This window comes from Miniopterus natalensis, chromosome 20, assembly GCF_054644295.1.
Source record: "Miniopterus natalensis isolate mMinNat1 chromosome 20, mMinNat1.hap1, whole genome shotgun sequence".
In the NCBI taxonomy this organism is placed as follows: domain Eukaryota; kingdom Metazoa; phylum Chordata; class Mammalia; order Chiroptera; family Miniopteridae; genus Miniopterus; species Miniopterus natalensis.
The window spans coordinates 26,571,720-26,709,115 of record NC_142100.1 but is presented as its reverse complement, the minus strand read 5'-3'; the positions used below and the strand labels follow the sequence as shown (position 1 = coordinate 26,709,115).

At 56.6% G+C, this 137,396-nt stretch overlaps 5 protein-coding genes and 6 non-coding genes across 11 annotated transcripts; 7 read left to right on the top strand and 4 right to left on the bottom strand.

The window, feature by feature from the left end:
- Positions 1–5,001: 5,001 nt before the first annotated feature.
- AACS (acetoacetyl-CoA synthetase) lies at positions 5,002–24,365 on the bottom strand. Its single transcript, XM_087828359.1, has 18 exons — positions 24,219–24,365; positions 19,785–19,888; positions 18,616–18,736; positions 16,759–16,872; positions 15,076–15,173; positions 13,157–13,271; positions 12,922–13,003; positions 12,077–12,224; positions 11,283–11,363; positions 11,016–11,140; positions 10,195–10,259; positions 9,949–10,071; positions 9,433–9,546; positions 8,610–8,735; positions 7,895–7,964; positions 7,508–7,566; positions 6,952–7,154; positions 5,002–5,926 (listed from the first exon to the last, which is right to left on the bottom strand). The coding sequence occupies exons 1-18, from the start codon at positions 24,349–24,351 to the stop codon at positions 5,789–5,791; spliced, it is 2,019 nt and encodes a 672-aa protein (XP_087684485.1). The 5' UTR covers positions 24,352–24,365; the 3' UTR covers positions 5,002–5,788.
- A 6,082-nt stretch (positions 24,366–30,447) lies between these two features.
- On the bottom strand, positions 30,448–46,125 carry BRI3BP (BRI3 binding protein). Its single transcript, XM_087828412.1, has 3 exons — positions 45,854–46,125; positions 41,236–41,338; positions 30,448–35,332 (listed from the first exon to the last, which is right to left on the bottom strand). The coding sequence occupies exons 1-3, from the start codon at positions 46,058–46,060 to the stop codon at positions 34,911–34,913; spliced, it is 732 nt and encodes a 243-aa protein (XP_087684538.1). The 5' UTR covers positions 46,061–46,125; the 3' UTR covers positions 30,448–34,910.
- A 2,790-nt stretch (positions 46,126–48,915) lies between these two features.
- DHX37 (DEAH-box helicase 37) lies at positions 48,916–63,994 on the top strand. The gene is made up of 27 exons (XM_087828806.1): positions 48,916–49,021; positions 50,359–50,525; positions 51,412–51,524; positions 52,579–52,984; positions 53,350–53,498; positions 53,760–53,852; positions 54,442–54,538; positions 55,384–55,497; positions 55,774–55,875; positions 56,055–56,169; positions 56,416–56,511; positions 56,729–56,811; positions 57,501–57,645; positions 57,993–58,069; positions 58,291–58,523; positions 58,835–58,946; positions 59,380–59,486; positions 59,585–59,773; positions 60,371–60,495; positions 60,597–60,713; positions 61,205–61,377; positions 61,994–62,108; positions 62,253–62,390; positions 62,586–62,680; positions 62,775–62,848; positions 63,231–63,328; positions 63,483–63,994. Exons 1-27 carry the CDS (start codon positions 48,916–48,918, stop codon positions 63,566–63,568), a joined length of 3,525 nt encoding a protein of 1,174 aa, XP_087684932.1. The 3' UTR covers positions 63,569–63,994.
- Positions 63,995–65,231: 1,237 nt separating this feature from the next.
- Positions 65,232–65,303, bottom strand: TRNAA-UGC (transfer RNA alanine (anticodon UGC)). Its single transcript has one exon. It is a non-coding gene; the product is annotated as a tRNA-Ala (tRNA).
- Positions 65,304–65,531: 228 nt separating this feature from the next.
- TRNAD-GUC (transfer RNA aspartic acid (anticodon GUC)) lies at positions 65,532–65,603 on the top strand. The gene has a single exon. It is a non-coding gene; the product is annotated as a tRNA-Asp (tRNA).
- Positions 65,604–66,690: 1,087 nt separating this feature from the next.
- Positions 66,691–66,763, top strand: TRNAF-GAA (transfer RNA phenylalanine (anticodon GAA)). The gene has a single exon. It is a non-coding gene; the product is annotated as a tRNA-Phe (tRNA).
- A 590-nt stretch (positions 66,764–67,353) lies between these two features.
- TRNAA-UGC (transfer RNA alanine (anticodon UGC)) lies at positions 67,354–67,425 on the bottom strand. Its single transcript has one exon. It is a non-coding gene; the product is annotated as a tRNA-Ala (tRNA).
- A 233-nt stretch (positions 67,426–67,658) lies between these two features.
- TRNAD-GUC (transfer RNA aspartic acid (anticodon GUC)) lies at positions 67,659–67,730 on the top strand. The gene has a single exon. It is a non-coding gene; the product is annotated as a tRNA-Asp (tRNA).
- A 2,360-nt stretch (positions 67,731–70,090) lies between these two features.
- Positions 70,091–70,162, top strand: TRNAA-UGC (transfer RNA alanine (anticodon UGC)). The gene has a single exon. It is a non-coding gene; the product is annotated as a tRNA-Ala (tRNA).
- Positions 70,163–75,350: 5,188 nt separating this feature from the next.
- Positions 75,351–78,265, top strand: UBC (ubiquitin C). The gene is made up of 2 exons (XM_087828710.1): positions 75,351–75,451; positions 76,590–78,265. Exon 2 carries the CDS (start codon positions 76,593–76,595, stop codon positions 78,192–78,194), a length of 1,602 nt encoding a protein of 533 aa, XP_087684836.1. The 5' UTR covers positions 75,351–75,451; positions 76,590–76,592; the 3' UTR covers positions 78,195–78,265.
- Positions 78,266–96,115: 17,850 nt separating this feature from the next.
- Positions 96,116–136,623, top strand: SCARB1 (scavenger receptor class B member 1). Its single transcript, XM_016203180.2, has 13 exons — positions 96,116–96,315; positions 115,246–115,403; positions 116,542–116,683; positions 117,455–117,658; positions 118,812–118,907; positions 120,136–120,251; positions 121,648–121,814; positions 125,557–125,675; positions 126,964–127,037; positions 130,421–130,472; positions 131,442–131,588; positions 133,461–133,600; positions 136,045–136,623. Exons 1-12 carry the CDS (start codon positions 96,190–96,192, stop codon positions 133,587–133,589), a joined length of 1,530 nt encoding a protein of 509 aa, XP_016058666.2. The 5' UTR covers positions 96,116–96,189; the 3' UTR covers positions 133,590–133,600; positions 136,045–136,623.
- The last annotated feature ends 773 nt before the right edge of the window (positions 136,624–137,396 follow it).

Genomic DNA, 137,396 nt, shown 5'->3' with positions numbered 1-137,396 from the left:
ATTAATTGCTCAGAACAGAGAGTGTGGAAAACAAATCCATGAGACCAGTGAGGACGAGATTGCACATAACTCGGCCGGGGGAGGCACTTTCCACAGGCTGAGACCCCGGGAGAGGTGGGTGGCCCCAGGGCAGCGAGTGAAAGCCCCCCCCCCACGCCTGTGGGCTCGGTTTGGCTCCTGCAGGTTTTAGAGACACCAGTGAGTCTCTGAGCTGGAGACACTGTGTCGCCTGAATCCCCAAAACACGCTGGGTACTTAGGGGCACTCGAGGACACGCAGCCTCTCCCGTCTGGCTTACAGACCAAATCTCCCCTCCCACCCTCAGATGTGCACCCTGAGCACAAGGCTGGCCACAGCGGTCAGGGCCCTCTGGGCCCCGGGGCCACTCTGGGCTGTGCCAGGGGCCCTCTCCTGCTGGAGGGAGCTCCTGCAGTGAAAGGAGAGGCTCTGAACACCCAGTGGAGCCGCTCAGAGCAGCTGACAGCTCCTTGCACAGTGAAGGGCCTGGTTATGTAAGGAGGCTGCTGGGGAACGAGGCTGTGCCGACAGAGAGGGGGAGGGAGAGGGGGAGGGAGGCAGAACAGAGGGTGAAACCTGCTCTCCCGAAGCCTGACTTTCATTCACTCTTGGGACAAACATTTGTTAGGCCCACTAGGCACCGGGCCCCACGGCAGAGGCCGGGGTGTCAGACCATCAGACCGAACCCCCTGCTCAGGGGAAGCTGACACTCGGTGCAGGAGGAACACCGCCGACCAAATAAACAGGCAAAGGGAGTCGGTCTGATGATGGCAACCACAGAGGGTGATGGGAAACGGGTAACAGGGGTTTGGAAGGGGGAGGGGAGGGAGGAAAGGTTTCGCTGAAAAGGTGAGTTTGAGCGAGTTCTTAGGGTGAGGGAACCAAACATGCGGAGGGGAGGGGCCTGCAAAGGCCCTGGGGTCAGGTGGGGGGCGCGGACCCGCAGCCCAGGCCGGGGCCTTGCAGACTCCCGGGCCAGAAGCAGCTGAGGCCCGGCAACCACCGCAAACCCTGCAGCTGCCCACGGGCAGGCGCAGCTGGGCTGGCAGGGCCGGGAGCAGAGGGGGCACCCGGTGTCCAGGGCATCGGGGGCCCACCCGGGCGGTGGCGTCAGACGGGTTCCTGGGGTGTCCTCTCTGTGCGACGTCTTCATGCTGCTGGTTCTCGGCTTCTTGACAACTCTGAGCTCCGCCGGCATCATTTCAGTAACGGGGCAGCTGGGCTCCCCTCCTGCCCGGCCTGCCCCGCATCCTGGCCCCCGCACCTCCAACACGCCCCCCGTAACTCGGGGGCTCCTTTCAGGGGGGCTCTGGTCTTTGTGGCTCCCGTCCTGGATTCAGCCGACCCCGGCTTTCCCGACTCTGAGGCCAGACCAGGAGCGGCCCAGGCCGCAGGTGAATCCTGGCTCCAGGATAATCGACCGCACCTGCCCTGCAGCAGAGGCCGGGACCCGGCGGACAGCACAAGCCCGACCAGGCCTCTCGGCCCGACCCAGGCAGGTTCCTGCCGCCTTCCGTCATCATTAAGAATTAGCCCTGCGTCTGCTTCGCGCCAGGCTCTCAGCTCAAATCCGTCCCACCATCTGGAAGAGGCTCCTGCTAACAGCACGGAGCCCGGATGGCTGCTGAAGGGAGAGCCGAGCACAGCGATCAGCTGAGAGGGAGAGACGGGCAGAGAGAGCGAGAGAGACAGACAGAGAAACGCAGAGAGAGACAGAAACAGCAAGAAAGAGAAACCGTGGGATCCACGTGCCACATGCCCATTTCACAGATGTGGACACTGAGTCCCTAGAGAGGTGACGGCCCAAGCCGGCTGGGGCCAGCCTGCTGTGTGCCTGCGGCAGCTGGGTCCCATCCCTTCTGTGAGGACACCGAGCACCGAGGGACAGACGCGCGGCAAAGACGGGCTCAGTGACCCGTCTGGGTCTCGTCACGATTGCAGGACGCTAACTGCCGGCTTTGTGTCGCACTTGGCAACTTGTTAAAGTAACTGAGCGAAATATAACCAATGAACAATTAGCATGAAGTTCGTAATTAGGTCCTTGAAACACTGGACGTGGAAAATGTTTCAGGTGCTTTTATTTTTCTTCATTTTTTATTTCTCAATTACAGCTGACGTACAAGGTTATATTGGTCTCAGGCGTCCGTCCCAGCCACAGGCATCACGTGACCTGCTAAGCGCTCACCCCGGTAAGCCTCGGGCCGCCTGGCGCCGTGGCTGTCACACTGTTACCGACCGTTCCGTGCTTCACGCCCGGCAGCTGCTCCGCACCTGCCGATCGGTGCCTCTCACCCCCTCACCTTTTTCCTGGAAGTATTATTATTAGTAAACAGACCTTTTCCTTTGCTGTATGTAAAAGGCTTTATTGAGACAGGACCCCCACACCATGCCACTGTCCACGTAAACGTCCAGTTCGCCGGTTTTCGGGATGTTCCCGCCTCCCCCTCGGCCCAGGAGACCTCTGCTCTGTTCATCTGTGAATCTGCTGGTTCCGTCCATCTGTCCTCTGGTGACTGGCTTATTTCACTGGGCATGTTTTCAACGCTCGTCCCTGTCACAGCGTTTACCAGAATTTTATTCTGTTCTACGGATGAGTAAAATCCCACCGGCTGGACGGGCCGGTTGTTTGTCCATCGCCCGTGACGGACGCTTGGGCCGTGTCTACCCTTTGGCCGCCGTGGGCAGTGCTGCTGGGGACCCAGGTGTGGGGATGCCTGTCCGAGTCCCTGATTCAACCCCTGGGGTCTGTACCTGGGGGAGGAAACGCTGGGTCACACGGCAACTGTTTCCCTTTCTGAGGAGCCAGGAAACTGGTTCCCGCCAGCCAGGCAAAGGGCGCCGATCCCTCTACAACCTCACCGCAGCTCCGTTTTTTCTGCATGCGTGAAGTTCAAGCAACCAGCGCGGGGGTCAGGACACAGACCGTTTCCTGCACCCCAGGGGGGCACCCCTGGGAGCCCGGGAATCGCTGAAGAGCTGCCTGGCCACCAGGGTCGGGAGCCATGCCCTCAGCTCCTCGAGGTTCTCTGGGAGGGCTGGCCGACTCCCAGCCTAAAAATAAACCTCGGCTCTGAAGATGGACTATTAGAGATGACACTGTCACCTTGAGGGAGTGGCAAATGGCACCATGGCGGGCAGGGGCCCATCGATCACGGGCTGCGCCTCCTGCCTGGGAAGCCGAGGGGGGGACGCAGGACGGGCCCAGACCCGGACATCTCAGTCCCCCCACCTCCCGGGCCCCTGCCCGAACTGCGATCGTGGAATCTAGCAGCGGGCGAAGGGCTGACCTGCCGGAATTCAATTTGCAAGGTCAACCATGCAGGAGCCGGCTAATAGAATTGTCACGTCTGCGCGGCAGCCCAGACAGGCGCGGCCCGGACAGGAAGGCAATTATGTGATACATCCTCGGGCGGGCACCCGGCGCTCCCGCCGGCGCGGGGCGAGGTCGGGCGGCTTCGAAAAGGAGAGGGAAGGGAAAGCCGCAAAAACGCCGTCGCCCTGAAAAACCTGAACATCTCGGCTTCCCTGGAATCACACGGGCGGCGCCGGCGGCGGGATCCCCTGCAGGCGCCCTTGTCTGAAGGGTATAAATAGCGTCCGCTCGGAAACCCGCAATTTCAATCACGCGGAAACAGTGGGGCACCCGCCATCCTCAGCGCCCTCGTTTAAAGTTTCCTGACACAGGAATTGATTTCCCTCGAAATCCAATTAGAGGCCGTGCCACGCGAGGGCTGGCGGCAGCGGCAGTGACCTGTGGCGCTGATGTTTTCAGTGGTGTCACTTGTTTTTTCATCACTCTAGACATTCCAGGGCTGCCCCCGGCCCTGGCCGGTGAGGCTCGGTTCGTGGGGCAGTGTCCTGAGCACCGAGAGGTCGCCGTTCGATTCCGTCAGGGCACAGGCCCGGGCTGCGGGCTGTCCCTGGCAGGGGGCGTGCAGGAGGCAGCCGACCGCTGACTCTCACCATCAGTGTTTCTCTCCCTCTCCCTTCCTCTCAATTTTATAAATAAATCATGCCAAGGCCTTAAAAAGGTGTCTGGCGGTGCTGGGCGGGCAGTCTGCGGGAGCCGTTACATCGGTTTCAAGAAAGGCTGGGAAACTTCCCAATTTCTAAACTGGATCCAAACAACGGAACAGGTGTGGGGCCTCACGAGCTGCACGAACGTGCAGCCCAGATCTGCACCCTTGGCCACGGGCTCAAAGCATCTGTTCCTATGGCCAAGTTGGCGTTTCCTGGTGGTCCCATTTTTCAGATGGGAAAGCTGAGGCCCCAAGTGGTTGAGCCACGAACCCAGACAGCTGGCTCGCAATCCATGAGGCTGCCTGGTGGCCGCAGACTATAACCCACCCGCCCACTGGGCGCTCCAGCCCCTGCCGCTTTTGTTTGGTTCCCTAGGTCAGCCCATCCCCTTCTCAGGGGGAATGAGGCAGGAGCAGACGGGCACGGGGTGGGGTTTCCAGAAAAGCCACTGTTTTGCTGATAAGGGACTGAAAGGGGTGGGCTTTGGGCCTCCCACCCGGCCCTTCTCCCCACCCGGAACACAGGTGGGAAGCTGGAGACGGGCAGCCACGCGCTCGCTCCGGACAGCAGAGCCCAGACGGCAGGAGAGGCTGGGCGCTGCAGTCCCCGCCCGGCCCTGGAGACCAACCAGCCTCAGCTCCCTGGGACGTGGGACAAAGCCCTATGGGGCCGAGCCTGGGCCCTGGGCCCTGCAGCCAGATGCAGTCCCAGTGACACGTGGCTCTTGCAATGACAGGATAAGAGCTGGTGTCCAGGAACCTGCCCAGAGCCCCGGGGAAGCCCAGTGAGGACGCGATCACCCTCCGGGTGTGACTTCACGCTGAGACACTCCCGGGTCACTAGGTCCCTCGAGGCCCAGGAGATGCCCGAGCACCTGGACCAAGCCTCCCCCAGGGCACAGCTCCGGCCGCCCATCAGCACGACCAGCATCCTACGGAGAGAACACGGGGCACACGGCGCGTGTCATGTGCACACACATGTCTGTTTATTGTTACATTCCTCACGGCACCTTCCCCTACAGTTTTATAACCCAGGAGGAAAGGGGTTCAGAAAGTACTTCCCTGTGCTCCACTTTAAAAGTACAAAAACGAGCACTAGGGGTCACAGGACTGTGCGGACCAGAGAGAATACAAGCACCTGCTGCCAACCCCAGGCGGGGCGGACGGCCCCGACACCCGTCTCCCAGGATCCTCGGTGACCACCGCTCGGGGGCCGCCCACAGGGGGACAGGCAGCTCTCCAAACACCCACACAGAAGACGATTCACATCAGAGACTTTTTAACATTCAAAGCCCATGAAACAAAGCGCTCCTGTTAAAGCAGGAAGTCCTCGCGCTCCCCGAGGGAGCTGTGCTCCGGGCAGCGCCCAGCGTTTGGTCGCTGGCACCCAGTTCCAGCGGGAACGGCACGTGGCGTGTCCTGTCATCCACCAGACAGTGCACGGCGGTCGGCCACGGGTCCCCACAACCGGCTGTAAGAAGGCGGCGGGAAGTCACGCTGGGCCGAGCCCTGGGACAGCTGATGGACGGGCCCCCAGGGGCCAGGGCCAGGGCCAGAGACCAAGGTAAAGGAGGAACAGATTTGCACCTTAACACCTCGAAGTGGACCCCCAGGGGCAGACGGCCCCCCCAGATGGACGGCAGACCCTTCCCAAGCCCCCAGACACGGCGCGTGTCCCCCGGCGGCCAGCGGTCTGAGTAAACCCTGGACGCACGTTGCGGCACCGCGGGGGCCGGGGGCTGCGAGGTCACTCAGAAGCCCTGCAGCTCGGGGATGTGCCGGTACAGGTCCAACGTCTCCGGGTTCGAGAAGGCCCCGTGGTTCTCCACAGCCTTGCCCGCGATGACTTGCTTCACCGCCACCTCCACCTTCTTGCCGTTGATGGTGTACTGGGGTCACGGAGAGAAGAGAGATGAGGCGCGTCACCCCGAGGGGGGAGCCCCTGGGCCCCGCCACCCGCACGTCGGACCCAGGCCGAGCGACCCAGCCAGGCCTGGAGGGGATGGCTCTTGGCCCTCAGCCCCGAGCCCCCGCAGGCCTCCCAGGCACAGGGGCCACCACACCTGGGGGGCTGGGGGCCAACCCCTGAGCTTGTTCCTCGAATGCAAAACGGGGTGACAGTGCCTCCCCAAGGCTGGAAGGTGAAGGGAGCGAGCACAGCTCTCGGGGTCCCTCGTTCCATTATTTGCGTTACTTTATTACAGGTTATTATGTAACAAAGACCGGCTGTGACTCTCCCTCCGGCTTCCTGTGGCTCCATCACCGAACGGCCACAGGAAACGGAGCCTCAACCAAGAACCTCACCAAACTACAAAGTGCACGGCACAGCCCTCAGAGCCTCCAAGCCGGGGGTGGGGGCCGTCCAGGCCACCGGCCACGTCCGGCCAGGAGTCATCTGGTCTGGACCCGCCAAGGCCTCACCAGAGAGCAGCAGCCCAGCCATCCCATTAGGGGCGAGTTAGTTAAATGTCGGACCAAATACACCGGCTACTTTTACGCTGATAATTTTGTATGGCCCAGGAATGACGTTATAAACACCCAAGGGGCCCCTGGCAGAGGGAAGGTTCCCCGCCCTGAACAGCGGCACTTCTCCCCGCCAGCGGCCGGCAAGTGGGTGGGCGGGAGGGGCCGCCCTCCGGCTCTGTGGAGCTGCAATTAATTCCCTCGTCGGTAATTGTGAGGCCACACGGAAGCCGCACGGGGAGAGCTGGGGGACACGAGGGCTGGGCCTGCTCTCAGAAGGCGCCTGTAACGCGGCTCAGGACAGGTTAGAGAGCATGGCAGGAAAGAGGACTCGTTGCCAGGCAATGGGGACGCACGAGCCTCCAGACAAGACCCCGCACGCGCGGGCCGGGGAGGGGACAGCGCGCTGGTCGCCCCTGCCAGGGGGCAGGCGGCAGCCCCAGAGCCTCACCGGGATGGCCTTGGTCTCCAGGATGACGCTGGGCACGTGTCGGGCCGACAGGCCAAGGCGGATGGCATCCCGGATGCGCTTGGTCAGCTCGGGCCGGAAGGCGTGGCCCGGGGCCATCTTCAGGAAGAGGACCACCCGCTCCTCGCCGTCCCTGTTGTACTGGGGGACGCAGAGGCTGTCCGTCACCTCCTCGAAGGCTTCCACTGCGGGGAGGGGGAGCGTCAGCCGCGCACTCCAGGGCCCCTCGCTGGGGGGCAGGCTCGGCCCCAGCCCCACAGCCCCCCCACTCTCTCTGGAAAGCAATGGAAGAAACATCCTCGGGCGGGGGTTGTAAAGGACACTCCCCTTCTAAGGCCCTGAGAGCTGCAGGCCGCGAGGCCGGCGTGTCCCTGGGAGGGCGCACTCACGAACGTCCCGCTCACGCCAGGAGGCGCGTGGGCTGGGGCCCCACCGAGAGGTGAGATCTTTGGAGAGCAGACGTGTGGGCTCCCCACCAGGACAGCCCTCCCTTCCCAGACGGTTCGACAAGAACCCGGGAGGAAAGGAAGCCGTGTACCGATGTTGTAGATTTCCGAGCTGCCGAACCGCACTCCATTGGGGTTGAGTGTCCCGTCGCTGGAAAGAGACGAGGCCATGAGCGCACAGCAGCCCCGAGCGAGGTGTGCGGTGCGGGTGCCGGGTGGCGGCCACCCCTTCCCACACGGAGACATCAGACCAGTCACAGGGGCTCGTGGCCCCATCCTGATGGCGACCAGCCCCCTCCCTCTCTAAACTCAAAGCCAGGCATCGAGGCAGCCCCCTCCTGTGGACACACCCGTCACCTCCTTGCGCCTTCCACCTGCCCACGGGTCCCTCCCTCCCAGCTGTGGCGGGACCCCAAGACCACAAAGCCCCCGTCCCAGCAGAACTGTCCAGGGGAGCGAAGCCGACCACAGACCCTCACCTCCGGCCCAGCATCACGATGCCCCCGGTCTTGGGGTTGATCCTGCAGTAGTCCCCGTGCGCCCAGACACCTGCGGGGCAGAGGGGCTGGTCACCCGTCGGCAGAGACGGAAACCGGCGGGGCGGGCAGGTGAGGGCGCCCGCCGCCTGCATGCTCTGACTCCCCACGTGTGGCTTATGCAAAGTCAACTATTTCCAGAGGCTGCGGAAAGCGAGCATTTAGGACAAACAGCTCTGGGGCAGACGGCTGCCGGGCGATGGAGTCTGCAGCTCCAGGCACCAGGGCTCCAGCCTGCTTATGGACGAGCTGAGAGGAGGGAGGAGTCGGAGGTTTACACCAGAGACTCCCCTGCCCTGGGCAAGGTGCCCGCGGGGTGTCTGTCTGGGAGACTGACAGGCTACTGCCAAGGCACCCTCTCTGCGCCCCCAACCTCTCCATAGGGCCTGGGTGACAGGGTGCAAGGCAGAGGGCAGAGGCCCAGGCCAGACACCTCACAGGCGCCCTCTCCCCGCAGGCAGGGACGCCCCGAGTACGCGAGTGGCCCTCCGGCCTCCCACGCGCAGCCAGGCTCCTGCCACCACCAGGCCAAGGGGCTCTGGGCACGGACGGTGGTTAAGATGAAACTAAACCCAGATTACAGCTCCAGGCTCAAGTGACGAGGTGCCACCCAGAGCCCGGCCCAGCCCGCGGGCGCCGCCCTGCCTGCCCCGCCTACCTGGGAACTTGGAGAAGTAGGCCTTGTGGTACTTGCTGCCACTCTCGTCCATCCAGAAGTGGGTGGGCTGGGAGGGGAAGGGCCTGGTGCACACCAGCTCCCCGCTCTCCCCCCACACCGCCTTTCCTGCGGGAGCAAGGACGTCACCGAGGGCACACCCAGCCACACACGCCTCTCTCTCTCTCGCACCTATTATGCAGCATTTTGGACACGTGCAAAGGCACAGAGCTGACCCGCACCCAGTGCCGCCCTCAGGGTCACTGGCAACATGCTTCTGTCCCCAGTGACCTTCCCTCCTGAACTCCCCCAAACCTCTCCCCGAACGTCCCGTTTAATTACTCCCGTGTGTTTGCTACGTCGACACCCCCCCGGATGACACCATTGCCACACAGCCTATTTCTAAACCCTGCGTAGATGTCCCCTCCCCACGTCGCCCGGCTTCATCCTTCCAGCACCCGCTCTGCTGACTCGGCCACACGGCCACGGCTCAGGCAAAGGCTTGCCCGGGACCAGCAGAGAGGCAGCCCCGGCCCCCTCAGGTCCTCAGGCAAGGCCAGGGCACCCGGCTGGCAAGGCAGTGGGGCTACCCCAACAGCACTGCAGGCTGGGACGCCAGGGGCACCTGCCCACCTGCACCCACCCGAGCACCCAGCGCTCCATCTGTGCTCGAGCCCAGCACCTGCTCTCAGGTGGGCAGCCCGGGGCTGTTAAACCAGCCTCGAGGGACGTCGGCCTGCAGGTCAGCGGGTCTGACTCCGAGCAAACGCGCACACGTGCTCCCAGTCACCACTCTCACCGCGTCCCGGGCGCAGTGGGGCCGTACCTTCTTCGTCCCAGGCCTCCACGGCCATGCCCAGGTTCCGGGCCTGGATCTCCCCTCTGTGCACCGGGAGGGAGACGTTCTGGCCCATGAAGCAGGAGATGATGTCAGTGCCACCTGCGAGGCAACAGGACGGGATTCAGACTCTCGTGTCCTTCAGTAACGAGCAACAGAAAGGCCCCGAGGACGGGCGTCAGCGGCTCTCAGGCAAACACTGCAAAGTCCCAGACGGGCTCCTCCTCCGGAGAAACGGGGGAGGGGACCGAGACACTGGCGAGAGCCCGTGTCCAGCGACTTATTTCAGACCGAGCGTCCCTGCTGAAGGGGAGACTAAATGACCTCTCAAGGCCACACTGGAAGCCGAGACGCGGGCTCCCGGGAAACGGACGCTTCGCCCATCAGCTCCACCGTAGGCGCCGCGGGGTCCGAGGGTGTTCCGCTCGTGGGGACCAGCCGGTCGTGTCCCCACCTCCTCTGCGCCCTGCGGGCCCCCCCTGGCGCCAACGCCCAGCCCCACACCTGAAATGGAGCCCAGCAGGACGTTGCTCTTGATGTTCCTGTACACGTACTCGTAGCTCTGGGCTTTGAGCGGGGAGCCGGTGGACAGGATCGTGTGCAGCGTCTGCAGGCTGTGGGTTTCCGCTGCGCAGAGGATCAGAGATTAAAGCCCCACCCGGCACCTGCAGCTGGCCCGCGGGTAGGAGACGCCCGACTCGGGGGTGGCCTCCCTGCTGGCAGTGGGGGGCCCGACAGGGCCACACTCACCGGGCCGCAGGTTCCTCTCCTCCAGCACCGACAGCCACTTGGCCCCTGTTCCCAGGATGGTGATGCTGAGGACACAGGAGGGAGAGAAATCACCAGAAACTCTTCAAGGCTCTTTCCCAAGTGAGCGGCTCACTCCCAATACGTGCGAAACCCAAGACAGGTCATGGTTTTGGGCTGAACTGATACTTGGTTTCCTGGGATTTGATTAACCTTTCACTGGAAACAATCTCGTTAGGAAAGACCCACCCCAGCTGGTATCAAGCAAAATGTCAGGATCTGAACATTTCCCAGGCCGGGTGGAGTTCTATTTAAAACGTTAATGGCCAAGGATTTAAAAACGGTCACGGCTGCCCCGCCTGCCCCCCCCCCCCCCCCCCCCCCCCCCCCCCCCCCCCGCACAGACTCAGGCTCAGGGCAACGAGACGGCTCCAGAGCGTGGCTGGCGTCCAGGTTCTCGTTCCCAAAAACCCGACCATCGGGCTGGCCGAGAGCGGAGCCAGCAGAGGACCCGCCGCTGAGGCAGGTCTCGGGCGGTTTCTGAAAATGACTCATCACAGGGAGGAGGGCCTGGGGGGGAGGGGGCCCTTCCTCCGCGGGGTTCACAGTCTCTGGGACAGGACGGGCAAGACGCTCCTCTAAACCAGCCTGTTCTGCTCCTCAGCAGCCCACTGCCGCCCAGCCCAGCCCCACAGGACAGCGACCCAGCGGCGGAGGGTCCCAGGGCGCGGCGCAGCAGCACCGGGGCAGCTGGAGACGGGCAGGGCTCTCCTCGCCACCCGACTCGGGCGAGAGGCGGTGGGGAGTCCCAGGCGGGCACCCACCCTATCCTGTCAACCAGGTCGCAGAGCACCGTGGGCGAGGGCGCCAGCGGGGAGCCGTCGTACAGGACCAGGGCTGCGCCCGTGGCCAGAGCAGACACCATCCAGTTCCACATCATCCAGCCCACCTGGAACGGACAGACGGACACGCGTCACCAGCAGGACCGGCCCCTCCCTGTCGCTCACCTTGGACATCCTGCAAAACCGCCCAAAGCGGCGGAGCGGGCGAGAACCGCCCGCCCCAGATGGGCAGCTCCGCCCGGCGCTCACCGTGGTGTAGTACAGCAGGATGTCGCTGCTGGTCGTGTCCCCGTGCAGCACGTGCTCCTTCAGGTGCTGGATGAGGGTGCCCTGGGGGGAGAGGCCCCTGAGCAGCTGCTTCCTCCGAGGTGCTCAGAGAGCGGGCCTGTCACAGACACTGCCCGGGACAGGGACAGGTCTCCGTCCCCAGGAGGCCGACCCTGGCGCCCTCCCCTGGTAAGTGGTGCTCATGTCACCGGCTGCCTGACCCGAGGGGCCTGAGGACGGAGAACCTGACAGGCTCCTGCCGGCCATCAGCTCTGGGCACCAGGGGACCTGCCACCTCAGGAGGGGGAGTGGGGATTAGACTGAGAGTCACAGTTAAAGACGAGGGCGAGGTCAGAGCTCGGCGCCCCACCACTGTCTCTAGAACAGGCTGCCCAGAGCCTTGTCCCCTCACGGAGGACAGGCAGGGGCAGGTGACAGAGGAAGACTGTCACCGGGACACACAACAGCTGCTGCGTCTATAGTTCCCTGTGGGCCTCTGTTTGGAACTCAGGGACACCTTGGCCAAGGACAGTGGGGTTTTTCTTCTCCCCCAGCTAAGGCAGCTGGGGGGAAACTGGGGAGCTGGGTGTGGAGGGAGCTGCCAGGCGGGCCGGCGAGGAGGCCAGGGCTGGCGCACTGTCCCCATCACAGTGGTGACGGCTCCGAAGCACTGGGCACAGCAGCTCTCCCCGCTCAGCTCGATTCCAGGTCTCCAGGTGACACCCCCTGAAAGCGGGGCCGCACCGGAACCCGGGGCCGGGTGCAGAGGGACCTACCCCGGCGGAGTGCACCATGCACTTGGGCGCCCCAGTCGTGCCCGACGAGAACATGATGAAGAGAGGGTGGCTGAAGGGCAGCTGCTCAAACTCCAGCTGGGGCGCTTGGTCCCCTTTCCCGGCCGCGAGAAAGTCGTCCAGGAACATGCTGTGGGCGAAACGCATGGGATCACACAGAGCGAACCCCCCGCCCAGGCGCAGCCTCGCTCCTGGAGTCCGGCCGGACCGGGGCCTGGGCTCCTGGAAACAGACCCTTCCCCGAGTGGAAGCCGGGGGGGCGGGGGCCTCGTCTCCCAACCTCGTGGGACCTGGAGGGAAGCAAACGGGACTTTAACGGTGCTGCAGACAGGGGCGGCTCTCTCCTTTGAAGTGCGTGAATGACTAGCCCAGCCAGCATGCGCGATGGCGGAGCACCGACCCGCACGAAGAGGTCAACGACTGGATTCGGGTCAGGGCAATGCCCGGGGCTGCGGGCCTGACCCCCAGCAGGCGGCGTGCAGGAGGCAGCCGCTGGATGATCCCCGCTCATCATTGATGTTTCCCTCCCCCGTCCCTCTCCCTTCCTCGCTCTCTAAAAAAAAAAAATCAATAAAAACATATATTTTTTCAAAAGGGCATCGAAATGACTCATCTCCATGCGGTAAACAAAGCCTCCTGCTCCGGAGCCAGGAAAACGATTCGCCGCGGGATGTTCCGGCCAATGGGAACGTGCGCCTCCCCCTCCCCCACGAACCCCGTTTACACAGATGCCCGAACTGATGGGCACGTCCAGGGAAAACGCCTTTCTCTCCAACAGTCTACACGTCACAGGAAACAATGACCGGCACCAACAGTGTCTGGCTTACCTGTTGGGGATCTTGGAGATGTCGATCTTCTCCCTGGAGGTGATGTAAGGAATCACCACCACTCTCTCCAAGTCGGGCAGCCCTGAGGGGAGAGGAGGAAATACAAAATTGCAGGGCACTGCTACCTTCTGTAACAGTATCTGGCCCTGGGCTCCGCAGGGGGTTGGCCTCGGCGAGTCCCGCAGGGCTCTGTCTCTGCCCGCGCCCCGCCAGGCCGGCCCGGGCCCCCGCACACCTTTCACGACCTGCTGCAGCTTGTCCAGGTGGCCGTGCTCTTTGCGGTTATACACAACGGCCTCCACGGAGAAGATGAGCTTCGGCTGGATCTGGGAAAACCGGTCCAGGACACCCTGAGGAGGGGAGGGAGTTGTCACGGGTGCCCCGCAGGCGCCCCCTCAGCAGCCACCGGGGCTGCTGCATTTCCAGGGAGAGAAACAGCGTCATCAGTGCACAGGCCTGTCCCTGCGTCCCCGTCACAGCCAAGCAAACCACGACGTGCTCCTGGGGCGCCTATCGCTGGAGGAAGGCGCATGTGTAACAAAACACCAGGGGACTTACAGCACCGAACAGCCACGTCCGAGTTTATCAGACAGCGATTTGTAGGGTGTCTGCGCTATGGAACAGCTCCCCGCTTCACAGAAAGGGCTCCGAACACACACGGGAGCCCTGGGCGGGGGCAGAGACATCTCCACGAAACCCAGCATCTCGCCCAGCCCCGTCCCAGACTCAAGGTAGCAACAAACTGAGGGGGAGGGACCCAGGGATCAGATGTCCCAGGGGTGACCCTCGCTCACAGTGACAGCAAACAGACAGCAGAGATGACCAGGGTCTCAGAATCAGAAGCCTGGGCCCTGGCACCGCGGAGACTCGGAGGTCCCGCGATGCCGCGGAGCTTGTACGGGCTAGTCAGGTACAGGTGGCGATCTCCGAGCACCTGGAACCACCTGGCGGCTGTTCAGTCCGGGGGAGAGCTCCTTTCACGTGACCACGAAGCAAACACACCTGCGCCAGGCGTCTGACCTGCATGCGGCGCCCAGCAACCAGTAAAGCGCTGGGACCCACAGCGAGCACCAAACCGCGTGGACGGGGGCCGAGCCCACGGCCGTCCCGCTTACACACACGGGCGCGCACCCACAGAGATCAGAAGACGCTGCCAGGGCCGTGTGGCACCAGAGGCTGGACTCCCCCAACATCTCTGAGAATGCCGCCAACCCAAAGGGAAACTGAGACAAAGAAAATAGCAAAGAAGCTGAAAAACGCAGGACCCAAAGGTCTCGGTGGGGCTGGAAGGTGGGGAACCTGACGGGCAGAGCAACGGTCTTAATGGGAGGCGTTTGGCCCTGTCGTGTTCTGACTGACCGAGGGCCTGCCCCCCGAGACTGGGGCGAACCCGTCTGCAGAGACCTCTGGGCACCAAGTGTGCTGAGGTGGCCGGGAGGGCAGAGCTGCCCACACCTGGTGCCCTCACACTTCCTGCACCCAGTGCAGCTCTGACCATGAACTGGAAGGATGACCACACACACACACGCACACATGCACACACGCACACGCACGCACACACACGCGCACACGCACATGCACACACACGCACACACGCACACGCACATGCACACACACGCACGCAGCGCCCTCCCCTGGCTAAGTCCTGCACGGCAGGACTGGGACCAGAGGTGGCCAGAGTGGCATCTAGTGGTGACACCCTAGAGCACAGGTGAAGGGCAGCAGCAGCCGCTGATGGTGCAGCTGAGCCGGAAGCAGCTGGCACAGGGGGTTCCGAACCCTCCCGCCCCGCATCGGGGGCTCAGACTCCCCCACCCCCAGTCCATCTAGGAGCTCCGCTCCCTGCCAGGCCTTCAGGTGGGGGATTCATTCCAGCCCCGGGGGCCACGATCATGCCCCACACCACACACACAATGGGACAGCCTGATACCTTAAAGCAAGACCCCCTTCCTTCTGGCTCCTCTCCCGCTATTCTAGTGTCCCTGGCTGGGGGACAGGCGGCCATCGTGACATCATTTCCTTCCAGCCTTGCCAGCCCCACAGCCCCACTGGGAATTCTGCCCCACTGGCTCCTACACAAGATACCAGGTGGGCTGCATTCCCAGGGCACACATGGGCCCAGCAATGTCCCCCCCGGCAGGGACCCCGACTCACATTCACACCGAAGTCAGGGGATGTGGCGCTCCAGATGGCGCCAATGCTCGCTGCAGCCAGCATGGCCTCCAGGGCATGCACGCCGTTGGGTAAATAACCTGCAAAAGGGACCCGGGGAGAAACCCTTGGCTCAGGGCATGCTGGGTGCAGCAGGCTTCCAAAGACATGCCCCAGGAGCTGGGCAGGAGTGGCAACGGGGCTGGCTCTGGTCTGCCCAAGGAGCACAGCCGGCCCCACCCCTCCTCACCCACCCAGCTGCCCTGACGCCTCTCGTGTGGATGGCCCGCCACCAGCAAGCCCATTCCCGTCACCCCTCTAACCCATTCTCCACGGTCTAATCGGATCGCCCTAAACTTCCCGTGCCCCCCCTTCTGCTGCTCTGAACTGCACTTGACCAGAGCAGGAGGTACCTGTGCTTCTCTGGCTTCCGGGCAACCCCCCCACCCAGCCAGCGTCTCAAGGGGCAGGGGCTCTGCCCAGCATCCGGCAGGGCAGGTCCTGATATTTGCTTTGGAGACGAGTGCAAACTGCAGCTTCTCGATGGTGCCATAGCCCCACCGCAGGGCAGGCTCACTGCCAGGGAGGCTGCGTGGCCCAGCTGACGTGGCAGGGACAGACCCACAGCCAGGAGACGACCACGTCACAGACATGAGAACTGAGCCAGGAACAGCGAGGCCTCTTCTCTGCAGCCCCTCAGGCATCTCCACATTGACTCCATCCCCAAGACGATCCTCCTGGGCTCTCCTGAGCAACACCCACCCGGTCCTCCCAGCTACGGTCAGGGCAAGTCAGTGTCCCAGCGGAACGGGCAGGTCACCAGGTGCCAGCCTGGCTCTGAAGCATTCAGGGCACTGAAGCCAGGTGTCCCCCAAAGACAGCATGGCCCAGGGGGCTCGGTGGTCTCCCCAACACACTCTGTTCTCTGTCTCTCCTCTCAGCTTCACACGGAGATTTTTGAAAATGCAAATTAGAAGGAAGAAAAAAATTGGAGAACCTCCGGAATTCCTTTTCTAGACCTTACGAGGGTGCAGACTGAACTGGGCCAAGAAGAGCCCGGGACACTGAGCTTCAACCACACGATGCCTGCTCCGACCACCGGCCCGGCCCCCATTCCTTCCTTCACTAAATATTTATTGTACACGCGCTACGGGCCAGGCACTGGCGACACCTGGAGACGCGGCAGTGAGAAGACAGCCCCTAGTGCTGGAGGACAGACACGCACACAGAATCCTGAGACTTCAGGTGGGCAGTAAGGACGACAAAGGAAAACTGGGCAGGTGCAGGGAGAGGGTGGATGGGTTTCTCCATCGGATTTTCCAGGGACGGCCTCTGAGGAGGAAACGTCTGAGACCTCGATGAAGCAGGTGAACCCGCAGGTATGCGGGACACTCCATCGAGGGCGGAGATGGGGGCAACCGGGTGCGTCCCTCACCATCTGAGTCCTTCCTAGTCCAGGAACATACGGTGAGCAGTGGCTCTGAGCCCAGCTGTCACTGAAATGGGCAGACACGGGCCGGCCACTGACCTGGTTTACATATGATAAGGCCACTCAGCTCTCCCGCCCTCTTGGCAAACACTCCTGAATGCTCACTTGCGTAAGCTCCCCCGGGAGAGGCGCACCCGGCCACTCCCTCAGCCTTGGTCTCTTCCCCCTGAACCACCATGAGCACCCACAATGCTCACCCACGACGCGGTCTCCTTTCCTCACGCCAACTTTCCTCATTGCCGCTGCAAACAACGCCACCTGCTGCCGCAGCTCTTCAAAGGTCACCTTCACGATCTCCTCTTTGCCTTCCCCTGGAAGAGAAGGGACGGATCCTGCACCGGCCACCCTGGGAAGAGAGGCTCTGAGTCACAGCTTCCAACGGAGACTCACCCATCGACCACGGGCTCAGGGGGGTGACCCAGCTCGGGCGCAGGGGATTCGAACCACAGTGGTGCCCTGGGCTTCAGGGGAACAACAGCCAAGGAAGCGCACTCACAGAGCTGGCCATCTGACGGTTTGTTTGCTAGTGGGAATGCTTTTACTAACTGAAGAGTAACTGACTCTGCAGAGGAGTACCACAAAGGTGCAGCGTTGCAGGAAAATCATTTGAACACACTTTCCACCCGGAAGATACTCATGGTTTGCTCATTACCTTTTATGCAAACACTTTATTCCTGGGGGAAACGCCTTTGGGTTCTAGGACACAAAGTGTTTCTTTGCCAAAGTAAATAAACACGCTGACTGCCCTTTGGTACAAACGCGGCTTTTCCTACTTGCTGAGTTACCCGGGCCGCCCGTTGTGTTCCCACCTCGCTGGGCGGCTGCCTCTCCCACAGTCCCACCCAGCTAATTTCCTATCCTGTGAAAACACGCAGCAACCTGAGACCCACTGTGCAGACACAGCGTGTTGAGCAGAAAGCTGTTCTGAGGGCGGACACACGACGGGCACACTGCCCCGGCTCCCCTCCTGCGCGGAGGCAGCGGGCACACGGGGCCTGCCCGAGCCGGAGCGGGACTCACGCAGCCGGGCAGTGAGGAACCAGAGAAATATGCAGGAAGCGAAACAATCACGTAAAGGCCCCACGCCGGCGACCGGCCGATGTAGGACCCTGTGAACTCAATCTGAGCCCTGTCTTGAGGGTACCTGTTCCCACTGCAAATATGAGGAGGGAAGAGCTCATGAAAAGAAGGGGCACAGATATTTAAAGGGGAGGGAGTGGCGGGTGGGGAAGAGGGAACAGTGGGCAGGGAGGAGGGGACGGCAGGTGGGGGGAGAGGGCACAGGGGAGTGTGACAGACACAGCTGACCTGCAGCTATAACCACGGTGCCACCCGGAACCCTGACTAGCAATCGGGTGTGTTGCTGTTTTTTAGGTTTATTTTGTTTCTGTTCTGCTTGTTAAAGATTCACGTCTGACCAGCGGGAAGCGCCAGGCGTCGTGCAGTGCGGGAGCCAGTGGGCAAAGTGCACACACATTCCAGGGAGCGGCAAGAGGCGGGAAGGGGCTCCAGTTCCTCAGGGTCGCAGAGGGTGCCAGACGGCTCCTGTGCCAGTGGGGTCTGCGAAAGCCTCCGGGCGCCTGGGGCAGGGCAGCCCTTCAAGGGTCTCTTGTGCTTAAACAAAATGCGGCCTATCCACACGGTGGAATATTACTCGGCCATGAAAAGGAGCCCACACCCCAACGTGGATGAGCCTTGAGGACACGACACTGAGTGAGAGAAGCCAGACACAGGCCGCAGAGCGTGTGGTTCCACTTCCATGAACTGTCCAGAGCAGGGAAACCCATGGAGGAGGGAAGCAGGTGGGGAGGCCGGGGGCTGGGGCATGGGGGGCGGTGCTGACGGGCACGGGTTTCCTTCGGGGATGGAAACGTCCCAGAGCTGCATAGAGGTGCCTTTGCACAACTTGCGAACAGGCTGAAGCCCAGTGAACTTCACGCTTTACGGGTAATTTTATGTCCCAGCATTGTATCCCCACGGAAGGAAGGAGGGAAGGAGGGAGGGAGGGAAGGAGGGAAGGAAGCGGGGACAGTGGGCGTGGCCCCGGGACTCACTCGCCACGTAAACAGCAACCTTGTCGTTCTCCTTGTGCCGCAGGAGGTTCTCGGCGTAGTTCAGACGGCTGCCCCTGAACCACTCGGGCACGTCGGCCACGCCCTTGGACGTGTCCACCACCTGCGGGAGGGCCGGAGGGGACGCCCGCGCGTGAGGGCCACACCGGGAGCAGTGGCCGCCACCCCTTCCCCGGAGCCCGCAGCACCTGCCCCAGGCCTGCAGGGGACCCTGGACGGCAGCAATTGGAAAACATTGGTCCCAGGTAGGCAACGGGGACCGTGCCCTCGAAGGCGGTTTAAGTCGCAAGTCATGACGCGGGCACTGGAAGCGCTGACTCCGCAAAGCACATGTGTCCGGTCGCCACGCTGCGCACTTGAAATGCACGCGGCTATATGTCAGTTACTCCTCAGTAGGGTTTTAAAAATGGAAGCTCAGGGCCCCGGTCAGGGCACTGTCCCCCCCACGGAAAGGTCCGGGTCCCCTTCCTGGTCGGGCGCCCACCCAGGTGACAAGCTTGATCCCGGTTGGGGCGAACTCGGGAGGCAGCCGGTGGATGTTTCCCTCTCACATCGGTGTTTCTCTCTCTCTCTTAAATCAATAAAAACGGCCCTGGCGGGTGTGGCTCCGTGGTCAGCGAGTCAGAGCGGCACTGAGGGGTCAAGGTCTGATTCCCCGTCTCTCTCCCTCCCTCCCTCCCTCCCCTCTACCTAAAGTCAATGGAAAAACAGCCTCAGATGAGCATTAACAGAAAATAAAATAAATCAGTAAGAAAATATCCTCAGGTGAGGCTTAAAAAAAAAGATCAGGTTAAACAACACTGTGAATGCACTTAGTACCTCTGACCCGTACACTTTAACGTGGTCAAGACAGGAAATTCTGTTACGTGTATTTTACCACAATTTTACAACTTTTTAAGAAAATAAAAACAATGCCCAACTACTTAGGATCGTCAAGGTCCCAGGACAGGACCAGGGTTCCCCACGCATCCAAGGGCCCCGAGTATGCACAGGGCTGTGACCCCAACACAGTCCCTTCCAACTCGCTCAGGCACTGACACCCCCCCCAACTGATGTGCGGTTTTAGAGGCAGAAATGACGTGATTCCCCAAATGAACGCTTCACTGCAGAGCAGCCGCAAGGCAGGCGCCCGTGACGAGGCCTCCACCTACCTCGTCATACATGCGGGAAGACACAATCCCGCTGAATTTCCAGAATTCGGCCCAGAAGTCGGAATACGACTCCACCGACCACTGGTACAGGTCGTCATAGTTTCCTGAAAATAAAATAAAGTGGCACTGAGCTCAGGTCGCCCTCAGAAGGGAGCTCTTGGCAGCTCAGTAAGGGACGGACCCGCCTGAGGAACCACGGGCAGGTCTGGGCACGCAGGGCATCCAGTGAGAGGCTTAGGGGATCTGCGTTTTCAGTGACGTGAACCCACCCCCCGCTAGTCCCCAAAGAGCACAGAGCAATGAGGCAGCCAGTTCCAGTTGTTTTAACCAGCCCGCCTGAGAACAGGGACCCTGGAGCCCCCGGGCCAGGGGTCAAATCCGCTTACTCGCTGTGGGACCTCAAACAACTTACTGCTGCCAGTGCTGTGCCTCAGTCTCCCCTCTGTAAAATGGAATTGCACCCTCTCGTCACAGGGCCACTGAGAGTTTAAATAAGCCCGTGTGTAAAAGGCTCAGCACGGGCCTGGGCGTCACCAGAGCCACGTGGAGAGTTTGCTATTATTACGCCAAACAGGCCCAGGAAACCTGGACGGTCAGAACCGGAAGCTTGCTGACGGCCCCTCGCTCCAGCACAGGTTTGGGGAGCGTTGGGGGGAGTTGGGGAATTATCTTATTTTTGCCTTTGAGTGAGCAATACAGTCACATAACTCAAAATGACAAAAGTGTAAATGGTCATAGGGCAAACAGGACATTCCTTGCCCGGAGGTCACCCACCAGGGCGCTCTCTCCCCCAGAGATGTCACGCGTCCCTCGCCCACTTGGACACAGCAGGAGCATCCTTCTCATGCCAGGGACCTGGGGAACATCCCGACCCACTCGGGCCTTTTTAAACTCAATATGTATCAGTAGGACTGACAGCCCGTGCCAGGGCTCCCAGCCTAGGAAACCAGCGGGAAGGTGACCAACAGCTGGACTCTCCCACTGCCCTCGGTCAACTAGAGTCTACCGTCCTCGCTGTGCCCGTCCCTGGGGGCAGCGGGCACACACTGAGGAAGGCACACAGCAATCCCTGCCTTCCAGCACTGCCACTTCTCTCTGTGACGCCAGTCACTGTCCCTAGTCATGCTGGGCTGTGAGCAGAAGGGGAGGTAGATGGCCGACAGCTGGGGGCAGGGCTAGGACACTGGGAGGGGGCCCAGAGCCCAGGGAAGGGGAGCGGGAGCGAACGGGTCTGCCAGGGGGACAGAGAAGGACCCACCCAGAGGTCGCATCGCTGAGAGCAGGGGACAGGACCTCAGGGCTGGGAGCTCAGAAAGGAAAGGGACTGTGGTTCATAGGAATGACGGCTGCACATCCTCCAAGCCCACGCGAGACCTTCGCCCGGCGCCTCCCCATGCGTCTTGTGCAGGGGACGGAGGCCCGGTCAGCAGGGCACATGGGGGAAACGCCCGGGCCAGTGCGTCTGCAAAGCTGGGGTCAGTCCTGACTTGAGACACCGTGTTTGGGGGCCGAGAGCAGGCCACGTGCCCCTCTGGGGCTCAGTTTCCCTCGTGTGAAGGCCATGGCTCCTGCCACCGTGTAGACTTTACCCTGCACTCCAGGGCCAGGCTGGGGGACCTGCCACTTGCTAGACCATGACCTCGGCAAGGGCTTCACCTCTCTGAGCCTCAGCACTGCCATCTGTAGAATGGGGCCAACGCGGCTCCTTTAATGGGCTGTGGTGAGGACGGGCGGAGCCTCCGCACAGCTGCAGGAACTCGGGCCCCGCCAGTCTCCTGCTCCGCAAAAGGAAGCTAATGGCCCTTATCACAGGGACGCTGCGAGGACCAAATGAGTCAAAACACACAAACCACTAAGGACAGTGCTGGGCAGAGGGAAGGCGCGAGTTACGGGAAGTCCCGGTCACTCGCAGGAGGGGGACGCAGGGAGGCTGTGACAGTTAGTCCCTGACAAGGTAAGACATGGAGCTGGCTGCATGCTGGGCTCTCAGGCCAGGAGGAGGCGGAGGCTCTGTCTCCCCTGGAGGACTCCCCGTCCCCTGAGGCTGAGCGAAAAGCACAAAACCTGCACCAACGGGGCCCATTGCTGAGGATCAGGTCAGTTAACACGGGCAAAGTGCCCAAAAGGGGTCAGGCACGTCCCATCGGAAGTGCTGACTGTACATTAACTGTCACTAACCCTGCGCCTGCCCGGCCTGTAAGCACCCGCGAGCCCCCCTTCCCACCCACCTCTCTTCCTCTCCACCCAGGGGGCCTGAGCCCGGCCTGCACCTCCTGACCAGCCGCTGCAGCAAGGCCCCGGAGGGGGCAGCGCTGCCCTGCAGCTCCCAGGCTGGAGCGGGCCCCACAACTACGCTACACTCCAGCTATCTGAGAACAGGGACACGGCCTCCTAAGGGCTGGCACTGTCCCAGCCGCGTGCCCACAGCGGGTATGTTCAGAGAGGCGCTTGGAACGGTCCTTCTAAAGAGCATGGACCCCAAAGCAGTGTCACTCCCCTTATGAGAGGGCAGGACATGCAGCACGTCCTGTGGGTCATGCTGGGCCTGTGGGGGAGGAGGGGGTCTGCCTGGGCATGGGGGAGTCCTCAGGCCAGCTCAGCTAGGAGCAGTGACGAGACACGGCCCATGGCCCTGGTGGTGGGAGAGGCTGGAACTCCACGAGGGTCTGTGTGCCCCTCCGGAACTGCAAGGTTTGAAATGTCATGCTGACTGCGGTCTGCGAAGACAGGCTGGTGGAGAGAATGGGGGAGGCTGCCCCCCATTCCATCCTTGGGCCTGAGCGAGGCTGAGGTGCACGCTGGGCCAGACTACCTGCGGTCACCCTCACGCCATCACCCAGTGACGGGGTGGCCCATTTTACAGACGAGGGAACTGAGGCTGGGGGTTATCCAGAGGCTTCCACCTGACCACACAGCTAGTAAGCGGGGGAGCCAGTTCAAAACCCAGGTAGTCGGATTACAGCGAGGTCTCGCCCACCTGACGGGGCCGCCCCTACACGAAATCGGTGAAATCATCTAGTAAAGCGTCAGGGCTGGACAAGCTCTCAGAGGACAGTACTGCAGTCGCCGGCAGGGGAAGAAGAGACGGACTCCAGGCCAGGTAACGCAGAAGCAGAAAGCGGGCCAGCTCCCAGCTCTTCTTGGAAACCAAAGCTGCCCTCCCCCGAGTCCAACACACATTAATTCATCAGCTACTGCATGAAAGGCCCAGGAAAATAAGAACCATCTGCCTCCAGCCGCTGATTCCCTCGGAGCAGAGGGGGTGAGAGGCACGGGACTGGGTGAAGGGGGCTCGGGGGCAGCTAAGACGCCGCCTGCTCTGGAGGGCCCAGGAGATGCCAGGTGCACCCATCTGCAACTCCACGGTCAACAAGGAGCCGCTGCCAGCCTGCGACAAGGAGCGACAAGTCAGACCCGCCTCAAGCCCGCCGGGCGGACTGGGGGAGAGAAAGCAGGAAACAGGCAGACCAACCAGAGTGGGGGGCAGGAAACCAGGGCCCCAGAGGTGCAGGGCCGGGGTGGAGGGGGGATGGGAGGAGGCTGTGCAGCGGAGGTGGGCACCCTGTGCCAGCCAGAGGACAGGCAGGCCTCCGTCCCTCCATCCTGGGTGGCCCAGCGAGAGGGGTGCCACTAACAGAGTCACAGGTGCCGCTGCAGACGGGTGAGGGGTGAGAGGGGAGGAAAGGCCCTGATGAGCTGAAAACCCCAGAGGCGGAGAGGGGAGGTCCAGCGGGGGGTGGGACAGGCCAGCAGGGCTGGGGGACAGCACACCCAAGCCTCTCTCAGGCCAGGGGCCTCCTCGGCCGGCGCACACCCAGCCAGGTGGCCCCTGAGGCCGGGGCGGCTGGAAGGAGGGAGAGCAGGTCTGCTCGGGGCTGCGCCCCACCCCCCAGGCCGGCTCCCCGCTGACCGCCCAGCTCCTGGGCGCCCTGAAATCCCACCTGGCCTTCTAGCAGGCGGCCTGGGGGGTGGGGGGCCAACGGGGGGCAGGACAAGGTGCTGTGGGCCGGCGAGCGACCCCCACCAACAGAGCGGACGAGCTGCGAGGCGGAAAGACCCGCGTGGGAGAGGAAGCCTCAGGCGGGAGCGCAAGACCCCGGGGAACCCCTCACCTCACAAGCAGGAGCCTCGAGAGCAAGGGGCCCCTCCGCACCCCAGGGTCCCAGGCCACAGGGGGGCCCCGCCAGGGAGAGGGCGCCCTACGCGCAGGGAGATGCTGCAGGCAGGAGCCCAGCACCCTGAAAGCCAGGAGGTGACAGAAAGGGGGCACCCCCCCGAGGCAAGTCCGAGGCGCCCCACCCCTGGGAGAGGCACCCAAGTGCGGCGGTTGCTCCAACCCCCAGAAGAGGGAAACCGGCCATGGGAGGTGCTCCCAGCGCCCGGGGGCCCGGGAGCGGCCCGCGGGGAGGAGCGGGGCCCGCCGCGCGCACTCACCCAGCGCCAGGCCGCAGGCGGCGCCCACGGCCGCGCGGAAGCGGTCCATCTGCGTGCGCTTCTTGCGGTCGGGCTCCCACAGCACCCGGCTCTCCAGGATCTCGTCCCGCCCGGCCCGCGGCTCCTTGGACATGGCTGCGGCGGCGGGCGCGGGCCGCGGGGCGCGGGCGAGGGGCGCGGGGCGCGGGCGAGGGGCGCGGGCGCGGGGAGCGGGGCGCGGGGAGCGGGCGGCCGGGAGCGGGCGGCCGGGAGCGCGACTGAACCCGCCGCGGCCGCTCAACACGAGGCCCAGGCCCGGCCCCGCCCACCGGCCGCCCACCGGCCGCCCACGGGCGCCTCGCCCCGTGCGTGTAACCCTCCGCGCGCGGCGCGTCGCAAAGGAGTGCGAGCGGCCCCGCCCCGCGCGCCCCGGCGCGGTGGGGGGGGCCACGCGGGCGGGGTGGGCCCGCTCCCCGCGCTCACGGGGCGGGGGGTCCACGCAGCCCCGGAAAGCCAGGACCCGGGAGCCGCTGGCTCGGTCAGGGGCCGGTGTTCATTGCGTCCCTGTTTTAGAAGGAAAAAAATATATGTTTTTATTGACTTTTAGAGAGAGGAGAGGAGAGGGGGAGAGAAACATCAGTGGTGAGAGTCCTGGACCCGCCGCCTCCAGCGCGCCCCCTGCTGGGGGTCCAGCCCAAACCCCGCCGGTGTCCTGACCGGGAATCAGACCGGCGACCTCCTGCTTCATAGACCGGTGCTCAACCGCTGAGCCATACCGGCCGGGTTTTTCATTCACTTTTTTTTTTTTTAAAATATATCTTTATTGATTTCAGGGAGAGGAAGAGAGAGAGAACCATCAATGATGAGAGAGTCATTGATCAGCTGCCTCCTGTACGACCCCCAGTGGGCATCAAACTGGCAACCTGGGCCTGTGCCCTGACCGGGAATCAAACCACGATCTCCTGGATCCTGGGTCGAGGCTCAGCCGCGGAGCCACGCTGGCCACGCTTCATTCACTCTCAGTTTTTTTCTAACTACAGGTATTGACCGAGCCCCTGCTGGGTACCAGGCACTTGCTGGGGCTTTGAGGATACAACAGTGAGCAAAGCGAAAGTCCTGCTCCCTCCGCAGGATGTAAGGAAAGAGGGGCAGGTGGAAGGGGGGGGAAGGAAGGGATCCAACCAAGTTCTTACCATTTAAAATAGGAACAGAGCCCTGGCTGGTGTGGCTCAGTGGTCAGAGCGTCAGCCCCTGCACCTGAAGGGTTTCTGGTTCAGTTCCCTCCGGGTCAAGGGCACGTACCTGGGTTGCGGGTTCACTCCCCGCCCCAGGGTTGAGGGCCCATGAGGAAGGCAACCCATCGATGTGCGAGCTCTCTCACAGGAATGTTTCTCTCGCCCTCCCGCTCTCTCTGCAGAGCAATGGAAAAACATGCCCACAGCCAAGCAAATTTAAAATAGGAACAGAGCTGGAAGAACCCCTCTTCTCGGAGAACACTAACCACCGTCTGTGCGTAACACTCCTTGGTTATCTGCAGTTGGAGCCTCCCCCACCCCTTACAGGTGGATACCACCAACACACCACACACCTGACCCGTGCCTCCCACCCTATCCCAGGTGCTTTGAAACTCTTTTTAAAAGAGCGTAGAGACTTGCCAGGCCAACCAAGTACAGGTACGCTTTCCTCAGGGCACGGGCCGGGCCTCCCGGTCATTCCTGGCATGTGCCCTGCTCACCCCTCCACAGAGAAGCCCACCTGGGTTTCTTTCTCTTTCTCTTTCTCCCACCGCGGCTTCTGCGCAGTTGCATTTCCAGGTTGCATTAACCAGTTGACCATCACCAGTACAGCAAGTTATGCAAACACACTGAGTCGTCTTGAGTATGTCCGGAAGCCGTTTCCGGGGAGAGGCAGGAGTGTTTGGACATACGGACGAGTTTTCCCAGAAGGGCCCGAAGTGCTGGTCTGGAGAAAGAGTGGCAGCCCCCTTGGAGGAAGAAGCCAGGATTGTCTCGGGGAGGCCACATGCTTTTGACAATACGAATCTCATTATATCTTCTCAAAGCGTGCCCTTTCTTTGTGCACGTAGAAACAGGGGTCACGCTGCTAAGACACTGCGGGGAGAAATGTCTGTTTTAGGGAGAAAGCTGGATGAGAAACTAGCAAGGTGGAAACACTGGCGGCCCACCCGCTGGGAATGCCAGCGAGCCACCTTCGGAGCATCCCCTGGCAGGATGGTGCCCAGCCCTGGAGATGGTATGTCCAGTCCTTTGTAGGCTTGCACGGCCCATTTTTCAATCGAGCGTTGGATAACAAAATGCAATGAGGCTTTGCTGTCGGAATGAACATGCCCCCCTGATGTAATTAAATAAAACATTTTTGTTTATCTTAGTGATTCACGTACACCCCAATCTGAAAGAAATTGCACTTTAAACTGTATTATTTGATGTTCCTTAAGGTATCTGGAAACGTTTAGTAGAAGTATTGGAAAATACTGCATTTTCAGCTAAAAGAATCAGTGTCTGTAAATTTCAGTGCTTCCCTTCGTTGCAAAATCAGATCATTTCAACCGAAGCCAAACTTTACCCCTTAGGAGAAATGTCCAAGCCCTCAGAGAATGGAGACAATGACAGGCAGTTATCAAAGGAGGCTCTGGGGCCTGGTTGCTGTTCACACCCCAGGGCAAGGACCACACTCAGAACTGGGTGAGCTCTAGCAAGCCTCTGCCATCGTCCTTAAGTGTGTGGAGGGTAATTGAAAGCACACACCTCATTTCTCTGGCAGTTGTAAGGGCTGAGTACATATGGGGTGAAGGATCTGCAGATTAAGTGCCCTCAAAAGAATCTGGGCGCCCACACCCCCTGGAAATTCTTTGTAGATGGCCCCAGGGATCAATATGCCCCAATTTAAAGGCCCCACTAGTCTAAACGGATCACAGCGCTCCCTTGCCAATGATTGGCCCTCAGGTACTCATGAGACTGAATTCTAGCCAATGAGACCCAAGGGGAGTGTATAATGGGGAGAGAGGGAGGCTCTGGAACTATTTTTTTTCCATGCAAAGAACTGTGACCGGCACTTGGTGACCCTGAGACACAACCTTGAAGAAAGCACATGGAGCACATCCAGGGAAATCGAAGTGGGAAAAGCCTAGACCTTCCCACTGAGCTGCCAGGACACATGTGGGACTAGCCCTGGGCTACTGGTTGAATAAACAGTACCTGTGATTAAGCCACTGGCTGTTGAGCTGTCCTGACTTCTGTGCAAAGCATTCTAACTGAAACTCTCACCAAAGTTCATCTCACCTGTACTTTCCCCTCAGGGGCTTCCCTTCCCTTTGGTACTTTCATCGCCCCCCCCCCCCCCCCCCCCCCCCGTGGGATGGCCTAGCCCAGCTGATCTGAAGATGTGACGCTCTCAGTAATAACTAGGGAGGGTCAGGTCCCCAAGCCTGGACCCCTGTCTCCCAGTTCCTGTGTCTCAGGGTTCCTTCCACAAGCCAGAGAGGACAAGACTGCAGACTCTCCACCTGAAGGAAGTGAAGCAGCCAGCCCAGTGCTGATCTTTAGAAAAAACCTTCCAGACTGAGGGCATAGCCATTGCAAGGGCCCTGAGGCACACTTGGCACAGTCAAATGGCATTGGCCGTATAGGACCTTGGGAGGCCATGGGAAAAGACTTTGGATTTTATTCAAAGTATGATTCAGAAGCCATTGGGAAAGTTTTGAGTTGGGGGAGTGATGTGACTTACATTTGGAAAGGGTTATTCTAGCTGCTGTAAGGTAATTGAGTGGGGTTGGGTTTGGGGTGGTGGGTGGGGCGCAATCAGGGACACATGTGAGGGGGATTTTGCAAAAGTCCACATGGGGTATGATGGTGGCTTGGACTAGGGTGGAAAGGTGGAGATTGTGAGAAAGGGGATGGATGGATAGGTAGGTAGGTAGGTAGGTAGATAGATAGATAGATAGATAGATAGATAGATAGATAGATAGATAGATAGGTGATAGATAGATAGATCTTTAAATATCTATATATACATAGAGACACTTTGGAAGGCAGAGCCAAGAGAATACGGCTGCCGAGTTAGATAATTAGCCTTGGAGCTCAGAAGAGATAACAAATTCTAGCCCAAAACTGATTTTCCCCAGTCATAACTAAGGAGTAATGAAGGGGCACTGCTGGGAAAGGAGAGGAGACCAGCAGGGGCAAGACGCTGACATAGCTCCATTTCCAGCAGCAACCAGCACAACAGGCTCTCCAGGCCCATCCAGAGAGAGGAAGGTATTCCAATCAGACGCCCAGCCAAGTTCCCTGACTTTATCAGGCCAAAGGCTTGTTCAAGGGCGTCTTTTTCTGATTGCTCAACCCTCCAGGGCTGTGGCGATGGGCTGAACACCTGGGACGGAGGGCCAGAAGTGATGTCTCAAAGTTCAATTCCCGGTCAGGGCACAGGCCCGGGTTGCAGGCTCCATCCCCACTCGGGGGCGTGCAGGGGGCAGCCGATCCATGATTCTCATCATGGATGCTTCTCTCTCTCTCTCCCTCTCCTTTCCTCTCTCTGAAATCAATAAAGATAGATTTTAAAAAATAATTCTTTGGGGTGTCAAGCAGGAGCTGGAATTTGCTGGATGGGTCCTGGGAAGCAGGCCAAGCCCGCTCCCGTAAGGCGCGCAGCTCTGCTCCTCTCTCCCGGGCTGGGCAGGACCGGTCGCTCTCGCCCCGCCCCGTCCACCGGCCCCGCCCCTCCCGGTCCACCGGCCCCGCCCCGCCCCGCCCACCGGCATCGGCTCGCGCTCGGGCGTTGGCGGCGGCGGAGGGATCCTGACCGCACACACGCGCCACCGTCAGCTCGCCCGCTGATTGGCTGGGGGAGAGCTGGTTCCATATCAGCCCAGGCGGCCGGGCCGGGGCCTGAGCGCCAACCAATCGCAAGTCGTTTCGGTGCGTGGGCCGCACTTCTCAGCCAATCCGAAAGGAGAGGCAATAAAGGGCGTGCCCAATGGGAGCTGGGCAGCGGGGCGGGGTCGCCGGGCCACTGCAAACGCGGAGCGCTGTCACCTTGACAACCGGTCGGGGCGCGGGGTGAGTCAGCCGGGCCCGAGCGCGTGGCGCCTGCGGGACCCCGAAGGAGTGGTTTGCTTTCGGGTCCGACAATTCTATCCTCGGATGTGCACACTGGGCTCCTAGTATGTGGGGAGCCCACCGCGCTCGGGGGCTGGGAAGGGGACCCCACGAAAGCGCAGAGGGAAGGGGGTGCACAGATTCAGCAGCTAACTCAGGTTAGTGAGAAATGGCAAGAAATCAGGGTCACAGAATAGAGGGGGGCTGACCCAGGAAGCCCCCGCTCACCAGACACCAAATATCCCGCACCCTGATCTTGGCCTTCCAGCCTCCAGAGCTGGGATAACTCAGAATTTGCCAATCTATGGTATTTTTGCAGATAGCAGCCCAAAAAGACTAAGGCAAGGGCCTTTTTCTACCCTTTAACTTACTGAGGACTCCCGGGAGCATTTGTTTCTGGGGGTTATAGCTGCCCATTAGCATCAACAGTAGCCCTGGCCGCCCCCTGGGGCTGGGCTGGTTGGGCGTCTGTCCCATGCACCGGTCCCCGGTCAGGGCACTGAGCCTGGTTGCAGATTAGATCCCCAGGAGGGAGCGTGCAGGAGGCAGGCAGTCCATGTTTCCCTTTCCCTCCCCCTCTCTCTCAAGGTGAGGATAGGTAATAACAATAATAATACCTCCATAAAACTATTTCGAAAGCAAATAGGCTGTAGGAAGCCTGGACAGGAAATAGGTACAGCACCTAGCCAACCTGGGCACGAAGGAGGCCACAGGCAGGCTGCAACGACGGCTGTGACCGGAGGCAGCTGGTCAAGATTCCCAGGCAGGGATGGTCAAGATTTCTCAGCCGGGGAACAGGACAATCCAATCACCATTAGGTGTCGAAGCTGGGATAACTCCACAAGAGGCTCAGCTGGAAGCGATGAAATGTATTTAGGAAGTCCGTACAACCAAATTACAACAAACATTTATTAAGCTGTAATTTTCACAATGTTTTAATTCTGTTCTGAGATCTGTGTCTACAAATACCTCTACATAACATCAAAGCCAGTTATTTCATAAATAACAGGAATGTATTTTCGCTTCGCAAAAAAAATACAAGCCTTATACATTTATGTCTCTATGATATTTGTAGGATCATTTTCCCAAGGCTCATGGGACTCTGTGCACACACCACACACACACACACACACACACACACACACACACCACTATATTCAAATCAGATGGATTTATTAGGTGTCAAATTAAATGCTATATCAAATTCATAACCAGGTACACAAAATAGGAGTTGAACCATGAGCGCACTGTGGACAACGGGTACCACACCTCACAAATGTGATTTCCAGTCAAGAGGGAAGTGGCTTTGCTGAATTTGGAGTGAGAGCTAATCACCATTACCACCATCACCAGAAATCGACTGAATTACACGGTATTCAGAGATTTAACACACATGCAGATATTGAATTGACACTAACACCTTTAAATCTGCAAAAAGACACTGGAACATATGGTCACTGATGCCACTAGCTGCCACAGGTTTTCAGATGCAATGGACAGTGAGCTTCGGATGCCACGAGGGAAAAACTGGTCCCAGCGTATCTGCTACTGCAAGTCAAGGAATCATTGAAGAGCGGAGAGCGGAAGTCAGCATGCTGACCAAAGTCTGTTTACCCCAGATACTGTACATCGATGGCTGTCTAACACTAATTTTAAGGGCACTGCATTAGATCCTGCAAAATATATATATATATATAATTCGATTATTCACAAGTGAGGCGCAAAAGTCCACCAACTCAAATGGCCAAAAATGAAAACTTTGCAGAACGGTGATCTATTATTTAAAAAGGGGGGGGGGGGGCAGGGGTGACACCTTAGGGTCTCAGGAATTCCTTTTAACACGAGCTAGCTGGGTGGCAGAGAGCTGGGGTTTAGGGTAAGTCAGCCAATTGAACACCCAGCTGGGAGAAGGTACCAGGCCTCGACCCGGAAGGCAGACGTCATTCATCCAAAGTGTCTTAAGCAGCAAGAAACGTAGAAATGAAGCAATGCAGGATTTTTAGAGTCTGCGCTGGCTATTGGGCATGTTATACGTTACTCCTAATTTCTCCACAGGGCCGCAGAATCACAAACAGCCAAAGTGGTCTCCCTGGTCCCCACAAGCCAACCCTCATGGGCGTGCAGAAGTCGTGAGGCTCCCAGCCACGGCCCCTGCCCTGCATGTGTACCCAACAGGGGCTGTCAGCACAGTTCCCAGTTCACCCCTCCGCCTCTGCTCACCCTGCGTGTGACAGGCTCCGTGTGACCCTGAGTGGCGTGCTTTGTGCCTCTCACCTGCAGACGTATTAAAAACCTTCTTTCGATGGTATTAACAGCTATTTATCACCATGCAGTCACCTTTATAAATTAAGACCAGGGCACAGGCCCTGGCCGGTGCGGGGCAGTTGGTTGGGCATAGTCCCACGCAACCAAAAGGTCACCAGTTGGATTCCCAGTCAGGGCACATGCCCAGGTTGCAGGCTCAATCCCCAGTAGGGGGTGTGCAGGAGGCAGCCGACTGATGTTTCTCTCTCTCTATAAAATCAATAAAAACATTTTTTAATTTCTTTTTTTTTAAAAAAAAGAAAGACCCAGCACAACTCACAGGGCAAGCTTTGATGAAATTTTGTTGCTGCAGCTTTGTTCCAGGAAATGCTCTGCGGTATCACTGAGACATTAGGCAAGAAAAGCCCAGGAGGCAGGTAACAGGCAGGTAACGCTGACTGGTATCAGGAAATATACTTAGGGAAAGCTTCGTACCCCAAAAGTGTCTTTTCTAACGTATGAAGTAAGAGATCATTCTAGACACCAGTCCCACGACATCCACACAAATCCAGCAACTGAGAGATCGCGGTCCCTTTCTGGACTGTTTTCCGGTCTTGGTATTTATTGCGATACTGAAGTATTGGGAAATTAACACTGATTGAGATATTTTTAAAAAACGGAGTCTGACTTGTAACAGATCCACAGTAGTTCTCACCAGGATGTTTCTATATCACACTGAATGAAGCTTTGCACTAATATAGTCCCCAGCCCTGAAGATATAAAAAAACGGTTCTCTTCAAGGTATGAGATATGATACAAAAATACATTTTTTCACGTACAAAAGAGGAAAAAGGAGGACATGGGAGGGTGGCAGGAGGGGGTCGGGGAGGCCAAATACCCTACAAGCTTCCATGGAATGGAGAAAAAAATAAAACCCAAACTCTTCGGGGTTAAGAATATCCCCAAATGGGAGTCAAGTTTCCGTATTAAAAAGCAAGAGTCACTCGGACCTAACATCTGGGATTTCTATCAGAATTTCAAACAAGGTGCTACCCTGAAGTGATCCCCTAATGCAGTGTAGGCTCTTTCATTAAAAATGAAGATGTCTCTGCCAGCCGGTGTGGCTCAGTTGGTTGGGCACCGTCCTGTGCACCAAAAGGTCGCCGGTTTGATTCCCAGTCAGGGCACATGCCCAGGTTGAGGGTTCGGTCCCCCGTTGCGATGCACACAGGAGACAACCGAGTGATGTTTCTCTCCCTCTCCCTCTCTCTAAAATCAATAAAAAAACATTTTTTTAAAATAATAAAGACATCTCTCGAGTGCATCGCACTGTAAAATGAGCTCCAGAGCCTATTCCGTGCCAATTTGGTAAAAAAAACAGGTGTAGATTCTCCACGGTGATTTTTCATCCACGCCTGTGGTCTCTGAACGGTTTTCCCGCCTCCATCTCAATCCAGCACAGGGGCCTTCAGCGTTCAGGTGCGAGGGTGGGAGGGGGAAATGGAGGGACTACATCCTACCCCGACCAGTGAGAGTTTAAGACCTAAAGGTTTTGTGCGGAATATGCCCATTTCTCTCTAAAACACACGCTATGTTTCAGAACCAACGCGTGCCAAACACACACACAAAAAAAGACAGAGATGACCTCCCTGGAATTGTTTGTACCCGGTGCTAAATCAGATTCGCCTACAAGGATCTAAATGGTTGGACTGGAGGGGTTTCAGGCCAGAAACCTCAGGTTTCAGACGCCCATGTGCCCCCAGCAAATCCCAGAGAACAAGCATCCCGGGAGGCGAGGTGAATGCAGGAGGGCTCGGGTCCCTTGACATGCACCTTGAAAAGAGAAGCTCCATACAGATCCTCAGGAGCACCTGCTTCCGTTTTCCAGAGACTCACAACCAAGAAGAAACTTTCACAGAAACGCCACGCAAGAGCCAGCAGAGGGCTGAGCTAGCTCCCGCGTGATGCCTGGACCACAAGGCCTTGGTTCTGCCCGATCGGACAGGGAGGGGCTCGGCGGGGGGCTGCCAGGGCAAGGATGTGGGTAGGGGAGGGCTATGGAGACATTGGGGACCCCCCCCAGCAGCCTTCAAAACTGCATTCTACAACAGCTGGGACTCCCTTTCCATGCCCCATTTTCTGGGGCACAGCTTGGGATACTACAGGGGGCATTTCCACCAGCCCGAGCCCATCCTTGCAAGCGCTCCCCTGCCCAGGACCCCCAGCTGTCTCCCTGCCCCTAGAGACCCCCTAGAATGGGGAGACCAGAGACTGCGGACAGAAAGCACCTAACACGTGTATTGTAAAAATTTCAGGAGAACAATTCAGATCTCGCCCAAGGCTTGTTTATGCCGCTAGTGTTCCTGAGATGCTTTATCAGCAGCGAGAGACTTGAAAATGTGATTAGCTGCTGCGGTTTGTTTTCCCTCTAAGGTCCCGAGTCAACCAAAACCAAAATGCAATAAACAAACAAAGAACCCTGGAGAGCGTATCTTTCCTACATGGGCCGAGCCGGCAAACGGCGAGGTCAGGGCACCCAGGAGATCCCCGAGTGAGCCGGGGTGCCTACCCAAGGGCGCTCTCGGCGTTCAACCCCGAAGACATTTCTTTGCCCAGACCTTGAGTTTCTCCTTTACAAAATGTTGACTTCAAATGCATCCAAGTTCAGAAGGGGGAGGGGGGGAAAAAACCTCAGGTTTTCTACAAATAATGATTTCTTAGAAATAGAATTGATTAGGGGGGCGGGGGGGTGGGCCTGGGATCCAAGAGACCATTAGTTTCATCCTGGAGCCCAACTGTCTGCACTCGGAAGCGACGGGATTCACCACCTTGGTCAAAATCAACCCGAAATAGCACCCAGCGGAGCTCGCCTCCTGGGAAGACGCGAGCAACGTGCGCACGCCTCCCCCGCCGGTCCCTTCCCTTTCCCAAAATGTCCATTAGCGTGTGTGTCTCCCTCCACGTAAAGTTTTAAGAAGCTTGACTCGGATCTGCCTTTATTTTAAAAAAAACAACACAGAAACACCTTACAAAAGATGTATCTAAATGCCTGAAAAAAATTAATGTTATGCTCTATGCAGATAGACCTCTCTCACTGTACAGCCAATCTGGTCCCATCCTGTTTAAAAAATACCTCTCTCGAGTGACACCCGGCAGGCAGCTGGTTCTGCTTCCGTGAGCTGGTCCCTCCCTCCGGGGCCGAGCCCTACGAGTCAGCACGGGGCCGAGACACCCTCACCGAGGCAGGGAGCGTTTATTACGACTGCTTGGGGTGCGCCCCCCGCTTCCTTCGCCGCCGCTTCTGCTTCCTGAGAGGGGGAGCTGGCGCCCCGGGCCCCGGCCGGCCGGCTGGTTGTCACTTGCCGTTGGCGTGGTCGAGGCTCTCCAGCACGCGGCCCAGGCGGACGTTGAGCTGCCGGACCTGGTTCTCCAGGCGGTCCAGCTTCTCGTCCACGCTGGGGCCGCCCGAGCCGCCCCGCCAGCAGGAGCCCACGGGCCCGGTCATGAAGTAGACGGCCACCACGAAGCACAGGGGCAGGGCCGCGGCCTCCGGCTCCCCCTCGTACTTGTGCAGGATGTACACGCAGGACATGGAGAACAGGACGACCCGCGCGACCCAGAAGAAGCGGCCGAAGACCACGTGCAGGATGCCGAAGGTGAAGCCCAAGGTCAGGGACAGGAACCAGTAGGCCAGCGTGACGACTGCCACCAGCATGAGCGCGCGGGCCGGGCTGCTGGCCACCGAGGCGGGGCTGAAATACTGGGAGATGGCGGAGACTACGGGACACAAGAAGAGGGACAGCGGCCAGTCACAGAGAGTCCGGTTTCCGGTGGGCACAGGCTGGGCTTAGGCGGCTCAGCTCGCGGGCCGGGCCTTTGCAACAGCCCAGGGAACTAAGCTGCTTCGACTAACCTCCAGAGGAAGCCCTGAGAGGGACTGCCTGCCTCCTGTGGGCCTCAAACACCTGTCACAGCCGGGCTCGGCCCATGAACCGAGAGGTCACTGGTTCAATGCCCGGTCAGGGCACATGCCCGGGTGGGAGGCTCCATCCCCAGTAGGGGGCATGCAGGAGGCAGCCCATCAATGTTTCTCTCTCACTGATGCTTCTATCGCTCTCTCCCTCTCCCTTTCTCTCTCTAAAAAATAAATAAAAATATATTTTAAAAAAAACACACCTGTCACAGCAGGGCGGAGCCTGCCAACTGTCCCTCAGTTCCCTCCCTTCTTGTCTCCCGCAGCAACGAATGCCCAGCTGCTGGCCGGACACATGGTCGCCTAGGGTGAAGGTGTTTCCCAGTCTCTCCCTCATAGCTACACGACTAAGCTTTGGTCAAGGAGAGAGAAGCAGACATATTCTGCGATAGCTTCAAAGGTGGTGGTTCTTTCCTGAAAGTAGCAGGAATGGGCCCTTTACCTCTTCTTCTGCCTGTTGGGATGCGGATGTGATAGTAGGAGTGGGAGCAGGTGTCTTGGGCCGTGAGGGAAGAAAGGACACCTACTGGGGAGCAAAAAGATGGAAGGTGCCTGGGTCCCGAGGACCTCCGGCCGCAAAGCCACCTACCTGCCTAACCACCTACCTGTGACCTTTCACATAAGAGAAATAAGCTTGCTTCTTGTGCAAGCTGCTGTTATTCTGGGGGGTTTCTTACTCACAGCCAAACCTAACCGTGACCGGTACCCACACACGAAGTTCCACCTTAAGCACGGAGTTAAGTGCAGGAGCTGCATCTTCTGTGTGCCCGACTTGGGGGAAATTTTCAAACAGAAAAGTTAAAAGAACAGTAAAATAAATGTGCCTCTTGAAACACCAGCCCGGTTTCACGATCGTTCACATTTGGCCGTATTTCGCTGCACCGCTCGTCACATACCGGTTTTTTTTTACCGAACCTTTGGAAACATGCACACATCACACTTCGACATGCTTCTCCCCGCCCGCCCCCCGGTTTTATTGAGATATAATTCACATACAACACTATATAAGTTTAAGGTGTACAGCGTAACGATTTACATATACTGGGGCTCGATCACCTCAATAAGCTTCGTTAACATCTATCATCTCAAATAGATACAAAAAAAACAAACATTTTTGCTTGTCCTGAGACCTCTTAGGATCTAGTGCTCTCTTAACAACTTCCCTATAGATCCTACAGCAGTGCTAGCGAGAGTCAGCACATTGTCCGTAACATCCCCAGGACTATCCTTCCCGATGAAGCTGTACCTTCAGAACGACCTTCATCCACTTGCCCTACTCCCCACCTGCCTCTGGTAACCGCAGAGCTGACCTCTTTTGCCACGGGTTTGGGTTTTTTGGGGTTTTTTTTGATTCCACATAGAAGGGAAATGGTACAGATCTCGTCTTTCTCCATCTGGCTCATCTCAGCGTCACACCCTCGAGGTCCATCCATGTGGTCAAATATGCCAGAATTTCCCTCTCCTTATAGCTGGATACTATTCCACGGTGTAAGTCCCACACCTTCTGTATCCGTTCATCCCGGGCGGGCACTCGGGCCGTTTCCAACGCTGCTGTGAACACGGGGGTGCAGGCTATCATCTCTCGGGCATAGTGTTTTCCTTCCCCTTAGACATATTCCCAGGACGGCCGGGTCGCACGGCAGCTCTATTTTTAAGTTTCTGAGGACACTCCAGACTGTTTTCCACGGCGGCTGCACCAATTTACATTCCCGGAAGAGCGCACGAGGGCTCCCTTTTCCCCACACCCTCGCCAGTGCCCGCCTGTCGACTTCTGAGTGATGGCCATGACCTGTTGGCCATGTGCCACCTTCTTTGGGAAAACGTCTATTTCAGGTCCTTTGCCCTTTTTAATAGGATTATTTGTGTTTTTGCTCTCCGGTTGTAGGAATTCTTTACGTATTTGGGGCATCAATCCCTTCACAGATAGATGTATGGTCTGCAAATACTTGTTCCCCCTTCTCGTGGGTTCTTTCCATGTCGTCGATCGTTTCTTTGGCTGTACAGAAGCTTTTTTGTTCGATGTGGTCCCACCTGCTTATTTTTGCGTTTGGTGCCAAATCCAAAAAGTCATCGCCAAGATGGACTTGACGCAGGAGCTCACGACCTAGGCTTTCTCATGGGAGTTTCACGGCCTCCGGCCTCACATTTTTAAGCCTCTCATCCATTCTGCATTAAACTTCGCGAGCGGTGTCAGACGGGTCTAGTTTCATTCTTTTACAGGAGAATTTCCAACTTTCCCAGCACCATTTATGGGAAGAGACGGTCTTTTGTCCACGGAGTCGTCCTGGCTCCCTTTTCAAGGATCAGTGGGCCGTAAATGCCCGAGTCCACAGGTTCCCGGGGACACTGCTGCTGCTCGCAGGGCCTTGCTTGAGGTCTAACAGCCCATATACAATCCACTCTATGCCTGACGGGGACAGCAGGCCTGGGGGGACGCGGGATGTGACATGTGCAGGGGCTAAGTGTGGACCCTGAGCAGGCACGAGACAGGGAGGCTTGAACCTGGGGCTTTCAAGGTTCCTAAATGCACCCAGAGTGTGAACGTCTCGTGCTAAAGCCGTTTTGACTTTGCAGCCGAGTTTCACACTTAACTCCTGCAGAAGCGGAGCCTAAGCCTCGCCTTCTGGTCTCTGGACATTCCCGAGAGTTATTTATATGGGTCCTACCTATGGATATTTACCATCATAGAAACTAAAACTAAATTTTAATAAACTCTTGATTTTAAAAAAAAAATTGTGGTTTGTACCTTAATCCTTTAATATACCTCATACTTTCAGGCTAATTTTTCTTAAACCTTTGATAAACACACACACACATTTTCAAAGGAGTTTTAGGTCCATAGCAAAATCAAGAGAAGGTGTAAGTTACTTTTTAAATGTTATTATTCATTCATTTAAAAATAATGAACCCCTTACAGGTTCACATAGAAAATATTTTCTCATGAAAAATAACTGTTTAAAAAAAAAACACATAGTGAGAACAGGGGCATTGTTTTGCATTTTTGCAAATCATTTTAACATCTGGCTTGTTTGGAGAACTGGATTATCAAATCTGCTCTTGAATTCACAGAAACAAAATGCCAGCCGCAAATGTGAGTCACACTCGTATTTTTAAATTTTCTAGTAAGCCACATTTAAAAGGGCAAAAAGAAACAGGTAAAATCGATGTTAAGACATTTAACCCAGTATATTCAAAATATCATCTACATGAAACCAATATAAAATGATTACTGAAGCACGGGTTGAGCCCCTGGCATTTTCCACATGGGGCCTCAGGCACAGAGAGTGACTTGCCCAGGGTCCCACAGCTGGGACAGGGCAGACCTGGAACCTCAAGGCAGAGAGTGGAAGGAAAATTCACCTCTTCCCCATTTTTGTCTGAAGTGGCCTCGGTGGCTTAAATCCATCCACGTGTGGCCACGGTGCTCTGGCCACATGTGGCCACTGCGCACTAGACACGGGGCAAGTCTCGGCTGAGATGCGCTGTGTCAGGCACAGCCTGGGTTTCTAAGACTTAATACCCCTCCACGCTGATGACAAGTTGAGGTGACAGTATTTTGGATCTATCGGGGTAACTGAAATACCTCGTTAAAACCAGTCTCACTGGTTCTCTTTGTTAACGTGACGAGCACATTTCATTCGCACGTGGCTGGCTTTCCGTTTCCGTCAGACGGGTCTGGGCTAAGAAGTCCCCATGTTAAGGACACTCTGGAACATTCTGCAGGAGGAAGTCAGAGGGCGGTGCCCACAGAAGACTCTGTACCAAACACCCAACTTGTGAGCGGCGTCCCCTCGAGCCTTTTCCACTCTCTAACGTCCAGCGCGTGGCACACGGATCGCCAAGGCCTCCGGGCACTTTGAGGCTCATGCCTCAGATGAAAGGGGGAAGCGCGGCCTGGAAGGGGGTCCTTTCTCCTCCAGAACGCGCAGGGCCGTGAGCTTTTACCGCCCCGCGTTCCGCTGCGCACGGCCCCTTCTGGTCCCCTCCGCGTACTGGGAAGGCGGTCTCCGCTCTGGGTCCCTTCATCCTGAGCCGCGTGCCACTCCCTGCGACGTCTGCCTCTCCGGGGCTCACTGCACGGTGGTGGAAATGCCGAGAGCGTAACCACCCGGGTGGCTGGAGAACGCGGGTTCCAAGCAGGACGCCGCACAGTTGCTCCACCTGGGTCATGCACTGGCTCAGCCCGAGTCCCAGGAGGGGCCACCAACGGCCTCAGGGGCTGCGAGCTGCACAGCATCCTCTCCAAGGGCCACGATGCTGCCTCCGGTTTTTCGCTTGAGCAGCGAGGCACCCCGCACCGGCCCAAGGCCCCTCAGAGGCTGAACTCAATGGTTCGAGGCTGGAGGTGGTTCCGAGGGGCTGAGGGGGACAGAGCTGGGGGGAGGCAGTCTGGTAGGACAGAGCCCTTGACCTCTGGGATCTGATGCTGTCTCCAGGCAGATCATGTCAGAACTGAGCTAAATTTGTGGGACACCCCAACAGCGTCCGAGGACAACTGAGTTCACTGCTTAGGGGTGAGGTACTGGAACAAGGGTTCCCTCCACTCCCTGATAAGATGAGCTCTCTGGGCCCGGACTGTTTGCACAAACGGTGGTTTCTGCTGACACCTGCCGTCCTCCGGGGGGTCTGGGATCTGGGTGCCTGCCAGGCAGAGGGTGCCTGGGTGACCAGCCCTGACCAACACCCTGGGCCCTGAGCCTCTGAGGAGCTTCCCTGGCAGACGACACGTCACACGTGTGTTGTCACAGCGCCTTGCTGGGAAATTAAGCATATCCTGTGTGGCTCCCCAGGGAGAGGACCCTGGAAGCGGGAGCCGGTGTCCTCTGGACTCCACCTCACGCACCTGCTCCCTTTGCTGATCCCGCTTCTGGTCCTTTCGCCGGAATAAGTATCAGCTGTGGATATGGCCCGGGCTGGGTCCTGAGAGTCTTCCTAGAGCGTCACCGGGCCTGGGGTGGTCTTGGGAACCTCGACCGGGGAGGCTGCTGCAGACTTCCTGGAGCGAGAGGCAGCAGCCTGGCCCCTGGCCGTGTCCCTGACGTCGCCAGTCCCAGCGGCAGCTTCCCGGTCCCGGAGCAGAACAGGTCAACCGAGTTTGGGGGTCACACGTCACCCCCTTCAGACCTTCGGGTGATTCCATGAGCATCTCACTCTCTGAACTAAACCTCTTTCTGCTTAAGTGACTGGAGTAGTTTGATACGGATCCCAGAGAGCCCACCTCTGCTCCTCGCAGTTGGCCTGGGGCAGGCACGTGGGCATGACACCCTGGCGCCTTATCCTAAATGGCATCTGAATCTCGGCTCTGGGGGACCGTTTATGTAACTATTACTACAGGTGTTTACTCCAATCCTCACTGTCCCCTGCTAGGCATCACGGGCCACCCACTATGGGGACCGGTCACACCATGAGAACCATGAAACAGCACCTTGGTCCTGGCCAGTGTGAGTGGTTAGAGCATCGGTCCGTGCACCAAAGGGTCTCAGGTTCAATTCCCAGTCCAGGGCATGTACCTGGGCTGCAGGTTCAATCCCTGGCCCTGGTTGGGATGTGTCTGGGAGGCAACCAATTGATGTGTCTCTCTCACATCGATGCTTCTCTCTCTCTCCCTCCTTCCCACTCTCTCTAAAAATCAATGGAAAATATATCCTCCCGGTGGGGATTAGCAAACAGAAACCCAGTGCTTTGAAAGAACACCCCCCACACCTACCATCCAGTCCAAGGACATCCAAGAGCTCCATCCACAGTTTCCACAGTGTTTCCAGAAACAGGTCCACGCCCAGCACGAACCTCTCAGTCAGCCTGGCCAAGAACTGCAGGGACAAGAGGAGAGTGGTCACTAACTCGGCCAATGCCACCCTCCTCCTGGTCCAGCCGAGCTCGCTGCCTACACATAGCGAGAAAACAGAGCCGACAATGGTGACGGCCATAAGGAAAGGCCGAGCAGCCCAGGGGTCTGGTGACCTAGGACAGATTGCCGGGGGGCCAAGGACTGAGGGAAATCTGGTCCAGCCTCCCTTCTGCAGACCGAGCGATGCACCCATGGGAGACAGCAGCCTCCACTCAGCAGAGCTGCCTCGCTGCTCGTCTGACCGCTCCTGGAGCCCTCCGCCTGCCCTATGCCAAGGTCTCTGCATTCCTCTGCCTGATTTCCCTTTTTTATTTATTTTTAATTTTTTACATTCATTCTTCAGTTACAGTTGGCATAAAGTGTGGTGTTAGTTTCAGGTGTATGGCAGAGACATTAGACATCTATATACCTCACGCAGTGATCACCCCAATAAGCCATGTACCCACCTGGCACACCCCACAGTTATGATCGGATTCCCTACATCATACATGACGTTCCCGTGACGGTTTCTGTAACTGGCAATTTGTACTTCTGATTTCTCCTTTGAAGATGTGGGGCTCTCTGTCCCCACCTACCTCACCTGGAGGCTGGGGGACCCTACAAGGGAGCAGCTCTGAAGGTTAAGAACAGGGATTCTCACACCTGAGCAGTATCTGTGGAAACGAGAGCCCCACGCCCTACCTGGCTGCAGGGACAGGAGCCTGGAAGGTCTGTGTTACCTTCCCAGGTGATTCTGGCTAGGGTGATACAGGTGAGAGGTCATGTCACCTTTTATTATTATTTTTTGCATGGCTTATTTTTTTATTATAAAAAAGACAAGTTTTAAGAAATGATGAGCCCTGGCTGATTTGGCTCAGTGGTTAGAGAGTCGGCCTGCGGCCTGAAGAGTCCCGGGTTCAATTCCAGACAAGGGCATGTACCTGGGTTGCCGGCTCAATCCCCAGCCCCAGTCGGGGCCTGTGCGGGAGGCAACCAATCGATGTGTCGATCTCACATTGGTGTTTCTCTCTCTCTCTACCCCCCTTCCACTCGCTCTGAAAAGCGATGGAAAAAATATTGAGGATTTAAAAAACAAAAACAAAAAACACCAGCTCTCAGCTTAGATATTCCCACCACAGCTGGATTTTTTCCCCTGCGCTCCCCAAGATCCAGACCTCAATGCAGCCACCTGGGAATTTTGCCCCCAACCTTGTTGCAGAACTTCCCTTCCCTGCCAACCTATCTTCCCAGACCCAACTCATGCCCCCTCCTCCAGGCAGGCCCCTGCTCTTAGCTCTCTGAAACACCTTTCTTGCAGCACAACAGACTCTACCTTGTTAGTGCCTGGGTCCTGTGTGATGCCCGGGTCCTGTGTGATGCGTGATAAAGCGGTCTCCTTCTCTCCCTGGCTCACTCGGTCAAAGGCACACCTCCCTGGCCCTCACAGACACCAAGCCCATCCCCACCACAGGGCCTTTGCCCATGCCATTCCCTCTGCCCCTTCGGCTCCTCCTTCAGCTCCCTTCCCTGGCCACTCCAGTTACTTCCAGTTCCACAGGGGTTAGGAGGGTGGACGGGCCAAGTTCCCTACCACTGATCAGCTGAACTGTGGGCACGAGGCCTTGCTTTCCTCACCTGTAAAACAGTGACAATGGTACCAGAGCCTCTCTTAGAACCGTGCCAGGCACACGCTAAGCTTACACAAAGGTTACCCACCATCATTAACCGCATCATGCTGTTTTATTTCTTTAATGACGCTTATCCCTCTGAAATTATCTCGCTGCGTTTACGTTTCACTGTTTTATTCCTGTCCCGGGAAAGCTCCTCCCTTCAGATGGGACATGTCATCTGTATCGTGCTCCACATAGTAGGTGCTTAAGAAAAATTTTAAATGGTTGTAAAATACACGTAACATCAAATTGACCATCTTAAGCGTGCAATCCAGTGGCAGTAAATACATTCACAATGTAGTGCAATCATCACCTCTGTCTCGTTCCAGAACATTCTCATCACCTAAAAAGAACTTCCCTATGAGGCGAGCTCCAGGCTCCCTCCCCTTAGCAACCACTAATCTGCTTTCTTACATAAACGTCTACCATTAACTAAATGCTTATTCGGTGCCCGGTATTGCATACACCCTAACCAGTCACATTCGACCAATTTACCTCCTGTGCACAAACGAGACACAGAAAGGTCAAGCAACAGGCCGGGGGTCACAGGGCTAGTGAGATGCAGAGCTGGGGTTCAAACCCACGTCCGTTGCTCCGCAAGGCCCATGCTCCAAACCAAAAAGGTCACGGGTTCATTTCAGACAAGTCCTAGATCAGAAAACACGGCGTTTCTTTAAACACCCACAAACTTCACAAACCTCCAAGCAGGTCTGGCCCGAGTTAGCAAACCCAGGCGGGCTGAAAACTACAGCTGCGGGCCAACCCAGTTTCCCTTCCACTAAGGTTAACAAACCGATCTCTCCCCCAAGCCTGGCTGGCCTGGGCCACACTCAGTAGGAAATAAGTCAGGTCAGCCTCATTCTAGAAACCGTACGGACCGGAGAAAACGGGAAAGGTCACGAGGCGGGGAGACCGTGGGCTTCAGGCCCACGCTGCCTGGGTTCAAATCCCGGGTCTGTCGCTCCACCTCACCCGAAGCCAGCCTCACTTCACCACCCCTGTGCCTCAGTTTCCCCATCTGGCCATCTGTAAAATGGAAGCGGTAACAGGACCTACCTCATAGGGTTGTTCTAAGGATTAAATAAGTTACTCTAGCGATAAAAGCTCTTAGCACATTTTAAGCCAAAAAAACAGAAGTTAGTGGCACCATCATCTCAATTGGAGGCACAAACCCTGGTTGACCCAAGAAAGAGTTCTCAGATTCCTTGCAAGTACACAGCCCAGAGGCTACGCCCTTAAATATCGAGTTTGCATTTCACAGCCGTGGACCTTTGGAGTCTCAGGCAGAACCGTCAGCCGGCACTCGGGTTGCTCCTGCTTCACCAGCACCGAGAAGTTCTTTTTGCGCCAAAACAAATGTGTTCTGTTTTCAAATCAAATCCCTGGGGCACAGACTCACCTCCGGCACATCCCTCAAGCCCAGGCAGGACAGAGGGCACTCAGGTGTCCGGACTCGCTCTCTCCTCTCTGAACGCCTACCTACAAAGAGTTCCTCCCCCCGGGACGCCCGGCCCACCCAAGAGGTGTCCTCACACCCACAGGAGAGGATGGTCAGAAGTCAGTTTTCCTAACAAATGAACCTGTCTTTCATTTCACCCAACAAGGGTATCCGGCCAGTCTCACGTGGGTGTCAATGTCCTTTTTCCCCCCTCCATCTCAAGGACTAGAAAACTTTTTTTGGACCCTGAAAGCCCTTCCAGCCCAGCTCAGCGACGCTGCGGCTGGTGCCCTGGCCAGGATACCACGGCAGAGGATACTAATTCAGCCCTTACTCTGGGCGGGGAAAGACAGACCACGCACAACCACCAACTCACAATGAAGCATTATGCCCATTTACCAGGATAAAGAAACTGAGCCTAAGGCCATCCAGTCTGGAAGTGGGAGAGCCCAACCTTGAACCCAAACCTCTCCCGGTTCCAAAAGCCCAGAACTAGCCCACACAGGGGAACGGACAGGACTCAAGGAGCCAGGCGACCTCGTGCGACCGTCTCCACTCACTTCCTCTTTCTGGTGAACTTTTGCCCCAACGGCGGGCCCATCCCACCCGGCTCCGGGGGCCCAGCAGGGAGCGGGGGGAAGGGGGGTCCCCCTGAGCTCCTCCTGAGCCCTCTACACCATGGGGGGGGGGGGGCCTGCAGGCTCCGGGCCAGCCCCAAAGTGACCAAAGCGCTCGGAGTGAAAAGGCCCGGCGCACAGTAGGAGCTCACCAACAGTCGCCAAAGCAACCGAACAGGCCGCATGGCTCCCCTTCTCTTAAGTTTAAAATAAAAATTTTTAAAAAGGCATAAATATCTTCAAGTCAGAAAGAGAGGGGGCCGTAGGAGCCCAGGGGGAGTGGGGAGCGTGTCGGGGGCGAGGCTAGAAGGTATGTGGGGTCGCCGGGGAGCGCGGCAGCGTGGGGGGAGGGCGCAGGCGGGCAGGGCGCCCTGGGCAGCCGGCGCGGTGCCTGGCTCATAGCAGGTGCTCATTCAAACGTGCAGGATGAATGGATGAGTCAATGGATGGAGGGATGGAGGGAGGGAGGGAGGGAGGGAGGGAGGGAGGGAGGGAGGGAGGGAGGGAGGGATGCATGAGACGCGCGACCGGCGTCAGCGCAGCCCCGGAGAGGCCCTACCCGCGGCGCCCTAGGGGGCAAAATCCAAGGAAAAGGGAGGCGCGGGGTACAGGGCGCCCCGACCCCAGGCCGGAACCCGACGCCAGCCCCGGGGCGCAGGCTGAGCGCCCCCGTCCCGGGCACCCCTCTCCCCCCCCGGAGGCCGCGCACGGCCCGGGCGCCAGGTGCGCGGCGGCCGGGACAAGGTGACTGCGGGCGCGGGCCCGGCGCCCACCTTCTGCGCGGCGCGCACGTTGTCCTCGCCGAACAGGCTGCCGACGCTCTGCGAGAAGGTGTTGACCGTGCGGCGGTAGCTGTTCTTCTCGGCGCCGCCGCGGCCCCGCGCCCCCTGCGCGCCGGGGGCCAGCAGCCCGAGCAGCAGCGGCAGCAGGAGCAGGAGCCCGGCCCGGGCCCGGGGCCAGCCCGAGACGCGCGCGCCCATCGCGGGGCCGGAGGGCTGCGGGGTCGGACGGAGGGGACGCGGCGACTCCGGCGGGGACCGCGTAGGCGCGCAGCAGACCGCGCGCCGAGCCCGCGCCCGCGCCCGCCGCCGCCGCTGCGCCACCTGCTCCGCCCCGCGCGCAAAGGCGCAAAGGCGCAAAGGCGCTGCCCACGCCCGGCCCCGCCCCCGGACGCCGTGCCCGCCGGCGGGACGGGTCTGAGGTCGCCCCGTCTTCCCGCCCCCACCCTCCGGAAGCCCTCCCTGACCTGCTGGGGTCTCCACCTTTTTTTTTTTTTTTTAATAATTTTTAACTTTTCTGTAAAAAGCTACCCATCCATGCCTGGAAAACTTGCAACAGCCTCCACGAGGATACGTGACTGCCGCTGATTGGAAAACATGAAATCCATCCATATATATATGTTACTGAGCCTAACAAGGGTGCGCAACAATTGGCCACCGTTGCCCATGGCAAGGGCACCGGCTCGTCCATTCATCCCGAAATATTTAAATAAAAGGAAAGCCGTCTAGCATCCCGCTTCCCCTTCCTGAACGAGCTGTTCTGCAGGGTCACAAAAGAGCGGAGGGGAAGTTCTGTTTAGAAAAGTCCGGCTCGTCAATGAGGAAGGAGGGGAAAGAATTAGAAAGTCGTTGTTGCAGCCCTGAATGATCCAGGGGACTGTCGTGCAGGGGTCAGAACCGAGGCGTTGGTGGGAAATGAGGGGCCCCAAGGTGTCCTGACCCGGGCCCGCCAGTCTTCGTAGCAGGAAGTACCAGCGCCACCTACACTGGGTTCTGGCCAAAGCACTTGGAGCCATAACCTGATCTGGCCTCTAGGCCTAACCAACAGTTTACCTGAAATTATGGGGGATGGAGGGGGGGTTACACGAAGCAGAAGAAATTGGCCAAATCCAAGGACCAAGGACCCAGTTTCTTCTATAAGTAAAAGGCACAAAAAGTGAAGGGAGGGGAGTATTATTGATTTTTTAAAGACCTGAGAGCCATAATAACCAAATGCAATGTGCGGGTCTGTTTGCATCCTACATCAAACCAACCACCTCTAACCAGACGTTTTTGTTTGAGACAATGCGGTAAATAAAACTTAATCTTTGCCAACCCGAAGGGTAAAAAAAATTGTATCTTTTTTTTCAAACTTACATTTTTCTGAATTCCAAGGGAAGCTTTCATAGATTTATTGGCCCTGTAGTTTATCTTCTTCTTTTAAAGTAAACTTTTTTCATGGAAGTATAGCATGCAAACAGAAAAATACACAACTCCCGAGGTGTCTCTCCATGAATTGAAACAGCGCACAGGTAACCAGCTCGAGTTTGGAGAAATGGAACGTTGGGCAGCTTCCCAGGAAAGCTGATTCATTTTGGTGACTCATTTTGCCTGTTTTTAAACTTTGTCAATAGGATCACGAAACAGGATCTTTTCTGATTGGCCTCTTTTGTTCAACAGTGTACTTATGAGACCCATGCTGTTATGTAGGTGTGTTTTTCTTCTTGCTTTATAGTATGCCCTTTATCTCTTTTGAAGGTAACCTTTTGGTATACAGTATTTCAGAAGAAAATAGAGAATGTACTATTACCTACTTAATAATTTTAAAATGGACACACTTTTTACTTAATGAAATAAACGTATTTAAAGAAATTTGATTGCCATAACCCTAAGCTATGAAAACGTAGGTTTGGTAGGCTAATTATTCTGTTTTCAAAAATCCACTTAACTTAATATGTAACTTTCTAAAATGTTCTATGTATACCACCCAAATCCTCCTGCATCACCTGTGCGTTTGTGGGGGTTTGCTTTTGTTGGGAGGGGGGAAGTTTATCCAAATTCAATCACACCACTCATTCATTCATTAATTCCTACATTCAACAGCTATTATCGCTTACCTGCTCTGCAGCCAGATCTCCTTCTAGAGTCTTCAAATCTTCTTCCTGCCCAGACGGTGTGGCTCAGTGGTTGAGGATCAACGTAGGATCCAGAAGATTGAGGTTTGATTCCTGTCAGGGCACATGTTCCATCCCCAGTGGGGGGCCTGCAGGAGGCAGCGGATCCATGACTCTCTCATCACTGATGTTTCTCTCTCTCTCTCTCCCCCTCTCCCTTCCTCTCTCTGAAATCAGTAAAGACATATTTTTTTTTTTAAATGTTTTGCCTGGGACGGTTTTTTAAAAGTACCTTTATCCTTTCTAAAATTCTAAAATGACTCCTGGTGCCTTCACCTTTTTGTGTGTGATATCATTCGCCCTTAATGAGTTAACGCTTTTAACAGGAAAAAAAAAAAAGAGGTGACATAATATTACAGTTCTGTTTGCAAGATAATTACAGGATTCAGAAAGTGTATTCTTTCCGAGACAATGTGATGTGTAATGAGAGTTTAAAGCTTAAGCAGGTGCCTTCTTTTAGTTCTTCCGTCCCTGGAGTGGAAATACTTAGTGCCTCTCTAGGACACAACTAATGGGTGTTGCAAGAATACCAGAAAATGCAAATGAGAAGGGAAAAAAGGCAGAGAAAACGTTTCTATTCGGGGCGGGGTTATGTCTATAAAGGTGGCAGAACACTCTCACTCCCAAACAGCCAAATTAATATTAGTAAATAATCCAGATTCAGGGGCTGGGACTACGCCAAGCGCAAGCAGCCTGGGTTTAAACTGCACCTGGTCTCCCTTGGCCCCGCCCCGCCCCGCAGGCCCCGCCCCGGCCCCGCCCCTCCGGGCAACGCGTTAGTCCCAGCTCTCGCGAGAGCGCAGCCCGGAAGTTTTCCTCCTGAGTCGCGGGCCGGGGACCCACGTGGGCTGGGCCGGGGACGCGCCGCCGGTGAGCCGGGCGGGCCGAGCGGGACCGGGCGCCATGGGGAAGCTGCGCCGGCGGTACAACGTCAAGGGGCGCCAGCAGGCGGCCCCCCGCCCCGCGAAGGGCCCCCCGGAGCCGCCCCCCGTGCTGCTGGAGCTGGAGGGTAAGGCGGCCCGGGGGCCGGGCTTCGGGAGACGGGCCGCGGGCCCCCTCGTCCAGGGCCCCCCGCCGGGGGGGGGGGGGGACGGCTGGCCAGTGGGAGCTGGAGGGCTCCCGGGTGCGCCCCGCTTCCACGACCCCGGGCTCGGCGGCCAGAGGGCTCCCCCTGTAGGGCACTGCCAAGGAGGGGGGCAGTGACATCTAATTTTAACTGAATTTGGGACGGTGCACCCTGGGGTTTCCCTCGCGTGGAGTCCAGCCCTAGCCTAACATCGGGGGAAACTGGGGCAGGAAAGTAAGTTCACGTGGCCTGATGGCTTCGATGACATGTAATCTCCTTGCCCTGAGTTTGTGGTTTGAACCCAGGACCTGTGCCTGCTCAGCCCCAGGCTGCTGGACACTCCTTTTAGCAGGAGCGCCTACTAAGTGCCAGGATCTCCTAGGAGACTTAAGGGGGGGGGAAATCCCTGCCCTGACAAAGTTAGCAGCTCCTGGGAGGAGACAGGCAAAGGCAAAGTTGTAAAACATACACGGTGTCGTGGGGATGTAAGTACTAAGGAGATAAAGCAGAGGGGCGGCTGGGCGAGACGGGGTGCTGCCTCGCGTGGATGGGGAAGGCCTCGCTGAGAAGGCGTTGAGTCAAGACCTGAAGGCAACCAGAATGCTGAGTGAAGGTGAACTTTTAAAATGGGGGCCAGGCCCTGGCTGGTGTAGTGCAGTGGTTGAGAGTCAGCCCATGAACCAAGAGGTCACAGGTTCAAGTCCCTGTTGGGACACCTGCCCAGGTTGCGGCTCCATCGTCGATGTTTCTCTCTCTCTCTCTATCCTTCTCCCCTTCCACTCTCTCTAAAATCAATAAAAACATATTTAAAAAATAAAATCGGGAACAGGATCACCTGATCGCTGAATTTGGGTCTACATGGTGTACTTTCAGACTGTGACATTTAAAAATAGATATGATGCAAACTCAGTACATCATAATATTATTATGAGAATTGCTTTGATCTCATACACCCACTGAGAGCAGGCCCCCACTCTGGAGGACACGCTGTTACAGTGTGTACCCCCTTGTTGAGACCCCCTATTCTTTCCCCCTACCCGAGGATGGAGACACCCTGGCTCACAGCAGGGCCTGACCTGTGGCAGGTGTCAGATGGGAGTTGAGTGAACACGTGAGGGACTGGGCCTGCACCCCCATCCTGTGTGGGTGCTCAGAGGGGACTCACACAAGGGGCTAGAGGGCCCCAGAGGAAACCAGTGTTAACAGGGAACCCTGGGTACTGCCAGCATCTGAACTCCCTGTTCCCCAGAGCTATGGGTCAGGCACACGTGTCTTTTCAGATAGGGACACGTTGAAAGGATTCGATGCCAGCAATGCCCTCGTCCTGCCCGGGAAGAAGAAAAAAAAGACCAAGGCCCCTCCACTGCCCAAGAAGAAGAGGCCTCTGACCAAGAAAGAGCGGAAAGCGCTGCAGAAAATCCTAGAACAGAAGGAGAAAAAGACCCAGGTAGGCCCACCCCGTCGGGGTCTGCACACGGCTCCAGACCAGAGGGAGACCCGGGATCTCAGTCCCAAAATGCCAGTAACAAGGAGAGACTGAGGAACCCTGATCTCCGGGCCTCACCGATTCTTGTTTGACCTCCTGTCAAGGTCACCCCGCAGGGTGCTGTGTCTCCACCAGGGGTCACACAGGTCACAGGTCTCCTGTTAGTGGCACTGACGCGCATTCCCCAGAGTACTGGCCATCTGTGTGTTCATATAAAACCCTGTGCAGTACTTTTTCCTGCTGCTCTGTACCTCACAACCAATTTTTTACTGCTTGTGAAAGATATGCATAGAAGCACATGTGAAATATGTATATTTTCAAGAAGAATAAAGCAGAAAAGCATGAATTACTTGCCGGGCGGAAGAAACCAATGGTCGTGTGCTGCTTTATTCAAGACAGCGTGTTATGATATATTGATGCAGAGAGAGCCTTGTTTATCCAACCCCAGGCTCCATGAGGGAGTGCAAAGCAACCCCAACCTCACACATCTCACATCTGTTGGCGTAAGAATGCCATGAAACGGTGCAGTTGCGATTTGCGGTTTTCTTTTTATGTTTTGGTCGATTTTAGAAAGGAAGAGAGAGAGAGAAACGTCAATCAGTTGCCTCCTACATGCACCCCAAAGGGCTGTGCCCTGACTGGGAATTGAACCGGCGACCTTTTGGTGCACCGGCAACGCTCCAACCAACTGAGCCACACCAGCCGGGGCTGCAACTGTGCTTTGACCTTCGGTTTAAAAAGGCTGTTGGTGTGGGCCATGCTGAAGTTTTATGTTGAGTCTCCCTTCCTTGCAGAAGAGGGGTTGGGATGCCTCCACGTGTCTAAACACACCTGTGTCCTTCCCCAGCGTGCACAGATGCTGCAGAAACTGAGTGAGGTCCAGGTTTCTGAAGCAGAGATGAGGCTCTATTACACCACGTCCAAGCTGGGCACTGGGGACCGCATGTACCACACCAAAAAGTGAGTCGGCCGCCCCTCCTGAAGCCTGTCCCTCACCGGTGACGGGGTCTCCCTGGGGGGGAGCGTTAGGAGGAAACACATTTGTGGGGCCTACGTGCTGTGGGTGGAGGCTCTGGATGCTGCTAAATACCCTGTAAGGCACAGGTGTTCGCATCCAGGGTGTCAAGATCAAAAATCAAAGTCTCAGCCCGATTCGCTCCTTCAGGAGGCTGGAGAACCTGTTCTGAGCCTCTCTCCTAGCTTCTGGTGCTGGCCAGCAGTCCTTGCCATTACTTGACTTTTAGAACCCCCCACGTCCACCCCAGAGTCTGCCTCCGTTGTCACAGAGCATCCTCCCGGCGTGTCTGTGTCTCACTTTCCTTCCGAGGGCTCCAGTCACTGGATTCAGGGCCCACCCTCACCCAGTATGACGTCATCATCTTTACATCTGCAAAGACCCTGTTTCCAAATGAGGTTCCGTTCTGAGTCTGCAGTGAACATGAATTTGTGGGCGGTGGACACTACTTGAGCCAGTATAGCCACATATAAGAATCAGGAGATTCCATGTTCAAATCCAGATTCCCACCTGGTCGTGAGCAGTTGGACGATTCGACCACACGTACTGCTGGCATTCCAGCAGGACATCTGGCTTCAGGTGGAGCCCCTGTGGTCCTGCCCTAGGCCCCGAACTCACTGCCGTCTCACATCGGCTCTCTCTGCTCATTGGGTTGGTGCCTGCCCAGTCCCCATAAGCATTGCTGTTCATTTGACGACTGCTTACTAAATGCAAACTAGTCCCGGGCTCTCCTTAGTCCTGGGGACAGAGCAGTGCACCAAAAAAAATAATAAATGCGCTTCCCTTAATGGTGGGGCAATGGGCAGCAACCAAGCTAGTGCATATATGTCTAGTGCTGGTGAACACTAGGCAGGAGGGGATGGAGGGAGAAGGGGAGGCGTTTCAGGAGAAGTCCCTGAGAGGTGAGGGAGGGAGGGGGAACAGCAAGTGCGAAGGTCCTGAGGCGGGAAGGGGCATGGCCTTTGAGTCCTGGCGTCCGATGAGTGTTAGAATCCACAGCTGCCTCAAGTTCGTCCCAGGGCCTTTGCGTCTGATTTCTGGCTCTCCCGGCAGGAAGGCTGATGAGGTGACGGCCCAGGGCCCGGAAAAGATCAGCAGCCTCAGTGGGGCCCGCCGGAAGCGCCGCCTCCAGGAGTCAGAAGAAGAGTCTGAGTCCTCAGTGGAGTCTGAGCCCGATGAGGCCCCGGACCCTGAGCAGGTGGAGGCTGGTACAGAGATGATGGCCCTGCGTCTGCCACCAGCTCAGCCGGGGGACGTAGGGGAGAGCCCGGTGCCCAGTGGTCCACCTGCTCCTGCCGGGACTCCTGCAGCTCCTTCAGCTTCTCTGGCTGCAGCCTCCTTTCTGCCCAGGCCCCCCTCAAAGCCCGCCGTCTTCATACCTGTGAACCGCTCCCCGGAAATGCAGGTCCGTGGCTCCGGGTTTGTGATGAGAACTTGGGCCGTGCTGTGTGGTGAGGGGTTGAGGGCACAGAGGGGCATCCCTGCAATTCGGGCAGGTTGTCTCACCTGTGCCACACCTGTAGACCCCCAGCAGTGATAGCTGAGCTCCGGGGGGGGGCTGCTCCGCACAGGCCAAGCTGTCCCTGAGGACGTTGGGTCTCGCCTTCTAAAGGACCCTGCTCACGTCTCTATCCCCCCTACCCAGCTGTCTGGGCGCCATCCACGTGCCAGTTGCCCTACATAGTCTCTGTTGGAGCAGAGTCCCCTCATCCCTCTGCCATTCTGCAAGGGATCCCCCCATTCCCCAGCGCCAACTTCCTCTCTCTGCAGGCAGAGCGCCTGAAGCTCCCAATTCTCTCTGAAGAGCAAGTGATCATGGAGGCGGTGGCCGAGCACCCCGTCGTCATTGTGTGTGGCGAGACGGGCAGTGGGAAGACCACGCAGGTACCCCAGTTCCTCTACGAAGCAGGCTACAGCAGGTGGGTGCCCCCATGTGACGGTGGAGGTGCTGTCCCCAAAAGTCCTTACAAGCTTGGGCTCCCGGGGACCCAGTCCTGGCCCTGCCGTTTGCCTGCTGTGTGGCTCTGGGCAAGTTGCTTGATGTCTCTGGGCTTGTTTCCTTAGCTGTGAGGTGGGGACATCATTGCTCCCGCTCCCCGTGGTTGTCATGCCAATGAGATGGCTGAACACGTGTGGAGCACTTTGGTCAGCTCCTGGCACTGTGTCCTTCCCTCCCCCAGTGGCGACAGCATCATCGGCGTCACGGAGCCCCGGCGAGTGGCTGCCATGGCCATGTCCCAGCGTGTGGCCAAGGAGATGAACCTGTCCCAACGGTGAGGGCTTGGGCCCCGGGGGCAGTGTGGAGGGTGGTCCTCGGCCTTGCCCAGGGTCAGCTGTCTAGGAGGATCCGAGCGGTGTGGCAGGCCCTCGTCCATCCTGAGGGTGCTGGGCTGGAGGGTCACGTCTGTGTCTGACCACAGGGGTCTCCTTGTACAAGAAGGTTCTTCTGTACATTGGACGGCAGAACCCTCCTGGGCAGGGGGCGTGGAGCTGAGACAGGCCAGCAGCCAGGTCCTTGGGCTCACCTCACAGTGTCCTGCAGTCTGTGTTCCAGTTTTCCTGGCTGTGTCTAGAAAGATTTTATAGTTGGTCAGACAGTCGGGCTCCAGCCAAGGTCCTCTCTCATGTTCGGTTGATGTGCTCTACAGTTGCCATGAGGGCTACCCTCCCCTTCAGACAGGCCAGGGAGAGTGGGCAGGCGGGAATGTGCCTGCGCCTTGTTGGGGACATTGGGGTCCCTGCCCTTGGCCACCTGCCTGCCCACTGGGGCCAGACCTTCTCCACTGCCCGCCTTGGAGTAGCCATAGGGCTGCAGCCCCAGCCAGCTAGACCTCTGAGGGACTCGCCTGCCCTGTCCCGCAGGGTCGTCTCCTATCAGATCCGCTACGAAGGGAACGTGACGGAAGAGACCAGGATCAAGTTCATGACAGACGGTGTGCTGCTCAAGGAAATCCAGAAGGTGGGTCACTCGTCTTATTTAACAAGATGAGGCCTGTGTGTGCATGGAGTTAGCATGTCGCCCTGGATGGGAGCCACTAGTGTGCCTACTGTTGTGTGAGCTTGGGCAAGTTACTTAACCTCTCTGGGCCTTGGATTCTTTGATCTGCAAGCTGGTACCTTCCCCGTGTAATTGTTTTGCAGCAGAAATTGTTATAATGTGTGAGAGCCCCTTAGCACAGCACCTGGTAGACGCTTGTTAAACATGAGCTCGTGTTTTTATTACGATCTGATTCGCTGACGTGGGCGTCAGCCAAATGCATACGGCGCCTCACTGGCTGTGTGACATCCCCTTGGTCATGCGAAGTCAGAGGTGATCCCTACTTGCTCTGCCTCAAGGCCAGCCAGGGTCACTCAGGAAGGAGGCTGCGAGCTTGGTTTGGGGACTGACGGCCCCTTTCTGTGTGGCATGCGTTGGTCCAGTTGCCCTTGGTCGCTGCCCAACATCTCATTTCCAGTTCCTGCCCTGTGCACCCCGCAGGTATCTGCAGTTGGTAGCTCAGATCTCATAAGCAGTAGCCGCCCTTTCTCTGCCAGGCCCCCAGCCCCTTGCCGGGTACTTTACAGGTAGTCATTGTCATCGAAACTGCATCAGGACCTGGTGAGGTGGTCCTGCTGTGCCCATTGTACAGGTGAAGGAACTGAGGCTCGGGGAGGTGAAGTCACAGGCCAGGATCCCCCAGACTGAGTGCCCCGGGATCCATGCCTGCTACCTAAGGGGCTCCTCAAGTGGGAGTTTGGAGTACGAGGTGATGCTGGGGCCCGTCCGGCCTGGGCTGGCAGGTTTCACCCACGCCCCCCCCCCAGGACTTCCTGCTGCTGAAGTACAAGGTGGTGATCATCGACGAGGCCCACGAGCGCAGTGTGTACACGGACATCCTCGTTGGCCTCCTCTCCCGCATCGTGTCTCTCCGGGCAAAGGTAGGCGGGACTAGGGTGCCAGAAGCCCCCCTCATCCCGAGGCCAAGGCTCCCACCGCCCCGGCTCACATCCCGCCATTGGAGCTCAGCTTTGGGGAGGTTAAGGGCCCCCTTTAACCAGCCACCCCCCTGGGAGAGGCGGATCCTGCTGTCAGCTCACTTTTCCCACTTTTTCTGGATCTTGGCGACCAGAATGGGGGCTGAGAGAGGCTGGGAGGGCAGGGGTCCCCGCCCAGGTGGCCGAGGGTCGCTGAGCCTGGTGTCCTGTCGTCCGCAGAGGCTGCTGCCGCTGAAGCTGCTCATCATGTCCGCCACGCTGCGGGTGGAGGACTTCACCCAGAACCAGCGGCTCTTCCCCGAGCCGCCCCCAGTCATCAGGGTGATGCCCCGGCCAGGGTCCCGGGCGGCGGGGGTGCGGGACCCTGTCGGCCTCAGCAGGGAGGGCACCCTGGTAGCCAGGAGGTTCCTAGGCACCAGACCGAGACCTTCGTGGTCAGAGTTCAGGAAATGGGGGGACAGAGCCCAGGCTCACGCTCGTCCCTTGGGCGTCTGCTGCAGGTGGAGTCCCGGCAGTTCCCGGTGACGGTGCATTTTAACAAGCGGACGCCACTGGAAGACTACAGCGGGGAGTGCTTCCGGAAGGTGTGCAAGATCCACCGCATGCTGCCCGCAGGTGAGGCCCCACTGGGAGCCAGGCCATGTGCCCGGGCATGGAACGGCGGGTCCGACTGTGACTGGAATCCCAGTCCCGGCACCCTCAGCCCAGGAGGTGGCTGCCGGGCGCCCGTCCGTGACGCCTGGCTTGCCCTGCTCTTCCTTGCACCGGCTCTCTCTCCGACCAGGGCTTGGCAGGTGGTTGTGGCCAAGTCCGCGTTTGCCACCTGGATGAAGGGTTAACGGGGCAGCCTCCTTCCCGCAGGTGGCATCCTGGTGTTCCTGACCGGGCAGGCGGAGGTGCACGCGCTCTGTCGCAGGCTGCGGAGGGCCTTCCCGCAGGACCGACGCAGGCCGCCAGGTAACCGAGAGGCCGGGTGCCCAGAACCCTCTCTTCCCTGTGTGAGCCGCACCTCTGCCCACCCTCCTGTCCCGTCCTGTCCTGTCCCCCAGTCTCCCCCCCCGCCCCTGATAAAGGCTGTGGATGCAGTGACCACTCTGCACGGTGTGGGGTGGAGTCCTGAGAGCCCGGCCCTGGCCACAGGCTGGCTTCCCCCTGACCCGCTCACCGGTTCTAGGCCAGGAAGACCAGGAAGACTCAGTGGCAGAAACAAGGAAGTTTAAGAAGTCGCGGGCGAGGGCGCGGAAGGCCCAGGCGGCGGTAGGTGGAGGGGCTGCGGGGCTCTGAAGCTGCCTTGTCGGCCGGTGGCTCCCATAACCCACCCCCCGTGGCTGCGTAGATGGAAATTCCATTAAAGAGGCATAAAGTCAAGATTCACTTCCCTGGTCCCATTAGACTCATTTCGGGCGCTCGGTAGCCACCCGTGGCTGCTGACGACCGTATCGGACAGCATGGGAAACGCCCGGACACACCTGCCGTGCAGGGATGCCTGTGGGAGGGGCTGCTCCAGGGGCTGCAGGGCCAGCTGCGATGTGAAGGGCAAGGTGCCCTGCGCTGCGTTCCCGGAGGAAGCGTCCGGGGAAGGCCGGGCCCCGAGCCCCGGAGCAGTAGCGTCATTACTGAGTGGTCACTGACCCACCCGCTGCATTTGCGACGTGCCAGGCGGGGCCCCGCGTCCTGTACATCTGTCAGCTAACGACCCTACGATCATCCCCTGTGTGTGTTTGTTTTTTGAGGCTTTTATTTTTTTATTTTAAGTTTATCTTTATTGCTGAAAGTATTACAGGTGCCCCCCATTCCCAGTGGTTAGATGAGAAAACTGATGCACAGAGAGGTCGCGTGGCCTGCGGTGGGGGAGCTGGGCCACGCCTTTGTTTTTCCTGCTCACGACGCTCGTTTCCACATGGGGCCACCTGCGACCCGTGGCCCTTACGTCTCGTCCTTCGTAGACGTTACCCAAGATCAGCTTAGACTGTTACTCTGTGCTGCCGGTGGGCGAAGATGCCGAGGACAGGGAGGCTGAGATGGGTGAAGAGGAAGCGGCCCTGGGCTCGGACCTGGACCTGGACCTGGGGGACCACGAAGACAGTGGAGGTGTGGCTCCTGCATGTGTCTGCACGGCTCATTCACTTAGCCCTGGATGTGTCTGTCCCACCCCCAGGGGCTCCGAGTCCCACGCTGGGACCTCGAGTTTCCACTCCTTACCAGCATTGAGCCCCGAGAGAGCTGGAGGCTCTGGCTGCTCTGTCCCTGCTGTTTCCTGAGCTTCTGAATCTGCCTGGCACACAACAGGCCCTTGGGGATTTGTTTTGTTGGTTGTAACGGGGTGCCACCCCCAGGCTAGGTTTTGCTGGGGGAGAGCAAGCCAGGGCGCTGGGCAGCCTGAGGCCGGCGCCCGCCGTGGGCGTTGAGGGTGCCAGCGGGCCTGTGCCTTCCCGCAGGTGAGCAGCCGGACGCCTCGCTCCCCCTGCACGTGCTCCCGCTCTACTCTCTGCTCGCTCCCGAGAAGCAGGCGAAGGTAACGGCGTGGCCCCGATTGTTCACCCCGTTTGGTGTTTGATCAGCATTTAGCTGAGAAGCGTCGTGGCTGGAGGCCAGGGGGAGGGCTTGTTCACCCGGTCACCTCCCGGCCCGCACAGCCCGCTGGCCTCGATCTGCCGGAAGCCTCCTGGCCCTGCCCCCACGCAGATTCTTTCCTGGTTCTGGTGTTCTATTTTGTTGTGTCTGCCACCATCCCAGGTCTTCCAGCCTCCCCCAGAGGGCACTCGCCTGTGTGTGGTGGCCACCAACGTGGCCGAGACGTCCCTCACCATCCCGGGCATCAAGTACGTGGTGGACTGTGGGAAGGTCAAGAAGCGGCATTACGACCGAGTGACCGGCGTGTCCTCCTTCCGCATCACCTGGGTCTCCCAGGCCTCCGCGGACCAGCGGGCGGGCCGTGCAGGCCGGACAGAGCCCGGCCACTGCTACAGGTGGGCACCCCAGGGTCTTCTCTAGTGACGTTGGGGCCGCTCTGCCGCAGCCGCCCACCGAGGAGCTTGAGAAGGGGGCCCCACATCCTGTTTCTCTCTTCCCCTCCCTTCCCCTCTCTCTCTAAAATCGGTCAATCAGTAAAATCTTCCCCAGTCCCCACGAAGCAGCTGCTAGCTTACCCCATTGTGCAGGTGAGTTAAGAGGCACCAGGGGACAGACCCCTGGCCGCGTGGGTCCCGTGTCGGGTGGTTCGGCTGCGCGCCTCCTCCGTTAACTCGTGTTTCTGAGTTGCTGGGCCTCCTGTTCCCAGGCTCTATTCATCTGCGGTTTTCAGCGACTTTGAGCAGTTTCCACCCCCTGAGATCACCCGGAGGCCCGTTGAAGACCTGATCCTCCAGATGAAAGCTCTCAACATCGAAAAGGTCAGCTGCAGCCCCCAGCCTGCCGTCACCCCGCCGAGCCCAGTAGCGTTGCCCGGCCGCCTGGGGCTCCCCACCTTCTGGGGCCCCCACTTTCCCAATGCTGGGCAGCTTGAGCACCTGGGGAGACAGCTGCCTGGAAGCCACGCCAGGCAGGCAGAGGCCCACCCACTGCTCACTGTCCTGGTGGCTCACAGAGCATTCAGTAGATGTCCTTGAGTGAGCCGATGGTATGACTAAGTGAAGACGGAAGCCTTTGGGGTTCCCCTGCCACACGGACTCTCTTAAGCCTGGGGCCCCTTTCTGAGTGTCCAGGCCCCTGTGTTCCAGGTGACAGGAGTGGTGCTCAGGACAGGCGTGCCTCGCTCCCTCTTGAGGTCACTGGGCTATCCTCTCGCATTCACGTCTGTCCCCTGCTGGTCTCCCTTTATCCCAGGTCATCAACTTCCCTTTCCCAACCCCACCCTCCGTGGAGGCCCTGCTGGCTGCTGAGGAGCTGCTGATCGCGCTGGGTGCCCTGCAGGCACCCCAGAAAACAGAAAGGTAGCCGGGGTGAGCTGGGAGCCCAGATCCCGCCGCGTTCTTGGTCCTCTCCCCTCCCCTGAGCTGACCCGCGTGTTGGGGCCTCCACCGTCCTCTAGGATGAAGCAGCTGCAGAAGTCCCGGCTGAGCTGTCCCATCACCGCACTGGGCAGGACCATGGCCACATTCCCCGTGGCACCCCGCTACGCCAAGATGCTGGCGCTGAGCCCACAGCATGGCTGCCTGCCCTACGCCATCACCATTGTGGCCGCCATGACCGTCCGGGAGCTGTTTGAGGAGCTAGACAGGTTGGGGCGCCGGGCATTGGGGAGCCTTGCTCAGGCTGATGGGGGCTTCCCTTGGCTGAGAGGCGGCCTGGAGCCCAGCCTATGGGAGAGTAACTGGCTGGTCAGGTGGCCTCGTACGAGACCCTCATGCTCTCCAAGCCCTCCAGCCTTCTGACTGCTGCAGGGTCTGTTTTATTTTATTTTTTTAATGTTTTTATTGACTTTTTGAGAGACAGGAAGGGAGAGAGAAATAGAAACATCCATGATGAGAGTCATTGATCGGCTGCCTCCTGCACATCCCCTACTGGGGATCGAGCCAGAAACCCGGGCATGTGCCCTCACTGGGAATCAAACCAGCAACCTCTTGGTGCACGAGGTGGCACCCAACCCAGCCACACTGGCCGGGGCTGGATTGTTTTTTTCTATTGATCTCTAGAGTGCAGTCGCTGGGCTGGACACATGCCTGTTTTTTATCTTGTTGACTGCCAGAGGTGAATTTTGGGGTGAATTTTGAGCCAGAGCCCAAGACCTTAATCATGTTAGTGACCCCGCCAGGCATTGTCCCTGTCCCTGCAGCGCTTGGTCAGGGCAGTAGCCGGTGATGTGTTGTGTTTGCAGACCAGCTGCCAGTGACGAGGAGCTTGCTACACTGAAGGTCAAGCGGGCCCGGGTAGCCCAGATAAAGAGGACCTGGGCTGGACGGGGGGCTTCCCTGAAACTCGGGGACCTCATGGTGCTACTGGGTATGTGCTGGGTGTGGAGGGCGATGGGAGGGGCCAGGAGGGTCAGACGGGGCCAGGTGGGGCAGTTGGGGTGGGGGCACTGAGAGCTCCCTCTTCCCCAGGCGCCGTGGGAGCCTGTGAGTATGCAGGCTGCTCGCCCCAGTTCTGCGAGGCCAATGGGCTGCGCTACAAGGCCATGGTGGAGATCCGGCGTCTGCGGGGCCAGCTGACCACCACAGGTATGGCTCCCACGGCGGCCCCCGGGGCTCCCTGGGTCCCCGGTCCACAGGCAGCTGTGCAGAGAACGTGAGAGTTGTTTTTAACGTTGAGAGTTCTGAGCTCCCCAATTATCCACTGATTTCAGTTTTGCTAACTCACCCACTCGCTAAAATGTGTTCATAACCCCAAAACCAGTGCTCAGCGCCTTTGAGGTCCTTCGAGGACACGCACGTGCTCTCCCGTCAGGTCGTTTCTCAGTCTCCTCCTCTTCTTGGCCACATCCCTCTTGTCACCCTCTGTCCCTGGCTCTGTTCTGGGCCAGCTGCCCCTGAGCCCCCTGGGGGCTTTGTCCTGAGGAGGGGGGCAGAACACAGCTGTGGGAGGGCAGCTGGTTCTGCCCTGCCGGGGCCTTTGTCTCCCCGTGGCCTGGGTGCGGAGGCGGGAGCCTTCCACAAGGTCAGAGAGAAGCTGGCGCTGGGCCCCACGTCCTCACGCCTGGCTCTCCCTGCAGTCAACGCCGTGTGCCCCGAAGCCGGACTCTTCGTGGACCCCAAGATGCAGCCACCCTCCGAGAGCCAGGTGACCTACCTGCGGCAGATCGTGATGGCCGGCCTGGGCGACCACCTGGCCCGCAGGGTCCAGAGCGAGGATCTGCTGGACGACAAATGGAGGAACGCCTACAAGGTTGGTCACCAGTGTGGCAGTCACTGTGCCCAGGGCGTGGTCAGGACACCTGGCAGGGAGCAGCGAGGGACCCGGGGGGTCTGGGTGGGCCTGTCCTCAGTCACGGCTCCCACCACAGAACCGGGTCACCTGTCCAGTGGAGTCACATCTTCCCTTGGGCATCAGCTTCGCCCCGACTTTATTTTCATAACCACTTAATTGAGGTATAAACCATGCACCAACAACTCACCATGTGGAAGTGTGCAATTTGGTGGTTTTTAGTAGATACACGGAGCTGTACAGCCGTCCCCACGATCCGTTTTAGGGCATTTTCATCCCCCAGAAAGAAACCCCACACCCCCTTTATCAGTCAGTCACTGCACTTTCTCCTCGCCTGCCCACCCCAAGAGTCCACGCTCAGCCTCTGAGTTTGCTTATTCCAAATAATTCACGCAAATGGGATCCTGCAATGTGTGGCCTCTCTTGCCGGCTTCTCGGGTCGGAGCCAGCACGGTGTCTCAGGGCCGTGGCGTGTCGGGGCATCGGAATCTTCCCACGGCCGAGCCCCGTCCCATGGAGCAGGTGCCTCGCCAGGTGCTCCTGCGTCTCCGGGACTCACGCCCTGCACCCTCTCCAGACCCCTCTCCTCAACGACCCGGTCTTCATCCACCCCAGTTCCGTTCTCTTCAAGGAGCTCCCCGACTTCGTGGTCTACCAGGAAATTGTGGAGACCACCAAGATGTACATGAAAGGTAGCAGAGCTGGTGGCCGGCCCCTCGCCCCACCCGCCGTGGCTCCGCCGAGCTGTGTCGCCGGGACCCTGGTGGGGAGATCACCCGAGCCCCTCCTGGCAGCAGGGCCCACTCTAACCCCGGCCCTTCCCTCCGGGGCCCCAGGAGTCTCAGCCGTGGAGGTCCAGTGGATCCCGCTTCTGCTGCCGTCTTACTGCCAGTTCGGCAAGCCCCTGGAGGAGCCGCGCCCTGTCTACTGCCCCGAGAAGGGGCGGGTGCTGTGTCACCGGGACAGTGTGTTCTGTGAGTTGGGTGCCTCCCCGGTGGCCTAGGGCTCTGGCGCACACGTGGTCTCAGGCCCTATGCTAGGAAAAGCGTGTGTGTCAGTGGTGTCACCCCAGGCTGCCTGTTCCTTTGTGGGTGGGGCCCAGGGTTCAGGATTTGACTAGGGAGGCTGTGGGGATCCCTCCCGGCCCCTCACTGGCTCCAACCCTCCAGATCGCGTTGGTTGGCAGCTCCCCGCGGTCCAGGTGGATTTTCCCGAGGGCCTGGACTGCTACAAGCACTTTGCCCGGTTTCTGCTGGAAGGACAGGTAGGCAGCCAGTGGCGCCTCTTGCCCCTTCCTTGATGTCGTGGGCGGGAGGTGAGCTGGGGACCCCTCACCCTATCCTGTGATCTCTCCTCAGGTCTTCCCCAAACTGGCCTCGTATCAGGGCTGTTTGCTATCCAGCCCCAACACGATGCTGAAGACGTGGGCCAGGTACAGCCTTTCCTGGCAGCAGCGGGGCAGCAGGTGGTGGTGGAAGGTGGTATTAGTCTCCTGGGCCACAGTAACAAGTTACCACCAGCCGAATGGCTTAAAACATCAGAAATCTGTTCTCATAGTTCTGGAAGCAAGGCTGTGAGCCAGGCAGAAGTCCGGAGGAGGGTTCTAGATGGGATGAGCAGCATGTACAGAAGCAGGGGCGGGTGGATCAGAGGCCCTGAAGGTCTGAGTGGGGGGAGGTGGGGTCGGAGAGGTGATGGCGTCTAGACCCTTTGTTGGAGGGAAAGGGACCCTTCACCCTCCTGGGCAGGGCTGGCCTGGTGGTGACCAGCCTGTGGGTGGCGTGACACCTCACGACCCACGTGCCTGCCCGCAGGCTGCAGCCCAGGACAGAGAGCCTCCTGAAAGCCCTCGTTGCTGAGAAAGCCGACTGCCGGGATGCCTTGCTGGCTGCTTGGAAGAAAAACCCCAGATGTGAGTGTGACCAGGACAGGTGCCCCCTGTCCAAAGGTTGGGTGTGGACGGGATGGGGGTTGGCTGCAGCAGCCCAGGGTTGGCAGGAAGCTCTGCCCTGCGGTGGGTGCCCGGGCACAGAGCCACTCTGACACTGTCGTCCCGCCCCCTGCAGACCTGCTGGCTGAGTACTGCGAGTGGCTCCCGCAGGCCATGCATGCCGACGTCGAGAAGGCCTGGCCCCCCACCTCTGACCGCTGACCCAACGGCTGGCCGCAAGGCGAAGGATTGGGCTGGGGACAGAGGGGGATGGCAGCAGCCCCTGTCTGACATGGTCACTCGCCCCTGGAAGCCCTTGGTCATTGTGGCCCATTTTGGACACCGCTTGCTGCCACCCTGGGCAGTCTGTCCCAAGGGTGACTTTGCATAACTATTTATTGCGGGGCAGGTGGTGGTTTATCTCCCACGCTGGCCCCCTTTTTAAACTCGCTCTGTGGACTACATTAGTCCCTGTGGAGGGGTGACTGCAGGTCCGTCCTTCCTTCTTCACGGGTGGGATGCACCCTCCATAGCAAGATGGCCCTGAGGCTCCATGCCCTCTCCTGTGGAGGGGGCACAAGGAGGGGCATCTCCCCCGATGGTGAGCCCCCTGCCGGCTGCTTTGCTGTAATAAACCTTGGCGTAGAAGTCCAGTAGTCCTCCTGAGTCTCTGAATGTGGGGTGGTCTGGGCCCCCTCCGCCCACACACGCATGCCGCTCACCCGCCGGTCAGTGATGGCCACCCAGCTCCGTGAGCCTGCTGGGGCAGTTAAGTGTCTCTCACTTTACCTGGGTGTTTTTCCTAAATCAGTTTGTGCTGATACCACAGTATAAATTCCAGAGTTCCATAATATAAATACATAAGACGACAAAAATATGTTTAATATTCCAAAACTATTCACTTCCCCACAGCCTGGCGGCTAACTCCAGTGTGCCCCCAACTAGGTCTCCACTTGTCTCTCTCTCCCACATCCAAGCCACTGCAAGTTCTGTCACTGTACCCCCAGAATTTGTCCAGGGCCCCCTCATGCTCCCCACGCCGCGCCCCAAACCCTCCTGGCCACCTCCCGCATGGACCAATTTTTGGCTTCCAGTGTCCAGCCTGTGGGCCCATGGTTTATTCTCCACATGGCCGCCAGAGGGAGCCTTTAACCCCCAAATCTGGTCATATTCCGAGTACATCAGGCCTTCCGGTGTCCTCCAGTGTCTTGGAAAATTCAAACCCCCGCTGCCTTAGTTCTGTAAACCCCTCGCACAGGGTTTTCTTTCTATCCCTGCAACACAGGGCACACCCCACCCTCTCAACCTCAGGGCCTTTGCACCTGCCATTTCCTCTGTTTCTGCAGACAGGCACCCCTGCCGGTATCTCTAGCAGGCCCCCACACAACCTTCCCTTCGCCTCCATCTCATCATGAGTCTTCATAAAACACATCACTACTTGGTTATTGTTAGACCCCTGAACTGAAGTAACCAGTGCAGGGGGGCCGGGAAACCTTGCCAGAATACTTGAACCCTACCTGGGCACGCACAGTAGGTGCTCCGTGTGTACACATTACCTGTCCTTAGGCACTCAAGGGTCACTGAATGAATGGCCAGTTGCAAAGCCTCCCTGGAAATGCAGTGCTTTCCCAACTGTTGATGGCTCAAATAACCAGGAATATGTGTTTAAAAGTGAGCACTGCTTCAGCCCCTCCCATCTAACTACTGCACCCTACTCTCCCACGTAGGGAAGGGGCATCTGTGAATAGGTCCCAGGGGCATTTATTGGTGGAGCCCCCTCCAGTGGAACTTCAGGTCTGTTGATGGCCGGGGAGGACGGGGTTCTGGGTCCCCTTCCCTGCTAGGCCTCCCCACCCAGTAATCGATTTAGACAGGAAAAAAAAAGTGGAGATGCCGGGGATTGAACCCGGGGCCTCATACATGCAAAGCATGCGCTCTACCACTGAGCTACATCCCCTGGGCTGCCCTGGCACCGCCTCGCAGGGAGCCACGTGTTGTCCCCGCTGGCACAGGCCCCTCTCCGTGCGTCCAGCGTGTTTCGCGGGCTGGGGCAGGTCTTTCCGCCGCGGCCGGAGCCTCCCACCGGGCGCCGCACCTGCGGAGGCCGCACCTGGAGCAGGCAGGTGTGGCGGGAGGACCGGGCGCGTCCATGTGGGCCAACGAGGAGGGCGCCCGCCAGAGCCCGTCCTCGTTAGTATAGTGGTGAGTATCCCCGCCTGTCACGCGGGAGACCGGGGTTCGATTCCCCGACGGGGAGGCCGAGAAAAACTTTTAAGTGCCTGGTGGTGCGTACACGCCAGGCCTCTCCTCCCGGCAGGTATCCCTTCCCCCAAGGACACACAGAGTGAAGAACGCTGGGCTCCTGCTCAGCGGGGGGCTTGACAGGGTCCCCATTATTTACATAACGTGTGATTTATAGGGCGTCTCCCTCCCCCCAAAATGCATACACACTTTGGATAATCACAAAGGCGGTGTTTATTAAAATACATTTCACTTTCAAAATTGAGCTATGGACTGTTAAAGTGTGCATGCATTTTGGGGGGGCATCCTGTGACCTCCCAGACTGTCTCGTGACTGGGTTTGTGGATGAGCCAGGGGGGTCCTCAGGTGCTTGGCAAACACTTATCACCGTGGGCGGTCTCCCCGCCCACCCGCTTCCCAAAGGGCAGGGAGGCAGGGAGAGAGCCAGAGCCGCCCCTGGGTGCCCACCTGTGGATTTCCCGGCGCCTTGAAGCTGAGCAGGTGCCCCAGGTGTGGTGGCCATGCCTGGAGGCCGGGCCTGGGGCGCTCAGTGCCCCAAGGAAAACCGCGTTCAGGCCTGGGTGTCACCCGCGGGCGTTGGCGTGCTCAGCATCCCCTGCGTGGGGAGCTGCACCCAAGGGCCACCTGGGTGCCTTTGCGCAGAGAAGCGGGAGCTCCGAGCCAGGTAGGATTCATCCATTCGCTCGCTCGCTCGTTCATTAATTGACAAATATTTATGGAGCCCGTGCGCTGTTGCAGGCGCTCTCCCAGGCCCGGAGGAACATTCAGCGGGGACCCGGCCCGACGGCTTCCTCGCGCCTCCTGGGTTTGCCATTCCAGCTGGGGAGACAGCGTGGGCCGAGAAAACACCCCCTAAGCTGACCATAAACGAGAAGGGGCGCGGTGGAAGGCGTGATCAGGGAAGGCTGCCCGGAGGCGGTGGCCGTGAAGGACGCGACGCGGCTCTGCCCGCGCGGGCGGGGCGGGCCCGGCAGGAGCGGATTCGGGCCGAGTTTCGTCGCCGGGCACCGGGTTCTCGGGCGCGTGACGCGCGGCCGCGAAGGAAACCATGGGGCGGGAGGAGGCGCGCTGCGCTCACAGCCGCCGAAATAGCTCAGTTGGGAGAGCGTTAGACTGAAGATCTAAAGGTCCCTGGTTCGATCCCGGGTTTCGGCAGCTCTCCTTTTTTTTTTATTTTCTTCCTCCCAAGGCGGGGAGTGGAAATAAGCAAATAAATGAGCTTTTCACAACTAATAAAAGGGTTTTATTTCTCTGTTGAAAGCAGCTCCGAGCGGTATCCCCCAGGAGCCGGAGGGGATGGAGGCTTCCCCCAGGGTCCCATGAGGGGGAAATCCAACAACAAGAGCTCGGGTCTCCTGGGCTCGTTTCTTTCATTTCTTAAACGCTGATTCATCGGTGCACGGTCGTCGATTGTTCCTTAATTTTTGGTTCCCGTGTATTAATTTCTGCTCTCCGAACGCTCGCAGCGAAATCAAGAACTGAACAGTGTTGTAGGAAAAGATAAACGGAGTAAACCTTCGGGGCATGTTAATAGCTCAATACCTTAAAGGAGAGACTTTATTTTTATTTTTTTATTATTATTTTTTAAATGTATCTTTATTGTTGAAAGTATTACAGAGGCCCCCCTTTTTTTCCCCATTGCCCCCCTCCGCCCCTCCCCAAGCCCGTCCCCACACTATTGTTTGGGTCCATGGGCTATGCATATATAAAAAGACCAAAAAAAAAAAAAAAATTTGTACAAAAGGTGGAGATGCCGGGGATCGAACCCGGGGCCTCATACATGCAAAGCATGCGCTCTACCACTGAGCTACATCCCCCGGCCCCCGAGGCCCGCGGACACTGGAAGTCGCGCCTTTCCTCCACTCGCGCTGGTTTCTTCCTTTGTGGGTGCTCGGGCGCCCCCCAGATTCCGGCGGGTCCCTCCGCGCCCCCGCGGGGCCCAGCAGCCGGGCGCTGCAGGTGCTGCAGGCGCGAGGCCGCGGGAGCAGGTGCCGCAGCCGGCGGCGCTGTTTCTATAGGGACCGAGCCGGGGGAGCCCGAGCACGGCCCGTCCTCGTTAGTATAGTGGTGAGTATCCCCGCCTGTCACGCGGGAGACCGGGGTTCGATTCCCCGACGGGGAGAGCACATGACTTTTATTTTATTTTTTTACAATCTCTCTGTATTTTTTCATTTTTCCTTTAAAGATCTAATTCCTAGGGACATCTGCACTATTTTCAACAATAAAGATACTTTTTTTTTTAATCTAATTTTTTGTTTGTTTCTTTCAATTTTTTTTTTTTTTTCAACAGATCGAATTCTTCAACTTTCATAGAGATTCCTCTACCCATCTCTGGAGGCGTGAGCTTGACCGCCAAGCGACACTCGGGTGATGCGGTTGTCTGTCTACTGCGTGGTCCCACGCATGCCCTAGTTTCCTAAGTGTCCCGTGGGTACAGGGCAGGACAAAATCATTCTCGCAGGGACGCATTATTTTCCATTTCCTGCATGCCCGGGGCGCTGCTGTAACGTGTTCGGTTTACATCATGGTTCCCCAGAACAAGACTGTCGACTTCTCCGGCCAGAAATTGCGCGTTGGGCTGCAAACATTCCATCACGTGTGTCTCCCTCTGGCCCAGAGGCTGGCCCTCAGAAAATGCCTATGGATTTGAGTCAGGAGGGAGGGTGACTGAGCAGAAAGGTTTTCTAGTCTTAGCCCGGCTGCAGACTCAGCTTCCTGAGTACAGCACAGCTCTCATCCTTCCCAGTCTCCTAGTCTAACACTGGTTAATTTATTCACTTATTTTTTTCAATTCATTCCACAAGTATTTACTGAGCACTTATTATGTGACAGGCACTGTTGTAGGCACTGGGGAGATAGCAGGACAAGAGGACAGAGGATAGAGGACAAGACCTTGCCCTCCTGAGCTCACGAGCTAGTGTGGGACACGGACAGATAGTAAAAAACAAACAGGTTTCAAGCGTGATCAATGCTATGAAGAAAAACAAAACACATCAGAGGGGAGACAGGGAATGGGTGGGATTCATAGGCCCCTTTGGAAAGGTGGCCAGGAAGGCCTTTCTGAGGACCTGGACAAAATAAGAGGGAGCAGATCATGAGAAGATCTGGGGAACAGCTTCTAGGCAGAGGGAATGGCAAGTGCAAAGGCCCTGAGGTGAGGAGGAACCGGCATACCTGAGGGACAGCAAGGAAGCAGGTGTGGCTGGTGTGTGTGTGCCCTGAGGAGGAAGGAAAGGAGGAAGGGATGACTGGGGACCAAGGTGACGGGACGTTTTTGGGAAGTGTTCTTCCTATCACAGTAAGTTTCCTGCCTGAAAATCTCAAGCACTCCTGAGAGGACATGCGTATAGCCTCAGTTTTCTGCCCTCTCCTTGCCCACAACCTATTCCTTCACCGCCAAGTGGCACCTCGATGACCCAAAAGACAGTACACATTGTGACTTCTGTCCCCTGGTGTGCCCCATAAGCTCCCTGGGGAAGAGAGACAAGCCCTTGACAAGAGACAGGGGGTGGCTCTTTGCAGGGGTGTTTTTGCAAAGGGCTTCCTTCCTCTGAGTTTCAGGCGTGATTCTGGGAGCTAGATCTGTGTCATTTCAGTTTGCTGCTTTTATATTCAGAAAAGTCCTTTCGGGAGGGGGAAAAAAAGTCTTCAAGCAGATGTGCAGACCCTACAGTCACTGAAGGTTGACATGGTTTTAAAAGACAGAAAACCAGAGGCTTCTGGGTGGAGGTACAATCAGGGACAACACCCTTTTTTTTTTTAGTAAGAATAAACTCTTTCATTTTCATACCCTTGCTTTCTGTTTGTGAGGAGCAACGTTCAAGAATAGGTCTGTTTCCAACAGAATGGTGGTCAGCGGGGGGGGGATGGAAAGGGTAAGTGGGGTCACATGTGTGGTGACGGAGGGAGACTAGACTCCTGGCGGGAGCACACAGGAGGGTGTACAGGTGTGACATTATGAAGTTGAACACCTGAAATTTATATAATGTTATTAACCAACGCTACGCCAATAATTTAATTTAAAAAAAAATAGATTCATTCCCAGCACCTCCACCAAAAACAAATAAACAAAAAGGTCCCTTTGGTTCCTTGGTTCCAGTATTAGCTAGACTTTCGGCTGTAAGGTTATAACAAACAGGCCTATTGGGGGTTTGTTTTTTTTCAAAACATTAACACTCATTTACTTTATTCTTTTTCAGTGTTTTATTGATGGATTTCAGAGGGGGGAGACAAACATCAAATTGCTGTTTCACTTATTTATAGTCATTAGTTGTTTCTTGTATGTGCCCTGACCGGGGACTGAACCTGCAACCTTGGTGTATCGGGAGACGCTCCAACCAACTAAGCTACCCGGCCAGGGAGACACTTATTTAAATATATAAAATTTATTTAGAGAAAAATAAAATTTACTTAGAGAGAAAAAAAAAAAATCTTAAGATTAGACTCTAGCAGAGAATTTCAGGAAACCAGGGAGCAAGGTCGGGGGATGTAGCTCAGTGGTAGAGCGCATGCTTTGCATGTATGAGGCCCCGGGTTCGATCCCCGGCATCTCCACTCTCTTTTGCTTTTGCTTTTGCTTTTGGTTTTTAAACCATTCTTTCTGCCCTGTTCATCACTAAAGCACCAGGGAGGCTGTCAGTCCTCTGGTCACTGCCTGGACGCGAGGTTTTCACAAGGGTCTCGATCTTTCCTGAAGCCTTTAAGGGTCCAAATGTACTTTCACTGGAAGAGTCAAAAGGGAGCCGTTTGGAGAAAATGTAAAGGAGACGAAACCAGACGTGATGACGGGAAACCAGAGCAACGCTGAGCAGAATGACCCACGAGGGAGTTACTGTACCTTTCCCGGCATCTCGATGCCCTAAAAAAGGCCTGGAGGGCCCTGACTCACGCCCGGCGCCACAGGGTGACCTGGAAGTCCAAGGTCTGCGTCTGAGCTGGCCTGCCCTTCGCCTGTGCTGGCAGGAAGGCCCGTTTTCAGAGGGAGCCCCAAAAGGGAGCTGGCATCCCCAGCACCCGGGGCTCGGCCCCTGCTCCACCAGCAGCAGATCACGGACGCACGAGTGAGTGAATGAATGAATGAATGAATGAATGAATGAATCGCACATACTGTTTATACCTGCACACTGTATTTTATCACTAAAAAGAAAAGCTATGTTTTACGGAAAGAAGGGGCCCTGCTGCATCCTGCGAGTTCAGCTCCTTGTCTGCAGTAATGATGGAGCCTCAGCCGCCGAGCTGTCTCATCTGGCTCCGGCTCACGCTTTAAATCACGAAGACACCGCACCGTAGGCCTGGGGAGAGGCTCTTTACAAAGCCTTCGCTCTGGAGATGAAATCCCTGGAGCGGGTGGTGGCTGGTCGGCGGCCGGAGCTCCTGTCTCTAACAGGCTGCGAGAAGGCTACTTCTCCCTCAGCCTCAGCGAGGTTGTAAGAGAAACAAACAAACACAAACAAGGTCGGGAGTTATTTCTAAAATCCTGAGGCTTGACACGAAACTAATGATGTGCTTCTGTCTCACTTCGTCGCTTAGAATGAATATCTCTAATAGCACAATGATACGGGAAAAATACCCTAAGGGGGGGGAAAAACACAGGGCTTGTGCTGGGAAGTGGAGCTTGCTAGAAAAATTGTTGTGAATGTGTGAAAAAACTATATTTTTAACAATAACATTTTATTTTACATTTTTAAAACAAAACAAAACACCACCACAAAGTCCATTATAGGAGGCACCTAGAGTAGTCAAATTCCTAGAGACAGCAAGTGGGACGGTTGCCAGCGGCTGGGAGAACGGGGCAACGGGGAGTTAGCTGTTTGGGGGGTACAGAGTTCGGTCTTGCGAGATGAAAACCGTTGGGGTGATGGTCGCTAACAATTCCAGTGTTGAAGGGTACCCCAAAATATGCCCCTCTGATAGAACTTTGAGATGAAGGCACTTGAGAAACAGCGAAGGCAGGGAGAGTCTTTCACCGAATCCCCTTATCTAAGGACAGAGCCTCCAAAAGGAACTGTGAGGTCGCAGGCCCTTCCCGCGGGGAGTGTCACCAACTAGACTTGTCACCGGAGGGAGACTAGGGGCGGACGCCAAACTTTTATCACAAACGATCGTGTCTCCCATCTATTCTACCCTCCCATTTATCTTCCCTAAAAATTATTTACTGCCCCCCTAAAAGGCCTAGATTCCTCTCCCCCTCTCGCTGTGGTATTTAAGCCTAAAATCTCAGCCACCTCTTCTAGCTACTCAGCTCCCCCAGGGGATCTCCCAAGTTATACAGCATCCAAGTTAATAAACTTCTGGGATTTTCTCCTAGTTACTCTCATTACAAGGGGCCCTAAGAACTCAGAAAGGTGAATTATTTTTCCTCTCTTACAATAACGCTCGGCACTACTGAGCTGTACACTTTAAAAATAGTTGAGACGGTCAATTTTGTTAAGCGTCTTCTACCACAATTATTTTTTTATACAGCCCCCGATAGCTTAGGCGGTTGAAATGGGTAATTTGCAGAAGCTGGAGCAGTCGTGTTCTGCCTCACGATGCAAATGTACCGGCGAAAACAGGAAAAAGAACAGAGTCCCTTGGACCGCTGTGTGTTGCTTTTTTTTTCTTTCCTGTGTTTTTTTTCCCCCTTGAGCTGCAGATACCCTTGACTGCCCTGTATGGTTATATAACCTATGACAAAACAGGCAAACCTTTCCAATCCAGCTGGGGGGGGGATGTCTGCCGGTCATTGTGTTCTCGAACATTCCCACGATGCTGAGTTTTAAGTCCCATACAAGGTTGTAACCTTCAAGGGAACTGAATCCTGGGTACGTGGGGGGGCGGGTGGCAGACCAATAGGCACCAGTCCAAGCTCTGCCCTCAGCCCCCCCCTCCTGCAGCACAACACCCGGCCCTTTGTGAGCTCAGCTCGGCATGTGCACAGCGTGCCCGCCAATCAGGCCCCTGTTGCTGGGCCTGTGTCGCTCTCCCATTTGTGGCAGCTCCGAAGCCACTGTTTCTGGGGCGTCTGCAAAAGGACGGATCTGGGGGGGGCGGGAGGGGGGGGAGGAAGGAACCGAAAATGGATCCAGTGACTCATCCTGCTTCTGGCACCTTCTAGCGTGCTGCATTCTAGGTCAGGGGACTTTAGGGTGAGGAGCGTGACATGAGGCCTGATTCCTGAGGACCCAGTGGGGCACTGGACCTCAGGAGCCCTGCTCAGCAAATAGAGCAGCCGTTGCCACCAGGACAACGACAAAAACCCCGTCGACCAGGGGTTCTGAACATGGGCATGACTGACATCTGGGGCCAGGTGACTGTGTGTTGCAGGAGACTGTCCGCGGCAGGGTGTTGAGCCGAATCCAGGGCCTCTACCACTGGCTGCTAGTGGCACCGTTCCCCATGGCTCCCCAGTACCCCACCCAGTTGGGACGACCAAAGCAGTATCCCCAGAAACTGCCAGCATCCCCAATCCCTCCTGGTTGAGAACCCCTGGCCTATACAGAAACATCCGTCACCTCTCTTTGGGGAGGTCATTTTCTCTCCTTACCTCGGTGCTCTTGGATCAATGTTTACTTCTATTTACTGGAACAAAACACACTGTTGGGCTTCGGTTAGGGAATGCGGGGGGTATTTCAGAATTTTTTTTCTGCCCACCCCCTTATAATCACATTGTTTTTCTCTTTGGAGATAACCCTGGGCCCAATGCCCACCTCTGAGTGGGTCTCCTTCCTCCCCTCCTCTCCTCCCTCCCCGGCCTCTGAAATCAGGGCTGTTTTTCCTCTCTACCTTTGGACTCTGAGGAAAGCTATGTCTCAACAAAGCGCCTGACTCAGCCTTTAAACAACATTAATCACAAGGCTCGCAGCAAAACAACAGCCGAAAAAAAGCAAACACAGGGTGTGGTTTGGAGCTGGGCCTGGTCACCTTAGAATCTCCACTGTTCCTCTAAAACCTTCCAAACTTCTTGAAATTCAGGAAGAAATAACCTTATAAAGAATCTCAATGTTTTGTTCCTTTAAAACCTCTCGCTGGAAATTTAGAAAGAAGTGATCTTTGTAGAAATCTCTATTGGAAGTCACTGGGGTCTCCTGCTAACCGGAAAAATGACCGTTTATCCATTTTAACTCCCCAGTAATGAGTTCATTCTCTTTGAAAAATGTTAAAAATAACAGAGGGTAAAGTCTATTTTCAACTGCTCAGACCTTTTTCATAAACACAAACATACATTGGCTGCCAAACAAAATATAGTTTTGTTTTGGTTGGGTTCGCATTTTAAGCGTGATGTTGAAATAATATAATGTTTACCGTATAAACCAGGAAGGTAGTCTTTTGTTAATGGCAAAAGTTTTTGTAGTCGCTTGGGGATTAGGCCAGGGGAATGGGCCCACGGTTAGTCATTTTTTTGCTACTGCTTTAAAAAAAAAAATTTTTTTTTCTTCTCAAAGGCCTTATACAGGGTAGAAATGAAAATACGCCCTTTCTTCCTCATTTTCAGGAGTAGGAAAAGTTTCTAGAAGAGTCCAGAAGGAAGAGTGACTAAGGAAATGAGGACAGGAGGGGGACTTTTTACTGCAGGCTTTTAAAAAACCTGTTCTACATGTTCACCGCGTTCATATATCTAAAAGCACTTAAAACTACGCTGCAGAAATGACGCATAAAGACCCCAGAATAGGTCATTGTAAAAAATGAAAATGACCTCTTTTCACCTTTTTTTCCCCCAAAAGGAATTTGTGGAATTAAATTTCATAGTTGGGATATTACACGAGACAATGTTTCCCCCTTAGAAACACACGGGGCTGAGCGTCAGCTCGTGTCTCTTACAAAGTCAGGCTGCAAGAAACCCCAACCCAGCTGACATGTCCAGGGCAAGGAACCTCCGGGAAGTTAACAACAGCCCAGCTTTCAGGTCCCGCTCAGGTCGTTTGTACAAAGCTGTGTTCAAGTTTCCACCTTTCCTTTTAAAAATCCAATCCCACGTCCCCGATGGAAACATTTTTTGAGCCCTTCCTGCGGTGCCAGGCCCGGAGGCCAGCGCGGCGGAGGCGGCCCGGCGGCCCTGAGCTCAGATTTGCAGCGTCACCCGCCTTGTCCCGCTGCCCGCCGGGGGGATGGGCCGGCCGCCGAGTCCGGGGAGGGAGGGGGGTGCGGGGCTGAGGCTCGGGGAGCCCTCGCGACGGGCCTGGGGGGGCGTGGAGAGAACGTTGGGGAACAGACACTCTCATAATCGTCAATGTGACCCCCAAATAAAGACTCCTTTCGTTTCGCGGAGGAGGAGGGGGGAGGGGAGCGCGCCCCCGACTCTGCACCAGGCGCAGGGCCGGACCCCTGTCCGCCGAGGGTGGGTCCCCAGAACGGCGGGGAGCATTCAGGTTGAAGGCAGCGGGGAGTCGGGGTCAAGAAGCGGAACAAAAAACACACGCGGGGTCCCCATCCGCTCCGGGCGCCTGCAGAATCCGCTCCAGGTTTTCGCTCCCGCCGCCCGCGGGCTCCCTTCCCCCCTCCCCCTCCCCCCGAGTCGAGCGCCGGCCACGTTCCAGGACGCAGCGCGCATCGGCCGCGCGCTGATCCCTCCGCGCGGCCACTCGGGAGCGCGGCCCCTTCCCCGGGCGACTCAGCCCACAGCTCCCGCCCTCACGCGAGGACGTGCGAGGGGGGCAGTTAGAGGGCGCTGCGAGCTAGCTGTCCCCGCGGACGGCGGAGGCGCCGAAGGAAGTAGTCCCTTCTCGGCCTTTCCGCGGAGGGATCTGGGCGCGGCCGCCGGACGCTATATAAGGCGGCGCCGGGCGGGGCGCGGGCAGATCGGAGCCGGCCGCGAACCCAGTTGTCGTCCTTCTCTGCGCGCGCAGCTTCCTTCACCGTCTCTCGGTGAGGACGGGCGGGGGCCTCGGGGCCGCCGGGCTGCGCGGGGGCCGGAGGCGTGTTGTCCGCCGCGAGCTGCCGGCAGCCGGGGGTCCCGGCTCACCAGGTCCCGCGAGCCGGGCGGCCCTGGGCTGGGGGGCGGGGGCGGCGCAAAATGGCGGCCGGGGCCGTCCCGCCGGCGGCCTGTGAGGAGGAAGCGGAGGGTGCGGGGGACCGTGGGTGGAGGAGCGCGGCCGGCGCTGAGGCCTTAGCCGCGGGCGACCGCGGTTTTTTTTTGGGGGGGGATGGAGGGGACCAGGTTGGGCGGCATTTGGGGGGGAATTGAACATGAAGTGTGTCCCGCGGCCTGACCGGCTGCAGGTCGCGGTTTCTCGCCGCCCTGAGGGGCCGCGCGGCTCGGAGCAGCCCTGCACCCGGGGCGGGGCGGGGGCGGGCGCGTGACGTCACCCCCTGTGCGCTCACATTGGAGGGTGGGCCCCCGCCGGCGTCCCGGAAGCCCCGTGAGGCGGCGGGACGCGGGGGTTGGGCCCGGGGCGGTGCTTAGACCTGACCGGAGACGGACGTCCAGCGGGTGAGTGAGGCCCGGGGTCCGCCGGGTCCCGTGTCCCCGCTGGTCTCCTGTGAGCGCCTGGAGCTGGGGTTTTCACTTTGTGCAGAAGGTTTCACTTCACCCCCTGAGGTTTCTTAGGCAAGTTCGGTGTTGATTTGTTGTTTCGTTTTTAAATACGTGTTTTTGTTGATTTTAGAGAAAGCAGGAGAGGGGGAGAGAGAGAAACATCCATGTCGAGAGTCATGGATTGGCTGCCTCCTGCACGCCCCCTGCTGGGGATCGAGCACCTGAGCATGTGCCCTGACCCTGAATCGAACCTCCATCCTCCTGGATCCTAGGTCGATGCTCTCCAGCTGCTGAGCAACGCCTGGCGGGAGCTGGAGCTGTTTGTTTTCTAATGAGGTGGCAGTGGTTAAGGTCATACAGGTTTCAGGTGCACATTCCTGTGATATGTGATTTGTGCATTGCATTGTGAGTTTTTGTCTTAGTCACTTGACCAATAAAAAATGACGTGTAACCATTAGAAATGTGTTGACCTGCGAGTTGCCTGCTGAACTCTTGGGTTCTTTGTTTTGTTTCTGTCTTTACTAACAGACGATGCAGATCTTCGTGAAGACCTTGACCGGTAAGACCATCACCCTTGAGGTCGAGCCCAGTGACACCATCGAGAATGTCAAGGCCAAGATCCAAGACAAGGAGGGCATCCCCCCAGACCAGCAGAGGCTGATCTTCGCCGGGAAGCAGCTGGAAGACGGGCGCACCCTGTCCGACTACAACATCCAGAAGGAGTCCACTCTGCACCTGGTCCTGCGCCTCCGAGGTGGCATGCAGATCTTCGTGAAGACCCTGACCGGTAAGACCATCACCCTTGAGGTCGAGCCCAGTGACACCATCGAGAATGTCAAGGCCAAGATCCAAGACAAGGAGGGCATCCCCCCCGACCAGCAGAGGCTGATCTTTGCCGGGAAGCAGCTGGAAGACGGGCGCACCCTGTCCGACTACAACATCCAGAAGGAGTCCACTCTGCACCTGGTCCTGCGCCTCCGAGGTGGCATGCAGATCTTCGTGAAGACCCTGACCGGTAAGACCATCACCCTTGAGGTCGAGCCCAGTGACACCATCGAGAATGTCAAGGCCAAGATTCAAGACAAGGAGGGCATCCCCCCAGACCAGCAGAGGCTGATCTTCGCCGGGAAGCAGCTGGAAGACGGGCGCACCCTGTCCGACTACAACATCCAGAAGGAGTCCACTCTGCACCTGGTCCTGCGCCTCCGAGGTGGCATGCAGATCTTCGTGAAGACCCTGACCGGTAAGACCATCACCCTTGAGGTCGAGCCCAGTGACACCATCGAGAATGTCAAGGCCAAGATCCAAGACAAGGAGGGCATCCCCCCCGACCAGCAGAGGCTGATCTTCGCCGGGAAGCAGCTGGAAGACGGGCGCACCCTGTCCGACTACAACATCCAGAAGGAGTCCACTCTGCACCTGGTCCTGCGCCTCCGAGGTGGCATGCAGATCTTCGTGAAGACCCTGACCGGTAAGACCATCACCCTTGAGGTCGAGCCCAGTGACACCATCGAGAATGTCAAGGCCAAGATCCAAGACAAGGAGGGCATCCCCCCCGACCAGCAGAGGCTGATCTTTGCCGGGAAGCAGCTGGAAGACGGGCGCACCCTGTCCGACTACAACATCCAGAAGGAGTCCACTCTGCACCTGGTCCTGCGCCTCCGAGGTGGCATGCAGATCTTCGTGAAGACCCTGACCGGTAAGACCATCACCCTTGAGGTCGAGCCCAGTGACACCATCGAGAATGTCAAGGCCAAGATTCAAGACAAGGAGGGCATCCCCCCAGACCAGCAGAGGCTGATCTTCGCCGGGAAGCAGCTGGAAGACGGGCGCACCCTGTCCGACTACAACATCCAGAAGGAGTCCACTCTGCACCTGGTCCTGCGCCTCCGAGGTGGCATGCAGATCTTCGTGAAGACCCTGACCGGTAAGACCATCACCCTTGAGGTCGAGCCCAGTGACACCATCGAGAATGTCAAGGCCAAGATTCAAGACAAGGAGGGCATCCCCCCAGACCAGCAGAGGCTGATCTTCGCCGGGAAGCAGCTGGAAGACGGGCGCACCCTGTCTGACTACAACATCCAGAAGGAGTCCACTCTGCACCTGGTCCTGCGCTTGAGAGGAGGTGTCTAAGTTCCTCCTTTTAAGCCTTCAATCAGTTTAATTGCACGTTTCTTTGAATAAAGTTGTTGCATTCACAAGAAGTGTGATTTCTTTTTTTCCCCCCTCTATCAGTGTTAAGGAAGTTTTTCTTAATTTAGAATGTGGTGTTGAGGGATCAAGGTTTTCCAAGTCTAACATAATTTTGTGGTAATGAGGAATAATGTAAGTGTAAGGTGGCCTTAAATAAGACGGGTAAGAATGAAAAGTTGACAAATTGGAGGTTGCAGTTAGGATTTTTCACATGTACACACAAATGTAGGTTTACTAGGAAACTACTGACTAAAAATCTGAATTTGGATGTGGTAGTAGGTGCCTGAGAATGGGGGAGTTTCTGGAATACCAGAAGGTGAAGGGTGGGGTGGTTGACAGGAATGCAGGAGAAATGAACTTTAATATGTAGCTTTATTTAACGTCAGTTGTATAGAAAATCATTGGGCCAGACTTTGAAGGAAGGGTAGTGTGCATTATGCTAGTGGCTACTTTGAGAAGAAAAGCTATTGGAATAATTGATCAAGTGTGTGCTTCAATTTCATGGGACTACAGATGCAGGTTCTTGTATAACTTAACTGGTAGTGGGTGAAGCAGAAGTAGTTGGCCCTTGGTCTTTATTTACAGACATTCATAGTAGTGGCGTTTGCCCAATCAGATGATGCTGGTAAGTGGTTCTTTATATCAGTACTAGAACCAAGGAAGGAAGTTGCAGGGAAGGTGGTTTAATATAAGTAGGCAGCCCCGAAAGTCAGCCCCCTTAAAGAGTTTCTCCAGAGAGCACCAGCCCTTCCGCTCCAATTCCTGTTTTTAGGGTATTACGGTGTAGAGAAATTTTGCTCATTAAGAATGGCCACAACATGGGGAGTTAAAAACCTCAAATCACTTGAAAATAACCACTGCCGGACAAGCATCGCAAAGTTCCTGAGTGTTGACAAGTTTTTAGAGTCTGCAGGTACAAGTGGTTCAGTAGCTAGCAGTAGTTGAAAGTGTGGGACTGGGTCATTTCGTTGTACTCTGATGTCCCTTAAGACAAGTGGAGACCCTACCTGCGTTCCCCAGGGCTGGAAGGGTCTTGGGATTGGAGCACCAGAGCGTTAGTCTAATGAAGCTGTGGTGTTTCAGGGTGGGGGTGCTCAGCTGAGCTCACTGAACACGGCTCCTTGAACTACAGTGCTTCCTGTCACCAATCACAGAAAAACCAATACATTAAAATCCAGGTGTAGAGGACCGGGCAAGCTTGCTCCCAGGAAGAGTGAGTGAGGAACATGCTTGCCTCATTGTTTATAAGGTGTGTGCTATGTGTTACAAAGCCAGAGATAACCCATCTAAATCCTTAATCAACTACCCATTTTTACTTCCCAGTGATAAAAAAGCTTTTAATTAAAGTTGCAGTTTTTTGGATTTTTTTCCCCTGTGCAATGTACACACCACATTTATTATATACACATGTATACACATAAACAGGGCCATTCACAAGTTTCTAAGCTTTTTTTAATAGTCCATGAAAAGAGTATATGCTGCTGTTTTTGCTCAGTTTCAACTTGCAATCAAAATTCAATAAATTTGATTCCTTGGTCATAAAAACTTGCTTTACATATTATTTACATGTCACCAAAATCTACAGCAATACCAAACGTGACAAGGACTTGACTCTGGTACCCTCAGCTTTCCTTTTTTTGAACTAGTTCTGAACATTTTTTTCACACCAGTATATCTGGACATGCCTCATTCTTGCTAATACTCTAGCCTCCCATCCACCCAGTCAGGATGTACGTGGCAGTTTTTCTATGCGTATACAATTCCCCGCTCACAGAAGACAGCATACCGCACCTTGCCTTTTATGTAATTTTCTCGAGCAAAGGAAGCGACAGTCCCTAGTGAACATTTACAGGACCCGCCAACAAATACAAGCATGTCCGGAATCACAGCGATCCAATGATTAATGGGAAGGGTTTCTGCCATCGAGGAGTCCTCAGTCTAGTATTTAAATAACAGATGCTAGATGTGATCAGTTTCAGAGTGGCTGGTAAATCTGCAAGCACCCCCAAGTTTGGTTTCACACTTGAATTAATACTATGTAAGGGTTCACTTAGGTAGATGCAGTTGTGTGAGCCTCGAATAAACCAGAAGAAAATTTAGTTGTTTAAAAGTAGTGTTCCTTTTTATGTTTTATGTGAAAGCACAACAAAATCCTCACCAAGCTACTTACACATACGGCTTTCGCAGAGGTGAATTGTTTACAGATTGGCAAGAGCCTTTTGACTTAAGGATGTCATTTTGGTCTGCAGCGTCCATTTCTGCCGGAAGAGGGAGCAGCTGGGACGGACTGGCTTAGGCAGGCGGCCTGCAGCGCCCCCTAGCGGCTCCAGGTAACTTGTTTTTCCGCGTGAGGCAGGCCCCTGGAGGGCCTTTCGCAGTGCTCTTCTCTACTTGGTCATCAGCAAACTGCGTCGGTCACATCCGGGGGCCAGCCTGTGAGTTTAGAGACAAATAAGAGAAAATCATTTTGCCCAGAGGGCAGGGGTGGGAAGCAAGTCACTGCTGTGAGGAACTGACTTAAACACATCCTCGTTAGAATTGGAAACAACTACTTTTATTTTTTTAAAATTTTCAAATGTGTATTCTTATTTATTTACTAGATTATGCTTAGATGGAAGGAACCTATTGTTTTACACATACCAGCAGGTGTGGCTCAGTTGGTTGAGCGTCCTCCCGAGCACCAAGAGGCCACCGGTACTATTCCTGGTCAGAGCACATGCCCGGGTTGCCAGCTCGACCCCAGTAGGGCCATGCAGGAAGCAGCCGATTGATGTTTCTCTCTCTCCTTCGCTCTCTAAAAAATCAAAAACAGATTTTTAAAAAAATGAAGTAATGCACGTGCATGTAAAAAATTAAAAATGGGGCAGAGTAGAATTTTTCTCATGTCCTTGGCCCTCTGTTCTGTCTCAGGCTGTTGGGGCGGCTGTGACAAAGCACCATAAGCTCGTGGCTCAAACAACAAGCGTTTCTCGCAGTTCTGGAGGCTGGAGGTCTAACATCAAGGTGCTGGCTGATCTATGTCAGGTAAGGCCCACTTTCTGGCTCACCAATGGGGAATCGAACCCACAACCCTGGTGTACAGAATAGAAAATCACATCCCTTACGAAGTGTCCCCCCGATATTTCCAGTGCCCACCTGGCACCATGCACAGTTATTACAGTGTTATTGACTATGTCCCCTATAATTGGCATCCCCATGACTGTTCTGTAGCTATCAACCTGTACTTCTCAGTCCCTTCACCTTTTCACCAACTCCCCCACCCCCTCCCCTGCGGCAGCCATCACTCCGTGCTCTGTGTCTATGAGTCTGTTTCTGTTTTGTTTGTTCATTCATTTTGTTCATTAGGTTCCACGTGAATGTGAAATCATGTGGTATTTGTCCTTGGTGGCTGTCTTTTCTATGTATCCTCATATGGCAGGAGAGGCAAAGGAGCTCCTCCATGGGGTCTCATAAGAAGGGCACCAATCCCATTAGGAGGGCTCCACCCTTATGGCCTAATCACCTTCCAAAGGCCCCATTAATTTAAAACACCCAATTGAATTTTGGGGGGACACAAACATTCAAATTGTATCAGTTCCTTTGCCCATGATCAGCAGTTTCTTGTATATCCTAAATATTCTATGCATTCGGGAGGCTACTTGCATGACCCTTTTTCTAACTACATAAACTGAAAGCATACCATACATACTCTTTTTTAACAAATATCTTTATTGATTTCAGAGAAAGGAAGGGAGGCGGAGAGAGAGAGAGAGAAACACCAATGATGAGAGTCGTTGATCGGCTGCCTCCTGCATGCCCCCTCCTGGAGATCAAGCCCGCAACCTGGGCATGTGCCCTGATGGGGAATTGAACCTCAATCTCCTGGATCCTAGGTCGATGCTCAACCGCGGAGCCACCCCAGCCAGGCCATACATACTCTTTCTACCTTGTTTTTTTTCCACGTAAGAATATTAATTTTAGCCCTGTCAGGTGTGGCTCAGCGGTTGAGCGTCGACTTAGGATCCAGGTGGTTGGGGTTCGATTCCCGGTCAGGGTACATGCCCAGATTTAACACCACAGCCACTATTCACATGTGGCTATTTAAATTTAAATCAGAACAGAATGAAATTATTTTCTCAATTGCACTAGCCACATTTCAGGTGCCCAACAAAAAGATTTGACTGGGGCTGACAGACTGGACAGCGCAGATACAAACCAATCCCATCCCTGCAGAAAGTCCTGTTGGACAGTGTGGGGGCAGAGGGGCCATAATTTAGTTAAGCAATCCCCAATTGCTGGAGATTCAGGTTGCTTCTAATATTTTGCTACTGTAACCAGTGCAACAAGACTGTTCTTGCCCATAGGTCTTTGCTCATGAGTACTTGTATAGCTGAAACATAAATTTCTCGAAGGGGGCTTGCTGGGTCAAAGGTCATAGGCATTTTACATTTAGCCAGGCTTTTCCCAATTCCCCTCCAACAAGGTTATCCAAATTTACACTTCTGCCAGCGTTAGTTAGGCAACAGTACCTGTCTCTCACACCCACACCCTCGCTGGCACATGGGCTTCTCCAGCTCAGATCTTCTCTCATCTGCTAGGTGGAAAATGGGAGCTAATAATAGTTTCAATGTAGCTTACAGTTGTTTTAATAAGAACCTCGTTAATTATTTCATTTGACAAAATCACTTTCAATGTGGAAAACCTTTCTTGAAGCTTTTTATGTCTCACTGGGGGACTTTGTCCTCTGGGAGGGCGTCTTGTTGATACTGGTTGCCTCATCCATTATCTGTGTTGAGCTGTGTGCTGCTAATTATTAGCTATGGTGGGTACAGAGGGAGAGGCAAAATCAGATACAGAGTATCCAGAGCTCTGACAACAGGTAACAGTGTCTCACAGGACATTATCAGGTATAGCTTGTTCATTTACCTGGACTAGTAAGGGGCTGTCACTGGCCCTTCTCAGTGACTGGTTGACCAGTCTGTTCTTGGAATCCAAGATTCAGGCAGGAACAGACATGGAACTGTTGACTTAGCTGAAGTATGTAACATTTAAGAATGATGATGATATGTTATGTTCATAGCAGCACTGTTCCAATAGCCAGAAGGCGGAAACAACCCAGCGATAGACGATAGATGAGCAAAATGTAGTCCCTCCCTACGGCGGAATATTGTTCAGCCATGAAAAGGAAGCTCTGACACAGTGAACCTTGAGGACAGCATGCTAAGTGAAAGAAGCCAGTCACAAAAACAAATACTACATGATTCCACTTACATGAGGTTTATAGAGTAGTCAAAATTGTAGAGACAGAAGGTAGAGTGGTGGGTACCAAGGGCTGGCAGAGGGAGGACTGGGGAGTTCGTGTTGAATGGGGACAGAGTTGCAGTTTGAGAAGATAAGAAAGTTCTGAAGATGGGTGGTGGTGATGGTTGTACAACACTGTACTTAATGCCACTGAGCTGGACACTTGGAAAATGGTTAAAATGGTAAAAAAAAAAAAAAAAAAAAGTATGTGCAAGGCATAGAAAAGTGTTTAGGAGGTAGGTGGAGACACAGGAGATGGTCAGAGTCTTCCACTGGGGAGGACTTTTAAGTGCCTAGGAGATGAGCCATCCAGCGATCACCCAGCGTGCAGGTTTTTCTGAGCACTCAAGGGCATGAGGGTGCAAGGGGGGAGGGGCAGAAGAGGACCCTGGTTGATAGTTACACAGTCGAAGTGGGGCTCCGTGACTCGAAACCCACATCACCTGCTAGCTGTACACGGGAGTGTCTTGGCCCCCCCACTTCTCTCTGAGGCTGGCCCAAACTTCACCAGCCACAAGAAGGGGTGATGAGGTGGCTGAGCATCACAGAAAGGTGAGCAAGGACAGCCTCTCTTTCCTTTCCTTCCCCCTCTCCCATCACTCCCTCCCTTCCTCCAGTTCTTTACTGTGTTTAACAGGCATAGGGTTTTATTTTGGGCCGATGGAAAAGTTTGGGAACTAGAGATGGAGGTTGCACAACATTGTGAATGCCACTGACTTGTTCACTTTAAAATGGTTAAGTTTTGTGTTGTTTCACTTCGGTTTAAAAAGGGAAATAGCCTGGCGGGCGTGGCTCAGCAGTTGAGCATCAGCCCTGGATCCAGGAAACCGAGGTTCAATTCCGGGTCAGGACACGTGCCGGGTGTGGGCTCCATCCCCAGCAGGGGGCGGGCAGGAGGCAGCCGATCAATGACTCTCATGAGTGATGTTTCTCTCTCTCTCTCCCCCCCTCCCTTCCTCTCTCTGGAATCAATAGAAATGTACTTAAAAAATAAAAAGGGAAGTAAACCTGTCACCAAAACATACCTACTGTGTGATCCCACTTATACAAGGCACCTAATGTAGTCAGATTCATAGGTGGAGTGGTGGCTGCCAGGGGCTGGGGGCGGGGGTAGGAGTTGCTGCTTAATGGGGACAGAATTTCACTCTTGCAAGATGCAGACATCCGGGAGCTCGGTTGCACAACCTCGTGGATGGAGTTAACACTCTGTGCACTTAAAAATGGTGAAGACGGCGAACTTTGTTATGTTTTTGTTTTACCACTTAAACGTTTTTAAAAAACCAAGCAGAAGCAAATGTCATTATTTAAGGTTTGTTAGAGCTGGATGCTAGGTCCATGGTGCTCACTGTGTCACTCTGTCATTTCACGAACATGCAAAATATTCCACAATCAGGAAACAATTCTGAAAGCAGTTCCTTAGGATACATGAGCCAAAAACTGCGATCTAGGAATGTTTTTAACTTTTATGCAAATCTTTAAAAGACTTTAAAAGCAGCAAAGGGGACTTAATTATCTTTTTAAAATTAAAAGCATTCCTTATACAGATATGTGGTTTAAAAAATTCAACAGTATTGTTTTGTTGTTGTCTGTTGCTCACTAAATCATCCCAAACATCGTGGGGATCGAACCCCCAACTCGGGCATGTGCTCTGACCGGGAATCGAACTAGTGACCTCTTGGTGCATGGGACGAGCCACACAGCTGGACAAGACTTACCCCTTAAAATATATATATATTTTAAATTGATTTTTAGAGGGAGAGGAAGGGAGAGGGAGACGGAGAGAGAAACATTAACTTGAGAGTGAAACAAGAGAACTCTTAGCAATGGGATGGGGAGGGAGGCCGGAAACGAATGAATGGAGGGAAGAATCACTCCAGGGCCCTGGTGTTACATAAATCATGGGGGAAAGCCGGTGTCACGGTGTCACCTTCCTCTGAATGAGCGTCTCGCTATCGTGTTTCAGGAACTTGAGTATCTTGGAGCCAGTAAACACCTTGGTGAAATCAATTCCTTCCCACCTGCCGACCTTTCTCACTTCTCTGTGGGGCAGGGCGGGGCCGGGTCCCCACGCAGGGCAGCCGATTGCACCAACTTCAGCTCAGGTGACACTTTTGAGCCAAAATCAAGTGTGAGGTCCCAGGGAGGCCTGACGCTCCAGATCTCAGCAGCGCCCCGGGAAGAACGTTGTGGGAGACAGCCTGGGGCTTGCCTCAGGGAGGGGGCCCTGAGGGCCAGGCTCAAAGCCCGTGCCCCTGGGTGGCCTTGTCCCCCTCCCCCAGTGGCCCAGGGGTCTGTCCTCGCTGGGCCTCACCCCACTGCTTCCGAGTCAGATTCGGTCTGGGGAAGGAGCGAGGAAGTTGTATTTCTGTTTCATTGCTCCTCACCTGAGGATGTTTTTTTCATTGATTTTTAGAGAGCGGGGAAGGGAGGAGGGTGGGCGGTGGAGACAGAAACATCCCCGCGAGAGAGACATTGGTTGGCTGCCTCCCATGCGCACCCCGACCAGGCCAGCACCCCGACCAGGCCAGGGATCAAACCTGCAACCCAGGCACTTGCCCTTGACTGGGAATCGAACCCACCGCCATTCAGGGCTCAGGCCGACGCTCTAACCAATGAGCCACGCCGGCCAGGGCAAGAACCTGTATTTCTTTCTTTTTTTTTTTTTATAAATATATCTTTATTGATTTCAAAGAGAGGAAGGGAGAGGGAGAGAGAAAAATCAATGATGAGAGAACCATTGATCGGCTGCAGCCCACAATCCGGGCATGTGCCCTGACCGGGAATCGAACCCCTGATCCCCTGGATCCTAGGTTCAACTCTCAACCGCTGAGCCACGCCCGGCTGGGCAAGAACCTGTATTTCTAACATGGTCCTAGGTGGCCGGCAGCTGCTACTCTTGAAGAAGCCACAGCCCCATCTGCACGTGGGGATCCCACAGGGAGTTAACCCCCACCCCCACCCGTTCCGGATCCCAGGCCCCAAGACTCTCCAGAGGTGGGGCCCAAGGTTGGCACGCTGTGCTGTGTAGCCCCCTGGACCCTGGTGGTTGGCCAAGTTTGGGGTCAACAGCCCAATCCCTCCTTGTCTGTCAAATGTCAACGCAGACAGCAGTTTTTCTGAAAGCCCCCCCCACTCCCCCAGATGCGGTCAGGTTCCTCATTCATTCGTTCACTCACTCATTCCACAAAGCACGGTGCCTTCTGCATATATTGGGGCTGCTGTGAGGATGGGCAGGGTCTTTGCCCTTCTGATGCTTTCATGCCAGTGGACAACCAGACTGGACAGTGTCCCGGTTCAAGGAAAATGGAACAGGATGGCTTGCTAGGGAGCGTTACTTTAGGTGGGCTGGCCAGGGGAGACCTGCCTTCCCGTGCAGACCTGTGAGGAACATTTAAAGCAGCGAGCACAGCACGTGCCAAGGTCCTGGAGTGGGCACGAGCTGCATGTGTCAGAAGAGCCACGAGAGGCTGCATCTCCGGGAGTGAGGGCCAGCAAGGAGGGGAGGGGGGCCAGGGCCAGAGCCGCAGGGTCTGCGGTCTGGGAGGGGTCTGAATTTTTATGCCAGGGAAGGGTGGGAGCAGGAAGTTATGGGATCCCCTTTGCTTTGAGAAAGGTCTGCTCCTTGACCTCTGTAAATACCCTCATGGAAGAGGATTCCTTCTCCTGAAAGCATTTTCCTCAGGTGTCATCACAGACTCACTGGTGTGAGAGTAATATCTTTGTCCCCACTGGTCCAAGACCTGGATGAGGCCGTGGCTTGTGCATTAGGGGCCCTGTTGCTCATAACAAGTGCTCAGCAAACTCAGTTACACGAGCAACCCTGTGGGGGAACGTCCAGGGGTCCCCTCGGCACCGCCCATCCAGGCCCAATCCCAGGTCTAGGAGGCTGGCAGCCGTGTCTAGAATGGTGTTGCCATTCCTTGCTTTCCAAAGAATATTTTTAGGATCTGCTTCTACCTGGGTCCCAGCCACCTCTGGCACACACCTCAGGCCAGTGCCAGGAACAGTTCTGGGACCCTCAGGAAAGAAATGGGCATCTTTGCTATAGTTCTATAGTTGAGAGACTTTTTTAAAAAAGGACAGGGGCCTTTTCTGTCTAAAGCATCCTTTGGCCTGGCTGCACTGTGGCTGGCCTCCTGCTCTGACACTGTGGACCTGTCCCCAGGCTTTGATGGATCGGGGCCCAGGCCGAGGGGGTGGCAGAGGAGGGGACAGGGACAGGAGCTGCAGTTTACTGGGCAGGACAAAAAAAGTTGCTCTGGCAGGAAAAACAGAAAAACAGATGGGGACTGGCTGCCCCTGGGACTGTTTACTGAGGCCGAGGCACAAAAATTTGGTTTTTATTTAAAAAGCCTGGGTACCTCAGGCCCACGCACAGGGAGAGTTCACGTGGTTCTCTGCAGTCAGGAAGAGAAGCCCAGGTTTCAATAAACCAGAGCTCGTACACTTCAGACCTGGGAACAAAAACCCTCAGAAAAGAAGGAAAGAGAAAAACAAAAAAAGATGCAGAAAGAGGGAGGGAGGAGAGACACTGGGACTGTGGGCCTTCTGTGTAAGCTGCTGCCACAATCACCCCACCCACATGGCCCGCCTCTCAGCTCCTTGGACACTCGAAGTTCCCTCCCACCCCAGGGCCTTTGCACGTGTTGTGCCCTCCACCTGGGATGCTTCCCGGTTCTTCACGTGGCTGGCTCTTCCTCCTTCAGTTCTCTGCTCAAACGTCATCTTCCCAGAGGAGTCCCACCTCATCTCACTCTTTATCAAACCACTCTTTTCTTTCTTTTTAAATATGTTTTATTAATTTTAGAGAGAGAGCAAGGGAGAGGGACAGAGAGATAGAAACATCGATGAGAGCCATTGATCGGCTGCCTCCCTCCTGCACCCCCCCTACTGGGGATCGAGCCTAAAACCCAGGCATGTGCCCTGACCAGAATCAAATCAGCGACCTCTTGGTTCATAGGTCGATGCCCAACCAACTGAGCTACACCAGCCGGGCTCAAACCACCCTTTTCTCCCTCCACAGTGATCATGATCTGATATTTCGTTCGCTTATTCTCAGACTTGCTTTCGTGTCTGTCTCCATCCACGAGAGTGCAGAAGGGGCCTCTCTCGTGATCGCCAGCACTGTCTGGGCACATGGAAGGTGCTCGGTAAAGATTCGCCAAATGAGCCAGTCAGTAGAGGTGTTGATTGTGGCTGCTGGCTGCTCGCCACAGGGCTTTGTGTCTGGGATCATTGAGATGCTTTTGCCTGGAAGTACTCAAGAGCACCGACTCCAGGGGTTTAACAGCAAAGACATTTGTTTTTTCCCCACCAGGGGACGTCCTGAGATGGGGCAGTGATGCTGGCCATTCGGACACGCCGAGGGGAAGCGGGAAAGTGCTTCCTTTAAGTGAAAGGTGAGTCAGTGTAATGAGAGACCACGTTCCATAGCTTTTCTTACAGCGCATTGTTACAATTGTTCTATTCGGAGTTACTGTTCCTAATCCCTTCCTGTGCCTGTATGGAAAAAACACAGTATATAGTTCAAAGAACAGCGCATACAGTTTGCTGCTATCTGTGGTTGGAGTCCACTGGGGATCTAGGAACGCTAGGCCCCCAGGACTAAATCAGAATTCTCGCCCTGGCCAGTGTGGCTCAGTGATTAGAGTGTCGACTACAGACTGAAGGGTCCCAGGTTCGATTCTGGCCAAGGACACGGGCCTCGGCTGCAGGCTCGCCCCCTGACCCAGGGCGTGCTGGAGGCAACCAATTGGTATGTCTCTCTCACGCTGATGTTTCTCTCTCTCTCTTGCCCTTCCACATGGAAAAATATCCTCAGGTGAGGATTAAAAAATAATAATAATAATTTAAAAAAAGAATTCTTTACCGGGGCCTGAGAAACAGGAGACAATAACTCACTGTACAGACATCAAGAGTGAAAGAGGTGGTATCAGTGATGCTGCTGGGACAGGAGGAATGAAGGGGGTGGGCGTGCTGTCTCAGGGGCCTTCACAGAGCACCTCTGCTTATCTGCTCCCTGAACAAGCTGAACATCTTGCCGCAGGGGCCAGGGCCTTTGCACAGAATGATTACTTAGCTAGAAATGTCCTCGGGAACCTGTCTGTCTTGCTCACGATGCTATCCCCTGGCATACAGTAGGCCTGGCATCAAGTGGGTGCTTAGCAGGTCTATGTTGCATGAATGAATGAATGAATGAGTATATGCATCTCTTCTCTAAGGAGGTACAGCCGAGCCTCCTGGGTCCTGGGACAGGAACCACACTCATGTCTCCCACTGCTGTGGGCTGAGGGGACGGCTAAGGCCTCTCTGCTCTTGTGACCTGGCAGAAACGGAGTTGTTTGCTAACGGCTGTGGCCTGAGGGTCCCCACACATTTGCACCTTTGTCCTAGAAAGTAGTTTTGTGCTGGAGGCTTAGCTCTCGACAGAGAGACTGTGTCTCAAGTCTGGAGAGCTGGGGGCAAAGGTGATGTTCAGCTGCCAGCTCTTAGAGAGGGAAGGCGGCTGGAGACACACAGGCCGCGGGTGATTTTCCAGGAAGTGGTGATTTGTTGGCAGCTCCAGAGACCTCCGGGAATAGTCAAAATGTTGTGGGGTCATTTGCATTAGTGTGAGAAATTAGCACCTTGATTAAAGTCTATCAGGGCACACTCCTGCCTCAGGGCCTTTGTACTGGCTGTTCCCTCTGCCTGGTAAGCTCTTCCCCAGACTTCTGCCTGGTTCCTCCCTGCACTTCCTTTGGGTCTTGACTCAAATGCCATCTCCTCACAGAGGCCCTCCCCAACCACCCCCTTTCAGGAGGATAAAAAAAGTATCCTCCTCAGCCAGGGTTAAAAACTGTCTTCTGGGTGGCAAAGACTCCCTTTCAGCTGAGTCCCCTCCCCACCAGTGGCACTTACTCTGTTCTGTTTCTCCCCTAGAGCATACATCCTCCTCAAACAGCATCGTCCAACAGAAATGTGATGGGGGCCACAGAGGCAATCAGCATTTTTTTTTTAGTAGCTGATTTTAAAAAGTAAAAGAGAAACAGGCACCCTGGCAGATGTGGCTCAGCGGTTAGAGCGTCGGCCTGCACGCTGAAGGGTCTTGGGTTGGATCCCCAATCAAGGGCACATACCAGCCCTAGTACGGGAGGGAACCAGTTGATGTGTCTCTCACACATCGATGTTTCTCTCTCTCTCTCTCTCTCCCTTCTACCCTCTCTAAAAATCAATGGACTAGCTGGCTTGGCTCAGTGGTTAGAGCGTCGGAAGGGTCCCAGGTTCAGTCCCAGCCAAGAGCATGTACCTCAGTTGCAGGCTCGATCCCCAGCGCTGGTCGGGGCACGTGCAGGAGGCAACCAATTGATGTGTCTCTCTCAAGTCTGTGTTTCTCACCCCCCCACTTCCACTCTCTGAAAAGCAATGGAAAAAAGTACCCTTGGAGAGGGTTAAAAAAAAGTATCATCCTCCAGTGAGGGTTAAAAAAAGTATCACCCTCAGGTGAGGGATAAAAAAAGTACCCTCCTCAGCCAGGGTTAAAAACAGTGTCCTGGGTGGCGAGGCTCCCGGTGGCTTTCCCTCAGCCCCGCCTCCCTCCCTCCCCTCCCCTCCCCTCCCCTCCCCTCCCCTCCCCTCCCCTCCCCTCCCCTCCCCTCCCCTCCCTCCCTCCCTCCCTCTCCACTTCCTCTTCTCCTTTCTCCCCTCCTTCCTTTTCCTCAGCAGGAAACCGAGGGATTTCTGTTGGGCTCCGGAGCCATGTGACCTCGGGTGACGACCCCGCTCTGCCCCTAGCCCTGTCACTTGGTGCAGGACATCCCGAGTGTTGCCCTGGGGCTGATAACGCTCCTCCCAGGGTGAGGTGGCGCGGGCGCGGTCGGCTGTCCTGACGTTGGCACCTTGCTAAGTGTGTAACCCAGGGAACCTGACGAGTCCTCCTGATGCCCCCAGGGGTGGGCACCTGACGCCAGCTGCCTAGATAAGGAAGCTGGGGCCCAGAGTGATCAAGCAACTTACCCAAGGCTACCCAGCTAAGCAGCCTGTCAGGGGATGCCAGTTCGTAACCGCTGGGCTCTGGCAGCTGATGTTCAACAATACCTATCGATTAAGGACCTACTGTGCGCCAGGCACTGTTCTGGGAGTTGGGGACGCAGCAATGGACCAAACAGACAGGTGTCTGGTCTCATGAAGTTTTTTCATTCTCCAGCGGAAGGGAGCCAATAAGAAAAGATGTGTGCTAGGGGGTGTGTTGGGTGGTGATAACTGCTGTGGGGGGAAAATAAAGCAGGAAAAGGAACTAGAGAGCCTTGTGGGGTGTGGTTGTAACTTAAAGAGGGTAGAGAGGAAGGAAGTCCCTGCAGAGAGATGACATTTGAGTGAGGACTTGAAGGAAGGGGGAGCACATGGAGGTTGGAGAGAAGAGTGTCCAGCAGAGGGACCAGCAAGTGCAAAGGCCCTGAGGCAGGGGCAAGGTGGCTGGTGAGGAACACCCAGGAGGAGGTCAGGGAGATGAGGGTGACCTTCTGGGGGGTGGTGAGGACTTTGGCTTTTTTTTTTAAATATATCTTTTTTGATTTCAGAGAGAGGAAAGGAGAGGGAGAGAGAGAGACAGAAACATCAGTGATGAGAGAGTCATTTTTCAAGCCCGCAACCCGGGCATGTGCCCCGACTGGGAATCGAACCCCAATTGCCTAGATCCTAGGTCAACGCTCAACCGCTGAGCCCCGCCCCGCCGGGCAGGACTTCAGCTTTTACTCCAAGGTAGGAGCCATGGGAAAGCATTGTTTTGGTGTTTGTTTTTTTTAAATAATATTTTTATTGACATACAATTCATGTAGCACACAATTTGCTCATTTATTTATTTAAATCCTCACCCGAGGGTATTTTTTCCATCACTTTTCAGAGAGAGGGGAAGGAGGATGGGAGAGAAACATCGATGTGAGAGACACATCCATTGATTGCCTCCCGATTTCGTATGGACCAGGGCCGGGGATGGAGCCTGCAACCGAGGTAGGTGCCCTTGGCCGGGAATTAAACCCAGGACCCTTCAGTCCACGGGGCCGATGCTCCAACCACTGAGCCAAACTGGCCAGGGCTGTTCACTCATTTAAAGTGTACAATTTGGTGGATTTTAGTCTATTTACAGAGTTGTGCAGCCATCACCACAACCTACTTAAGGGCATTCTCATCAGCCCAAAGATGCCTCATACCCCTTAGCAGTCGCTCCTGATTCCCTCTCCCCTCTCCCCCGCAGCCTCGGCAAACACTGATTGGCTGCTTCCTGTCACTATGGATTTGCCTGTTCTGGACATTTCCTATCAATGGAATCACACACGATGTGGCCTTTTGTGACTGGCTCCTCTCACCCAGCATCACGTCCTCAAGGTTCATCTGTATCCTAGCATGTGTCAGCGCTTCATTCCTGTTCATGGCTGAGTAATATTCCACTGTGTCCTGTTCCGTTTCACTTATCTCTTCATCCACTGAAGGACAGTTGGGCGGCTCAGACCTTTTGGCTGCCGTGAACAGTGCTGTGAATAGTGCTGTGACGAGCATTCGTGAGCACATTTTTGTGTGGACATAGTTTCCATTTCTCTAGTACAGACCTAGGTGTGGGAAGTCTGGGCTTGGCCTGTTGAGGGGCTGTTTCCCACAGCGGCTGCACCCCTTGGTACGCTGCCAGCTGTGTATGTAGGAGGGTTCCAATTTCTATTATTACTATTATTTTCATTGTTTTTCAGAGATAGTGAGTGAGAGAAAGAGAGAGAGAGGGAAAAACATCAATGTGAAAGAGACACATATCAATTGGCTGCCTCCTGCATGAGCCCTGACCGGGGCTGGGGATCAGGCCTGCAACTGAGGTACATGCATTTAGTCAGCATTGAACCCGGGACACTTTAGTCCACAGGCCGACACTCTAACCACTGAGCCAAACTAGCCAGGGCAGGAGGGTTCCAATTTCTGCACACCATTGCCTGCACTCTCTCTGGGACAGGCCAGGCAAAACCCTGTCACGCGAGGGTTTTGAGCCCAGGAAGACTGCCACCAGATGCGGCTCTTGTGGGGTCCCTCTGACGTCAGGGTGGAGACTATTATACTGTATTCATCTCTCTCTCCTGCATCCTGGCCTCTCCTCCTCCGGGCAAGGCCTCTCTCTAGAACATGACGCAGTCTTCCCCTTCTTAGGCCGCCCCCCCTTCGTTGGAAGTGCCCCCCCTCATGGAGGGAGGTCACGGGTGGTCATGTGTCGACCATCCTTTCTCCACCGCCTCTCCCTCTCATCAGGTGACAGCGTGGTGTGACATGAGGGCCCTCCTGCCGCAGCCTTGGGGCTGTCTTGGGCAAGCACCACGCACGCACATTTGGACCTTGGAGACTTGGTAATAAATAAAAGTTAGACTGGGTGAGATGTTCAAGGCGAGCGGGTCCTTGCTGAGGGAGTGGGGGGTGGGGTGAGGGGGAGTCAGGGCCAGTGCAGAGCCCAGATTTTAATTCATTGGCTAATTCCCAAGAACTACAAAAGTAAAAATATATATATAATTAAAACAATCCCCATAGCCGAAGGCCTTTCGGAATTTGATGCGATATACTAATCAGTGCATTACAATTAATAAATTAATTAGCTAGTTGATGGCCACAAGCTTTATTGAGTAACGACTGATGCTTTGTACAAGGGCATTCTGTTTCCCAACCCCCTTCACCTTCACAACAGCCCCTGGAGGGAGGCCTGTATCATCCCCATTTGACAGACAAGGAAACTGAGGCACAGAGCAGGCCAAACCACTTGCCCCTGGACTTTGGGGAGTGGGAACCCCTGGAGGAGAGATTTTTTGGGGATCTGTACCCATCTGGTGCCACAGCCTCTCCCTAGCCACTCTGATCTAGGTCTGGGTTGGGTCTCCTGAGGGGGAGACGGTGCCAGGCAAGCCTCTCTGGCCACGTATACAGTAGGTGCTCAGTAAGTACTGACTCAGGCCAGGGCAGATCACTTAGGACAGGCCTGGGAGAAGGCTGCTTCCTTCCAAGGTGGAATGAGAGCGTTTCAGGAGGCCTCACTCTGAGCCCTCAGGGTCCGGCCTGCCTTACCCAGGTGGCAGGGACACTGCCCTCCCATCCCCGTGGCACCTGGGGGTCCCTGGCCCTCCTGATAATCTCACCTAGAGACTGAGACCTCGGGCCTGCATCTGGGGTCCAGAACTGGGTGCGTGTGGGGCCGCCGGCACTGGCAGGCAGGCAGGCAGGCGCGAGGCTGCAGGGGAGCCCCGGCTAGTGTGCTCAGTGGTTAGAGCGCTGGCCCACCCACCAAAGGGTCACAGGTTGGCTTCCCGGTCAAGGACATGCACCTGGGTTGCAGGTTCATCCCTGGTGCCCACTGACTGAGGCATGCGCGGGAGGCAGCCGGTGGATGTGTGTCTCACATGGACGTTTCTCTCTCCCCTTCCTTCCTCCCCGGAAAGCAGGGGAGAAGATATCCTCGGGTGGGAATTTAAAAAAAGAGACTGCGGGAGCCTGCTTTCACTCCTCGGAGCCTCACTACCTGCACTCACCCCCGCCGTCGTTAGAAAGCACAGCCTGCGACGCGCGGTTCCACCCCCGCGGCGGCTCCCTCGTCCGTGACGCGCCCCCCGCGCGCAGGGCGCCCAGCCCCCGCCCGCACCCGGGAGGCTCCGCGCGGTTCGTGCTGCGCGCGGGGGGCGCGAGCGCCGCGGGTCCCTCCCAGGCCCAGCTTCCGTCCGCAGCACCCCACTTGGGGGCCGCGGCCCGAGCGCCCAGCGCACAGGAAAGGGTGCCAGGCCAGGTGGCGCCGGGCGATAAGGCGTGGGGTGGGCCGGGACGCGCGGCGGCGGGGGGCCTTGCCGATAAGGCGGCCCCGCAGCGCAGTCCCCAAGGAAGGAGCCGGGCAGACACCGGGGGGAGCAGATTCCGAGTCCAGCGTGCACAGGACCCCGAGGCGGGAGCCCTCGGCGGTGCCGCGGCAGCGAGGCTGGACTGGGCCGTGTGCGCGTGGGGGGCGGGGGCGGCGGCGGCAGGAGGCTGCGGAGGCCCCGGCGGGGGAGCCAGGACCTCCCCCGCAGTTGGGAAACTCCCAGCTAAGCGGGCACAGAGACGACCGTCAGGATGGGGGAAGCGGGGGGGGCGGGGGCGGGAGACCCGAGGGAGCGCGGGGAGAAGCGCGGGGAGAGGTGCGCAGGGGAGGGGTGCGCTGGGGAGCGGAGCGCCGGGCGCAGGGGGGAGGGGAGAAGGTACAGGCGTCGGACGGGGGGAGCCTGGCCCGGCTGAATCCCCGCGCTCGGGACGCGGGGCCCCCGCGACCCCCCCTCCCGCGCAAACGGAGGCGGGGCGTGACAGGCCCGCCCCTCGGACCGTCCGATCGGCGCCCCGCCCCTCCGGCCCCGCCCCGCCGGCCCAGGCCGCGCCCCCGCTGTCGGCTGGCGGCGCCTGCCCGAATCCCGGTGCCCCTGGCGTGCCGGGGGCGGTCCGGCGGTGCCCTCGATGGCGCATAAAACCGCTGGCCGCCCGCCGGGCCGCTCCTCCGTGCGCCGCCGTCCCAGGCCCGCCGTGCCGCCGCGCCCCGCGTCCCCGGAGTCGCCGCCCGCCTCCGTCGCCTCTGCCCCCGACCCCGCTCCCGCCAGGCGCGGAGCTCCGGGAGCGCCGCGTGGCCCCGGGGCGCGCAGACATGGGCAGGAGCGCCAGAGCGCGCTGGGCGGCCGCGGCGCTGGGCTTCTTCGGGCTGCTGTGCGCCGTGCTGGGCGCCGTCATGATGGTGTCGGTGCCCTCCATGATCAAGCAGCAGGTCCTCAAGGTGGGTGAGGGGCGCCGGGGGGGCTGGAGGGCCCGGGGGCCCAGGAGCGCGTGGGAGGGGCCTCTGCCCACGTCCCCAGCACCCTCCCCGGACCAGGCGGAGGTTGGGAGCCGAGGGGAGCACCTAGGAGCTTTGCTGGAGGCGTGTTGGGGAGCCCGAGGGACCGGCCACGCGCGAGCCCGACCTCGCCCTCGGGGCTGCCTCGGGGCCCGGCCTGGAGTGGGGCCACGTCGTGGCGCTGCGCGGGAGCCCAGGCGCCCGGGAGCGCGCTCGCCCGCCGGTGGCAGCGTCTGCTGAAAAGCTCGGGCTGCACTTTCCAGTGAGCCCACGAGGACAGGAACCCGACACTCATGTGCTGATGAGAGGCTCCCATGGGCGCCCAGGCCTGGCCGGTGCTCAGCAGAGCGTTCCCGCTGCCCAGCCTCCCCCCAGGGACCCTTCGCCGCCGCGCAGCGGCTCCCCCCTCGGCGGCTCCCTGACGCGGGTGGGGAAGGATCGGCCGACTTTGCCCCCAGGGCTGACGCCGAGGCGGGCACCGGCGCGGGGCAGAGCCAGCGGGGCCCGCGGGGAGCCCGCCGCCGGCCGGCGCTCCTCCGACCTGCCCTCACTTGCACAACGCTGCCCTTTCCGCCGGGCGGGCAGGTGGCCTTCCGACGGCCGGGCCTGCCCTGCTGTCCGAAGGAGCCTGGAGTTACCGAGCCAGCCCTGCCCGCCGGGGGGAGCAGGGGCAGCGATGGGTGGGCACTGCCTCTCGCCGAGCCCCCTCCCCGCCTCTCAGGCGGGGGCCAGGAGTGGAGGCGCACCCACGGTCCCGTCCGTGCCCCGCGGCAGCCCGGGAGGCTTGGGAAACGAATGAATGAATGAGCGGAGGAAGGAGCCCATCTCCTTAGACCTGGCCCCCCTTCTCGGGACCCCGCTGGCCGGCCCTGAACATGGGGCAGCCGGAGGCTTTTCTCAAGGTCTCTGGGGGGCAGTTGTCTGAGTCATCCGGGCCACACTGGGTCTTTCTCTTTTGATTTTCAAATCTTGTCCTGTGAAATCCTGTAATCCGATTGCGTGGAGATCCCGTACTGAGCACCGAGCTCCGTTGGTTTTTCTTTTTCTTTTTTGGTTCTTTGGGGCCAGCTGGGGTGGGGTGGGGGAGGGGTTGGAGGGGAGAAGGAGAGCTTGGGGGGAACCTCAGAACATAGCATTGCTATTTTCAGGCCCTGTAGTCAGTTACACTTTTCAAAGTTGAGTCAGAACATAGAATTGCTAGGTGTCTGTTACACTCTTCAAAGTCAGAGAGTTTTCTCTCTCCTGAAAGCCTTCTGTAAACTCCCGCCGATGTTGTGGTTTCTGTACTGTGTGCACCCCGGAGAGACTGTCACTCAGGTGGCAGAAGCACCGGAGCCTTCTGCTTTGGGGGGATGGGGGCGTTTATCGGTGGGGAAGTCACTTGTTAGCTCTGTCACTCGTGGGCTTGTTTCAGGGGGTTTCTTTCTGCAGCTGTGGGTTGGGCTAAGGATGCCCGCTGTGTGTGTGCATGGGTGTGTGCCCCGACCGCTCACTCCTGCCATTGTCTTCAGCTGTCCTGCAGCTGGGATTTCTGGGCTTAGAGCTACCCGGCATCCTCCCGGAGGGTCTCAAAGGCCATTGGCTTAGGGCTGAGTGGCGTGAAGGCCTGAAGGCGGCGAGCCCGGCCCAGCCCAGCCCCTTCTTGGACAGCCCCCCTGAGTCCCCGCCAAGTGCTTTCCCGAGGAAGAAAGGGTGCCAGTGTTCAGGGGACCGTGCGGGTGGGACACCAGGGGAGGGAGGGGCTGCCCGCTGCTGTTTTCTTTGGCTACACACCGCCATGTGCGACTTGAATGGGAGGCTTGTGCTTTGATTTCTGTGTTTTTATGTTTTTCGGCTACTTTTAAAAGAAAAAAAAAAATCAAACGGAGGGAAAAAAATATAACGTTCCCCCCATTTTGCTGCGCTCCTCAGACAGGACCTCCATCGTCAGCGTCTCTCTCTCTAGACCCTTACCCATCTGCACGTCGCAGCACTTGCTCACACATACTCGTGTGTATCTTTTACATACCTTGAACTGTATTCTACGTACAAATACCCTGCAGCTTGCCTTTTAATTTCTGGATACAGCCTGAAGGTTTTCCGCGCCCGCTCATACAAACCTGTCACAGTTTTGCTTCTCGGCCTTCCTTCGAGTGGCCAAACACTTTCTTACCTGTTTCTCTGTTGACTGATAATTTCCTTTGTCACAAACGACTGTACAGTTTGGATTTACACTTCTGCCAACAGCATGAAAGGAGCTACTTCCCCACATCCCTGGAGATCAACCATTTATTATCATCGTATATCTGTTTTTTCTTTTTTGACTTTTAGAGAGAGGAAGGAAGAGGGAGAGAGAGAGAGAGAAAAACATCGACGTGAGGGAGAAGCATTGATCGGTTGCCTCCCACATGCACCCTGACTGGAGATGGAGCCCGAAACCCAGGTATGTGCCCTGATCCAGAATCGAACCCACCACCTCTTGGTGCACAGGACAGCGCTCAAACCAACTAAGCCACACTGGCCAGGGCACCATCGTATATTTTTTTGGCTACTCTGGTGGGTTCGATGTTCATTTCTCAGGTTGCTGATGGGGTCGAGTTAGGGTCGTGTATAGCTTTGCAACCCCGGCAAGTTCCTGGACCTAGCTGGGCCGTGTTCCAGGTGGGGGGACCTGGGGCTGGTTACTTCACCTGGTAGGAGTCAAACCTGGTTGGCCACCTGGCGAGACTATTGAGTGCAAAGGGGAGTGCATGTGTGAGGAAATGCCCGGGGTGTACCTGGGTTCCCATTTGAGCCTGATCACAGCCTTGCCAAATAGGCGGGGGCCGCTGTGTTATCCCTCCCTGCAGATGAGGAAACTGAGGGAGCACAAAGGTGAGCTGCTGGCTGGGGCTGACACAGCTGTGGCGGTTTGGGAGCAGGAACCCCAGTCACCAAGTCTGGGCCCTGGGAAATGAAGCGGGAGCTCTTCGTGGGATGGATTTCCCGGCAAAAGGCAGGAAGGAGGAGCTAGATGGTTCATACGTTTTATTTTATTTTTTAAAATATATCTTTATTGATTTCAGAGAGAGGAAAGGAGAGGGAGAGAGAGAGAAACATCAATGATGAGAGAGTCATTGATGGAGCCCACAACCCGGGCATGTGCCCTGACCGGGAATTGAACCCCGATCGCCTGGATCCTGGGTCGACTCTCAACTGCCAAGTCATACCCGGCCTGGCGGCACATACGTTTTAGCAGGGATCGGTCACAAAAACACATTGCTGATTGAGAAAAGCTCTGCTGCTATTTGTGATTTTAAAAAACAACAACAATCCACAAACAATATTCTGTATATTCAGTGGGTTAATATTAGTGCCTGTAATCGCTCAGACTGACCAAAGCGGAGGAGGGGACAGAGCTGGGAATGTGGCCCAAGTAAACTTGGGCTGTATCTGTAACGCTCCTACTTTATTTTTTTTCCTAAACAAAGAGGATGTTTTCGTGTATTACACATTTAATTAAAAATTAGTAGCACCTGGCCAGCATGGCTCGGGGTTGAGCATCGATCCAGGAGATCGTGGTTCGATTCCCGATCAGGGCACATGCCCGGGTTGTGCGCTCGATCCTGAGCAGGGGGTGTGCAGGAGGCAGCCGATCAATGACTCTCTCATCATTGACGTTTCCATCTCTCTCTCTCCCCCTCTCTCTGAAATCATTAAAGACATATTAAAAAAATTAGTAGCAAATCTGTAGCTTCCCCCAAAGAATGGTCAAATGGATCAGAGCCGAACACAGCAGGCACACGGCAGAGCCCTGTGTCCTGAGGTCTCCTGAGGTTTCCCCAGGAAGCCCTGGGGGAAGAAATGAGATTCATTTCTTCTCTTTTACCCCGAATGGGTAGGACTGAAGAAGAGGTGTTCAGACCTCGCACACCTCAAGGAACATAATCATGGGTCACCGTGTACCGGGCATTGTTCAGACAGACTCCCCATTAGTCCTGGGGGAATTCAGCGACATACGTCTCGTCATCATCGACAGTTGGGAAACAGCTTCAGGTAGTCACTTGCCTCAGGTGGCCTTGCTGGTATGTGCATGCCTGTGTGACAGAGAGAAACTATCCCAGAAGCAGGGAGGTCGGGGACTTCTGTATCCACCGCCCAGACTGAGCCTGCCACGCGTGGCTCATCCCACAGGCGGCTGTGTAGCTCGCCCCTTACTGTTCCCCTAAAAGACGGCCCCGTTATGTTACATGTGTATTCGTGGGTTCTCTGTCTCCCCCATGAGGATGGGAGTCTGCTGGGGCTGGGCCTGTGCTGTCATTGTCACTGTGGTGTCCCCAGGGGCCAGGCTGGAGCTCACGGTGGGCTGGCGGCGTGAACGGAGGGAGGGTAAGCGCTGTGAGATCAGCTTGTTCCCTTACCTTCTCCCCGCTCCCAGCCCACACTCAGACTGTTTTGCCACCAACAGCCGGGGCCACGCCCTGCCTCTGCTCTCCGTGCCCTTTGGCAGATCTCTGCCCATCAGTTAAAAGGTGAGGGCAAGTGACAGGTAACAGTAATGGGCGGCTCCTTATGCCAGATGCTGCTCTAAGTGTTTACGTGTATTAACTCACTTCTGTTTAGTATATAAAGAGCTACTGTCACCTCTGTCCTATTGAGGGACAGGGAATCACAGACTCTTGAAGTCACCTGCCCCAGGTCACACAGTCGAAGTGGTAGAACCAGGGTTTCTATCCAGGGATCCCGGGTAGACCCAGCCCTCCCTTCTCCGCATTTCCAAGCAGCTTGACTTGATATTTGGAGGCAGGGCAGGGCTCCCCCATATTCTCTGCTGGGTCTACTTCCCAGTTTCCTTTCTCTGCATGGCCAGTGGGTAGTGGGGTTCACACCAGGCCTTTTTCCTTGTAATCTTCCACACCTCCCTTCAGGGGGTTGTTCTAGGCTCACAGATGTCAGGGGAGCTGGGGAGGCTGCCTCTCCATCGCCTGTGGTGCCGGGCTCCCATCTGTCCTGCGTCCTGCAGCAGGGTCTGCTGCACCTGGGCTCCAGGAGGCCCCGGGGTGAAATCTCGGAGGGGAGTGCCGGTCAGACTGACGGCTGGCTGCACCCCAGATGGCTGGGTGTTTCCTGCAGGCCTGGTATCTGGCCGCTTAGGGAAAGCTGTGGAGCTAGTTCGTGGCTCTGGAACTGGCCATGGCTGTGGCGCTGGTCCGTGGCCGTGGCCAGGGTGGGGGGTGTGCTCCCTCTGGGGCTGGGAGGTCTGGCTCTGTTGTCTCATAGGTGTGCTCCAGCTTCGCTGTTTTTCCTCCTGGCCCAGGACTTCCTATTCCTCCAGCACCAAGAGGGCCGCTCCAGTTTGCTCCCTGGGGAACTGAAGCACACGCCTATTTTTAGTGTCCCTGAGTTGAGTTTATTTTCGTTTCCTACTTTGTTCTTGGTGGATTTGCTTCTCTGCTTCATGGTGTGTGCACCTGCGCACGTGTGTGTTGATGCGTGCACGTGTATTGGTGCATGCACACACGTGCCAGCTGTGTGTGCATTACCAGTCACCCGTGAACCTGTGTAGCCATGTGCACATGCATGTCTGTATGTGATCACACACCAAAGCACATGCACACATGTTGACTATTGCAACACGTGCCTCCGTACTGGTATATGTGTATACATGGACACACATGTACACATGTGTTAATGTGGGCCCTGTGTTGGTGAGTGTGATCAATACATGGACACCTGTACACGTGTGTTGGAGTGTGTCCGTGTGTTGGGGCGTGTGCATACCTGTGGTGGTGTGTCCCAGTGTGGTCTGGCCTTCCCAGGGCCAGTGCTTCTCATTCTGGGAAAAGTCCCCAGTTTTTCCTGGAAAGACTGAAACTGGCCGTGCTGGGAGATCCACTGTGATTACCTAGAACTTTCCAAGCTCAGTGACCTGGAACCACCTGGCTCTGGCCTTCAACTTGTAGCAACCGGGTCAGAGGGGCTGCTGTCGAGGACTTGCTCAGCGATGAGTTTCCCAGGGGTGTGTCCTGGCACAGGTGTATCTGCTCTGCCCAGGTCTGTGGGGCCTCTTGGTGGTAATTGGTGCCCAGAAAGCTGTTCCCGAATCCTTGGTCCCTGGAAGAGGGGCCCCAGGGGTCATGGCCACCTCCCAAGTCTGGTTTCCAGTATGAGGCTTACACTGCCAGACTTTCCGGCTCATAATCTCAGAATTAGAGGATTATTAGAGGGTGAGGAGCGCTCGGCCCCAGCCTTTCGCACCATGAAGCTCTTAACACCTTCAGCCCCATAAACACATTTATTGTGCAGAGAATTCAACCGTAGGGCTCTGCCAAAAAACACACAAAACCCCACCAAAACAAAACAACCAAAGGCCAAGTCCTTTTATGTAGCTCATCTCCCTCCTCCTTGGTCAAAGGCAACCTTGGCCTCCGCTGGCCTGGGGAGTGGCTGGCAGGACCTGAAATGCAAAGAGAAACAAAACAATACAAAAGAAGTTCATTTGGGGCTTCGGAGCCCGAGCCCAAGGAGCTGGGGATGTGCAGCTGGTCCGGCAGATTCGACCCGATCCTGGTTTGCGGCTCGGAGCCTCCCTGAGCCCAGAGGCCAGGACCCCGTGGCCCCAGCAGGAGGTCTCCATTTTCTGTTCCCTTCTCCGCACCCCCGTTTCTTCCTGTTCACCCATCGGTCGGGGAAGGGGAAGGAATGGGAGTGGCCTGACCCTTGCTCTCTTCCTGGCATTCTGGGCAGGGTTCCTCCCACCTTTTCTGAGGCTCCTCGGAGGGCTCTTGAGACACTCCACATGTGCCCCCGCCTGTCGGGCTGCCCGCTCTGTCTCGGCTGTCTGTCTCCCTGACCGCTCGACCTTATAGGACGTCCCGGGGCCCAGGCACCCTCCCTGCGCTCACACGTCCCCTGGCCGAGCTCACCCCGTGCCGCTCGGTTGAGGCTGCCTTCGTCCCAGCCACTTCCAAACTGGCCTCCTGGGGCCCATTCCTTTCCCCTGAATCCCAGCGGCTGACTCCAGCTCCGTATCTCCGCGCCGCGGTCAAAGGCGGCGCACCCTGGGCAGCGCCGGGCTCCGCATCACTCCCACGCCCGGCCCTCTGGCCTCCAGCCCATCTCAGCGCGGCTCCCACGCCTCCAGCTGTCCTCCAGCGCCCAGGCGGACGTCTCAGACTCAGCCTTGACCCTGCTCTGCTACCCACGTCAAACCGCCAGGAGCTTGTTTTTTGGTGGTTGTTAACCTTCAGCCAAGGATATATATATATATTTAAAATATGTCTTTATTGATTTCAGAGAGAAGAAGGGAGAGGGAGAGAGATGGAAACATCAATGATGAGAGTCAATGATTGGCTGCCTCCTGCGCGTCCCCTGCTGGGGAGCGAGCCCACAACCCGGGCCTGTGCCCTGACCTGGACTCGAACCTCCATCGCCTGGATCCTAGGTTGACGCTCAACCGCTGAGCCACGCCGGCTGGGCACCTGAGGGTATTTTTCCATTGATTTTTAGAGAGAGTGGAAGGGAGGGAGGAAGGAAGGCTGGAGTTGAGAGAGAGTCATTGATGTACAAGAGACACATCAATTGGTTGCGTCCTGACTGGGGCCAGGGATTGAACCTGCAACCCAGGTACGTACCCTTGACCAGGAATCGAACACACGACCCTTAGGTCTTTGGGCTGACGCTCTAACCATTGAACCACACTGGCCGGGGCTGTTTATTGTTTTTTGCCTGTTTCTCCCCATGAGAATGGTGGGCCCGGGAGGGCATGGACCTCAGTTTTGTTTGTCTCTGTGTCCCAAGTGCCTGGAACGAGGCCTAGCGCAGTTGTAGGTCCTCAGATATTGATTGAATGGACGTTTAGAAGACGAGGCTGGCTTCACTGGGAGGTTCGTGACTCGTGACAGGCTGTGGTCCCGTGCAGGGCCTTGGGGCGGCTTCTCTTCCCCCCACCTGGGCCCCACTCGAGACCCAGCCGCCCCTGCCTCTGGCCCGCTGACCAGGCTGCCTGCTCTTTCCTATTTGTGCCACTCGGCTGTCGGTTCTCCCTGCTGCAGCCAGAACGCTCTTTAAAACGCAGATTGGATCATTTCACAACCCGATTGAAACCTCGCGTGTGGTAAAAAAACCTGTCTGGCCTTACGGCCTGTAGGTACCTTCTTCACAGGCCCGTGCCTGCCTCACAGGCCTTCTCCTTCAACATACCGTGTTCTTTCCCACCTCAGGGCCTTTGCATAGGCTATTGCTTCTCCCTGGAATGCTCCCTCCCACCCCACCCCCGGTCTTATGCTTGATTCCTATTTTACGTTAGCAGAAGTAGGAAAGGGCGACAGGCAGCAAGAGTGGTCAGTGCGCCCTTTGCCCCAAAATGTCCTTCATGTCTTCACATTGCCCCTCAGTGGCTCTTACAGTATTAGCGATTATTTTGTTTGACTCTATCCAAGACCTCTTGAGGAGGTGGTAGCTTAATGGTTCATTGTTTTTATCCGGAAAGCTTTTGTAAACACTCCAGTGGTTAGATCCAGAACTTGGCTTTAACTCAGAGCCATCTTTTATCTTTCCTTTGGGGAAACCAAATCCAGAGGGGAACAGGGACCTAAGTAAGATCACAGAGCAAATTAGCATTGGGTGCTGCAGGACGTACTGTGCTGTTGAGCAGGGGAAGTGGGAAGCTGGGTGGAAGCCCAACGGGTGGAGGAGGGGGCTTGGAAGAGGCCCAGGAGTTTCAGGCACAAGTCACTAACAGGTGATCTTCAGGCAGAAAGTCCGTGGGCCCCACGTCTGCACCCCTGCCGCCCACGTCCTGGTGGCGGGATTGGGAAGAGGTGTTTTTTGGTTTTTTTTTAAACTGGGAGAGGTGTCAGGGCTGGGTCTTGCCAAAATTCAGGCTTTGTCCTCCCAGGGTGGGAGGCTCCTGGTGTGTGCTGAGGGGAACGGGGGCCGGCACGGATGAGCCTGAGACTCCACACTCTTAATCAAAACCTGCCCAGGTAGTGATGGGGAGGAGGTGCTCTGGAACTGTAGCCAGCAGGTATATTCTGCAATGTGACCCAGCACACCTGTCAGCAACAGTCCTGATCGGATGGCTGCCAGCCTGCTGGCCCTTGCCCCACACCCCGGGGCACACCCTTCTTTACCTGGGACGGCGCAGAGGTGTGGCGGGGAGGGGCCCACCTGGGCTGCCAGGCCCCTGGGAGCATCCCTTTGGGAGCTGGGAGGTGCCCTGGGTGCCGACATGAGCACCTTCCACCTGATGAGAGGTACTGACCAGCAGCACCTCCATCTACCTGTCGCTCCAAAGTGAAGCCCCCTCCCCTTAGCGGTCACTGCCCCCCCCAGCCACCCGTTACCTTCTGTTTCTGTGGATCCGCTGCTTCGTACACGTGGAATCACACTGCGTGGCCCTTCGTGTCTGGCTTCTCTCACTCAGCATCGTGTTTTCAGGTTCATCCGCGTCGCAGCAGGTGTTGGTGCTTTGTTCCTTTACATGGCTGCGTGATATCCCCTGTAGGGGTGGACCCCATTCTGTTTGTCCGTCACCTGGGGGACGGGCACTGTTTGCACCTTCTTTGTTGTTGTTTTGTTTTGTTAATTCTCACCCCAGGATATTTTCATCCATTGATTTTTAGAGACAGTGGAAGGGAGGGAGGAGGGGAGAGAGGGAGAGAGAGAAGCATTGATGTGAGAGAGACACATCAATTCCTTGCCTGCCGCACACCCCCCGATCGTGGCTGGGGATCGAACCTGTAACCCAAGTACCCATCCTTGACGGGAAATCAAACCCGCTACCCTTTGGGGCGCAGGCCGGCACTCTAACCACTGAGCCGCGCTGGCCAGGCTTCCACTGTGTCCTTTTACCTCCCCCTGTTGCCTGAATCCCACTCATGCTTCTCCCCTGCTCACCCTGGCACCCATCCCTCTCCTGGGTGGCATGCGCTGCTGGGAGCCTGCACACTGGAGCCAGGCGGGCATAGGGTCAAATCTCAGCTCTGCCTCCTGCCCACTGTGTGACCTCGGGCAAGCTCCTCCAGTCTCTGGGCTCTGTTCCAGGTCCTATAAAATGAGGTGAACCGAACAGTCCCGTAGGGCCGAGGTGAGGATCGTGCCCAGGCTAGTAGGTGGCCAGTGCTGTGAGCTGGGTGTGGCTGCCAGTGGGCCACCTCTGCTCGTGCCTGCTCCCTCTGGCTGAGGCCTTTGGAACCTCCCCACGTCGCTGTGCGTGTATCTGGCTCGTCGCCTCTTGCTGCCGCCTGGGTTTCTGAGCTCACAGCCCTCCAGGTACCGTGCTCCTGCCTCCACAAGCAGCAGGCGTCCTGGAGCCCTCCAGCGGACGGTTCCTCGCTGGGGACTGCGGGCAGTCCCTGTGGCGTCCGCTCCGGCCCTGATCCCATCGGGCCTTCTGAATGTCCCGGGGTGCGATGGGCGCAGGCCTGGTGTCTTGCTCTGAGTTGCATTTCTGAGTTTGTAAATTGGAGTCTTTTCCCTTCTGTAACTCGGTGCTGGGGGTGGAGTGTCCAAAGCTCAGAGAGTCTGAGGATCTTGTTGGGGGGGAGGTCACAGCAAACCAGGGTGAGACCCCAGGCCTCGTGTCAGAAATCAGGCCCCCATGACCGAGGCCAGACGCAGGGAGCGGATAGAGGACAGGAGGTCAGGGCTGTGGGATGGGGTGAGAGCGTGGCCGGTGTGGCCACCGTGGTGTGGAACTATGTGCGTGTGTACTAATTTACTAGGCCCGGTCCTCCCGTGGCCGTCCCCCGTGTGTCTCCGTGTCCTCTTATGAGGACATCTGTTATCGGATCCAGGGCCCCCTGTAAATCCAGGGTGACCTCATCTGAAATCCTTAACTAGTCACATCCAAATAAGGTCACACGCTGAGGTCCCAGATGGACATGAGTTCTGGGGGACACCGTTCAGCCCCCGCAAGCAATGTGAGTGCCGGACCCTCACACCCCGCACCCTGGTTCTTGGGCTCCCGGGGAGGTTGCTTTTCTCCTGAAAGCCAGTTTCCCCTTCTGCAGACGGAGCTGGTTTTCCCAGCTCTCACAAACTAAAGGTCAGCGTGGCCTCGGATGGTCAGGTCACTTGTGACAGGTGGACTGGATATGCCCAGAAAGCCCCTGCTGGTATCAGAAATAAGAGGGAGAATAAAATAGGGGTGTGATGGAAAAAATAGAAACTGTGCAGAAGGGTACAACCTCAGAAAAAAAAAGGCACAACATGAAGTCACTGCTCCCTGGCCCACAGCGGGTCCTAGTCCCAGAGGGAACGCGGTTAATAGTTTCCTCTTGAAAAGGTGTTTGCGTCCACAGGATACCCCCTCCCAGGACATACGGCCCATGTTCCCTGTGCCTGTCTCCACCTTGGGCTGGCATCTTGGTGGATCTGGGACATAAGTCACCTGCACTCGGGCAGGCGGGAGGGTGGGAGGGCCTCCCTGTGCGCCCCCCGCCCCGCCTTTTACGCAGGACACGGCGAGGGACAGAGCTGCCCATCCCCGTTACCGCCAGAGCCGTGAGGAAGGCCGAGGGGGGCCTGGGAGGCCGTGGGGGTTGGGGTCCAGGGTGCAGGCAGTGGAATTGAAAGGAGGGAACAGACGTGAGATTTCTTTCGCAGGGAGAGTCAGCAGGGGTGCTGATGGGCCCGGCGTGGGCTGTGAAGGAAGGAGAGAAATAGGACGGTCCTGGACTTCTGTTGGAGGGATTTCGTGGACAGCGGGAGCTGTTTCCCAAGATGGAAAGACTTGGGGTGGGCAGTGAAAGCAGACGGAGGGTGTGGGTCTTTAATCTGGTCTTAAATCCTCGGTAGGACAAGTCAACCACCAAAAAAAAAAATCGCACAACCACCCGATTTAAAAATTGGCCAAAGACTCAATAGAGATTCTCCCAAGAAGACAGGCAGCTGATCCGCAAGCTCCTGAAAAGATGCTCAGCACAGTAGCCATAAAACTGCCAATCAAAGCCGGTGAGAGAGCACCTCACACCCGTCAGGGCACTGCTGTCAAATTTAAAAAAAAAAGCAAGTGTTGGCTGGCGAGGATGTGCCCTGTGGGTGGGGATGTGAACCCCACTTCTAGGCACGCACCCCAAGGAACTGGAAGCCGGGGCGCTGGAGGAGGTATCTGCACACCCACCCGTGTTCGTAGCAGCATCATTCACAGTAGCCAAGGGGTGGAAGCCGCCCAGGTGTCCACTGACGGTTACACTAAATGTGGTCCTTCCACACAAGGGAATATTATTCAGCCTTGAAAAGGGAGGAAATTCTGACATGTTACAACGTGGATGAACCTGGAGGACATTTGGCGGGGTGACATCAGACAGGCTCAGAAGGACAAGCACTGGGTGTGGGGGGGGCATTGCTTAATGATTACAAAGTTGCAGTTTGGGAAGGTTAACGTCCTAGACTTGGTGGTGATGGTCGCACTGTGTCACTAACGCCACTGAACTGTGCACTTAAACACGGTCAACTTATGTTACGAGTATCCTACCCCAATTTTAAAAAATTGTGATGGAGGACTGACCCCAGGTGGCAGTCAAAATATTTTTCCTGCCACCCGAGGATATTTTCCCACTGGCCCTGCCAGTGGGAGGGATTGGCTGTGTGCATGGTAGACCCTGTGGCCCAGACCCGTGGCCGTGGGGAAATTACAACACACTGAGCCTCTTGCAAAAGATTAACCTGGAAATCTTCAACCGGTGAGCTGCAAAAATTTTTAAAACATGCACTACCTGACTGTTTTAGCCAGGGGCGCTGACCTCTTTCCCCTCAGATTGTCAAGTAAACAAAACGACAGCAGCCAACACAAAAATAGCCTTCCGGTGTGAGCGAATGAAAATTATACCTTTTTTTTTTGGTCAGATTGGCAAAAAATATATTTTTGGTGTGCTTCAGAATTTTAGTAATTAGTTTATGTGCCTTGAGGTGGGAAAGTTTGGAAATCGCTGCATTGAGCCTCTGAAGGAGGCAGCCCCGAGCTTCTGACTCCCACAGGTGTGGACAGCGGTTGTCCCGTCTTCCGCGACCGTGGCAGGCTTGGCCGTGTGCTCCGGGACCGGGGCCAGGGCGACAGGACGGCGCGTTGGACCGCGGTCCTTGTGGTGCCTCGGCGCCCGGCGGCATCTTCAGAGCAGGGTGGGCCCGAGCCTTTTAATTCTCTCCACACTGCCCCCGGGGAGGAGGGGGCGATGCCCACGTCCCCCTGTGGCAGCCGGGCCCGGGCGGGGACAGGGCTCGGCACGCTCCATCCCTGATGGCACAAACAGCACGTGTTTTCGGCTTTCGGGCCAGGCAGGTTCCGTCTCAGCTGCTCGGTGCGTCCGTGACCGGGCGTGGCCGTGGCCGCTCGCTGACCACCCCGGGGTGACCACACCATACGGCCAAGCTTCGTTTCACTTGGTTTTATCCCACAGCAGCCACCCGTGTGGTCTGACTTCTCGTTTTATTTTTGTTAATCCTCACTAGAGGATATTTTTCCCCAATGCTTCTTTTTTTTTTTTTTAGAGAGAAAGTGGAAGGGAGGGAGGAGGACGGGGGGGGGGGGAGAGATGTGAGAGAGACACATGATTGGTTGCCTCCTGCACACACCCTGACCAGGGCTGGGGATCGAACCTGCAACCCAGGTACATGCCCTCGATAGGGAATTGAACCTGCGCCCCTTCCGTGTGCTGGCTGACACTCTACCCACTGAGCCACGCCGGCCAGGGCGCTCTGGCTTCTCTTGCTCAACCGTGGCTTTGCTGTGAGTCGCCCACGCCCCGGGAGCCACGCCCTCCCACAGCTCCGTGTGTGCGGGCTCCGTGGGGTTGATCCCAGTTTGGCGCTAAGCAGAATAAAGCCGCTGGGGACGCGTGTATACACCCCGTGTGGACTCGTGTTTTCATTTCCCTGAGGTCACAACTAGGGATGGAATGGCTGGGATGTGGGACACGTCCAGGTTGCGTAACAATACCCCAAAGCGCTGGTCGCCACCCACACTCCAGCCAGTGGCAGGTGAGCCTCCCGGTGCTCGAGCACCCACGTCAATGGAGACGCCGATGCCCCTAAGCCCTTCCTCCTGTGTGTCTGGGTCACTAGTGAGTAACTTGTCCTCTCCCCCACTAGCTGCTCAGCTCCTGTTGGATTAACTTTGCCCTCCCAGCACTAAGCACCAGTTCTGAGCATCTAATCTGCTCATGCAGGGTTGGAATGAATGAATGAAGGAAGGAAGGAAGGGAGGGAGGGAGGGAGGAAGGGTGGGCGCTGTGTATTCATCCTGCGTTACTGTAGGGCAGGCACTGCAACCTCAGACACGTGTAAGCGCCATGCGGCACAAAGGCGTGAGGCAGCCTGGTGTGAGGCGACAGGGAGCGGCGGGGCTTGCGGCAAGCTGCCGAGCCAACCCCGCCTACTGGGCAGCTGCTGCTCACACAGCCCTGTGGGGATGGGGGCCCAGTGCTGGCTCATCTTCCAGCTGGAAACCCCAGATTTATCCGCTGTTTTTAAGATATTGCTGACAAATTCAAATATTTGGAAATTCCCGCTGGCCGCATCTGACCTTGGGCTAAGAGTTTGTGGGGTTGGCTTCAGGAAGATAGAAGACTCAGCTGTGTTTGTGGGGTTTTTTGGGTGTGTGTGTGGGGGGTGTTGTTTAAGAAATCTTAAGTGATTTTAAAAACTTGTTATGAAAAATTTTAAGCAGGAATGAAAATCGAGAGAACCATATAACGAATGCTTCCCGGGTGCCCCTCACCTGCTTTCACAGACGTTGGGTCACGTGCCTTCCAATCCATCTCCCCTTTCCCGAGTGACATCGGTGCACCATCCTTGTCTTGGACACGGTGGCTCTAAGTGTCTGGAGCAGCAGATTCCCCGGGGGCCTTGTTAGAACATAGATGGCTGGACCCCATCCCTGGAATTTGATTTTTTTAAAATATGTTTTTATTGATTTCAGAGAGAGGAAGGGAGCGGGAGAGAGAGAGAAACATCAATGATGAGAGTCATTGATCGGCTGCCTCCTGCACGCCCCCGACTGGGGATCGGGCCTGCAACCCGGGCCTGTGCCCTGACCGGGAATCGAACCAGCGACCTCCTAGTGCCCGGGACGATGCCCATCCCACTGAACCACGCTGGCCGGGCTGGTGATGAGATTTTGAAATGATCAACCTGCTTAATGGTTCGGGTATTCCCTGGAGCCTGCACCCCCAGAGGCCCCTGCCCCTTGCGCGTGGTTTCCTTTCGGTTGGGGGGCTGAGGAAGTGTGTCTCAGTGGTTAGTTGGTCCCTGCCCAGCTAGGAAGCTTCCTGGGACCCCTAGGGCTCCTGAACCCCTGTGACCTCTGGCCTTCGCTCTCCCCCATCTGTCCCAGGGACGCTGCGGGCTCTCTGAGGCCTGCTTTGGGGAGAGCTCCCAGTTGCGGAGGGCGGAGGCCACCCTCCAGGGCCCCGCAGCGCCCCCCTCGCGCTCTGGCTGAGCTCTGTGGGGTGTGCCCGCTTGTGTCCCACGCCCTGCTGCCCTTTGGTCTCCGAAGTCCGGAGGAGGCCTTGGTGTGCCTGCAGCCGGAAGGGGCTTGCTCTGCAGGGGTCTCAGTGTGAGAACAAAGGGCCCCCCGGAGTGTATCCTGCCCGGTGTCTTTTTTTAAAAATTATTATTTTTTAATCCTTACCCAAGAATATTTTTTTTGTTGCTTTTCTGAGAGCGTGTCCTCAATTGGTTGCCTCCTGCAGGCACCCCAGTCGGGGCCACGGATTGAACCGGCAACCGAGGTACATGCCCTTGGCCAGAATCGAACCCGGGACCCCTTCAGTCCGAAGTGGATGCTCTAACCACTGAGCCCAACCAGCTAGGGCCTGACCAGTGTCTTATTGAAGCAGCTCAGGCTGCAGATGTAGGAGGGTTCCCAGAAAGGGGTGGGGTGGACCCCGCATCCTGGCCAGAGATCGGGGTCCCTTTGCCACACAGCATAAGACCTCATAAGTCATTGTTACGGATTTGGATTTTATTCTGAGATATATAGGGAGCCATGGGAGGCGTTTGAGCAGGGGAGTGACCTGACCAATGTATCTTTTAAAAGGGTAAGTTGATTCCGTGGAGGGAGTAGGCCAGGTACTGCATTGGTCCAAGCAAGCGGTGCCCGGGGCCCGTGGTGCTGGGGAGAAGTGGGTGGATTTCAGGTGTGTCTGGGAGACAGCAGCCACGACTTGCTGACGGCAGGGTGTTGGGTGGGAGGGAAATGGGGGAGTCCGGGATGACTCAGCTCCTTAGTTTCAGCAACCCACCCCATTGACTGTTCAGTGTGCTTGAGTTTCCTTCCAAAAACTTTTCTTTCTTCTCGGCGGCTTTCAAAATCTAAAAGAAGTCGGAACATTAGCCAAGGGTGTGGTCCAGTCCCAGGTTGAATCAGCCCTGGCTGCAGTGCTCCCAGAGTTCATGGACCCCCCGGGGCTGGAGGTGCCTCTGGGGCCCTTGGATTCAGGGGGTGGTGGTGAGTGAGTTGCTGGCCAGCCTGGGGTGGGCAGGGTGAGGTCCTGGTTCCTGTCCCAGGACCAGGGCCTCGTACGGGTGAGCCGGCTCTTGGCCCTTCTGGTCAGAGGTGTTTCCTCGGGAGCCTGTTTTCTGTTATCGGGCAGGGGGTGAGGGTGAATTCGGTTTTGTAATTCAGTGGCCAGGTTGGGTTAATGATTAACTTCAACCTGTGCTCAGGGCCCCGTGGGGACACAGGCTGTGTGTGGACCCTTCAGTCCATTTGAGCCAAACCCTCTAGGGCTGTCTCCGTCTTTTTAAAAACTCTTTTTTTAAACTGGGCAGCCCTCCTGACTGCCCAGGGATGGGCGGGTTGGATAAGAGGGTCACACTGACCCTCTCTCCCAGTCTCCGTGTTCTGGGCCGTGACCTCTGGCCTTGGGGCGGGGGCGGGAAGCAATCAGATACCTAGGCAGAAGGCCGTGGCATTTTCCAGTACTTGGCCGCTTGTCATGCCCGAGTGCCGTTCCATTGTCTGGCTACACGGCAGTTTACTTGTTGTGGCCATTCGGGCTATTTAAGACAATGTTCTTAAGGCGTGTTTGTTGCTGGCAGACATCTAGGTAAGTCGTGCTGCTGATGGCTTCCTTCCTGGCCTTTGCACAGGCTGAGTCCAGGGCCAGGAACCACCGCCCCGGCCCCCCATCTTCTTTTCCTGACAAAGCCCAGCTTGTGTCTTCAGTGCCCAGTTCACAAGCAGTCCTCCTGCCTGTCCAGCGATGGGTCGGATAAGAGGAGTTGGCGTCCAACAAGGGGCCGCCTTGGCCCTCTCTCCCAGTCTCTGTGTTCTGGGCCGTGATCTTTGACCTTGGGGCCGGGGCCAGGGATAGAATCAGGTATTTAGGCAAAGGCTGTGATCCCGGCCAGGGCACCTTGATCTCCTCAGCTGCCTGGTCCCGATGCCTCTGTTCTTGTGTGATCGAAAGAAAGCCACCCTGCACGTCAAGAGCATTGCCAAGCCCGGTCCCCACCCGAGGTGGGCTGGGGGCAGCAGCCGGGGAGGAGGGGTCGTTCGCTTTTTGCCTGGTGACCTCGTGGGTGACCAGATGTCCCGGGTCCTGCACTTGACCTCTGAGAGCTCATTTAAACCTCACACCAGCCCCGTGAGGCGGATGTTATCGTCACTCCCGTTTTATGGATGAGAAAACTGAGGTGCCCAGAAGATCAGTGACTTGTCCGCCTCCTGCAGCCCAGCATCGGGTCCTCAGACACTCCCTGTGGGCGGTGAAAGCCCGGAGCCCCGAATTCCCTTCTGTTGGAGAGAGAGAGAGACACGTGGCTTTATCTGGTGACTTACTGGTTTGGCCGATTTGTCCCCAAAGCAGGGTGAGGAAAACACAGTAGGATTCTGGGATTCCAGAGGCTTCTCCGGACCCAGCTGCCTTTGCCAGAAAACGTGGCCGGGAAGAGAGTCAGGCACCGGAAACCGTTTTGGTTTTTGGTTTGTTTGTTTGTTTTTAAACCGCTTGATTGAGGTGCGATTGCCATAAAGAAAAGCTGTAGGTCTTCAGTGTACACAGCTTGGTGAGTCTGGAGACAAGCGTAGGCCTGCGAAGCCCCCCAGGGGTTTCCTCTGCCCCTTGGTTTGTGACTGTTGTGAGTATTAGCATTTTAGCTCAGCAAGAGGAATGCGTCCTAGAGATTCACGGTGCGCCCCAGAGCCCCTGGGGAAGCTCTGCGGTAAATGTTTGCTAAGAGGGTAGATCTTACCTGTGTGCCCTTAGCACACAAACGCACACGCAGAAAGGAGGCAGCTGGGATTGCCACCTTTCCTGCCTGCGGAGTGCGCCAAGGGAAGCCAGGACAGGCGGGAGCCCTCGTCACCAGCCACGCGGGTGGGGGCGCCGTGGAGAAGGCGTGATGGGACCGCCTCCCTCTGTCGCTCCCCCCGGTGGGCCCGTTTCAGGCTAAAATGTGAGGATTCCAGCCCCCGTCGGTTAAGCTCAGTGGTTAGAGCGTCAGCCCACAGACTGAAGGGTCCCGGGTTTGATTCTGGCCAAGGGCACGTACCTGGGTTGCAGGCTCCATCGCCTGGTCGCGTGAGTGCAGGAGGCATCCCATTGATGTGTCCCTCTCGCATCAGTGTTTCTCTCTCTCTCCCTCTCCCTTCCACTCGGAAAAGCAATGGGAAAAATATCCCCGGTGAGAACTAAAAAAGAGGAAATGGGAGGATTTCCACCCTGGGTAACACCCCTCCCTGCCAGCAGCCTGCGGGCCGAGGTCCGATCAGGCCGTTGTTACCAAAACGCAGGCAACACCAGCACGATTAGCTTCCCTGTTAACCTGCATCACGTGAACGCCCTTCCCCGGCCCGCTGCGGGCCCGGGGAGCAGGCCGGCCCCGGCAGCCGTCCGGAGCTGCGAGGCGGGCTGGCGGGCGTAGGGCCCGGGTCGCCCCCTCACCCGCGTGTTGTCTTGTCCCCAGAATGTGCGCATTGACCCCACCAGCCTGTCCTTCAGCATGTGGAAGGAGATCCCCGTCCCCTTCTACCTGTCTGTCTACTTCTTCGACGTCGTCAACCCCAACGAAATCCTCCAGGGCAGGAAGCCGCGGGTGCGGGAGCGCGGGCCCTACGTGTACAGGTAAGGACACGGGCGGCCCTGGCTGGGCGGGGCGCTCAGAGCAGACCAGGTGTGGGGGCTGCTGTCCTGAGTCCCAGAGATTGTTGTTAATCTTCACTTGAGGATATTTTCTCCATTGATTTTTAGAAAGAGAGGGAGGAAGGGAGGGAAGGAGGGAGGGGGGAGGGGAGAGAGAAACATGGATGTGAGAGAGACACGTCGATGGGTGGCCTCCCGCACGCATCCCGACCAGGGCCGAGAATCGTGCCTGCCACCCAGGTACATGCCCTCGACTGGGAATCGAACCCGTGACCCTTCCGTGTGTGGGCTGACGCTCTAACCACTGAGCCACACCGGCCAGGGCTGGGCCCCAGAGATTATTCGCAGGCCAAGCGCAGAGGGGGAAGTGAGGGCGCTGAGAAGTCCTGTGTGGAGCAGCGAGGCAGCTGCGACGTGGGCGAGGGAGAGCACACACACACACACACACACACACACACACACACACTGCAAGCAGGGACCTGCTCCCCAAACCTGGGCCCTTGGAGGGTCTCACAGCTCTCCCCTAGCCGTTCAGTCATCCAGCACATTTATTGAACACCTACTACGTGCCAACCACAGTCCCAGGCATGAGGGTAACAGCAGGGACTAAGACAGACACTCATTCAACAAACGTCTGTTGAGCACCTAGTGAGTGTCTGTGACTGTCCTTGGCACAGGGGACCCAGAGATGCATCATAAGGCCCTGGGCGCCTGCAGTCGAGTGGGGGAGGTGGGATGAAGAAAAGTAAAATCCTACCTTAGTGTCAGGGGGAAGGGGCACCTGGGGGTGGAGAGGGGTCTGTACTTTAGGTCTGAGATGACCGGGGTGGGCTCTCTGAGAAGGCGACGTGTGAGCAGAGCCCTGATGGAGGCAGGTTGGCCAGGCGGAGGGAATGCGTTGGGCTTTGGGGTGCGCTCTGGGGTAACCGATGAGCCTTACGGAAGCTTTGTCGCCGTGTCCTGCGGTGGGCAGACGGCGGGAGGAGGGACCTGGGGGTGGCCAGGCTCGGCTGTGGCGCTGGCAGGTTGGAGACGTGCGCAGACATCAAGGGCCCCCCAGGAAGCCTGGAGTCGCCCCACTTCCCGGCAGGCCCGCTGACCACCAGCCTTCTCTCCGCAGGGAGTACCGGCACAAGAACAACATCACCTTCAACAGCAATGACACGGTGTCCTTCCTCGAGTTCCGCAGGTTCGAGTTCCAGCCAGACAAGTCCAGCGGCTCCGAGAGCGACTACATTGTCATGCCCAACATCCTGGTCCTGGTGAGGCTGCCCGAGGGCCCCCTCACCCCGCCCCACCTGCCCCACCCTCTTCCCAGCTCGCCCTTCCCACACCCCTCCCTCGTCCCTGCCCCCTGCCCAGCCCGTTATAGACTCAGCTCCCAGGGTATTTATCCGGGCTGGTCACCTAGGCACCCTCTGCCTGGCAGGTACCCAGATCCCAGACCCCCGGACGATGGCAGGTGTCAGCAGAAACCACATGGTTTGTGCAAACAGTCCAGTCGCAGGAAGCCCCCCTTATCAGGGAGCCCCCCCCCTGAAATCCAAGTTCCCGGATGCCAGCCAAGGCCAACCTCGCTAGGGCAGCCTCGGGCCGTCGTGTTAAGGGCCCCCTGCTAACCCTCTGCATTAGATGTGTTGGTTTTATGCTCTGGGAGATAGGCCCGTTTGGGTGGCTACAGCCTTGCACATCCCAGGTTCAAGGCCAGCAGGGGGACCGTCCCTCTCTACCCCACAGCCTCAGCAGATCCCGTGGGCTCTGACGGGCCACACCAATCACTGCTGGAAGGTGGCCGGTTTCTGATTGGCCAGGCCTGAGCTGTCTCGGGCTGGGGGCGGACTTAGCATGAATCCAAGAGCATACCTGGCCCTGTTCCCAGAGGGTCAGGGACCCCCTCACGTCCACTGCAGGGTCCCTCCCTCTGCCCAGACATTTCCCTGGGTGGGCTCTTTGCCTTGAGGCCTGGCTTCGAGTCCAGGGGGATGGAGCAGCTGTGCCTAGCCCCTGACCCAGGCTGTCCCCTTGCTCTGCAGAGTAGTGCTGTGATGGTGGAGCAGAAGCCCATGGGCCTGAAATTGCTCATGACCTTGGCATTCATGACCTTCCGCCAGCGCGCCTTCATGAACCGCACCGTGGGTGAGATCATGTGGGGCTACGACGACCCCCTCATAAGCATCATCAACAAGTACTTCCCGGGCACGTTCCCCATCAAGGGCAAGTTCGGGCTGTTTGCTGAGGTAAGTTCAGGGCCTATGTCTTGTCCTCCGTGACTCATCCTGGAAACCAGTTCCCGGCTTGCTGTGGGAGCTGGCTGGGGAGCCCTGGGGGCTGGGGGTTGTACATGGCAGAAAGCCTAGCTCATCGTGGCTTCAGTAAAATAGAGGATTTTTGTCTCATGTACCTGAGAACTCTGATGGTGGATTCAGGTACGGTTTGATTCAGGCTCAAATGATGTGATCGGGGCTGAACTTAGACAATCGACATCTGTTGCCGGAAGACGTGGGAACAGGTGCCCATCAGGCAGGTCGTATGTGCCAACCGTCGCATGGATCCGAGCTGCCCAATTTTTCTTATTCTTGACCCCTGAACCTGGTGGGGTCAGTGATAGATCTACTGAGCCATGACCTGTTGTAGAATCCGATTCCTGACCTCTGACCCTGACCTTGGCTCCCAGAACAACAGTTTTTAATGAGCCCCCAGGGTTGCTCCAGCTTCAGCCTCCTCTTTGGACTCTGCTGATATCTTGTTGGGGGGAGTGGGAGGGAGAAATCGTGATTTTGTCCCTGGTTCATTGTGCCGAGGCCTGGGGCTCGGTGTATAGAAAGTGTATCTGTCAGGACAGGCAAGTTATGCTGCGTAATGAGAGCCCCAGAATCTCAGTGGCTCAAGAGTGAAGGTTTGTTTCTTGCTTGTATTGGGCATGGGTGCCCCAGGGGGCCTCTGCTCTGTGTGGTCACTCAGGGACCTAGCCAAGGGAGGCTGCCATGTGACACTTCCATGGTGAAATGTGGGTGAAATGTGCACGTGCCGGGCGTAAAGCTGCCCCCAGGAATGACATGCCACCTCTGGTTCTCTTTACTGATTGAAGGGGTGACATGGCGTTGCTTTGTTTTAAGTGTGTGTTTGGGGGGTGGGGAGACCCTATTACTCACCTGACAGGAGAACCAGACTCTCCTTGAGCCGGGAAGGGGAATGGACACTTCCCAGAGGGACACTGTCATCAGGAGGGCGTCCCTCCTAGAGAGTCCTCAAGTCCTCCTTCTCTCGATCCCCAGGCGTGGGGATGTGGGAACAGCCTGTAACAAAGCCTGCAGGCTCGAGGGCTGGCCCCGGGGTCCCTTTCCCTTCCATCCTGAGGCTTAAAGATTCTGTTCTCTGCTGTGTCCGCAGCTCAACAATTCTAATTCCGGTCTCTTCACCGTATTCACCGGGATCAAAAACTTCAGCCGGATCCACCTTGTGGACAAGTGGAACGGGCTCAGCAAGGTGAGAGCCAGAGGGAATGGTGTGGGCCGCCTGGGCCACCTCCCCGCACCCCTTCCTCCTCTTAACACTCGGGGGCAGTCACATCTGCGAGGGGGACATTCGGAGCTGGGGTGTCACCTGTGGTTAAGGCTCAGAGCTCGTGGTTCTGGATGGGTGTGGCGGAGAAATCAGACATATTTAGCACCCAGTGTATACTAGGAACTGAGCGGTTGTCCCGTGGTTCTTTTATTTTTTTCAATTACAGTTGACGTTTGATATTATTTTATGTTGGTTTCAGGTGTATAGCATAGTGGTTAGATAATCATATACTTTACAAAGTGTCCGCTCCAATATTTCCAGTACCCACCAGGCAAAATACATAGTTACTACGCTGTTACCGACTGTATCCCCTGTGCTGCACTTCACACGCCCACTGTTGTGTAACTACCAATCTGTACTCCTCAGTCCCTTCCCCTTTCTCACCCAGCCCCCAAACTCTCCCTCCCTCCCATCTGGCAGCCGTCAGTCTGTTCTCTGTGCCTATGAATCTGTGTCTGTTTTGTTCTCTAGATTCCACGTATAAGTGAAATCATGGTGTTTGTCTTTCTCTGACTAATTTGTTTCATTTAGCACAGTACCCTCTAGGTCCATCCATGCTGTCGAAACGGTTATATATATATATATAATTTTTTCTTAGTCTTCACCTGAGGATATTTTCTCCATTGCTTTTCAGAGACAGTGGAAGGGGGGGCAGAGAGAGAGAGAGAGATTGGTTGCCTCCTGCATTCACCCTGACCTGGGCTGGGGATCAAGCCTGCAACCGAGGTACATGCCCTTGACTGGGAATCGAACCCGGGACCCTTCGTCTGCAGGCTGTTCTTACCACTGAGCAGCACCAGCCAGGGTGCAAATGGTCAGATTTATTCTTTCCCCTGGGATCCTAATTGACAAAGACATTTCAGAAACATTGCACTGATGATATCACCATCCATAGCATCAAAAGATAATATTGGGTAAAATAAAATAAAATTACATTAGAAACAGAGGAAGACACATTTTAAAAAAGGAACACTAGAGACAGGCACGAAGTGTTTTATCTCCCCTCACACACTGGGCTCCGGCCACCGAACCGCAGAGGAAACCACGGCTCCCAGCCCGGGAGTGCGCTTCCTGTCTGTGTACCGTATTGGGTTTCATCTTCCCGCTTCCACTTACTCCCTCTGTGCTGTGTCTGAATGCTTCCCTGCAGGTCAACTTCTGGCACTCAGACCAGTGCAACATGATCAACGGGACGTCCGGGCAGATGTGGGCGCCGTTCATGACTCCCGAATCCTCGCTGGAATTCTACAGCCCCGATGCCTGCCGGTGAGTGGCCTCCTGGACCTCCTGGCCTCCCGGCCTCCGGGCCTCCTGGGCCTCCTGGCCTCCCGGCCTCCGGGCCTCCTGGCCTCCCAACCTCCGGGCCTCCTGGGCCTCCTGGGTGTTGAGACCTTTGGGTGCTTCTGTCTTGGCCCGTCTTTGGAGTTGCAGCCACAGAGGTGGGCTCAGGGCTGAGCAATTCCAGCGGCCCCGGCGGAGGGCGAGCACAGGCAGTGGGTCCTGTCTGTTCTCCTTCGCCTGGGACTTCTCCAGTATGAACTTGAACTCCTCCGCCTCCCCAGCACACCTTTCCGGAGCCCATGGTGGGAGATGCTGGGGATGTGGCAGTGACGAGCTGGGCCAGGTCCCTAATCCTCAGGAGCTATATCCTGGCAGGGGCACCCAGCCCAGCGTGCCCACAGCGAGTGTCAGAGCGAGAAGGGATTTTGCTCTGCGTGTATCCACTTTTTACAAGTAGAAATTCCAACCTAGAGAAAAATTGCAAGAAAAGTGTTACTAGCCCCCAGGACCGCCTTCCCCCAATTTCACCGGCCCTGTCTCTCTCAGGGTAGGTTTTCCCTGGGCCATTTGAGAGTAAGCTGGATGCCTACACACATCAGCGGGTATTTTCTAAACACAAGGATGTTTTCTTTCGTAACCACATTGCTGTCTTAATGACGAAATTTAGCATCAGTGTAATACCACCAGCTGGACCCGTGCTATCCAATAATAATGTAATAACGAAAGTCCCATTTCACAATTTTAAATTTAGTACTGGCCACGTTTAAAGAAGTAGCAAGAGCCCAGCCAGTGCGGCTCAGAGGTCACAGTTCAAATTCTGATCAGGGCACCTGCCGAGGTTTTGGGCTCGATTCCCAGTGAGGGGTGTGCAGGAGGCAGCCAATTGATGTTTCTATCTTTCTATACCTCTCCCTTCCCTTCTCTCTAAAAAAAAAAAAAAATTTTTTTTTTTAAAAAGTAGCAAGAAATAATAAGTGAAATTAATATTTTTTGTGTTAACCCCCACCCAAGGATATTTTTTCCTTTGATTTTTAGAGGGAGTGGAAGGGAGGGAGATAGAGAAACATCAATGTGAGAAAGAAACATTGACTGCTTGCCTCCCGCACAGGCCCTGACTGGGGCCAGGAGTCGAACCTGCAACCCAGGTACAGCCCTTGACTGGGAATCGAACCCGTGACCCTTCCATGCACGGGCCGACGCTCTAACCACTGAGCTGTGCCGGCCAGGGCTGTCTGTTCTGTTCTTGTTTCAAAGTTCCATGATGGCTGCTGGGACCCGAGGGTGGCAGAGCAGGTCGAGGGAAGTGGCTCAGTGTGGATCAGGACCTGGTGGCAGCCACCACGCTCCAGGTGTCACCCTCCTCCTTGTGTGTCCCCCACAGGTCCATGAAGCTCATCTACAAGGAGGCGGGGGTGTTCGAAGGCATCCCTACTTTCCGGTTCAAGGCCCCCGAAACCTTATTTGCCAACGGGTCCGTCTACCCGCCCAACGAGGGCTTCTGCCCCTGCCTGCAGTCCGGCATCCAGAACGTCAGCTCGTGCAGGTTCAGTACGTGTCACCCAACCCCGGTGACCCGAGGGCCCGGGAGCCAGACTGGTGACGGCTTATCTGCCGTGTGCCTCATTCTGCCCTATGCACTCTCCATAAGCCCAATAGGCCAGAGATAACGAGGGTGGTAGAGATAATTTGGGGGGGGAAAAGCCATGTTTATTAGTTGCTGTCATAATACTTTGCCACAAACTCGGAGGCCTGGAGTGAAAACCACAGTTGTACACAGTCCTGTGGTTTGGGAGTCTGACATCACGGCTCCGTGAGCCCATCCTGCAGCCACATCTCTGACTCGTAGCGCCCGAGTAGCCTGTGGACCATGCTGTGTCCACCCAGATAACCTGGGCCATGTTCCCAGTTCCCCTGAGCTGCGTCCCCCCATGTTAATTCTGCCCCCCACACCGAGATGTTCAGCGTGAGAATGAGGCTCCGCGGTGGGGGACCTGCCCTCCATCTCAGGAGGAAAGGAGGCTGGTTCGATTGTTTTGGAAAATCTCACTTGGCCACCCGCAGTTGTGGGGTTGGGTGTGACCGTCGGGCAGGCACAGTGTTCTCTGGCCTCAGTTGCTTGATTTGGACGCTTGGACATCAGCTCCATTCCCCTCTCCTCACCCTCCTCTGGTTGGTCAGCAAGCCTGGTGGGCTCTGCCTCCGGATTAACCCCCAGCCCTTCCTCCCCACTGCACCCCCGCCCCTTCGCAGTCCAGGCCACAGCGTCTCTGACCACTGGGCCGGGCCTCTTCGCTTGGCCCCCGTTGCATTGTTGCTGCCCTGGCACAATCCATCCCCGACTGTCCAGCTTGGTCGTCACTGACCTTGTGTGGCTATTTCCATTGGAATGGGCTTGAATGAAATAAAACGAAACAGGCAGTTCTTGGTCGCACTGGCCACATGTCACACGGTCACCACCCACACATGCCTAGTACGAGGTGCGTGGCTCAGAGAGACATTTCAGCATCGTAGAAAGCTCTACTGGACACCGTTCCGGAGAGCAGCCCGAGGGACCTTTCAAAGTCACGGTGGCCACTCAAGCCCTTGCTTCAGATGTTACCGTCTCCCCGGGCACCCGTAACACAGGCCTTGGCGCTCTGTGCTCGGCAGGACCTGGCCCCTCCGGCCTCTCGAGGTCATTTCTTCTCATGCTTCCCCCACATATTGTCCTTCAGTCCTGCACGACCACATCTCAGCACCTCTCCCCAAAGGGCCTCAGAAGGGAGAGGGAACGTAAAGATATTTATGTAAAGTTTTTTTCTATTTTGTTGAAATAAACACGTATACAGAAAGGTGCTCCAATGGCAGGTGCAGTTTGAAATTCCACAAAGTGAACATGGCCCTGTAACCAGCATCTTGATCAACAGAACAGGAGCAGCCCGGACTGCTCCCCAGGTCCCCTCCCGGTCGCTGGCCACAGCCTTGCCTGCCTTTGGACTTTGTGTGAATGGAATCAGAAAGTGTATAACCGCTTTTATCTTTTTCTGGCCTCTTCTGCCCATTGTCAAATTGGTGAGGTCAGTCCCTGTTGCTGTGGGTATTGTTGGCATCTTCTTCATAGCTGTATAGTATTCCATCCTGGGAGCATGCCTCAATTTCCTCACCTCCTTTACTGGTCACAGGCATCTGGGATTTTTTTTTTTTAAACATGATCTTAGTTCTGCTGGGGACGTTCTTGCGTGTGTCTTGGTGCACTTATTTCTGTATTTCTGTGGCATTTTATCTGAAGATAAGAAATACCCACCTATCTCCCTTTCCAAATCTTGAAAATCTGGACCCAGAGAACTCTGTCCTCAAACAGCGCCGTGTACGGAAGGGCCTGGGACTCGCCCAGTAGAGTCTCTTAATTGTAGTCAGCAATGATCCCAGGCAATTAGATATGGTTCAATGTGCCATAAAACAATAAATTAATTAGCACGTGTAACCTGGTCAGGTTTGTCTCAGACTGTTTGAAAATAAAATAGAAACATATGCTTGAGTGCTGTTAACAATCCAGGTGGGCCCTGTCCGGTGTGACTCGGGTCGAGCATCGTCCCATGCACCAGGAGGTCACCTGTTTGATTCCTGGTCAGGGCACATGCCCAGGTTGTGGGCTCAATCCCCAGTAGGGGGCGTGCAAGAGGCAGCCGATCCATTTTCTCTCTCTCCTTTCCTCTCTCTAAAATCAACACAAATATAGCCTGGCCGGACGTGGCTCAGCGGTTGAGCATCGACCTAGGATCCAGGCAATCAGGGTTCGATTCCCAGTCAGAGCACATGCCCGGGGTTGCAGGTGCAGCCGATCAATGACTCTCTCATCATTGATGTTTCTGTCTCTCTCTCTTTCTCTCCCTGAAGTCAATAAAGATATATTTTAAAAAATAAAATAAATAAAGTCAATACAAATATATATATTTTTAAAAAGCCAGATGGACTTATTGTCCATCGTCTGGACAGGTGGTGGCAAATAGTCCCTGTCCAATTCCTTCTCCCCGTGGCCTTGGAGACACGGCCAAGGCCTGGTTGAGATCCAGCACCTTCAAGGGCCTCTCTTGGTGACCCCCTCCCTCACCGGGGGCCCTGGAGTTTTGCCAGCTATGAAAATGGGGTCCTCACCTTTGCTCTAATGGTCTCCTTTCACACGGGAGATGGGATGATGGGAAGCGGGGTTGTCCAAATTGTGGGACCTTGTCCCTCGGGGTGCTTGAGATGATGTCAAAGGTTCAAGGCGGTGGCCTTAAATTTTCCCACCTCTTTTTTAATCCTTACCTGAGGATATTTTTTCCATTGACTTTTAGAGAGAGCGGGAGGGAGGGAGAGAGAGAAACATTGATGTGAGAGAGACAGGGATCGGTTGCCTCCCCCGTGTGCCCCGACCAGGACAGGGAATGGAACCTGCCAGCCCTTGTCCATGAGCTGCCTGCTCTGGGTCCTTGGAAGGCCTTGAGAGGCTCGCTCATTCTTTTCCTCGCCACTCACTGCCCATCAGGCCTGTTGTGCATTGTCCTGAGCTCACGAGGGTGTGCTGGTGTTGGCCTCGCTCGGTCAGTTGGTGGAGAGGTTTGACCTCGCGTTTCTGGGTGTGAATTTCCCACTCGGAGGCCCGAGTCAGTGCCTTTCACAGGCTGGCGTCCATCCTGCGGACCGGCTGCTGGGCGAGAGCGAAGCAGGTGTGTCTCCTTCCCTCCCCTGGACGTTGGGGAGACCTGAGCGCAGGTGTGCACACCTCAGCCCGTCTGATTGTGGCTGCATTGCCTGCAGAAGACAGTCGGGGCTGCTTGGCTTGGCGATCGAGAGGCTCCTACCCCCATCCAAGTTCAAATCTGGCCTGGACTTACCTTTGTACCCACAGTTCCCCTCCACGGCGTCTGCTTCATATGCATGTCCCACCTCCTGCATTTGCTTTTGAACCCCCTTTCTCCTGGAATGCCACCCCCGACCTCAGCCTGGCGTCCGCAGCCATCTCTTCCTTCCCCAGGTTGTACCCACTCCAGAACCAGCAGCTCCTGTGTCACCATTCGCCTGGCCCAGAGCTTGCCCCCTGCTGGGTTCCCACGCCCAGGGCCTCCCTGGCACGTTTCAGACTGAATGAAGGAATCCTCTGTCTAGTTATTGTCGTTTGCATCTTGTCATCATCACGGGGTGCTTGGCAGATGGCTGCGTTTCCGTGTCCGTGCATCCCCGCTTCTGGCTCCGGGATTGGCATGAAGCCTCCAGATATGGCAACACCCCCTGCTTGTCTGACACCCCCTCTCTGCCCTCTGCCTTCCAGATGCACCCCTGTTCCTCTCCCACCCTCACTTCTACAATGGCGACCCGGTCCTGGCAGAGGCGGTGCTCGGCCTGCACCCTAGTGAGAAAGAGCATTCTCTGTTCCTGGACATCCACCCGGTGAGTGCTGCCCGTCAGCCTGTGGGGGGAGGATTTCCGGTTGGGGCATGGTTGGCCCCCATCCCCAGGCACCAAGCTATTGGGGGTGGGGAGGAGGATGGGAAGCCCGGCTTTGATAACTTCTAGAATATTAAACCATCAGAGATCTCTACTTTGCTCGGACTCCATAGTTCAGGAACTTGATTATCTCTGTGGAAAGGAATCACGACTGTAAAAGGACCATAAGACAGTAAATTAATTAGGGATTATCAGCCTGCAGATTACCCACAGGCAGCCCTCTGGCTACCGACGTACCATAAAGATGTTTAGGTACCAACGAAAACATCTTGCAAATAAATTGACTTCCGGGGAATTCCAGGAAGAGCGAGGTCTCGTCCATTCTCACCGGGGACTCTCACTTGAGGGTGCGGGTCCCCCCATCCCACGCTGGGAAACAGGCAGTTAGTCCAGTCCCAGAGGCCAGAGAGAGGCTCCAGCTGTTTCGCAGCAGCCTCGGGCTGGCCGGCCTCCCCTCTCGGCTCAGGTCCGCGCGGAGGCAGGGAGAGGAAGTGGCCTTTCTTCGCTGAGTTTTTCTGGGCTCCGTGGGAGGAAGGTCCTGAGGGCAGTCTGTTGCTTATTGGGCATTAGCCCCAGAGCAGGACTCCCCTGGGAACTGCTTCCGTGGTCGCCACCTTTCTGCTCCCGAGTCCTGGGGAGGTTGGGTGATGGCGGTGGGCTCCTGGGGCCTCATTTCTGTTCCCTGAGGTGCTGGGAGCAGGGGGGCGCTTGACCCGCTGCGATGTGACCGGCAGCAGCTGGAGGAACATGCCAGGGAGGGGAGGAAGTGCCCAAGTCCAGTGGAAGGACACACAGTCGGGTCACAGAGGGAAAGGCCCATGGGTGACGTCTAGGAGGACCGGGCACAGGGTCCCAGCGGTCACACAGGTCGCCCTTAATTCCTCCAGCCACAAGTTGAGACAGCAAATCTTTTTTATGGAATTTGGAGGGTGGAGGGCGGGCGGTGACGGAAAATGTCACTGTGCTTGGGGAAGCCACACTGTGAGAGGGCGGACTAGAGGCATGAGGGTTTTTCCATCCAGGGAGAGGCCTGCTCTCTGGAGGGGCCCCCGGAGGTGTTTGGGAAGCACGTGTTTACCTTTTAGGGTTCAGAGTGAGTTGAGGAGACCCCAGAACATGGGCCTTGGAGCTGGGACTTGCCCCCGTCTCCAGCAGGACCAGGGAGAGGGGACTTTGCAGGGGGTCCCCAGACTCCAGGCAGGCCAGGCCCTCACTGTGTGTGTTACCACAGGTCACGGGGATCCCCATGAACTGCTCGGTGAAGCTGCAGCTGAGCCTGTACATTAAGGCCGTCGAAGGCATCAAGTGAGTGGGGCTCGCTCAGGGATTGGGGACTGGGGACTCCAGCCATCTCCCCTGGGACAGAGGCCCCCCCCAAGATATGGCACCTGGTTCCTGCCATTGGTCCCCTAACAGGTGTCATAGCTCTGTACCAAGGCCCCACCCGCATCCTGACATTCCTGCCGCAGAATCCCTTTGAATGTCAGCCGAGCCCTGTGCCTGCCGCTCAGCAGAGTGGCAAAAATTAATCCCTGGCAAAACCTAGTGTTTGACAACGGGAACTTACTAGACAGTGTTTCTTCACTGTGATGGTTCACTTTATGGGAGGAATTTTTTAAGCACTGATTTTGGTTTTTTAATTTATTTTTATTTGGAATAACAGCTTTATCAAGGTTTAATTCACATACTATAAAACCCACCCTTTATTTTTTATTTATTTTTATTTTTTTTAAATACATCTTTATTGATTTCAGAGAGAGAGAGAGAGAGAAACATCAATGATGAGAGTCATTGATCGGCTGCCTCCTGCATGCCCCCAACTGGGGATGGAGCCCGCAGTCCGGGCATGTGCCCTGACCGGGAATCGAACCCCGATCGCCTGGATCCTAGGTCGATGCTCATTCACTGAGCCACACCCGGCCGGGCTAAAACCCACCCTTTAAAAATCTACAGTTCAGTGATTGTAGGAGATTCACAGTCATGCAACCATCACCCCAATATTGGAACATTTCCATCAACCCCAGAAAGGAACCCCATACCCCGTTCCCCTCAGCCCCAGGCAACCACCAATCTCTCTTGTCCTTACATTTCCTATAAACGGGATCCTGTGCTACGTGGCCACCTGCGCCTGGCTGCTTTCACTCAGCATCATGTTCTCAAGGTTCATCCACGTTGTAGCAGGTGTCGGGGCTTCAGGGCTTCATCCATTTTCATGGCTGTGTAATATTCCACCGCCCGGCCAGAGCACGTGTTATTTATCAGTCGATGGACATTTGGGCTGTGTCTAGGTTTTGGCAGTCGTGAGTCGTGCTGCTACAGCTGTTCACGGACGCGTTTCTCTGTGGGCACGTGCGCTCACTTCTCTCGGGTTGACGCCTAGGAGCAGAGTTGCTGAGTCAGATGGTAACTGTTTTCTGGTCGGAGGAACTGCCGGGCTGTTTCCCGCGGCGGCTGCGTTCCCCCCGCCGTGCGGGCGGCTCCGGCTTCCATCCTCGCCAGCTCCCGTCACGACGTGACGTTTTGACTGAGCTGAGTGCGGGAGTCCGCAGGTCACCGTCACCGCGATGTCAGTGCCTGTACTTGGGAGCACGTTTCAAATAGTTCCCTTTAACAACTCTCACCCTAGAAAGGTTCCTGGGTGGCAGGAGTGTGGGCTTCTGTGCAGCTCTGTGAACCGCCTCAGCTGGGAAGAGCAACACGTGGTGAGCCGCAGGGGATAAATATGACCCTCGTCTTGTTTTGTGTTTTGTAATCCTCACCTGAGGATGTTTTTTCCATTGATTTTTTTTTTTTTTTTTTTTTTTTTTTTTTTTAGAGAGAGAGAAACATTGACGTGAGAGAGACACGTCGATTGGTTGCCTCCCCAACGCGCCCCAACCAGGGCTGGGAACGAACCTGCAACCTAGGTACATGCTGCCCTTGACCTAGAACCAAACTGGCGACTCTGCTGCTCAGGCCGACGCTCTAACTACTGAGCTACACCGGCCAGGGCCTCACAGGAGTTTTCATCAGCACATATGGAGGCTGCTCAGGGGGTTAGTGCTTGAGGGATTTGTGGGCTGTGATGGACACCGTGCCACCCAGGCCGGATGGAGCTCCTAGGCCCAGGCATTCTGCACCTCGTCCTGTGGCTCAAACTCACCTGGGCAGGCAGGTGACAGAGCAGAGGGCAGGCTGGGTGGGGCTGGGGCCTAGGGCCTAGGGCCAGCCCACGCCCAGCCTCTGCCCAGCCTCTGCCCAGCCCCTGCCCAGCATGAGGGGAAGGGGCTCCATGTGTTCTCATCAGTTTCCAAAATCTGGATTTTTACATGAGCTCCCTCAATTTTCACCTATTAGGAGTGAATTAAAATTCTTGACAAACGCTGTCCCTGGGGGGCTGGATTCTGTCTTTTGAGGGCCTAGGGCTGCGACCCTGACTTTCCTGGATTGTGTCTCGGTCTGCCAGGAAGGGGGTGCCACACAGCAGCCCCATGGTCCCTGCCCGCAGGAGCCCTGGTCTAGAGGGAGCTGGTCTCCACCGCGGCGCTTACCGCCACCTGGAGGGCGGAGGAGGAACTGGCCGTGGGAACGGTCTGGAGACGCAGCTGCCCTGAAGCAGAGCAGTGACCAGGACTGGCCCCGGGGACTTCTGGGCTGTGCGCTCACAAGATCTCTATCTCGTGATGCAATGCTATTTGCACCGAACTCATCAGTTTTCACGAACGTAGATAAAAGAGGCCAACGTGTATTATTTCCACGGCGTTTTCCGGGCCTCGGCTCTGAGGGAGATGCTGTGTGAATCCATTGCACTGCACAGAACCCTACGCAGTGGCGGAGGGCCTGAGAGACTCTTGAGAGCTTTGACTGAGGACTTGGCTCTTTGCGCCGGGTGTGGTCCCTGTCTCCAGGGTCAGCGCTGCGCGTCTCCGCTCTGTGCGCAGACCCCGGAGTGGGAGAGTTCGGAGTATCCAATAGCAATGAGAATGAGGAAGAGAACTGGGGGCGCTTTTTCTAGACTGGGCGTTTTTGTAAGCACTTTGCTCACGTGGTTCAGGCCTCACCAGAGCCCTGCGAGTTCTGTTAGGGTCCCCATTTTACAGAGGAGGCACAGAGAAGGTAGGTAGATGCCCGAGGTCACACAGCAAGCTGGTAAGTGGCTGTGCTGGGTCCCTAAGACCACCCACTGTTGTGACTTATTCCAGCGAAAGGGGTGAAGTCTTGGGGAGTCACACAGGACACCAAATTCCCCAGCAAGGAGTTGAGACAACCCGTGTGAAATGTCACCAGGGAAGCCCCTTACAGACTCAGCGTCCAAGGTGTTATCAGGGGCTGGTCACCCAGGCATCCTAGCCTGGCATGTCCCCAAACCCAAGACTCTCCGGAGGACAGCAGGTGTCAGCATCAACCACACCCTTTGTCAGCTGGGGGCGCTGCCATCCTGAATAAAATTGGGGCTCTGTTTCTAAAAGGAGCGACTAGGTCACGGGCAACCCTTGCCACTCAGGTGTGAGTTCCTAATTGAAAGAGATCTCGTCCGATTGTTAGGTTGCTCCCTGCCGGGAAATGCCGATCCCTCCCTCCGGCCGGCACCAGCACCAGCACCAGCGGAGTCCTTCGAGCCCCTGGAGCTCACGGCCGCCAGTCCACACCCACCCGGCGGAAAACGCCCTGACGAAACTTCTCACTGGCTCTGTCTCGCTTATTTCCAGACAAACCGGGAACATTGAGCCTGTGGTGTTGCCGCTGGTGTGGTTTGAGGAGGTGAGGCTGCCTCGCTGTCCCTGTATGGGGCTCCCTTCGGTGTGGCCTCTGCAGTGGGGAGCCCGAGTGGGCATCGGAGGGAGGGGGGCCATTAGTGGAGGGGGAAGGCTGGGCTTGGGGAACCGACCGTGTGGCCTAGAACAAGCCAGAGAAACTTCACACTCTGCTGGCACTTGCCGAAGACAGAAGCTTCTAGAAACTGTAAAAGCCCAGCCTCAGGGTGTAATCATTTTCTGAATGTACCCTGACTGCTTCTCCTGAGACAAGGGAAGTTGGTTTTCAGGGTGTCAGCTTTCTTTTCTCTGGTTTTTCAGGGTTCCTTCTGGCCTAGCTCCTTTTAGTCATTGATTGATTTTACAGAGAAAGAAGGAAGGAAAGAGAGAAACGAGAGAAACAATTTGTTGCTCCACCTATTGATGAATCATTGGTTGATTCTTGTATGTACCTTGACCAGGGATCGAACCTGAAACCTTGGTGTGTCGGGACCGTGCTCTAACCAACTGAGCTACCCGGCCAGGCCTGGTCTGGTTCATTTTAAACTAGGGTGAGCTCAGGGCCAGAACAGGCGGCCTCCGAACGTGAAGTTCAGATGTGGGCGGGTGGGAGGCAGAGTTCTCTCTGCTCCACTCAGCCTTCCAGGGCCGCCGGGCTCCTTCCGTCCCGTGGGCCCACCCTCTGACGCCCTCTGAATCCATCCGGTTCCGTGGGTGGGGAGAGTGATGGAGAGAGCCCTGGGGGAGGCTTTCACCCGCCAGGTGCGGGAGTTAACATCACTGTGCCCACGTCCCATTGGCCAGAATGCAGTCACATGGCCCTGCCAACTGCAGGGGATTCTGGGAAGTGTAGTCCCCCTGTGTGGCCCTGGAGTAAGCGGACGCCTCCAGCCGGCTGGGGATGGGGATGAGGAAGGGGCCTGGGGTGGCATCTGCAGGTGGCCCGGCCACGTGTTGTGTCTTCCTCTCTCGGCAGAGAGGGGCCATGGAGGGTGAGACCCTGCAGACGTTCTACACCCAGCTGGTGTTGATCCCCAAGGTTCTGCACTACTCGCAGTATGTCCTCCTGGCCCTGGGCGCCGTCCTGCTGCTCATCCCTGTCGTCTACGAGATCCGCAGCCAAGTAAGTGGCGGCCCGAGCAAGGCCCAGGCCAGGCAGCCCACTGCTTGCTTCTGGGGGAAGGAGGGGCTCAGATGGGCCCCCCCGAGTCGTCCCTTCCCGCTGTCCCCGCGGACGGACGCCATCTGCCCGGAGCTCACCCCGGGCAGCGTCGGGGTCTGTGCTGGGGGCAGGGGAGCTGTCGCTGGGTCCTTGCATCTCCTGCCTCCCGTGTGCCACCTCTCTGCTGGTTCTGGGAGGCCTGAGGGCCCTCCCTCGGAGGGGCTGCCGGTGGGCTTTGGCTTAGGAGACCTTCATTCATTCATTCATTCACGACACCCCTTTGATGAGCAGCTGTTTTTCGAGGCATTGTGCACAGTTTGGGGGACACAGAAATGGCTAGAACGTGAATCTGAAGACCGGGGGGCAAGACAGACTTTACTTTGTCACAGGGCGACGGGCCTGCGATCTTGGCGCCCCAGGGGTGGTGGGGAGGGGTGAACAGCTACTGGTGGAGAGGGGACGCTGCTCAGTGGCAGGGAGTCTTGAGAAGCCATTTGGGATCCACCTTGGTGGCCCCCGCCTTGTCCTGGGACCCCAGTCTTTCTTCTCATTCTCAGGGCAGCCTGCGCCCTTGCTCGCTTGCTGGGGCAGCGATGACCCCTCCCAGGTGCTCGGCCTGGGCTCTCACACCCTTAACCCTTTGCCTTCCAGCACCCCTCCCGTGGGGGAAAAGGTTCCCACTGGTGCGAGCGAGGGTCCCAGCTCTCGCCACGTCGAGGTCCCTGGTGTTTGAGCCCCGACGAACATTGGGTGTCACAAGACCGCTGGGGGCCTCTGTGCTCTGCCACTGCTCCGTGACAGCCAGGCTGAGCGGGGCTCTCCTGTGAGCCGAAGGGAATTCCCTAAAGTTTTCTTACTTAAATTACCCTGGGAAGGTGGAAGGGACCAGAAGCCAGAGCTCCCACACATGGGGCCTCCCAGGGGACCAGCGGTGAGGGGCTGGGCCAGGGGAGGAGGCCGAGGCAGCCCGTGTCCTTGTCCCCTCTGTCTCTCCCCTAACCGTGCATGGGGGGGGGCAGGAGGAGAGTGAGGACTCCATGAGACATGCTGGTTTGGACCCCTTCCCTGCCTCACCCCCAGATCTATGTCTGGCCCCCAGACCCAGTGAGATTGCCATTGATGAGTCAGCTGGGGCTCCCTCCCCGCAGGTTTCATTGGAGGCCACATAGGTGAACTTCACCCCATTACGTGTGTCTCCGCTTAGCCTTAACGTTGCTGTTTGTCTCGTGCGCTGGTGAACTCAACATACTTTATTTTATTATTTTAAAAATATATCTTTATTGACTTCAGAGAGAGGAAGGGAGAGGGAGAGAGCGATAGAAACATCGATGATGAGAGTCATTGATCGGCTGCCTCCTGCAGCCCCCGCTGGGGATCAAGCCAGCAACCTGGGCATGCGCCCTGGCCGGGAATCGAACCAGTGACTTCTTGGTTCATGGGCTGACGCTCAACCAGCTGAGCCACCCCAGCCGTGCAAATCAAAAGTCTTTTAACAGAAAAATCTCTGTTTCTGGTTGATTTAAAACACCACCTGCACCACCCGCTGCTTCCTGGCCAGTCCACCTGCCACGATTTCTAAATGTGCCAGTGGACAAACCCTTTCCAGCTTGGCCTGCCCGCCCGGCCAAGCGTGTCTCCTGAAGATACCGGTATTTCCGTCCCTGATGAAGGGTGACATGACTCCCCCACACCTCAGCCAACCCCAGTCACTCATGGGGTCGGACTCGAGAATTCTGCATTCCACCCTGTGCTTCTCAAAAAATCAAAGAGCCACTTAAAACCTTTCCCATCCAGCTGCAACGTCTACTGTAAATCAATTTGGTTGTCTTCTAGGAGAGATGCTATTTATTTTGGAGTAGTCATAAGAAGGGCTCCAAGGATCCGGAGGCCATACAGGCCTATTCTGAGTCCCTGATGACTTCAGCTCCCAAGGGCACTGTGCTGCTAGAAGCAAGGCTGTAGGTGGCTGCCAGGTAACACCCCCCCCGCCCCTCCCGTAGCGAGTAGTACTCCTGGGGCCCCACACAGTTCGCCTCTGACTCATTTCTTCAGCCTGAACTCCACCTGGAGTGTGGACACACTGAGAGCATATGTTTGTGTATTTTGTTTTGGGGGCGCCACCCTTCTTACTTTCCAAGCGAGCCGATGGCAGCTTCTTCCACCCGGATGCCTAGAGCTCTGCAGGCTGGTATCTTTGCAAGGTTGTGTTAGCAAAGGTGGAGGACGGCTGCCTCTCAGATCAAACCTCTGGTGCAATAGCCTCCTCCGGGGGTGTTTGCTAAAAATGCAGCTCCTGCAGGGCCGGGGTGGCTCCGTTGGTTGAGTGTAATCTGTGCACCGAAAGGTCTCCTGTTCAATTCCCAGCCAGGGCACGTGCCTGGGTTGCAAGCTCGATATATATGTATAATTTCACCCCATACAGTTTTTAAAATTTTTATCTATCTATCTGTCTTAGAGAGAGAGAGAGAGACATGATTTGTCGCCCCACTTACGCATGTATCATTGGTTGATTCTTGCATGTGCCCTGACCGGGGATCGAACCCTCAACCTTGGCCTGTGGGGAGGACACGCTAACCAACGGAGCGACCCGGCCAGGCTGTTGTTTTGGTTTCTGAATATCGTGCCGCCCCTGGAGCTCCTGGGCCCGCTTGGGTTTAAGTCGCTTTCTTGAGCCACAGAGCCCAGGGTGAGGCAACACCCTACAGTTTGGGGCCAGCTGGCTGCCTCCGGTTCGCCTGATTGCCAGGGCTGGAGGAAGGAGGAGAAGAGAGCATGCAAAGTGGGCAGGCCTGTGCGTGTTGGCAGATGGTGCGGGAGGGGGGGGGAGGGAGGGAAGGACAGACAGCTGTGTCCCCAGCCAGGCTCTGGGGGCTCCTCCTGCAAGCTGAGGATAAGAGAGGAGGGCCCACCAGGTCAGGGATGAGCATTAAGGTGACCCCCTGATCCCCAGGCTTGGGGGCAGGGCGCCCCCCTTTCCTTCCTCTCCCAGGAATTCCTCAGGGACACCTCATCATATGCCGTTTGGCCCCTTTGGCACCCCTGTCCCCTTCCAGTCATGATTCCCTTCTGCAGAGACTTGCTTAGTACTCTCGGGGTGCAGGGTGGGGTCGTCAGGCACAGGGAAGGGGTCAGTCGCTTCAGCCCGGGGAGCGCCGGTGGCCATGAGGTCAGAGCCCCAGGGCGCACCTCCCTGGACGCAGCCAGGGTGTCCTGCCCCCTCCCTTCCCCCAGTAAAAACTAAACTGAGATCTCTTGCTTTGGCCGACAGAATCCAATGTTCAAGCTACTGGGGAAGTTTTTGACTTAGATTCTGCTGCTCGGCCTTCTGGAGGCAGGTCAGCCTCCACCGCAGAGGCCGCCCTCTGCCCCTGTCACGTATACTTGGGGAATGGGGTGTCCTGTGGGCTTTGGTTCGGGGGCCGCGCCTGGGAAGTGGCCGGTGGTCTTGGAGACCTGGAGTCCCTGCAGGGCAGCTTCCAGCCCGGGCTGAAGATCCACCTGGGTCCGGGGGAGGCCCCACACCCTGCCCTGCGCCTGGGCACCGGGGTGGCCCCGAGGGGCCGCCTGGCGAGAGAGAGGGCGGGAAATGCGGCGGCCGCGAGCCCAGAGGGGTGTTTTGGTGTGAGGAAGAGAGACAGCCCTCGGCGCGACACAGGCAGCTCCAGGGCGGGCGGCTTGGCAAACGCGCCGACAAGCTCTGGCAGCGAGCGGACGGGGCCCCGGGACAGGGCAGCCCCTCGGCGAATGTTCCCGGCCCTTTCTTACCTGTCTGCTGTCCAAAGGCCCGCAGCTAAACACGCGAGGAGGGAGCGGGGAGGGCGAGCAGGGGCCCGCCTCGCTCTGGGTCCCTGAGAGTTTGTAACATGCGCTTATGGGGAAACATACTTTTCCCTTTTGACTTCTGACGGGGCCTCTGTCACGCCGCGGCTCTTTGGGCCCACGTTGCTGACACTCTGGCCGCCCCCGGGTGTCTCCTGCTGCCTCGGTGGCTGAGTCTGGGGAGGGGCGTGTGTGGGGGTCACACCCTCAGGAAGCCTGGGATCTGCCCCAGAGTCCAAGGGACAGGAGTCCTAACCTCTGCCCTGTCCCGTGCACAGTGGGGGACTTACTCTCCCTCCCCCACTCGGTGAACAGGCACCGGGGGCGTGAGCATTCAGGGTGCTCGGACCACGGCTGCCTCCCGCTCGCCCCTGCTGGCGATCGAGCCCGCAGCCCGGGCCTGTGCCCTGACCGGGGATCCAACCGTGACCTCCTGGATCCTAGGGCGATGCTCAACCTCTGAGCCACGCCCACGGGCGGCTTTTCTCATCTTGAACTAGATAGATGGGTGCTGCTCACGGAGGGGGGGCAGGGCAGGGCAGGGCCGGGGATGTGGGCGGGGCTGGAGGTGGTGACCCGGCTCCCCCTTTCTCCACAGGGCCCCGGAGATGCCCAGAGCCAGCCCAGCCCCACCACTCAGCCAGCCCGGCTCCCCAGCCCCTGCCGCTCCAGCGCCCTCTCAGCCGACAGCCCTCCGGTCCCAAAGTCTGAGCCACACGCGTGTCCGCACACTGCACACACCCCTGACACATGTATGCGTACGCGTACGCAGGTGTGTGCAGACACGCTCAGGGCCGGGGATGCTGCTGAGGGGACTCAAAGAGAGGCTCACCAGCAGGAACTTTCTGGAGCCTTCCGGAACCTTCTCTCCAAGGCACCCACAGGCATGCGGGTGAACATGTTCAGCCGCTGGGCCACTTGTCCCCAGCCACCCTCTCCATCGGTCTGCAAACACCACGGCCTCCGCTCGGCTCACCCAGCAGGACAGGGCTTTTACTCCTAGGGTGACCGCTGTCCGAAAACCCAGCCCAGAGTGCAGACTTCTCATGCCAAAGCCAGTGGACAGGGGCCATGGGCTCAGGGCTCAGCCAGACCCAGAGCTGTGGCCTCTGTGCCCATCTGAGCGGGGGCACAGCCCCTTCACGGGCCTCAGAAGCCAGCGAGAGTGAGACGCCCCGTTGGGTGTCGGGGCCCCTTCCCCCCAGGGAAACTGACATCGTGCTGTATCCTGAGCCAGCTACTCCTGGCTGGGGTGGCAGGAGGCTGTGCCCCGAGCTGCCCCCCATGAGGGCCCCCATCCTTTAGGTGCCGGCCCGAGGTGGACAGGTCTGGGCCCTGCAGCTGGACGTCCCGCCAGGTGGGAGGCCCGTCCGCCTGCGGCTTCTGGTCTCCGGGGCTGCCCCGTCTCTTTTCTACTGGAAGGAAAATGAGTTTTATCATCTTTTAAAAATAATTTACTATTGAAGTAATAAACCTTTTTAAAAAGTGGACACTCGGGTCCGTGACGGTCTGTTTGCTGGTGGGGGTGGGGGGTGGGGGCAGCTTCCTGGCACATTCTGGGCTCTTCTCAGTCAGTAGGTCTTTCTTGGAAGCTGCGTCTCTCAAGGGCTGAGCTGCTCGCCTGCCTCTCTCGTTTTACAATTTCAACCACGGGCCTGGACACATGGAGCACCTTTCTGGGCTCGCTCTTCTTGCCACATAAATGGCAGAAAGTAAGCGGTTGAGAGAATGGGTGGGCGCTCTGCCTCTTACTAGCTTTACTAGTGATTTTAGGCAACTCCCTTGACTGCCCTGTGCCTCAGTTTCCCCACCTCTAAACTGGGGATAACAGTACCTGCCTCTTAGAGCGGCAGTGAGACTCAGTTCATACCCGAGATGCTTGGTGCAGCTGGCACACGGAGGGGGCAATAGACATTTGCCATTATTAATATTTTTGTTGTCAGTCCTCAC

Excerpts from the sequence above, each read along its gene's own strand:
- AACS (XM_087828359.1), bottom strand. The coding sequence starts at position 24,351 with ATGTCCAAGGAGCCGCGGGCCGGGCGGGACGAGATCCTGGAGAGCCGG. Across the intron at positions 10,072-10,194 it reads GGAGAGGAACCTGCGGCCCG|CGGAAACCCACAGCCTGCAG; the intron begins GTGAGTGTGGCC and ends TCCTCTGCGCAG. Across the intron at positions 5,927-6,951 it reads TGGAGACCAAGGCCATCCCG|TACACCATCAACGGCAAGAA; the intron begins GTGAGGCTCTGG and ends CCGTGACCCCAG.
- BRI3BP (XM_087828412.1), bottom strand. The coding sequence starts at position 46,060 with ATGGGCGCGCGCGTCTCGGGCTGGCCCCGGGCCCGGGCCGGGCTCCTG. Across the intron at positions 41,339-45,853 it reads ACGTGCGCGCCGCGCAGAAG|TTCTTGGCCAGGCTGACTGA; the intron begins GTGGGCGCCGGG and ends TTGTCCCTGCAG. Across the intron at positions 35,333-41,235 it reads GGATGTCCTTGGACTGGATG|TCTCCGCCATCTCCCAGTAT; the intron begins GTAGGTGTGGGG and ends TGTGTCCCGTAG.
- DHX37 (XM_087828806.1), top strand. The coding sequence starts at position 48,916 with ATGGGGAAGCTGCGCCGGCGGTACAACGTCAAGGGGCGCCAGCAGGCG. Across the intron at positions 60,496-60,596 it reads GGACCTCATGGTGCTACTGG|GCGCCGTGGGAGCCTGTGAG; the intron begins GTATGTGCTGGG and ends CCTCTTCCCCAG. Across the intron at positions 61,378-61,993 it reads AATGGAGGAACGCCTACAAG|ACCCCTCTCCTCAACGACCC; the intron begins GTTGGTCACCAG and ends CACCCTCTCCAG.
- UBC (XM_087828710.1), top strand. The coding sequence starts at position 76,593 with ATGCAGATCTTCGTGAAGACCTTGACCGGTAAGACCATCACCCTTGAG.
- SCARB1 (XM_016203180.2), top strand. The coding sequence starts at position 96,190 with ATGGGCAGGAGCGCCAGAGCGCGCTGGGCGGCCGCGGCGCTGGGCTTC. Across the intron at positions 115,404-116,541 it reads CGCGGGCCCTACGTGTACAG|GGAGTACCGGCACAAGAACA; the intron begins GTAAGGACACGG and ends TTCTCTCCGCAG. Across the intron at positions 117,659-118,811 it reads AGTTCGGGCTGTTTGCTGAG|CTCAACAATTCTAATTCCGG; the intron begins GTAAGTTCAGGG and ends CTGTGTCCGCAG.